The following is a 127,319-nucleotide window of genomic DNA, read 5'->3' as shown; positions in this document are numbered from 1 at the left end:
CCATTACTCAGCCAATGTTAGAAACGCCCCTTCCCTCTCCTGTCCCCCCCTCATCCAGGCTATAAGTTCCAGAAACTAGCAAGTTTGCATAAGTACATATGCGTGTTCCTATTTTCTGGGTGTGCTCAGAGCGATTGTGTGCAAGATAAGCAAACCGTTGTACTTATCATTCTGCGTCCGGCCAATAGTTTGCTAGACGGTATTCCCCTCCCTTATTGTTTACATTTGATTTGTTTTAACCATAGAAGCACACTACGACAATCCAATGAGGCATTGGAATTGCTTAGCCAAGAGCGATACCTACCGACCTGGGGGGTGGGGAAACTAAGGAGGCTCTAATGGCGTTAGAGAGGGATGGAAGAAAGTTGTGCAATTCTACGTACATATGGATCCACTGATTATAGACTGATCTTCAGGGGAATACAGCAACTTTTAACCCAAAGATCCTGTGGAATCTTCATTGCAAACTGCTTTGCAACACCTTGGGACTAAAGGCCCCAAGTTAAAGCTCAGATTGTACAAACTGAAGAGAGAGAGGGAGAGAGAGGGAGAGAGAGAGAGAGAGAGAAACAAAAACACACACACACACACACGAGTGTGAGGCATAGCGCTGGCATGAACTCAAGCCAGATACTTCGTTGAGTCCAATGATCACGATATTCCCAAACCATGCATCGAGCATTTTCCTTTCTTAGAAAAAAGATGGTGATTTGGATGTTTTCCTTTTCGGATTTCAGAACGTCTACTGGACAGTTTTGGAATATAACCTAAAGTTGCAGGGAAATGCTCTGGATGTGTTTGGTCATCTTCCGCCATTGACAAATTTCCCACTGACACCATTGATAGTTACACTCTGTTTGTGATACACATCAAGGCAACATTGATGAGGTGTAAAGAGCACCTCCAAGTCACCAACTATGAACCTCTTCAGGACATAATGATTTTAAAGTAAGCTGTGTACATCAGTTGTGAAAGTGTGGATCCAGTAGCGGAAGACAGTAGAGGTCATGGTGCTAGATGATAGAGCCACTTAAACTGCACATAGAGCACTATCAGCAAACACGGAGATGGAGCAGCATGCCTCTTCTACCTGGGGATGGATGGATGGCTCTCTCCCTCCAGCCAGCTGGGACATGTTTTACATACAAAGGGAAAAGAGGAACCAGTGCCATATTAGGCCAAATGAATACATGCTCATGTTATTTTGCTTGTAATCACACTAGACACCTTAGTACATGTCCCACACCAAGCTAGAGGTGGTCATCAAGTTGCTGCCTAAGACACCATGGGCTAAAGGATGACCAGGAATGATCAGAGACTATTATCTCTGGGCACCCTCCCATAGCTGGCGAGAGCAGAAGAACTTATTACTGGGGAAATCATGTACATTCCAAGGAATTGGAAGTGTGCCTCACGAAGTGCCAATGGCACGTCAGATTGGGATATGCTGGAGGTGGGTGTGTCTGAGGATATCTCTGTTGATGTTTTGTTGGGTCAGTTTCTGAGCTCTACCAGTATGTCCCACCAGCTGATCAATTATGGACCCATCTCTTTCTAACATACCGTGTGATACGTTGGAGAATCAGTCTGGCTGGGAGGAAGGACAGAATGTGAAGGAGTTGTTGTTTGTGTCTGAAGTGTGTAAATATATCCATACTAGGATGCAAATAGGTGGGAAAACCAAGTGGTGAAGGCCATGCCCCTGACAATCATAAGCGAGACATTTGAAAGGCTAGCTGTGGATCTGGTGTGAAAGCAGTTCATCTTAACAGTGGTGGACTATGAAACCAGTTATTCTGCAGCTACCGACCTTTAATTGATAAAGTAGCAGATGCCCTCAGCTAAATTTTTCTAAGGTGTAATTACCGAAGGAGATGCTCATTGAGCAGGGGTCTTAATTAATGTCCAATTTAATGCAGTCTGTATAAAGATATCAATGTCCTTCATCTTGTGGCCAGTCTCTATCATCCCCAAAGGAATAATCTCAGTGAACAATTTAGTGGGACCCTTGAACAAATGCTTACGATTTTTGTATCATCTCAAGGGAAAGACTAAGAGAAGTATCTACAGACGGACTTGGATAGAAGGGTGACTTCATTTCAGAGATAAGTTTGCTGACTGTTCAACAAGAGGATGACATAACAGTGTTAAAATGAGAGGGTTTTCACAATCGACATGGAGTGAAGTTGTTTGCGGCACATGACAAGAAAATAACCTTTACCAGCCGATAATATGGGTGATGGAAAGACCTTCAGTCGCCCTCATGGGCTCTCTTCTCATCTTTCCTCCCGATGCACTACTGCCGTCACAGTAATGAGCCCAGTGCCCCTCCAGAGGGGCACATAATAGCATGGGCACAAGTGTTTCGCCCTTTTCTCTATATATCCTTGTTACTTTGTTTACAACATCAACAATGTGTCTTACTCGGACACTACCGGTGTGTGTTGAAAATATCCCCGATATGCAAATCATAATCTGGGTAAAGGTAGAAAGAGTGAAGGAAAGAAACAAGCAGCATTTAGAAACTCCTGCCCTATGGTTTACATTTGGGTCAGATTGCCTGTTACTCATATTGGCATCTCAACATAAATTTACCCCACACCAACCACTTCCATATTAGTTGACAACTTCACAGAGGCTATACCTTCAATAAAAGACCCTTTACACCTGGCACAAAATGCTCTTCTCTTGAACTTCCCATTTCATTTCCTGCAGTTGATCCTTCGGGCATTAAATATTTATGAAAATTATGCTTTTAACATAAAATGAACTCAGCCCAGGTAACTGCAATAGTAAATGTTGGAAGGAGGGTCATCAGTCAACCTCTTCTACATCCTGTCTGATCAAATCTGATTGGCTTATAATTATTTAGGACTTCCCTTCACACTGTGCAACTGTCCACTGCTAATCACGTGTGACCAACATATCTGCTTTATTTATTAAGAATTCACACGTAAACTGTCCAGCATGCTATCAGTTTCACTGCTTAGGCGAGAGTCTCATCAGTCTTGAGCCACATTGCAATGGGATGGATATAGAACGAGCAGATCCAAGTGACACAATGTCCAACTGCCGGGCTTGCAGTCCCCAATGTAACAAATTGTCTACATCTACCATTAAATAGAACGGCAGGGTGTAGCATTTGCAAATATAGATGTAAATAGTTGCAGAGATGTTGAATTTGAGGGTTAGCGGTCCTTCGTCAGAGCTACAGCCAGAAGCAGGGGTAAGATTGATCACTCCAATTATATATGAAAATGTCACCTTTTTCCAGTTTACTTGACCTTTAATGTAATGCATTAATTATGCAAATGTGGCGAAAGCTTCCAACTGCAATTTTAGATGTAAGGAAGCCATTGTGCAGCCAGGATGAAGCACCAAACACAACCAGAACCTTTATTGCAATACACAATATCACCATGAAGATCGCATCTTTACACCATATCACCGTGAAGATCGTATCTTTAGTTGTTGCTGTTTTTCCTTGTTTGTACCAAAAGACATTTTAAAGCAAAACAGTTAAAAAAATAAATGTGATCATGAAACTTAAACTTTACAATGCCCTGTCACCTAGACACAGTGGAGGTTGCCATTTTGTGAGCTGAGCCAACACCAAAGAATGTAGCTTACGGATTCTCTAAGAACCAGTGACATCACTGAGTCCCAAAGCGCCCCAGTGACATGCTGGTGCCCAGGGAATGCTCATAATACATTCACCAATCAGTTGATATATATGTTGGGGATTCCATTGTGAGCATAGTACCTCACAAGTAACGCACATGCAAGATACAATGAGCGGAATAGAGCCCTATTTTAGGGCGCAACAAGTGTCACCGGTTCTGGAATTGAATAACTTCCCGGGGCACTTGGTACGTAGACACTTCTCTCAGAAATCCCCCTATGTGTAGATGAAGGAACATTTTCTGATTCAACACCATGTGTTTTGCATAAGCTTAAACTGTTGAGATTTTAATCTGTCTTCTTCCTCAGGACGGTGTTCATCTCTAAAGCCAGTATGTAAAGAGATAGGGAGGAGGAAGATTCAGCAGTCATCCACTAGTTTATAAAGATATCCGCTGCCACGTAGTTTTGAGAAGGACCGGAAAAGGCACTTACAATAATTTCTTCAGCTTCCAAAAACACCAGAGTACTTTTACGTGGGGATGACAGGTCAACTTTAACATCCATCGCAAACACACAGTGGAGGTAGGCATATTGTAGAATAAAACAATATTCATTAGACTATTATTACTACTCTTGATTTGTAAGGCTTCACAGTGCTCGGCCCCACCATGCAGTGGTGTAAATGGAACAAACAAGGTAGATGAAATAAATGCAGACATGAAGACAACAGGTAGGGAGAGCCCTGCTCTCCGGTAACGGAAGACGAAGTCTCTGCACTCATCTCCCCCTACAACCTGTCCCCTCGACCCTATTCCCTCACAACATCTAAGCTCCCTCCTCCATGCCCACCTCTTAAACCGGTCTCTCTCCACTGGCACATTTCCAAACATGCACTCATCTCACCAATTCTAAATAAACCATCTCACAATCTAGCCACTCTCTCTCTCTCTCCTCCCCTTTGCCTCCAAACTACTAAAGCGATTGGTGTACAAACGCCTGTCTCACTTTCTCTCCTCTCATTCCATTTTCGACTCCCTTCAATCAGGCTTCCGCCCCCAACATTCGACTGAAACTGCTCTCACAAAAGGGATCAATGATTTACTTCCTGCAAAGTCTATGGGTCATTTCTCCATACTCATTCTCCTGGACCTCTCTCTCTGCTGCTTTTGACACTGTTGATCACCCTCTTCTCCTACACACCCTTCACTCCATTGGCCTTCGCGACAGTTCTTTCCTGGTTCACTTTCTACCTATCAAACCGCTCCTTTATTGTTTTTGCCTCTGGTACATCCTCCCCTATCTATTGGGGTTCCACAAGGCTCTGTTCTTGGCCCTTTACTTTTTTTCATTGTACATCTCTTTTCTTGGGGCACTAATTGGCTCATTCGACCTCCAATACCACCTCTACGCTGATGACACCCAAATCTATATCTCTTCCCCTGACCTCTCTCCTTCTGTACTATCTTGTCTAACCAACTGTCTTTCTGCTATCGCCACATGGATGTCCCGACGCTACTTAAAGCTCAACATGTCCAAAACAAAACTTAATATCTTCCCTCCTACCAGTTACCAGCCCGCTGCCTTGGTGTCACACTTGACTCCGCCCTCTGCTTTATTCCTCACATCCAGACTCTCTCCCAGTCTTGTCGACTCCACCTTAAACAACATTGCCAGAATACACCCTTTTCTTATTCAACATGTTATCAAGACTCTTATCCATTCTCTCATCATCTCCCATCTTGACTATCGCAATCTCCTATTATCTGGCATTCCCGACAACCATATATCCACATTTCAATCCAACCTAAATATTGCTGCAAGACTGATCTTCCTCTCTCACTGCACCACCTCTGCTGCACCACTGTGGAAATCCCTAAACTGGCTTCCTGTGTTCTCACCCTAACCTACAAAGGCTTCAACAACACTACCCCTGCATACATCTCAAATTTCCTATCAAAATACTCTCCCTCCTGTCCTCTTAGATCTACCTCTGACCTGCGCCTTGTCTCATCTCTGGTAACCACCTCTCACTCCCGCCTACAAGACTTCTCCCGTGCTGCTCCCCACTTACAGAATTCCTTTCCATGATCAGCCTTTCCCACAGCCTTCCTTCTTTCGACGCTCTTTGAAAACCCATCTCTTTTTTAGGTGACTTTATCCCCGATGCTGCTATTCACACTAATGCACCCTCACAACTGTCCCAATCTCCTTTTTAAGGCGCACTCGCTCCTCTTGTTTCAGCTGTACCCTCTTCCACTTATAATGTAAGCTCTCTAATGAGCAGGGTCCTCCATACCCTTTGTTTTCATGTCTGCATTTATTTTGTCTACCTTGTATGTCCCTGTTTTATGTGTGTACTGTTTTCCCTACTGTACAGCGTTTCAGAGCACTGTGGTGCCTTACAAATCTATGATAATAGGTGTGAGGGTGCACGAGTGTGAGTAGTACAGGTGGGAGTAGGGTAGGTGTGAGGGTGCATTAGCGTGAGTAGTATAGGTGGGAGTAGGGTAGGAGTTACTAGTCGATTTCTGATAGGCTGTTTTCATATGAATATTGCTACCACCCACAAAATGGCTGCCTCCACTTTGTGTAAGCGACAGGGTACACTTACAGCAGAGGAGTTTGCTTATGTGTTTTGCTCACTGCCATCTCTTCCTCAGGCTGCATGAACCACAGCTGTTTTGCGGAAGGCAGCTTGATATCATTTTACTTGTCCTTAAAACGCTACGAAGAAAAATAAAAAAAGTTTGGGTCCTCCTGTATGTGGGGCTTGTGTCGCATTAAAATGACATCATTCTGCTTTCCATGTCACAATGCTTACTCTGCGAGGTCAAGGAGTAGTGAAGAAAACACAATTGAGGGATAAACTGTACACTTATTTATTAAGCTGCGTTTATATACAGATTAAAAGGGAGTATGACAAAATACATTTTGTGGTGAACGTAATCCTTAAATCTACATTAAAGAATACAAAAATATGCCACTTTCAAATGGCAAAGCAATTGCCACTCCATTCCATTCCAAGGATTACAAACCTAATAATTTCGTGATACTATTATTTTTTTCTTTTAAAGACACCAAAAGGAAAAAAAATAAAATAAAAAATACCTTCAATTTGGACACCTGCAAAACGTTCTGAACGCTGATGCAGCAGACTACTAAAATCTAGAACACCTCTTATTTTTGTTTCTTCTCTCGTAATAATCCCTCCCCCCTTACAAAATCCGATATTATTCGACTTTGCTATGGTCAGACTATATATGATGACAAAACCATAAATAGCAGTTCTAGCGAAGAGTGTTCCTATCATGCCTGAAAATAACAGTGTCCTAAACACGTCAAGTGCTCAGTGTGGTTTTTAACAATAGCAAATAATCCGTTGATACAGTAACATTGAAGTAAAGCTGGCTTTGGTATACTATATATATATATATATATATTTATATGTTAAGAACTAAGAAATATATTCTTTTTTCATTTTTTAGAGATCTCCTTTGCGATGAGCAAAATATACGCTGTATATATATTCTGTTTTATTTCATATAAATATATTTCAGATTTGTGTCTAACAAAAGGGCACATCACGTCTCTACTTTACTGTTGAAACTGATGCCAGGTCAACTTTCAGTAAAGCAAAATAAAGGCAAACATCTTATAACCTAGCCAGCGTCCTCAATATAAGATTGCAACGTTCCTATCAGACCGTAATATCACCGCCAAAACCTATCCAGGCATTCACTGAGCAACGAAACTTAAAGGCATTTGTGAGTAATCTAACTGATAGAGCATGTCTCTGAAAATGTAGGTACACAAAATAATAATATCATAATAACCCTATTGTTTGTTTTTTTACTGTGTAGTGAAAGATCAGTCCCAATCCACCTTCACCATCAGTAGAAATAACTATACATCATTCGGAAATCATGCCCCTTGACATTTTAAGATAGTTTCACTACAGATACAGACTACAAAATCTTGCAGAAAAGAACGAACTGCATAGAAAACTGCAAATTTCAAAAAGGTTTCTACTTTCATAAATTAAAAAAAAAAAAAAAGCAAAAGTAAAGAGTCTGAGCAGAAATTATTCAACTGTTTATCATACATAAGACTGCATGACTATAATACAAAGGGCGTTTCTTTTGTCATTTAACGTTACAATATACACAGCAAGTCCGGACTAGATCGTACAATCTGAACACAGGTATAGGTACCTTTAATCCATGCTGGTTCTTTTACAATGCACAGACGTCCTGTAACCAAACTGTGTCGTAAAGCAGACAAAACTGGACTGTACCATAACGTCTGAGGGAGTGTGCGGTGGGGGGGGTGGGGGGACTGAGGGTTTCTCTTAAAGTCACCTACGCACAATGGCGGCTGGCATTGTGTGGTCTGAACCAGCGGTCAGCAAATCAATTCAATAGTCCATAATGAATCCATAGGCTGCCCTCTAATAAATACTGGTTCAGGTCAAAAAATGGCTGCCTCCAATTGCGTAGGTACACGGTGAAAAAAAGTATTTTATTTTTTTCATATTTTGCAAATTTGATCCTTTATTTATATTAAAATAATATGGAAAAGCTAGAATCTTCCAATGCTAAACAAAACAATTAAGTAATTAAAAATGTACAAATTTCAAGACGCCAATTATAATTTAAGTATGTCAATTTCAAATATATGAAAATATTATTTGTTTAATGCTTTGTTTAAGGGGGTGTATACATCGGACAGCAGGCCTTAATACTGCTTGTAAAATGCAGTTGTTTCAGGGATTAATCATCGAGTATCGTTCCTGCCCGATCCCAATGTAGGACCTGAGGCTTCTAATCCAGTATTTATTTTCTTGCTTTTCTAATGCTTTAAGAATGAATGCATAATTTTATCCATTATAAAGCTTTACTCAGCCTCTATGATGGAGATAGCAAGCTTGAAAAGTTCAACATTCACAACAATGGCCATTGTTTGACTCCTCTTCTCTGCCATCCCTTTAACTGCTCCCAGAGCCCTCCTGTCAATCTTATTGAGAGTGATAACCAATCTCACAATGAGACTACTTGAGATAACGGCCTAGTGGCAAGGGATGGGTGAAATAATTGGGGACAGGGTATGATGTAATTGAGGACATTGCCAGGATTAGAAAGGACCAATAATATGACCGAGAGCAGGCCCATGAGATTTGTCTATAGCCTGTATAGAGAGAGACCATAGCACTTTGTCTGGCATATACATTTCATTGTGCTAGGCTCATTTTAGGAAAGATCATTTGTGACATTACAGTCCACCAGAAAGCATCCATACAGTATTGTGGATGTGTTGGTCCTAAGCTGTGAATTGGCAAGAGCTGTTGTCATAGGGAACAATAATCCATAACATACCACCGCCTGCCAACGTCCCGATATAAAAGGACCCTAAAAGACACTCTATTGAATGCATTCTATAAATAGATCTTAGAAATTCCATTCTCTTAAGATTCTAAATCACTGGGCATAGGGAGACTGGAGCAGTCTTCATACAATATTTATACTTGGTGTGAAAGTAAAAACAGAGCCGCTCAACTGATGAAGTATTTTCTAGGTATTGTTCCCACCAATACCCATGTATAGACGTGCCAAAGAGATACATAAACTTACCTGCATAATGGCATTTAAAGTACCCCAAGGTCCCAGGGGTGAAAAACCATCAGAGTTCCATTGCTTTCACCCCTGGGAGTACCCTAAATGCCATGTCGGTAAACTAAATGCAAGCATCTATTTGGTATGTTTTTACAGGGGTATTGGTGGGAACAACACCTAGAAAATACTTCATCATCAATTGGCGCCTGTGGGTTACTTCCATACACAGAACTGGGACCCAACAAGCAACAGGCCATTTGTAGATTTGTAGTCTGTCCTTCTATTACCCTTACACCATTTTTATTCCGCGACTGTTGAAAATACACATTTTGCTCTTATTTGTGTATTTGTGTATTGTATTCCAGTTCCCATTTTCATCTATATTTGGCGTCCCTTAAAGTGTTTATTTAAAATCGGTGACCAGACAGTTCCCTTAAAACAGTCACATATTTTAAACAGTGATTCATAAATAAAATATTAAAAAATCTTTAATCTTTGAGTTAAATCTCCAGCAGCCTGAACACATTTAGAATTTTGTGGCGACCCTAAAATGAGGTGAAGTTTTTGTGTCCGCTACAGAAATTACTGCAAGGTTCGAGCCAATAATTTGACACAACAGGTCCAGATTTGTGTAAAAGCCATAATTGTCAACTGATATTTAAAAAACGGTGTTGTAACACCTTGTGGCCAAGTGCAAGAACTGCTACATTATTGGTTACGGACATCTATGTGTTATAAAAAAAACAGCTTTGGTACAATAAATTATCAAAAAAAAAATAATAATTTTTTTTTGTTTTTTGTAAAATTCACAGCATAATTGTGAGGCAAAAAATAAGCAGTCACATAAAATTCTGCATTTCTTTTTTTAAAAAAAATGTTCAAGATGAACAGAAGACATCTTTGTGCAGAAGTAATAGTGGAGATACCACGTGCTGAGGAAAAGGGGGAAAAAAAGAAAAAAAAAAGAAAAAATGCGCAATAAACAGTAGAAAATAAAACTAAAATAAAAAAAGAATAGTAAAATGAAAACGGGGAGCGAAAAAATAAAGCAGGAAGAGACACAGGTGTAGCTATTTCCATCAAACGCAAACCTCTACTTCTGTGACCTTCAACCATCAAGGAAGTCAGCTTTATGACACACGCAAAGTGACCTTGAAAAACTCTACAATTAGTGGGTCACAAAAGTCTATTTTTTTTTTTTTTTTCGTTTTTGTTTTTTTTAAAAGAAAGGCCTCTTGAATTACCCCATTCTGTTTTTTCAGCATTAAGGACTGTCTGCAAGAACTAGTCCAAAAGTGATTGCATCTGAAATGGCAGGCTCTTCTAACGCAGAGTCCAATTCCATAAGGCCAAAGGTTATCCCAAAAAAGACCAAACACTTAGACCTCCCCGGGACTGGCCATGGCTGACCGCTTGATTTGCTTTTTTTTTTTGTTTTTTTCAGTGCACCTTAAAATGAGACGGGTTGGATTTCAGTTTAAGCTGACCGGTCTTCGACTGGCAAGAAGACCACGCAAATTCCCATTAAATGGCTGCTTTGTTTCCCAGATTGACGTTAGGAGATGTTGACAATCGCCACTTTGCAGGTCGAGTGTTCAGCGCGACAACAAACGTAACCATCCCTTTATAATGATACCTATGGTTCTGTCGAAGGTCCCTCCTGCTTACAGTACTGCATGTCTGTGCCCATCTTTTGTTGGACATGTAAAAGCCCCAAAAAGGACTCACAGGGGTGTATTTTTTTTTATTATTTTTTTTATAATGTTGCTTCTCTCACGTTGGCAACTGACTATGTTCAGTATAACTTACTATGGTTAAAATATATAAATATATATATGTATGTACAAATACATATATAATTTTTATAAAATAATTGCGATAAGAGTGTACAGAGTTAAATGGGGAAAGGGGGGTGGGGAGGGGGGGAGCAAAAGGAGAGGCGATAACCTCGGAGCTATCCAATAAGGTGGATTTGGACACCGCTCTAAAAAAATAAAAATAGTTTCAACTTCATTGTCCCTTTGCAATCATTTTCAAGTTTAAAAAAATAGTCAGCTTTTCCCTGTTGTAGCGGTTAAGTGTGTTTATCTCCTTCTGATTAAAGCAGCTTTTTTTTTGCACTTTGTTTTTTTTTTCTTTTGTTTTTTTTTTTTTTTTGGAAAAAAAAAACAAAAACAAACAAAACGCAAAAACAAACAAAAAAAAACAAAAAAAAAAAAAACACCACGTCTTAAAAATTAAAAAAAAAAAAAAAAAGGAAGAGGAAAAAAATAAAATAAAAAAAAAAAAACCACAAAAAACAAACCTAATTTGAATTTAGTCACGAGCTAGCCACAGGACTTTGCTGAACACAAACCCCGGCCATGGGAGACTCTTCTCTATCAATCCCTTGCCTCATTGTCAGATGTCCCTCATTTACATAGTGGGCAGGGCCTGTATTCGCAGAATATTGGTATGCTGGGTGCCCAGCGATGCCAGTCTCTTGGCGAGGATTTGAATAGACTGTTAAATTAACATCCATAGTTCCATTCTGTCCAAAGTCCAAGGTGTTAGCAGCCATGGGGCGATTTTGGTAGGCCTGATTGCCTTGGTTGCCAGTAGACGAGGAAGATGTTGAGGAAGAAGTAGTTGAGGAAGACAAGGATGTCATGGAGTGGTGGCTATGCCCAACTTCCATAGAATCTTGGGTGGAGGAGCTATTTGACGGAGAGTTGTAGATCCTGGGTCTCGTCCGGCTACCCAATGATTGCTGTCCATGGTGGTGGTGGTGATGAAGATGGTGGTGGTGATGAGAACTATTCCCATGGTGATGCGGTACATTTTGTTGTGAAGGGGGGACATGAAATGTAGTTTCTTGGACTGGGTGGGTTTCTATGGTGACCTGTGCGGGGGCTTCAGTGACTGTCCATCCCACCGGTGGAGGAAACGGTTGTCGAACCTGGAAGGGTATAAAAGTCGTAAGGTGGTTTTCCAATAATAATATATAAATATTCAATAAAAACAAAAATATCATAAACACCACCACCGGGTGTGGAAGAAATGTGCAAAATTCAGAAGTTGATTTTGTTTTCTACAAAACATATAAGCTTAAGTCACAGCACAGAACTTCAACTCTTTGTAACACTGCATGTATTAAAGGGACATATTAGCCGAACTCTGATAAAACAGTGCCTCTAGTGGCCAGACTGTCATATTGCACACAATGGTAGAATTTCTTGTTTTTTGCGAGCGATAACTTATGAACAAAACATCTCTCTCTCATACAAGGGTCTGGCAAAAAGAGACTGAAGGACATAGAACACCTAGGTGTCAATGCAAGAATAGTGAGCACATCTTTGTATCTTGCAGTCGAGTTCCATTATGCTCACTCATATTTGTGTCTCAGTGATGGAACGAATGAATAGAGGCGATGGCAGCTTACCTGAGGACTGTGTGTCTCACAGTCCATAGCTTGAACAGCAGCAGTAAAATGCCCTCCACTGTGTCTATGTTGATGAGTTGGATCAGATCTTGCTCTTCCACTGTTACTTGTCCCAGAGGAACCACCTTATAAAAGAGGAAAGATATATTCTGCATCACACTTCAATGGATACTGAATACATACAATTATTGATTAAATGTTTTTAATTAATGACAATAAAACAATGTTCATATGGCAAGGCTTACCCTATTGGTTCTAATAGTGGCTGCCTTTACCTGTCAATGCATTCACATTGTATGGGATAGATATATTGAGGGGCATGTAGAAAAACTGGTGCAGCTTCTAGTGTCATTTAGAAGACGTCTGATTGGTTGATACATTCAGTTTCTCAGTGTAATTATACTTCACGTGGGACATAACCTATAAATTCCTGTAGGGAAAATCTATGTATCCTATATAAGGTGTGGGACTAAGAACAGAGGGCAGGTTGTGTCCATACTTCATATCTTGCTCATCTGTATGTGTCAGGTTTAGAACCCTGTCCTCACACAATCACTTGTGTGAGGACAGGGCTGCATGTGACAGGGGCAGTGACATGATGTGAGGAGGGGAATGGAGGCAGCAGGAAGCCACAGACTGAGAGTTATATAGTGGAAGGAGCAGGGTCCCCCAGCAGCACAGAGTATATCAGGAGATGAGTGATGTGTTAGTGAGGACAGGGCTGCATGTGACAGGGGCAGTGACATGATGGGAGGAGGGGAATGGAGGCAGCAGGAAGCCACAGACAGTTATATAGTGGAAGGAGCAGGGTCCCCCAGCAGCACAGAGTATATCAGGAGATAAATGATGTGTTAGCGAGGACAACGCTGCATGTTACGGGGGCAGTGACATGATGGGAGGAGGGGAATGGAGGCAGCAGGAAGCCACAGACAGTTATATAGTGGAAGGAGCAGGGTCCCCCAGCAGCACAGAGTATATCAGGAGATGAATGATGTGTTAGCGAGGACAACGCTGCATGTTACGGGGGCAGTGACGTACTCTGTGGCCTTCTGCTACCTATATTCACCTTCACAGACAGATGGTCCGATAGTGAACAAGACAGACAGAGTATTGGTGTGATCCTGTCTGTGAGAAATACATGTTAATATTGTGAGTTTGCCTGATCAGCAGAAATGTGTTCTATATGTTTTCCTGTGCTGTGTAATTTTTGGTTTTGTTTTGCGATCTCATGATAGAGGAAATAATCCCCGAAGAGTTATACCTAACAGAATGTGCATAAACAAAGCATACATTAGATTTGCAGGAACACTTGGCGTAGCTACGTGTATAACCCACTGAGCATGCAACTACCACTGGTGAAACGCATGTATACTTGCAGCTATATTCTGCTGTTGCGATTTGCACTGTGATCTTTAACATATATTACGTGTGTCCTCATACGAGCACCACACGGCCATTTAATCATCTTCTTTTTGTTAAAAACATATTGTTGTTATATTATGTTGGTTTTAATTTAGTAATTTTTTCTTCCATTACATATTTATTTATTAGATTTTGACATTATTATTTGTTACATTTTACTTTTCTATTGTTGACATTTGCCTCCAAGGTTTGTTGTTTATTGAACTAATTTGTTTACCCCATAAATTTTTGTTACCCATATACTTGCTCCATTACTTTACACTCCTGCTGTTCTGTCATTCTCTTAATTCCGAAGCCATTCTTTTACATATCCGGTTACGTTCCATTTCTCCGGCGTACATCCTCTCCCACAACTCTCCAGGCGGATTATCGCCCACAAACCTGTCTATCCATTTCCTTCGTTCTCCCTAGTCCAGCCTCAACCTCAAATCACTTTCCCACCCATGTCACCCTTTCCGTACAGACCCCCTCCCCCGCAGGGCTCTATGCCAACAAACATACACGTGCCAAGTTACAACAGAGAATGAGGAGCGTTGGCACAAGGGCACCAAGTTACCTGAGCTAGACGACGTGCTTGAGGTGGTTCCCGATGACTGCGACTGCTCCATCGCTGGACTCGTAGATACACTATTACTTGTGTTGGTACCTTCGTCAGCTGTCTTTTTAAAGAAACTATGTTGCAGAGCATAGTATGGTTGGATCCGGGTCTTGGGATCATAATCTAGCATCCTTAAAATCAGGTCTTTAAACTTCAAGTAGTCCGCTACAGTGTGACCCGATTCCCCCCCACGCCGTCCTCCCGGTCCACCAGTTTCCACTCCAAGTATAATATGAAGTTTTCTGGTTCCTGCTGGTTTGTACTCCTATATAGAAATGACAATAGGAATAAAGGTAAAACAAACAACAACAAAAAACAATTCCAATTTGAGATATAAATCTGGAAAGTGAATGTCCTCAGCCACGGATTCTATTTGCGCCTGAAGCTGGAGAAATCGGCAGGAATCTGTATCACAATTAGGACTAGTAGACAGACCTGCCAGTGACTTACAATGAAGACCCTGGATTGAATCTCACGGTCAGTTGTGACCTTGGACAATTCACATTGTCACCTTGTGTTCCAGGCGTCAAATCTAGATTACAAGTTCTTCTGTGAAGGGAAACTACGGCTGAACAATGTGTTACTGTATTGTGTCATATGGCAATTCTGTACAACACAATAAGTAAACAAAAACCTGTGACTTTAGCAATAATGTCTGACACATGCCAACTGCTGGTCATTAGTTTGGCCAGGAGCTATAACCGTAATGTAAGGATTACACTCAGGTCCAAGTTAAAGTGACCTGATTATTACCTACATATAGACACATAGGGGCATATTCAATTAGCTTTTGGATTCGCGGTAACACGCCGGAACAGTCGCGAAACGTAATACACGGTACCGCAATAACGTGGATTTTCGTTCGCAGCCCATAGGGTTGCGAACGAAAATCCGCGTTAATGCGGTACCGTAATACCCGCAAGAACGCGCACTTTTTGCGGTAACGCGCGGTAACGCGAATCCGAAAGCTAATTGAATATGCCCCATAGAGTAGTTCTCTTCTGCCTTTGGAAAAACATACATCAAGGAGCAACATCTGAAATATGAAATGGGAGGTACAAAAATGTGTTTTAAATGTCCCCATTTTCAGAGATGGAAGACAATAAACCGCTGTCTTCACTGCTATGTCTTTTACCCATTAGTCACATGTATAAGTTATCCAGCCCACAGATGGGATTCTAGGCAGCCAGTTCCATAAGATGCTTCTATTATGCCTTATAGCAAATCCCAACCCACCAGCTGTTAACCTGCTCATAGATCTCAGGTTTCATAATATTTACAGCAGTGATTGGCATACGGACGTACAGGGGCCGCAAGCGCGACCACGCCAACCTTCAAAAAGGGACGCGACATTACCACTAATTTCAAGAATTAAAAAAAACTGACCTCTGCACCTAGTCGATCATGCCCAAAGCAACCGCCCACAGGCCCCTCGCTTGCACCAAAACACTACACGCCACAAAATGCCCTCACTTGCCATAAAACACTCCCCACAAGCCAGACCTCCTGACTCGTTGGCTAATATAGTGACCTTACGTCCGCAGAGGAAGGAGAGAGAGCATGTGGTACAGAACGCACTTACACCTCCATCACTTGGATACGCTGTGAGACCTCCCTGCAGTGTGCAGCGGAAGTCACGTGATGTGGAACCCGCTCTGAATTATTCTCTGCTTTGTAAGAAATTAGAGAATAACACAGAGTTGGGGGCCACAGATGAAGTCTCACGGGCCCATCTACTGACCACTGCTGATCTACAGTGATGTCAATATAGCCTAGAATCCTCAGTGACAGAAGCAGTGAAAGGTTGTGTTTCGTAGATGACCCAACCCATAGCTCTCCAGTCACAGAGAGCACAGTATCAGGGAAAGGGAGAAGGAGACCATGATATAGTCATTCCCAGAACTTCTTCAGTGAGTAGCTGGGACGTCATGGCTTGTGAGAGTGGGCTCATGTGGAGATCCTGGCTTTGGTGGCCCACTGGTCACATGACTGGGATGCCACTGGATTTGTGCAATGGAGAACCATGAGCAAAGTACGACAGATCAAAACAACGGTCCCCCTCCCAGATATGGAAAACTGGGCACAAACACGGCACATTGTGTGCGCTCAGAGAGAATAAAAATGATTAATGTAGATTTATAGAAAATTAACTTCTGTCGCAGGGACACAAAGCTCCCACTGATCAGCTCTGTGTCTTAGCCTGCGGGTATGGCCTAAGGAGCAGCCAACAGTGCTATCTCATCTCCAACCTCCTGCTGGCTGATACGGTGCCTAACGGTACCTACATCCCACAATGCAACGACTGAGCGATACTTCCGCTTATACACGTCCTCCCTCTACGTAAACCAGCTTACACATACACAAGAACAGAATACCTTTTTTACGTCTTTGGTCTTCTTTAAGTTCCAAGTGCCATCGGGCGTCTTCTCAAAGAACTTTCTGGCTTTTGGTGCTTGGTCGAGGATGTGAGCAGTTGGTATTCCTAAAACTTCCACAATTTTGTTCATCTGGTCGACCTATTGAGAGAAGAATAACTGAGCCACAATTCGAACTAGTCAGTCTAGTCATCCCAAGGTATTAGTAGTGATTAACACAAAAGTTATCCACAAAAAAACGTACAATTTGCTAACAGCTCGCACACCGTGAAATTCCCTGATCTGTTTGGAGGGGGGAGGGTGGGCTCCTTGAAAAGAGGTATAAAATAAAATACTCCGGCCAACCCAGAAAGCAAGTTAGAGTCTTTCACAGCAGATATAAAGGACCTGGAGAAATAAAGGCTCTCACAAACTAATCCCATCATTCATCACTCTGACATCCATGCAGTCAATAACTATCTACAGACAGATTACAACCAGTGACAAATCATACCCATTACGTACACTAACACTGTGTTCTGTAAGTAAAGAACAGTTTTCCTAGATACAATGGGTACAATCATGTATGGTTTGGCTGGGTAAACGGACCAGAAAATTGTTAGCCAATAAGATTAGTGAAATCAGACACTGATGTGTTTTAACATTAAAATATAAGTTGCCAGTGAGCATCTAGTGCACAGAACAGAGTACCCATTTGGTCTGGAAACAACAAACTAATAAAAGGAACAATACTCTCTGGTACACAGAGCTTTCCTGCATTTTCTACGGCTTAAAACCACTGAGAGCACCTTGTGTGGCCCAAGCTGGGTGGAGGTGAGCAGGAGCCAGGGTCAGCATGGAGGTACCTACAACGTTGTACCGCCCCCTAGTGGATCAACAGGCTGCCTTTGCCTTAGGAAGTGGATATTTACGTAATGAAGCTAAAAGACAAGAGGATTATGGACACGTTCTTACTTCATTGGCTCCACTGAAGAGGGGTTCTCCAGTGTGCATTTCTACTAAAATGCACCCGAGGGACCACATGTCAATCGCAAGGTCATAAGGCATTCCCAGCAAAACCTCTGGAGACCGATAAAAACGAGACTGAATATATTGGTATATCTGCGGGAAAGAAAAAAAAGGAGGCTCTTTATAATGACCTGTTGAAGAGTACGACCAGCGCCGTGCGTTAGACAGTGTAATAAGCACTTACCCTTTGCCCTAGCTGACACGAGCTTCCAAAGTCCACAATCTTAATGGCGCTGCGCTTGGGATTACACAGCAGGATATTCTCAGGCTTTAGGTCACAGTGAATGATACTAAGTTCCGGAGTCGCCAGGAATAGCAGTGCCGTGCACATCTGCTGCGCAAACTTCCGCGTCAGGTTCAGGGAGACGCCGCGGAAGTTGGTGTTGCGCAGTAAGTCGTAGAGGTTGTACGAGAGCATTTCAAAAACGAGGCAGAGGTGGTTTCTGAACATAAAATGACGCTTCAAATGCACTGGAGGAAAAGGAAGAACACAACCATCACTTTCTATAGGTTAGAAGTAAACACCTTGTTCCACAAAACAATATGCTTTATTAATTACTACAGGGGCTTCTTGGTTCCTTTCACCCTACTTCATGCTAACATTTAAGCTTTCCAGTCTCCGATAACTTTAATTTTCTGGTTTGTGCATGTCTTCATGCAAGTGTTGCCAAACATATTCTAACTTACGGACTTAGGGCCTGATTCATTAAGGAAAGTTAAGTAAAAAAAAATTGAGTAAGTAGTCTCCTGGACAAAACCATGTTACAATGCAAGGGGTGCAAATTAGTATTCTGTTTTGCACATAAGTTAAATACCGACTGTTTTTTCATGTAGCACACAAATATCAACTTTAAATTTCAGTGTACAAATAAGCTATCAAGTATTTGTGTGTTACATGAAAAAACAGTCAGTATTTAACTTATGTGCAAAACAGAATACTAATTTGCACCCCTTGCATTGTAACATGGTTTTGTCCAGGAGACTACTTACTCAATTTTTTTTTACTTAACTTTCCTTAATGAATCAGGCCTTTAATTTATTATTATTAATTTGTGCAGACAAGCTACTTATTTTCATTGCTTCAGACAGAACACAAAACTGCTGTGTTCATGCACTAGCATCAAATGCACAGAACAGAGATGATAAGTAATATAAATAATGTACTTAGCAAAAGTGAATGCATAAAACCAATACACCGAAGTGGTCTGAAGGTGGAAAATCCCTTTACTGTTACTTTAAGAAGACAGCGAATGCCCCTGCAGAAGTATCAGATAACAAAACTTATCTGGAAATAAAACAGTTTCTAGGAATGAAGATTAACCAATATTTGATCAATCAGATATCTGGGACAAAGTGAGAGAAACAATATGTATTGTAACTTATATTAATGTTAATAGTAAAGAACATATATATTTAACCCTTCTGTTACCAAGCTCTTACTATAAATTAATAAATGCTGAGAAACCGCTGCACAAGACAAGGAGATAGTAGCCTCCAACAACCAATCAGACGTTTGCTTCCATTTTGTGACCAGCAATAGAAGAATGACAGTTCTAGTCTGATTGGTTGTTTCGAGTGACAGTAGCAGACTTCACAAATGGCCTGCTGAGCACATACATCTCACACGCGTCACCCCCAAGGAGGGGTGATCAGAGAGAGGAGGAAGAATATAGAGCGGTTTAGAGGGAAGCAGGTTTACCAATATAGTATTTCATCTCTGTGTCATGTTTGTTCATCAGCTCAAGAAGTCGCACTTCAATCTGGGCTTGATTTAGGAAAGCTTTCTTGTTCTTTATAATTTTAATTGCCACCCACTCCTGCTCCACGCGATCGTATGCCTTCACAACCTAGGACAAAGAACAACGTTGTTACTTCAGGGTGCTACAATGTATTGTACTGCTGGAGCAAAGATGAAGAAATTCAGGAGCCAAACATTATCAGGGAAAAGACGGTCTTTGATATAATCATATAACGGCGTGTATGTCTGTGCCAGGTACAACATCTATCACACTCCAGGAATTATACCCACTCTCTGCTACACTGTAGAAAATATTACATCTGTACATATAATTATATAACAATGTTTTCCCAAGAATCACAGTCACAAGAAATCGGCAGAAAATAATGAGAACTGTCCTTCAGATTTGGCTCAGATCATTACTTTTTTTCCTTTGTTAATTTGTCTATTTCTGTTCACTGCCTTGGACACGATGCATAACTGCTGTGTTCATACAACACATCCAAAGCACAGAGCAGGAATGATATGTGTTGTACACAAGGGCCACAGAACCATCAAATCTATTATACAGAATAGCTCCCTTGGGATCGTCAGCTTGCCACTGATGGATATATTAAAAGGCCGTCCACCCTCAGATAACCTTAACGCATTGCCTTACACATGTCCATTGTGCAACTATCACCTTAAGCATTGCTGTTTTTTATTTATTGCTCGTGCTTCCTTCTGGAGTTATTCAGCAAAGTCTCTATATTATCAGGGCACCGTTGTTTATGGCTGCTGTCCTGCTCTCCTGATACAACTATACCAGTGGTTCCCAAACTGTGCGCCTAGGCTCCCTGGGGTGCCGCGGAGATCTCACAGGGGTGCCTCGGCCAGGGTCGGTAGTAAGTAAGACGAGGGACTACGTGGTAAATATTTTGGATTAGAAAAAATTGGGGAGACCCTAATGGTGCCCTGAACTGAGAAAGTTTGGGATCCACTGAACTATACCATAATCCTCCATCCCACTGCCATCTGCATCCAATGACATTTCAGCACAACCGATCATGTGACAAGCGGGGGCGGGGATTGCTCACGGACTGATGGTGAGAGGGCCGTGTGGTTGCTACATTACACAACACAAAGTAGACGTACGCTGCTGGACCGGTACAGCAGCCGCGATCCATTCTTTACCTGGCCGAAGGAACCTTTTCCAATCAGAGAGTCTATTTCATAGCGATCCATCCACTTCTCCCCATTCTTCACGATGTAGTCGTAGTTGTCGTCATCGTAGCCGTCGTTGTAAACCTTCCTCTCCTTCTTGTGACTGGAGTCGTCGCCCTGTCCCTGCTGATGCCGCCGCTTCTTTTTTGCATAGTAGACCTGGAGGAGAGGACGGAGCACAATGTGAGACATGGGGGGGGGGGGGGGGGGGGGAACAGCTAGAAGATGTACATACAAAACAGTGTTTCAGATAGGTAAATATTCTCTTATCTGAGATAACGTCAGACTTAAGGAAAGACTAACAAACCATAGGAGGATGGTGCATGTTATTTATTGGCATACATGGGCACCATACAGACCACACAGCAGTGTAATTAAGTCATACAGGTCACTTGACCAACTCTAAATAATGCCAACCGTGGTGCCTTTTACAGCCAAAGCCGAGTCTAGTGTCCGTGAGTATATCCCGGCTGAGACAAACCTCTGCCGCTGAAATATTATGGTGCCACATGAGAAGAGCAATGTCACATGTCAATACCGAGCCCCTATCGGAGCCATTAATGGCCCCAGAAGATTGTGTTTTCCCAGCCAGAAGTACACAATGTCAATGGCTCCAACGTGAGGGCACCAACCTTAGGTTATAGAGTTTTACATGAGAGCAAGTAAATAAAAGCATTTACTATGTTTTTATTCATTGACGTTGGAGAGTTGTTGGACGTTTTCTCACCTCATTAATATGTTTGTATGTTTTGATCAAGTCAACTGACAGTTTCCGCAAAGGTGCTGTAGTCGGCTCACGAAAGGTTTGGGGCATCCGCCGCTGAAGAAAGACAAAGTACACTGCGTCAAATCAGCTGATCATCACATAAAAATAAAACATACACAGACTGTACCAATATTAAATGGGGGGGCTGAACCAATATTCATCAGACTGCAGTGTCCCAGGTTCCTTGATAACCTGCATTCTGAAAAATAGTGGTTTAGCCCAACAAATGGCTGCCTCAACTGTGTGCAACCAATATGTGCTATTCAAACAAACAGAATTAAAAGAATAATCAAAATGACTTTTTATCAAGGTTGTCAAGTTATGTTCATTAAATGGGGTTTCTTTGAGCAAGGAAATCATAGTATGGACCTATCACAAGAACAGTGCCTCATGCCTCAGTGATGTCACTGGTTAGCTAGTGATAGGATACGTTCTCATGAACATTGATTGGTTCAGTCCAGAAAAACGTCTGACTTCACTTTAAGCTTGCGGCAGGCTCTCTAAACGGATTTCTTGATCTTAACCTTCTGTTTCATGTAATTGTATGTAATTTGTTTGTGTCATGATCCCCACAATCTACAACGCTGTGCAAAATGTGAGCGCTTTTTAAATAAAGGATAATAATAAGAATCATCCTCTGTACAGCGTGTGGAGGAGTAATTCCCACCTGGTTGGCCAGCGGCTGCTGAATCTGGTCATTGTAAGATAAGGCAGATACTTGTTGGTCATTTAGGTTCTGCTGGCGCCGGTCACTGTACTGCTGATGAGAGTGTGGCATTTGTCCAGCCATCTGTAGACCGGCAGCATGGAATGAAAATGAGGGTGCAAGCCGAACAGATGACGGTTTGCATGCTGAAGTCTCTCCTCCTGCAAAAGTAAGAGGTTCACAAACTAAGTACACATTTCTGTACATTACACATGTTATATTAATACAACACATTCCTTATTAATTATCACAGCAGGCTAAACTATTCAGTGTCAGACTGTCTTCCTGCTCTGTTAACCAGGATAAGAACATAGAGGGTAAGAGGCTATGGCTTGTGAATAACAGTGGTTAACTCATTGGAGCAATCATTAATCAGCTAAACATCAGAAAGGCAATCAGTAAATAAAGGTTATATTTTCATTTGTCGCTCTTGAAGCAGATTAAGTCCAGTATAGCACTTCCAGTGACCACTATATTTTGTCCCAAAAGAATTACCAGGTGGTGAATATTATGCCAAAATATTATATATATATATATATATATATATATATATATATATATATATATATATATATAATGTTATGGTCCATCCTCTTATTCAGCAATTCGGAAGGATTACTTTGGGTTAGACACAAAAAGATTGAATTAACCCAAATGTTGTTTGCTTCCAGCACAGAATGAACATTGTTAATTAAGAGGTCATTCACTATGTGAAATTATAAACTGCAGAAAACCTCCACCTCCATACAGCTGGACAGTTGTTGTCTGGCTTTCAATAATCACATTAAACCCTAGACTATGAAAACGTGACACAATACTCAAAACATTGATATGATGGCAGTTTAACAAACAGACACTAGATGGCGCTGTAAGACATCTGGGGGAAAAATTGTGAGAGCAGTAAGTTTAGAATTAAAAAACAAAAACAAAACATAGTTCTGCCATTAGTTCACATAGCACAACAATTATAAATGTAACATTAACGTACTTTGCTTTCACACTGCACCAACTACTAATTGTTCCAATATTTACTAAATACCTGCAATAATAAAACTGCAGGTAAAGACAGATAGATAACTGTATATGGGAGAATTAGCAACATTCACAATGACAAATACAAATGTTTCAGGATTTTGTTACAATACTTGGCAGGGAACACACCAGACTTTTCAATCTAAGTTTATTAAAGGACACAGTAGAGAGTCAGACCCGAAAATGATCCATAACAGGACAACAGCCTAAACAAAGGCTATTTAAATATATGTGGATGAATTTCCTCTGCACTCCTGACTTTCTCAGGCTTCTGGAAATGTTTCTAATAATGCAGGATGACTTTTGCTGCCTTCAGTTCTACGTATTCCCAATATGACAACTGTCATCAGAGAATGATGCATAAACCATTCATATAATAAGGCTTAATATTCAGAAGATAAACATGTAAACGTACAAATGACAGATTACATAAGGATACATTTTATTGTTACCAATGTTGCTATCACCAGGAGAATGAGAGCTGCCAGTAGCCTGCATGTGCTGTAACTCAAGCAGCCAATCAGATTCTGTCATTTTGCTATTACACTTTAGAGAACTGGAGGAAACCTCTGATTGGTTGCTAAGGGTAACAGCATCTATATGCACATAGCAACAGGCTTTATAATGAGCATAGTCCTTTACAAATGATGTAATAATTATATGTAGGTGCAGACAGCTTATATCAGCGTGTAGTTTCACCAGCTCGTTGTCCTGGACACAGCTAGAACAGCAAATATTATCTCAATATTACCGATACTTTATATTTGTTACCCAGTACACACTGACTGATCATACTTTGCTGTAAATAATGCCATAACCTTTCACACCGAGACACTTTTACATATAAATGTCCTAATTTTAAGTACAGGAATGCCTTCTTAAACTAGCATATTTAATTACTAAATTTCCAGTGATCATTTAAGGCACAATCTTAGCCCACTGCTATGATTTACCTCTCCCACCTCCCTTTTTTTTTTGCACCTGCCCATTAGTCTGAGACTATGAATATACAGTTGTGCACTTGAATACATAATCTAAGGGGTGGGCAGCCTGTGGGGGATTACAAATCCCTGCGATACTCAACTTTCTTACGTGCAAAGGACCAGAATCATTTTATATAACAAAGGATGAGGAGTACCAGGTATGATGGTCTCAATAAGCTACCACTACACTAATGTCATGACAAACCAAATAAGTACACCCATAGAAAGCACCAACACCTCCATGGCCTCCCATCACACGTCTGGATCGGTCAGATGTGAGCACTGGAACAATGGGAATAAACTCACAACTAAAGACGGAATGTTGGGTTCAGAGTTCTGTTTTAGAACTCTATCACTGTATGATTCTATGTCACTACTAGTCCTGGGCCAAGAGACCCCCATCAGTCTGCTCTTCCACACTCGCTATATCAGGTCACCCACCCGGTGGATTAGGTATGAAAACCAAACCTTCTGAACGGAACACATCTCACACCAATGGGAGTACTCTTTTTTAATTTACCAGCCTTCAGGCCTGTACTTCTCATTCATAAAAAAAAAAAGGGACATTTACCTTTTACTGTATAAAAGCAGAATATAAATAAATGTGCTTTGCTTTCCTGCAGTCGTCATAGATCCGCCTACTCTTAACGAATACAATAACTGCAATGTGTGCTTGGTATCCGTGTCAGAGATTCGGCCTTGGAATTGTCGTGTACAGTGTAGGCAGACTGCTTCAATACCACATCACTTAACCGTTTGACACACACGAAAAAAGCCTGCAGATTTCCCCTTCTGTCCTAGATACAGCGACGTTATTGGAGGTTGCTACGTCGCCGAAGCCTACTCTATTAGAGGAGAAAGGTTGTCCTCACAAGCATCAATTATTAATCCCATAGTACAGGGTAAAAGGGAGAATTGGGCTGTTTTGAATGATCACACCCAGCAAGAAGGGCGAATAAGGTGATGTAAACGGAAACTTATATTCCCATTATATTTCCTGCCCTGCGACTAGTAGAATGGTATGTCCCAAGGAACCATTCCTTCCTCTTCTCACAATAGGATTTGGATAGAAAAGATTCAGCAAGTTGTCCAGCTGTCACTGTGGCCCCCAGTCAATGGAAACCTGACAGTCCTATTGTGCAAAGCTGTCTATACAGTGACAAATGGATCATTTATTAAGTGAGGGTCTGTGACTGCAAATCAGTGGAAATGCCAGGACTGTAAATAAGGATTCATCTTACTTAAGGTAATTTGTGGTCGATTCCCAGAGGTCTCCACCACTTTGGCATATCAGCACACGCAATAGAAGACGTAACTTGTGTTTTTGAAAGTTTCAAACAGTTGTTCAAGAAGCAACCGAAAAGAAGACACAAAATAAATATATTGATGCATTGTAGAAGCAGCATAACAAGCTCCACGGAGAATAACCACTGCACACTTCCATATGTCTGGGAAATATGTGTACCAAACCACTGGATCAATGAATGCACCAGCCCATGATCAGCAATATACACTACCCCAGACATATCTTAATTGCCTGTTTATACAAAACACAGACAATAATTAAGTAACAATCTCACACATCCAGGCTGTAACTAATGTAGCCCTTGGAAGTTTTATTGCAAAAATAAAACACATCTACTGGTTTCCAATTGTTCATCTGATCAAGGAAAATGTCTTAAATTTACATGGGATGTCTAACTGAACACAATTCTATCTTCCCAGCACATTCGTTTACTTTGTACATGTAAAACAATTGCATTTACACAGCAGTTGCCTTATCATATCGGAGAACAACCACCAAAAACTACTGTGCTTGAAAAATAAAGTTGGCAGCAGGTGGACGTCCCCTTTAAACATTGGTAACGTGACAATGTAAATAGTAAGTTATATTCCAGGTGCCTGGGTATCAGCAAGGTCATATAAGGTGTCGTACCCCTGTGATAACCAACCAAACATCCAGCATGTGAGGAATACAAGTACTGGCACATCTCCCAGGCAGATCCAAACCTGCTGAATACACTTATACCAATATCTACAAGGCCCAGCTACTGTCAGGCTTTTAAAAATGCTCTTAGAAGTCTTCAGTTCGTCAATCTCAATACAATAAAAAAATTGGTCAAGTTATTGACGCTACTTAATAGAACAAAAACAAAACACACTCCAACTAATACTGAGGACACAACAAGACTGCCAACTGTCCCAGCCAGGCTCTGATTTTATACTAAACTCAATGGGAAGGATTAGGTGCACACAATGACTAGCTTCATAATTTACTCAAACTGTGTATGAAAAGAATTATTATGGTTTATTTATACAACGCCAACGATATATTACACAGTGCTGTACAGAGACTGATTTAATCAATCACATCAGTTGCTGTCCCATTGGAGGCTTCAGTATAAATGTGCACACACAAACACACACACGCGCACGCATGCACACACACACACTTTGGGGGCCTTGGTTGGAATCAAAACTATGACCCACTGCTGTGGCACAGCAATGCTAACCACTGTGTCACAGGGAAATTCTATAGGGACATAATCTGAAAAGGAACTTTACTATTAGGTAAACAAGCTTCAAAGCCGAGGTGCACAATTATACCAACACACACAACACTGCAGTAATTACAACTCTCGGACTCTTAGCATCTAAAGTCACATGTGTAGTTGATCCTTCAGCACGGTGGCTTAGTGGCTAGCACTTCTGCCTCACAGCACTGGGGTTATGAGTTCAATTCCCGACCATGGCCTTATCTGTGCGGAGTTTGTATGTTCTCCCTGTGTTTGCGTGGGTTTCCTCCGGGTGCTCCGGTTTCCTCCCAAACTCCAAAAACATACTGGTAGGTTAATTGGCTGCTACTAAATTGACCCCAGTCTGTGTGTCTCTGTGTGTGTGTATGTATGTGTGTATGTTAGGGAATTTAGACTGTAAGCTCCAATGGGGCAGGGACTGATGTGAGTGAGTTCTCTGTACAGCGCTGCGGAATTAGTGGCGCTATACAAATAAATGATGATGATAAGTACACACTGGTTACAAGCCATGACATTGTCTCCATTAATCTCACACAATATTTCAACTGAATTGCCAAGCGACATGATAAGACTCCAAACAGATTGGGAATGGGGGTCATACACTGAGATATTGGGGCAAGCGTCTGACATCACAGCATGCGGACACAATGACAGTGTCCTTCAGGGACTTCTCCAGACCGTGGACTGGCAGGAACGTCCAGATGAATGATAAAAAGATAAGTACAGTAATGCATTTATACTAGTCACAGATAACTCCTTAGATATCGCTACTATCTGGATACTAGGCAGGTGGATTATGCCAATGAAATAAAAAAAAATTAAGTTGCCAACGTGTAACATTTAATAGCTTTTTCCACAAGCCAATATTCCAAGATACGTGGACATATATAGAGGTTTATAAAACCGGACACCCAACTAAAATGTATATTGAAGTGATTGGCTTCAATGGACGTTATGGCGTGAAAACAATGTTATTATGGTTATTATTGACTGGTGTAAAAGATCAAAAGCCGGTAAAGCCAAGAGAGCAAAGCAACCAATTTTCCTGGTATTTTGGCCACACACTGCAACCAAGCACTATATTATGATGATGTCTACGTACATATAGCATACTTGCAACTCTCCCTGAATGTCAGGGAGACTCCCTGAAATAGGGGTGATCTCCCTCACTCCCTGAAGAGTCTGGCATTCTCCCTGATGCTGAGCCAGTACAAGACGTGGTTGGCTTCGCCATCTGTGGCATGATGACACAGTTCAGAAATTGTGTCCTATGTCCATGTATTGATGCCTGTGGTGGTGGCCATTTTCATGGAGACCTAGATTTAATCAAAGACTGACTTCAGTAATGTAAAAGACACTTCAGTCTCTAGAGGTTCATTATCTGCTTTTCTTTAACACATAGTTGCCTACTCTCCCGGAATGTCCGGGAGACTCCCGCATTTCTGGGAGACCTTAAAGGAGAGCAGGACAACCTCCCGATTCTCACCCCCGCAATAGATAAGTGGTGGGGCTTAATGACGCAAATATTGCGTCATTTTAGCCCCGCCCCCTGCTGTAATTGGCCAAAATTGTGAATTGTTTGGGGGTGTGGCCAAAATGATGCAATTAGTCAAGCCTCTCACCCATACGCCCATCTCCCCCGAGATCTCCCTGAAGCCAACGAGGAAAAGTGGGAAAGTATGACACAGTCGGTCGTCGTAGTTGCATCGAAAATATCCAATGTCGCCAGTGTCTATTACGATGTATTATAATAAATATAAATATATATATACACATACACACATACTACACACATCAGGTTTAGAGAACCTTTGTCTCATCGACTGCTGCTGTACAGATTACAGCTAGCTAGGAAATCCATGACTCTCAGAGCAGCGTGGGACAACAAGTACCAGCATGCCGTGACACTTCTGCAGTGGCCAGGGCAGCACAGGTTGCCCAGATTTAATAGTGATCACTGCAGACAGGGTGTGATGGGACTTGTAGTACCACACCAACTGCAGAGCTGCATAATATAGATTATTGCTTGGTAAGAGGATAATAGAAAATAGATGGATATCTCTTGCTCAAAAGCTTGTTTATATAGATCAACCATATCTGATATGAGATTGACTGGCCTCAAAAACCTATAACTCTCTTTTAGACCCTGATGGAGTTAAGAGCCCTGAAGAAAAAAAAAATAAAAAAAAATGAATAAACAAAACCTATTGGACAGACAAAAGCATGTGACTGCAGACTAAAATTATCTGCCGGAGTCAACCCCAGTGCCCACCTGTTGCGACACCAGCCCATGCCTGGGCGGAATATTTTTAGATTGCAGTAACACGTTCCAGGTCATGCACTAAGCTTTGATCACTGGGCTGCATGTGCGGCTCCCATTCTGCCAGCACATCATTAACCCCTGCTGCATCCCATGCCATGCATTCCTTGCAGCATTCTACCGAGATCTAATGCCAGCCAGGGCGATCACATCACACACAAATATATATACACTATATAGTAATATCCTACATCTCAATAGTATTGCAGATTTCTCTGTGGCTTCTGGATAAAGGTATTTAAGATGGCCAATTAAATCCTTATTTCTACTTTTGTCCCCAGAATGTTGCCTGCCTGCAGTGAGCAGGAACTGCTGCAGATCATTAAATACTCGTTTATCAAAGTCTCTCGCCAGGCAACACAATGCAGAGGAACAGCGCCAGGCTCCCCAGCAACAGCAGCTAATTAGCATAGCCTGCCACTCTGACAGACCGGCGTGATTGGACGGGCTCGGGGAACGGCGAGCCAATCAGGACGGCCCTATGCAAATCGGCTGCTCGAGTTGCCAGGGCAGAGCCGCTTCGCCGCTGCCCAATAGGAAAACAAACAATAAACAAGAAATGAAAATTGAGCATTGTCACATTCTATGGTTGTCGTTAACACTTTCAAGATGAATCGGGGGAGGGGGGGCACGGAGAAAAGAAGGGAAGGCTGGTGGTGTTATGGGGGGGGGGGATCAGTTGCAACTGATAAGAGATTATGCTTGTGCTGTTGCAAGCTATTGGAAAAGGGCAGGGCAATGCAGTGATGATACAGGGGGATTTACTGATAAATCCTGCATTAGGATTTAAACTGCAGCACTTAGCTGGACATGCTGGTGTTTGGCTGGAGGAAAGTTTCCTGCAGATCAGGCTGCACACTTGTGCCTAGATGGCTCTGCAGAGTCAGTGTGCCCCTGGAGTGGGGCTGGGGGGCATCTGGCCCTTGGGCCGGTCCTATAATGGGCTACCTAGGGCCGGTCCTATAATGGGCTACCTAGGGCTGGTTCACCTGCATTTTTGTTTCCCCCTTTAAAATGTTCCCAATAGGCGGCTGACCCGAGTCTCCCCCAGGCTGGAGTCTCCCCCAGGCTGGAATTCACTAGCCAGCCCCTGCCTGGAATGCCCCCAGTATGCACAGCTCCTAATATTATGCTTCACCATCCCAAACCCCCCCTCCCCCCCCCCCCCCCCAATATAATCATATTCAGTAAACATGTCGGAGGGACCTCCTCCTAATTTAACCGGCCAATAGATCATAAATATGCTCTCGGACTTAGAAATGGAATTAGGAACATGACCACACAATTCCACCTGCAATAGGCTGCTAAAGGCTAGGCTACAACCTATGTGCTGTAACTGTTGTTGTGTAACTACAAGTCCCAGCATGGCTGGCGGGAGTTGATGGGACTCAAAGCCACAGGTTGACCCAAGGTATACAGTGTCGGCAAATAAGGGCAATAGACGTATAATACAGAGTTGGACCACGAACCACTGGAACTAATAATTATTATTGGGGGGAGGATTTTAATTGTTGCGGTTTGAAGGGGTCAGCTGGCTCTTAGATTTAACTCACTGCTGAATACTAAATTACTTAGTACATCATAGGCGAAATACTGTACATAAATGCTGTTATCATAATGTCGGGAAATGTATCCAAGATTATGGATGCCATAAAAACAAACATTATATACTATGTTTTAGAAGGTATACTTTTATAGTATAGTATAGTATAGTATAGTATAGTGTGACCGCCAAGGCAAATTTATACAAAAAAAAACCCCACAAAATCTGTGTAAAAGCACTTTGAAGACAGCATGGTGGCACTGTGGTTAGCATCGCTGCCGGGTGCTCCTGTTTCTTTTCACAGCCCAAAAACATATTGGTTGGATAATGCTAGCGTTTGTGTGCTAGATTGTAAGTTCTACTGGGGTAAGGAGCTAACAGAAATGATTAAATATTCTCTGAAAAGTTCTGTATAATATGGTAGTGCCAAATAAAGGTTAATAAATAATAATAATATTATTAATAATATTATTATACCCCCCCTAAGTGACTCCTAGTAAGTACAAAAGGGGTGTGGGTTTCATGTTCACAAATACATACTATAGTATTTAAGATGCTTCTATAACCAGCCTATGTGAGGTGCATGAAACTTATAATAGCCTAGAGATATAGAACTGGATGCAAATCTGCAGAAACACCATGGAGTCTCTACTACAGCCGTACTGCAGTACATCAATTAGCACATTGGTTTGGAGTTTGATTCAGATTAAATCCACATTTCTCACAAAAAAGAAATTCATATTATGGACAAGTCATTAAAAAAAAAAAAGACTAGTGATCCTGCCTTCCTTCACCGAACCCCCAGCTCAAGGTCATGTCTTCACTGGCGGATGAAGGGTTAAGTAATGCAAACAGGGGCCGCTTTCATCCATCAATCAGAGGTTTTAAAGAGAGATTGGAGATGGTGCCGAGTTTGGAAATGCTGTTGAACGCTGTTTTCTCAAACAGCTGACAGCCCCAGATTCCCTGCTGCTTGCAAGAGAGGAATCCCAGCAGCTGCTGAATGAGGAGTACCCCGGCTCAGATCTGACCCATCAAAGTTAGCCCTGTGGAGCCGAGCTTCTGTGGATGGGGACGCGTCTTCGCACGCTTTGTTTACAGCGATCCGATAAATAAGACATCCCCGTTTTACAGAGTTATTTGCAGTCTTACTGAAGAAGTGACAAGAACTGATAATAACTTTACACTGAGTGGGGAGTGGAAAGTTTATTTAGTATTTATACTTTACATGCAGATAATTCTGCGCCAACCTGAATCTGTGCATTGAACCATTTGACTAGAATTGATTTATACCAGCGGACGGTGAATGAAACATTAGATAAATGCCCAGAAGCAGAAGGGTTTGCCCTTCAGAGCAATTACCCATTTTGGGTTTACTGGTTACCAACACCGAGCCACCAACTGTTGGTACATTCCCATCGGAGGGGGGATGGGCCTAGACCTGAGCGGGCGTAAGTTTAAGTCTGCCCCTACATGGTGCCCAGCTGTCAGTGCCTCGGGTCCAGAGAACAGTAGCCTATGGTTCCCAGCCATCAGATCACTATACACAGTGCTGAAAGCAAGCTTTAAAGATACCTCCGTGGGTAGGCTTAACCACTGAAATCATAAAATTCTGTCATGTAATAACAGCTACATAATCAAAGATTTCCCTATAGGCAGCACGGTGGCTCAGTGGTTGGCACTTCTGCCGCACAGCACTGGGGTCACGAGTTCAATTCCCAACCATGGCCTTATCTGTGTGGAGTTTGTATGTTCTCCCCGTGTTTGCGTGGGTTTCCTCCAGGTGCTTGGGTTTCCTCCAGGTGCTTGGGTTTCCTCCCACACTCCAAAAACATACTAGTACGTTAATTGGCTGCTAAGAAATTGACCTTAGTCTCGCTCTCTGTCTGTCTGTGTGTATGTTAGGGAACTTAGTCTGTGAGCTCCCATAGGGCAGGGACTGATGTGAGTGAGTTCTCTGTACAGCGCTGTGGAATTAGTGGCGCTATATAAATAAATGGGGATGAGGGTGATGGGTAGGGAAAGCCATGGGGCTTAAAAGAAAATCTGTCAGATCCCTCCCTGCATGTCAGCACTGATAGAATCAGTGTATTCTGGATCTAACAGTGGCCGATTTGTTTTGTTTACCCTGAATTTATCAGCGAGGGCAAAACTAGACCCAATATAGTTTCCATTGGTTAAAATATAAAAAATTAAAGCAAACAAAACAGAAGAAAAAAAATAAAATCACTATACTCTGAAAAATGAGCTAATTAAATTTTTAGGGCATCTTTCTGGGTGTCACTAATTGGGTTAAAGTAACTATAAGATATGTATTTCACTATGTTACCAAAACAAAGCTCTGTCCCGTGAGAAAAACAATGACATTTAGTAGCGTACAAAGTATACAACAATAACTGTCCAGGTGAAGGCACAGAACAGCTGTGGTCCGGTCATGAACAGGTAATATAATATATAATATACCCCAGTTAAGCAGCATTTGTCCGCGGTCAGCGTAATGCTGACATTCATCTCAAATTTGAAATGAATAATCATTGTATTAAGGAGATTATATAAACAACAAGTAACGTTCATAGCTGTATAAACAGTGAGTTTTGACTACAGTGCTCATTAGGAAAACTTGTGTATTTTAAGTGAGCTTTTAATCACATAAAAGGGAATTACCCAGTACTGCTAGTGTTACCTTACTGGATAGTTTCTGCATTACGTCCCAGTGTCGTTTTTCATAACACACTTATATATAACATCCTATATATTTTTTATTTTATTCATTATTTATATTATGGTAAAACAATCGTAGTGTAATAGAACCATATTTATCACTCTTTCCTTTCTATTTTTCCTATTGTTCTTTTTGTTTACATTTTTATTTTTACTTCAATTACTATATTTTCAGATAAGCCATTTACATTCATAATAATCAAATCTTTTACATTATTATTCATCCATACATCACTTATTTTTGCACTGTTTTACTGTCTTATGTTCACATTCCTGTAATCAGCCCTGTTCTTTATATAATTACATCACATATTTTCTTTTTAATTCACTATTAAGTAATTTCCATTTATTTTGATTATAATAATATCTTCATGCTTTGAACTCTTATTTTTATTATCCAGTTCACCTACCCACCACCTTTTGAGATAAGTAGTTTACCACAAACCTTCTCCTGGCCAGGTAACGAGAGTACATCCAGCCCGAAAGACAACAAGGAAATCACCGTCCATGTGACGCGGAGCAGAGCTCCACCTAGCGCATCTCTCCACCTAGCGCATCTCTCCACCTAGCGCATCGCGTCAGCAAACGGCTAAAGTGCCAGCTTTATTGTGGCCCAACGAGGTGGAGGATTACCGCATGTGCAGCGCAGACATTTCTATACCAGCAAAGCACATAGGTAAACCCATAAAACTACTTTTAGAAAACCCTTTAAATAAAGCTTCCCCTACATATACCAAAAAAAAGGTTCCCCTGCACTGTTACCTGTAGCTAGGAGCATGTTTAGGATGAGACTCTGAGACTGGGTACACACTACAGAAAATTTCTCCTGATTTTACCAATTCCTGTGTACACACTATACACGATTTACCTTCAGATCTGTGCTCGCCATCTGTCATAACCATAGACTGAAAACATTGTGACTCTGCACACTCCATAGAGATCTATGGACACTGCCGGTCCTGAGTGCATACACTCTGCAGAATTGGAACGACATCGTTCCATCATCCATAGAGACTTTTAGTCCGTTTATAAATTCAAATGAATGGATACGATAAGCTTTGCTACGATAAAACATGATCATGGGAGCGTACACACTAATGTGATATTGGGTCAGTCGTTTATCGTGTGACTGGCCTGATAATCGGCTGAAAAACCTGTAGTGTGTGCCCAGCCTTAGCCTAGGTCGGTCCCTAGCTCACAATACACGGCTGTACAGAAGATAGAGCTATGAATGAATGCTATGCTGAGCTATGTTGCAGAGAAGTGTTATTCGGCACAGAGACAGAGAAGCTCCCAAAGGGGAAATATATTTGCAGTATATAGGCAGGAGATTAAATTAGGAAATGTTATTATATACCCTACCTGTAATTCCAAGTATTTATAGTCATCTAATTAAGCCTATTCTGCTCTGATTCACACAGGGCCCGATTAAGGGTTCCGGCCGCCCTAGGCTATTTCAGCTGTAGTGCCCCCCTCTCCAGCCACCTCACCTGCCCATCTGCCACCCCCCCCCCCCCCCCCCGAGACATTAGAAAGGACTTACCTACTGTGGAGTCCGCTGTTCAGCGCAGTGTATGACAGGCAGTCTGACAGCGATCACTGCTAGCTGCCTATCAGTATGGCCACGGGCGCTTCTTACTCAGGTCACGTGAGCGATCGCTGCCAGACTGCCTGCCATGTGATAGTGACAGTCGGGCCTACTCCTTTAGACCAGGGGCGGTCCCGATGACTCCGGCTGCCACAACAACAAAAAACATCTCGGAGACGCTGCACCCCCCTGGCTCCAGCGCCCCAGGCTGCAGCCTGGTCAGCCTATTGGCTGATCAGGCCCTGGATTCACCCCTTTACACGTTCTGTAAAGAAGAGGAGAGTAAAGTACCCCACGACATTCGGGATTTACACCCAGATTGCTGCTTTTGACTGTATGGTCAACCCTCAGGAAAACCACCAATAAGTACACATTAAGCTTATATAGTATAACCTATGTTCCTTATAGTATAGGAGAAGCCAATAAGAAGTCCCATTGGCTTTTAATATTATTTTTTTCCCTAGAGAACTATTTTATTTTATACACTGCAGTTCAATTTGAAGGTAAAAAAAGTTGCTTTTATTTGATTGTTTTTTCCCTGTTGTGTTAGTAGGTGCTGGGGCAGTGAGTGTTATGTAATAACAGTGAATTAAGGTGCAAATTGTATCTTGCATTTTCTAATTGGTTGCTATGCTTCAGTGGAAATTTGCATCTAAATTAAACCTATGTATTTCTCAGTACTGTTTTTACCTTTGCCAGTGGCTACTAACAGCAACTATATACAATGTATACCCCTCGTGTCTAGTGTAGAGAGGAAACCAAAAGACCAATAATCAACATTTCTTTAAATAAACAAACAAAGGAGGAACGATAGAAATGTGATACTAGATAACTTTTTGCTTGCCTACAGCATTTAGGGCGATTCTAAGATCTTTTAAAACTTCATCAATGGGGCGTAAAATAATGGAAGAAAAGTTCAACATTCCAAACCCAGATCCACTTGTGGACGGTGGAGAAGCATTTCCTCCTGTGTTTGTGGCCAACGAGGTTGTAACACCAAATATAAGGAAGGCATATCCTAACAAAGGGATTTGATTTAGGAAGGTCTTCAATCACCAGCTAAGCAGCGCACATCGTTTAATAGCGCCTTGAAGATCTTCTGTAATTCCCTACAACCTACTACTTCCCATGCGGATATAAAGCCCTGCATCCTACAGGAGTTCGTACCCCACTGAGAAGCTACAATTGTGAGGACTCTCCTTCCCAAAAATTGGAAAGCGAAGCAGTGTGAGCTCAAGGACATTACAAGGGCACTCAAAATAAGAGACAAATTTACCTCTCGTGGAGGAAATATCCTGGCAATACAATACTAATTTAATCTTGATACAAAAAAAGATAACTTTTTATTTGTGTTGAATGTTACATACTAAGGGGCATATTCAATTGTCCGCGTTACTCGCAAATGTAACGCGGGTTGCACACTATTACCATTATTACGGTAATAGTGAGCGTAATTACAGTTATTACGGTAATAGTGCGCGTAATTACCGTTATTACGGTACCTTTAACGCCGGCTTTCAGCTCGCAGCTCAGCTTAGAAATACTGTAATACCGGTAATACTCTTAATGCCGCGTTACTTTTGCGAGTAACACGGACATCTGAATATGTTCCTAACAGTTTAAAGGAAAATAAATGTAAAAACATTTTTGTAAAAAGCTAATTACGCTCATTTAGAAACTTCATTTTCACATTTTACATTTATTTTCTATAATAAAAAAATGAATCAAACATTGTAAATAATTGTTATGTAGGAAGAAAAACTTTAACATGTGTATTACACGCATGTGCTATTTGTTGTCTCGTACGCTTCTCTTTATAAAACCATTGTTTAAGCCCATATAATACAAATAGCCAAAACAACTAGAGATGTTGATCACACTTTGCTAAAGTTTGAGAGCTCATCCTCCTCGGCTTCTGCAGGATTTCCGCTGCCCCTGCATGTTCCCTCAATCTCTGGATCCACGATTTCCGCTGCCCCTGCATGTTCCCTCAATCTCTGGATCCACGCTCTCCCCGCCTCTGAGTAGATGGATCCGTAGGTGCCGACGAGGTACCAGACAAAGCTGCATGCGGCCTCTCTGTGTCCACACTGAGGGACGGCTGTCTCCCCTCCCATGGGCTTGGAGCCGATCTCTGCTTCCCAAAGATGATAAAGAAATTATTATTTAGCAATAGGAAAACAATAACATGTTTTGATTTTAGATAATAGAATAATGAATCCATACTTACTGCCTCTGCTCCATGCAGCAATACCTGGAAATATGGATGTGCTGGGACCCTCTTCTCCCGGCATGCCCCCTTCAAGTGATCCCTCACTAACATTACTCACTGAGTGATCCCTCACTAACATTACTCACTGAGTGATCCCTCACTAACATTACTCACTGAGTGATCCCTCACTAACATTACTCACTGAGTGATCCCTCACTGTATTTATTATGTGCTCTATAAAATTAAGGTTTAGATTTCAAAACAACTCTAAATCTAAGCAAAATTTGCACCTGGAAAAACCATTTTGTGCCGACTGGGGGGTGTCTGTTTGGACATTGTAAAATGCACAACCCAGGACATGCCCCCCTCAGAGCTGTGAGTGACGTACTGCCCAGCAGAACTATAAATGCAGTGTTAAATTAGAGTTTGCTGTGTGAGTATTTACCCTGCATGCAGAAAGATGTTCACACGTGCAGTGAAACATGGCTGCATTCTGCCTAACTCTCCATCAGTCCCATTGTATTTGAACATTTACTATCAGCGATTTGCCATTTTAATCTGCCGATACATAAATGGTAGAATACTGCCCTGCATACATGGCTTTCCATTTGCATATATGTGTTATATTGTGAATTAGGTCCTTTACACCACTATGACCAGACCTAATTTAATGCATTTGCTGCATGTGTGTGACCAGGATTTTATTTTTAATAAAATTTCCCATTCAACACAACCAACATTTCTATATTTGTTTTGTTAACATATTGAAATAGATAAGTTTTCTATTTGGTGTCTGTTACCTAGGGTAAGCCACACAAAAAAAAAATATATATACACCCGTCCATATTTCTCATCGTTTGAGCCATCCCAGTACAATGACCATGGAATGTATTCAAAGTCCTCCTAATTGGATGAACTAGTAATGTCTTGCTAGGGGTGGCTGACTCGGGCATCCTAAGCATGGACTGCCAACCTGACAATTTCCTAGCCATAATAATAAAGATGTTGAACATTACCTTCATGTTCCTGCTCCTTTCTGGACATGCCATCCTGGTCTGCTGTGGTACTTCTCCCAGCATCCAGCCGTGCTTCCATCTTCTTGTAGCCGTCACTGTAACCAGGTGTGGACAAGTCATGCAACTCTGTCTGCTCCTCCACCGCCCGGACTAGGGATGGCGCATTACTATTGCCCATAGCTGCAATACAGATCGCTCTCCTCTCTGCTCACACTCTATGGTAAGGACACAGGAAGTTGCTCTGATGAATGCTTGCCCAAAAGCTTTGGTGATCATTACTGTAGGAATCCGCTGAACGCCCATGAATGCTAAAGGCAACATTGAAATTGAAGCGAAAGTACATAGAATAGACTTCGAGATGGCAATTAAAGGAATTGTGTACAACGAATCAGACCTGAGTAAGACACTGCGAGGCCCCAATCTGCGGACGGTGTTACCCTGTCACTGTACTACAAACACTGAACATTGCATTTTATCTTCACATTTCGTGTCGGAGAATTTCAGTTCTGGGGTTTAGTGGTCCTTTTGTTTCCAAGTAAGTATTCCATACATGTTCCTAATTTGACAGCAATGCTAAAGTATACCATTTTATTTTCCCTCTGCAAGTGAGCAAACCATCCCCAGTCATATGCAGAGAAATAAGAGACTACAGAATGACCCACATGTTTTACTGAACATTGCTAAATAGAATGAAATGAGAATAAACCTCTGGTAATTAGGGCACATTTTATCTTCAGACAACCCCCCTCCCCCCCTCCCATCAACTTCTCAATACTATCCATCTTTAGCCAAATGAAAACTAACAGTAAGATGTTAGTAAACTAGTGATCATGTTAAGATACTAAGAAAAGCACATTTAGATTTTTAACATGTTCAACTAACACCAATTAACAGACTCCTGATATTTGCAGTCACATGTGAGACACGGCTCTACCCAACAATTGGGCTATATTTAGCACTTCTATTCCTGTTTCAGCTATTTCTGTGAGACTCACAACAGCGTGAAGACACAGAAGCGTGAACAGTCACTTATTTTTATAAACTACAGGTTGCAATATATAAACAAATCGTTTTAAAGCGAAGTACTCGATGGTCTGATTATCCCAGAACGGATTTCTATGAACTCTCTGGCTTTAAGATGTATCTTAGTTTATCTGTCGGTGCAAAGATCTTGTCTATTACTATATAATGATGTTGTGTTTGTGTAGTACGGCGATGTGTCTATATAAATCAGTATTTATGTAGGGAACTGCCACAGGGGTGCGTGCTAGAACATGTGTAACTGAATAGGACGCAGACGTTTCACATGTGTGAATACGGCATGTGGCTAGTGGCCCCTTAGACCAAGGACTAAACTATGAAACAATAGGACAGTCGGTCAGAGAGATGGACATGGTTATAGGAGATACAAAAGCCAAGGAAATCACGGTGACTTAGTGGTTAGCACTTCTGCCTCACGGCACTGGGGTCACGAGTTCGATTTCCAACCATGGCCTTATCTGTGTGGAGTTTGTAAGTTCTCCCTGTGTTTGCTTAGGTTTCCTCCAGGTGCTCTGGTTTCCTCTCATACTCCAAAAACATACTAGTAGGTTAATTGGCTTCAATCAAACTGACCCTACTATCGCTCACCGCCTGTGTGTTAGTAAATTTTGACTGTAAGCTCCAATGGGGCAGGGACTGATGTGAGGGAGTCCTCTGTACAGCGCTACAGAATTAGTATTGCTATATAAATAGCTGATGATGAAAGAAGAGTATATCCAAATTAATCAATGGAAAGATTAGATAAACCTAGTTCTAAAAACAACAGCATCGCCCATTACCCCCTCCTTTTGGAGAGTACTTTAACATGAGACCCCAGGAATCGGGATCCAGTATGGACCTCTAGAGCTACAGGCTCTCCTCCCAATGTTCCTCCAGATTCCCGTGACATACCTCAGGGATTATAACAGTAGCTGTACTATAATAGGCTATTATAGAATAGCACATTATAGCCAGTCGCGTATAACAAGAGATCCAGAACCTATTAGATCTGTCATATGCTCCAAGCGTTATATCTTAAAGCCAAGAATGAGTGCTATAGGTCATTGCTCAATAATGCCTTCAAGGCATTCTTAAAATAACCAAGGGATGGGCAAAATGTAGGTGGAGAATCCTCTGGTTCATGGCCATGGCTATATTTAAAATAAAAAAATAAATCATAAATATATAACAAGCAAAAAGTATGTACAAGTAGATTATAAGAGGTATAACATGGCAGGTACATAACAAGTCTAATGCATTATGTTCCAACAGCCAACACAATGCCCCTTTTATATATTAGTTTATTGGTGCTTAATTCCTAGAAGTCAATGAACACATCCAGAAGGTGCATTAGGTAAACACAAGTGGAAGACCAAGTTAGGCAAATAATGTAGACTTTTGATTGAACGCGACAACACTAATCCTGCCCCCGGGTAGAAATTTACAAGAAACACAATGTATTTTTTCTACAGCAAGACTACATAGCAGTCACTCACACTCTGCCTGCTACGGTGGACCAGCACCTCCCCCTATCATGTCAACTAGACGCAGAGGAATGAAGGAGAGCATAATGGACTTATTTGGTTAAGTAAAAACATTTCATTTATTTCACGTATATCATTCAGCTCTGTCATACATAGCCTTTAATATATATTGATTTTAAATGTTGGCTTTAATAGCCCTTTAATAATCAACTCTGGCAGTGGCGAAAACAAGTTGATTCCAACTAGGCCCAAGATGGGCATTCGGACAATTAGAAGTGGGAGTTGCAAATATAGACTCATAACAGAGAGAGTACTTTGTGCAACCTTACACATCATTCATATTAGTGGTCAGCTCCATTGCATCAACAGTTCAGTTTGACAGGTAATCATTGTTCATCACATCTGGACTTCTCATTGTCCAATACTGGTCGGTCTTCACACATGTACCGTTCACTTCTATCAAATGCAAAGTATACCCCCAGGAACCACAAGTTTCAAAAATTGACATACACTTGTTGGGTCAGCAGTTTGTAATTTTTATATTATATGAGCAATTCCCATGCTAAATATAAAGCATCTGATTATACTCAACTTTCATCTCCTGCGGTTCTGAAATGGGCAGGGACAGAAGAAACTGTAGCGAATCAGCTCATCGCAGCAGCACAGATTATTTCAGGATACGACTGTGCCAATCTGGAAGGAGTAGCAGCCTAGTAAACAGTGATGTGATGGTCCCATCATACGGATGTACCTCTGAAGGACATGACGTTGATACATCCTACTAGTTTTATTACCAAGTCGTCTTTTGCATTCTATATACAGCTTACGGGCCTCTGATAACCTAGCTAAAGGCAGATCTGTGGGAACACAGACTAATGCTACTTCTTGGCAGTCACTGTAGCTCTTACACAGTGCTAATATTGACACAGCAATAACCAAACAACATAATAGCAAAACAAGACCCACTGTCACAACCTCATCTGCTGGTCACACAGACCCATGGTGACGTACGTCTATGCAGTCATTCTGCCTGATCTGCTTCAGTCTGATGCTCGGCTATCAAACAGGACATGTTCATAGATGAAGCCTGGCCAGGCGCGCACGTAGCTGCGGCCGGCTAATTTGGTGGCTTTCTTTGGTCGGGTTTTGTCCAGTGCTTGCTGCCTGCTCATATCGAGAATATACCATGTGCCTCATGGCCGAGATGTTATCAGTTCCTAGTGAACAGATTGCTGGAATATTGGGTTCAACCAACAAAACAGCCGTCTACTAGGTGAGGACTATGGGCACATGTTAAAGACTTTCAGTGGTCCAAAAAAAAAAAAAAAAGTAGCGGAATATTAAAGTGGAATTTTAAAAAGGTGCCAGATTTTTTTCTAAATGCCTTCAGAATTTATTTTCCCACGACACAGATATCAGATGAGCATTTTGTTAATATAAACACTTAATAAATGGAAATCTCCAGCAGCTACATGGCATACAGTGCTCCCAAATCCAAATTTGCCAGTGATAATGGAAATTAAATTATATGGGTGACAGATGTAGGGGGTTTGTGGGAGACTGTCAGACACACATTCAGATGTACACACAGCCAAGGAACATTAACCTGTTATATATAGTATTGTAGAAACTGAGGTTAAGACATTGCAAAAACACAGAGCAAATACCTGGACCATGACAAACATCAAATCAATCAATCACTATAAGACATCTTTCACGCTATAGAACTCCATCATAAAAACACTGCGCAGATTACTACACTTTACAATGCTGATTATATCGCCATGTTTGATACATTATATTTGGAATAATTGAGCAGAACAATGTAACAAAAACCTTTGACCCCCCAGGCCTGAAAGCCTCTGAATCCCTTACAGACGCGTTTCACAAAGTTCGGCTACCAATAAAGTTTTAGTGGCAACAAACATTATCATAATAGTATTTCCCAAAAAGCAAAAACATCTTACTCCAAGCTTGTCGCAGTTATTAAAGAAAATTCAGCATAAAAGCTTAAGAGCTAGAGAATCACATTGTATCAATAATGTCATAGATTAACCGGGCATACTTAATGCTAAAGAATACAGAATAATCTGAAGATACACCTGCAAATAGCTTCACTGACGAAATATACAGAACAAGGGTCAGGAATTTAGAATATTAACCACTTCGATCAGCAATCGGCAATATGGCTGCACATTACCTTTGGGTTGTGTAAATACATCAGTAATGTAATATGATCCACAAACAGCTGACTGGTCAGACTGGTGAGAGGACAGCACTAACCAACAACCATGGACTAACCCGGTACACAGGACTCTGGGACATTACACTGGTCAGGAGGGCTGCACGATATCAACCTGAGCTACTAGACATTGCACAAACTTAGGTTCTTATTAGTGTTTTGGAGTTTTGTTGCCAATTTTGTTTTAGAAAAACCCTTGAAATAGGCTAGTAATACACAGGTTTTATTGCCAACATTTGTAATCTGCCATCAAAACTCACACAGATCTTGTATAAAAAGCACTGCTCGTGCACACAAACTAGAGCCTGGATAATGAATGGAAGAGAAGAGTGCATGCTGGGCCCAAAGCTGTCACTGTTTGTGCTCTGATCACCAGGGTGAATGAAGCGGAGACAGTAACATCCTTGTGCAACAGCACTAACACTAATCTCTGCTGCAGGTCACTGAGGGTCGCGGAGGACTTGACCAAAATTCTTTCATCGTCTCTAATTATGCAACTATAGTTGAATAAGTGTCAACATTATCATTTTTCTGACTTTTTCCAATAAATGCAATATGTAAAATACCAGCAGGTTTTTATAAAAGGAAAATATAACACTAATTTGTCACAATAGCTCTTTTCCAGCCTAAGATTTATAGCATTTGTATCCCAGCTGTAAAAGCGTTGCACCTTTTCAGGCCATAGATTATAATGACCACCTAAAATGCTGCGGACCAGAGTATACTCACATATAACAGTGGAGAGCGTTTATATCGAGCGCTGGGACGCTTGTCAGAGGTGTAACATGGGCGCCGTCAACGCCACATTTAAAGCAGTGTGTGCAATAACTCCGTACTGAAATCATTAATTTCTAGGTGTAACACTGAAAGGACATCAAACGACTGCTTAAAATCGCTGAAGTGGTTTGTTAAAACGCTGACTGTTTTGAAGAAGTGTCCAAAGTACTCAATAAAACGCTCAGCGTTTGAAATCTCCTGTATGTGAGCAGACCCAGGCATTTAAGCGCACATTGCAAGCCGTGAGCTGTAAGAGAGCTTATCTAGCCGTGAGTTAAAATGTTTTCAAATTTAGGCATGAGCGCCTCTGTAGTTGAAAAAGCAGTAGCGTGATAAGCATCCGTGTCCTATTGATAGTGACACTTTGAACTAAACAAATGTATGAAACGATACACATTTCTGATTTGCCTTCAACCATTAAGCACAGACATGTTTTCTGACTGTTTGACATCATGAAGAGGCGGAGCCTGTTCTTTGAGTACGTATGGAGCAGACAAGCGCAATCCTTGCTTATTACCTACAGCTAAGCACTCTCGGAGGTATACATTGAATGTATAAATTGGGTTTACCTGTATGCATCGTCTTCTTTCCAGTCTCATATCCTGTGAATGGAGGGGAGAGTCCAGCAGCAAACCGCAACACTGAAAAAGGGAACAGTATATTAGGGACATTATATTCATCTGCACACTGCAATTACAGAGATCATTCCTTTCTAGGGACAAATAAAACACGGTTTGATTCGTTTACCTACAACGACATTATGTCTTCGTGCAAGTATGGGTGCCAAACAATAGAATGTACTTTCCATGAACTGGATAAACATACAAATCATTTTGCTTTGTCAATTTCAATTTGTTTGAATCATACAGTTCACAGAACTGGATGGGGCTGCCCAACGGCTGAAACTGTCCTCTTGGCTCCCACGTAGGATACAGTTAATTCTACGGTTATGATCCAGAGACCATCCGTTACCAACACTTTATAGCTTCCTAGCCTATACATAATGTCAGTACCACTTTAAGCCACAGTAAGCAAGAACAACTGTGAAAATCCAAAGTCACTCTTTCACATAGGAAGCATTAAAATAAAATGCACCCGCTCAGCTTTAAACAGACTTTCTACTACATCGCAACATGAGATCCTGCAGAAACCTCATCCCATACCTCTTAACCAGTGGTGCAAAAGGGTCACACATGCCTAAAAATGTGGTAAAATCACTGATCATGCTAGAGTGTTTGCCAATCTGTATAGAACGTGTTACCTAGAAGACCGCTCACTGATCACTTGGACCGGTGAAGCTTTAGGCTTCTGTGCATTGTCCCCCTTCTGCATTTCATCGCAGAGTGTTGCCCACTCTAAACAGCTTCTGAACTATGTCTCTAAAAGGAAGGTGGGATAAGTAGAATTCTCAGAAGTGATGTCTACAGGGAATCGGGTGTACTGGACAATTCGTTTATAAATTAGAATGCACTACTGAGCATACTGGGATTTTTTTAGTTAGAACAATCCTAGACAAGTGGCGCCACTGCTGAAGGAAGAAAATCCCTTAACCATTCTGAACGATGTAACCCATCACTTCACTAGGAAACAATACCTCATCAATACATGTCAGGCATGAAAGTCGTCACAGGTACCTAGTAAACGGATAGTGTCAGGGATATTACCCAATAATAGGCTGCCTCCACTATGTGTAGGTGGTAGGTCCACTATATCGAATACTGTATATATAAATACACTGGGTGGACTGGTGGATTCACACACAGGGATATGGACAGTGATGTCACAGCAGCTCAAATGAAGGCTTTCTCAGATCTGTGACCTGTGTAAGATCCTAAAGATGTAGGAGTGGTTTCAGAAGTCTGATGGATTGTGGCAGTAATCTTGTAGTGGATGTCAGATTAACACAGAACAATGTATTTTACCTTCATGGGTTAAATATAAAATTCTCAATTTAGGGGTTTCTTTAATCAGTATACCCTCTCTCAGTGCTGGAAAATCTGACCTAGATTTAGGAAACACTCAAAGTGTGGGTGCCAGGATGTGGATCACCAAGAATAGGTGGAATTGACTCATGGTATATCAATAGCACATTCCCAACTAAAACAATTGCACAAAGCAACAAGCAAGCAGCCAAAAGGAAACCCTATCACTATACACACAACATATAAAAGACAGCGCGGCATTATTGTACAAGCTTCATATACCGAGAGAGCATCAGTTTTATACAAGCACTGAATACCAAGACAGCGTCATCACAATACAAGCAACATATACAAAGACACCACCAATACACACAGCATATACCAAAAGACTGCAATCACTATAAAAGTCACATGTTAGGAAAGTACCATTACTATACAAGCAACATATAGGCTATACCAAGAAAGAGTAAGTAGCATACAAGTAGCATATAGCAGGAGTACACCATATAAGTTATAGCAAGAGAGAGTAATCATTATACAACTAGCATATAGCAGGTGTACACCATATAAGTTATAGCAAGAGAGAGTTATCATTATATAACTAGCATATAGCAGGAGTACACCATATAAGTTATAGCAAGAGAGAGTAATCATTATGCAACTAGCATATAGCAGGAGTACACCATATAAGTTATAGCAAGAGAGAGTAATCATTATACAACTAGCATATAGCAGGAGTACACCATATAAGTTATAGCAAGAGAGAGTAATCATTATATAACTAGCATATAACAGGAGTACACCATATAAGTTATAGCAAGAGAGAGTAATCATTATACAACTAGCATATAGCAGGAGTACACCATATAAGTTATAGCAAGAGAGAGTAATCATTATACAACTAGCATATAACAGGAGTACACCATATAAGTTATAGCAAGAGAGAGTAATCATTATACAACTAGCATATAACACTGCTATATACAAGCAACATATCCAACTGCAATATGATGGAATCACGTACAACACCTGAACTGCCCACATTCTTTGCACATATTGTATAAAATATAGAATTACTACATAATTACAGTATTATTCACATACAGATTATTTTAAGCTAGATAACAATTGAATATGCATTAAAGCACATGTAAATAAACAAGGTAACCTCCATATATATCTGAATACACACCTCCATTAACTAAAATGACCCAGAGAATGTGTATTGTGTGGCAATGACAATTAAAGGGTTCCTTAATACGGCTCAGCTAAAAATAGAAAATTAAAATGGTACAATAACACCTGGATGGTCGAAATGGACACAGACGGTCACTCGGGATCATGTACAACAACAGGACTGTAGGGAGCCCAGGAACACTCATTGAAAGATAAATGTACATATATGCGTTTTCCAACCTGAACGATACTGTAAGCTCTCAAGAGCAGGACCCTCTCTGTCTCACGCACCTTCTCCGTCACTCCCACACATACTTGTCCTGTCTTTAGGGACGATGACTTTTTAGTAGGACTGTCCAGAGCCGCAGTTTTGTGGCACTTTACAAACACTGAGGATATAAACCTGATTCTTTGTGATCCAGAACAACCCACACATGGTAATATTGGGCAATATGTTGTTTCAACCAACCAAACTGGCAGACGGCAATGCTACAGGGGAATGGGGGTCTATAAACCCTAACAATAAACAGGGTTTGTACCTTCTTGCCATTTCCAAATTTGTGACCTACATTACATCTTCTATAAAAACAGTAAGCCATGGGCACAGAGTAAGATCTATCATTCAAGGGTCACTTATTATCTGGATGATCACAGATAGAAAATGCCAAAGATGAAGAGTTTTACATACAAAGCAATACCTGGGGCTAGATTTACTAAACTGCGGGTTTGAAAAAGTGGAGATGTTGCCTATAGCAACCAATCAGATTCTAGCTGTCATTTGTTTAGTACATTCTACAACATGACAGCTAGAATCTGATTGGTTGCTATAGGCAACATCTCTACTTTTTCAAACCCGCAGTTTAGTAAATATGCCCCCTGGAGTATGGATTCTGAGGGGAGTGACATTCACCCACTTTAACTTAAACAATCACATGTCCGATCTGGAAAATCTGTTTTTCTAGTCATGCCTGATTAATTTTGGAAATCACTATGGTGGGGTGCTCAGCCTCACTTACGACTTTTAACTTTGTTAAAAATTAAAAAGTACTATTATTCTTCCATCTCCATCACAAACAGCTTATCGTAAAGCCAATAGCAATAATGCTTGTTATAGATCAAAACGTTGACATAATGAAACACAACATGTCAGTTGTTTGCTTGAAAATTGCAAATAATGGTTAAGTTTAGGTGTCTGAATCTACCAATCCATACACAGCGTTTCAGTTAGACTGCAAGTTAAGTATTCTGCAAACCTTACACTTGCCTGGCGTCACTCTTTGATTCATAAATATCAGAATGATTCCACCATCCTCTGCAATTTTAGCCATCAATGCCCTCACCAATGCAGAACTTTGAACCAAGAACTAAAATCCCCAAATGCTTTTGCACCATTAAACTGCAACTTCCACGGTGTTTGTCTATTCCAAATACTTTACCCTTTTATCTACTTCACAGGGGATCATACGTAAACGATACGTGATACGAGTATACTGTGGCCAAGGTATCTACTGAAAGCCAGGTTGTGCCGTGTACACTGTCCACATAACTGACAGTGATGAAATACACAGCATGGATATAATAGTGAGAAAATGATGCAGCCACCATTTTCTTGCAGTCCATTCCATGCCACCATACACAGCACATCAATAATTCCCCCCTAGCGGTATCTGTCAGCAGAATCATCACTATGCATTCCATTGTAAACAAAACATGAGAATGTCACTCCTGTGGACAAACCCTAATAGATGTATTACTTCCTTTCACACTTTCTGATATAAATAATTTACAAACAAATTTAAACAGAATGGGACCAAGGACAGAACCACTTGTTGGTGGCTATCGCCAAGAATGACACCATTGACCACAACAGTACGTAGCCTACCCTTCACATTGTCACTTATTAGATTATTTATTTTAATTTTATTAATTATAAAAGGGTGACATTGTATAAAACGTATTTATAAGCTTTCTGTAGAACACAATCTTTGCTACATTTCCTACTTACATGTTCTGAATCTAGGCAGAAAAAAATAGCTAAGTTAGAGTGGATAAAAGGAGGGGAAAAAAACAAAGCACAGGGCTAAAACAAAAGTGCTAAAAAGAGACATCCGATGGTCACTAACAGCCCCCGTTATTCTGACATCCACCATGCTTCTCCTGGGGTGTGAAAACAAGACATGTAAGCGATTATCTGAAGGGTGATGTAATGAAGCATTTGTGTGTACATAAGAAAATACCGGGGAATTTAGAAGACTGTGATGCAAATCAATGAGCCGTCGTCATTGCAAGCAGACATACATAGTATTGTCCACAGTAGCAGATACGTGTGTGTTGTGTTTACCAAGCTCATGGGATTTGCCCCAGCACTGATCTAAAGCAGGAATACAACACGACATGCTGATCACATTATCCTCAGATCTACATATATATCTATGCAGTAGACCTCAGCATAAAGTCACATAATAAATATATACCATACAGAGACCAGTATAAATTGTACCATTTGTAACTCAAACCTATAAAAGAGAGATTCACTCCCAGTTTTGCTGTTTGATGTCTACATGCCAGGACAAGAGTCATATTCTGTGACAAGCACTTTGTCACCAGAACGATGCACTCGGTTACATTTATATCAAAACTATATATCCCAACTACCAGCTAAAAGGTGAAGTAGACCACTTCTGGTTCCCTCATACTGGATGAATGCTCGCTGTAACGTTGGACAGGTACCACAGGAATTGTAACAAAAGAAACATAGAAGTATCACATCACAACTATTTTTTGCAGTGTTCTGAAATTCAAAGTATAGCGTATTTCACAGCAAATGTCCATGTTCTATGGAACAGGAAGACCCACCATGGAGCTGATAAAGTTATTAATGTTTGTAGCATGTAGGCATTTAGAACTCTGCAGTTGTCCAACCAGAAAACAGCTGTGTCCTAGTGACACATTGCTGTGAATGGGAAACACTGTTTCCCTGATACACCAGTACATTGCAGCTGTGACACCACAGTTCCCCATGCAGTGATATTTGTCACTAGGGGAACACAACACGCACCCCCCAGTTAGTATCAGTGACTCTGTCCAAACTTAAACAGCTCTGTCAGTTCCTAAAAAGACTCAGACAAGACAGCGTTTGTCCAGACAGGACCTGTATTAGGATCATCTGATGCTCCTCATCTAGGACAAACAGCGCTGGTGGGGCCACTATCGTACATGGGACATCGTAGTTCCTTACTCTGGCCTGGAACGTCCAGGAAACTCATGGATTACTGACAGAACCCCTGTGGTTAAATGTATCAAGCTGCGAGTTTCCAGCGGGTTTGAAAAGTGGAGATGTTGCTTACGGCACAGTAGTTGTCATTTTGTAGAATGTACTAAATAAATGAGAAGTAGAATCTGATTGGTTGCTATAGGTAACATTTCCACTTTTCAAACCTGCTTGAAACTTGCAGCTTGATACATTTACCCCCTGAACTCCCAAGGTAGTAGGCAATTCTCCCTACGACGTATCATACGCAAAACCTCCCGAGCGGTCAGAGGCGGGATGATGCGATTTGTGGCATCATACACTTTGCCCCGACAACTTGATGAACCAAGTTGTAGAATCAAGCTCCACTCACTACCACTATGCACACCTTCTCCTGGAAGGACGTATGCCATATATCTGTTAGAGGTAAAACTTACACTTGAGCTACAGTTACCACTTCATATTTCCAGCAATGTTCTGCATGTACAACCAGGTCACAATAAACTCATGAGACGTATAAATATTTAGTAGTAAAACAGATTTTAAACTGGAGTCTACACTGAACCAAACTTTACTTCCTGGGGGGGGGGGGGAAATCACAAAAAACTTTACATGGAACTTTGCAAAATTATTATTTTTAACAATAGTGGATGTGGTGTATACAGTACATATATAAAACATATACAGCGAGTACAAGTAGTACAAGAAGCACTGTTCACCTGAACACAAGACGCTATAAATATGAGCCTAAAACAAATACAGCCTCTCAATCTAGCATTTGCCCTCATTATTCACTTCAACAGCAGCAAATACAGAACAGAAGAACAGAAACACCCTGAAAAAAAGGTTACAATAAAGCAGAATTAGGCATCCTCTGGCTCTCCAGCCGTTATGGAGCTACAAGTCCCAGCATGACTTGCCAGCCTCAGACTCCTAATCCCTGATGAGACTTGTAGTTCCGCAGAAGTCGGGAGCCACAGGTCTGCTATAATGCATAGATCTATAAACATACACAGCAGGGGGATGGAGAAAATAGAGAGTCCCACAGATTTGCTGGTGCAGCGAATGACTGCATCCCGAGGATGAACAGTGTATGAATCATCACTTGTCTCCCTCCAATAGGTGACCTATATAAGAGATGTAACACTTCAAATGCTCAGGCAGATCCCAGTCCAACAGTGACACAGCATTAAAGGGACTGGAGAGCTGAAAACAAATGATGTTCTTTTATTTAACAGTACATTATTACGGTCACTAAATATTTAGACCATTCCCACGCCATAGCTTAGACCTCCTACATAAAGGTGTTCATTTTAACTGTTTAACATCTTTTCTTAAATTGCTTATTAAGCGGACAGTCCGAAATATAACGTAAGAGAATAGACCCGCGCACACGTTTTCTACAAGCGCCAGTTGCCGTATTGCCTGCAGCGTTTGCGATGGTTACGGTTCGGTGCTATATACTGCGGTTCTATGGGAGCGCTCCTGAAGTACTTACTACACTATGCTGTAGGCAGGTCTTACATGCACTTTCACACAGGTGTTTCTCAATGTCCATGTGTACGACTTCTGTACTGAACCAATACTAGCTGAAGGCGTTGGAAGAGCTAGTAAGAATGGGGGTACTGCTCTGCACAAACATACCATAGAACCCAAAATACAAGAAAAAGAAAACTGCGTCTTGTACCATTCACATAACCATCACCAAGCTAGCCAGAAATTAACAAACAACAATCTCCACCTCCTCCTGAAGTAGCCGCCCAAGAGGTGTCTACAGCACCGGGAACCCTGCAGTAGATTCTTTAAAGGTATATAATAATTCTACGTGGCTAGTTGTGTGTGTGTGTGTGACCACCTGCCTTCATTAACCCCTGAGGAGTCGATGATATAGCTTCCCTCCACAGTGTTCTCCCCAGCAACTAATTCCCAGGAGCCCCACCCGGCTGTATTTACTTGCCACACGGGTCTTGGAGCCCAATAGAATCCTATTACAATAGAATACACCTTTGTTTCTTCTATTAGAACAGACACTATGTGAGCACTCAGCCAGCAGTGTATGTTAGACCACTGACCACCAGTCTGACCAGTCCTGGCAGGTGTGGGCAATAACCGCCAACATTTTACAATATTATTACAAAGTATTACAACTACCCCACGCGGCTGCTTCTTAATGCCAGAAAATGTGACCTGCATTAGCCTAGAAACATGCTCATTCCACTAATATACAACAACATGGTAAGACTGCGCAAACACCAAGATCCTGGTAGCCACAGAGACAAACTTTGTGGGACCTCCAGCTTACTGAACACGGGACGCACAGAAAACACAACGGTCTACAGCTAAATTATACAAAGGCATAAAAGCTCGACCAACTGAAGTCAGTGTATCTGGGGGGATTTATTCTAACCTGGCAAATAAGAGATAGTTAATAATGTTTTCAGCACAAATATTTAATTACCTCGCTATGGTAAAGAGGCATTAAAAATGATTTTAAGATCAGTGAGGAAAAAAAAAGAACAAAAAAAGGGTGTTCCCCACTAAAATTCCTCTCTCTATCTTTCCGAGCTACAAAATGTTCCCCTGTTGCTACAAATTGTTCACATGTACTGAGTGATATGAAAGCGGTGTATGTTTCCATGGCAACATAAGATCAGGATGCCACTGGAACATACGCGCTATATACACGTATCAAACAATAGCTAAACTTCCCAACACCATCGTCCTGCAGCTATATTCCATGAAATGTACGATTTCAAATACAAAACACCCCGCTTCTCAGAATACAGTTATTACAGAGGACTGTCTAGTCCCTTTTTTGGAGACCAAAACCTCAGTATTCCAGCATTAGCGCAGCGTTCTGCTCCAATAACCCAAAGCAATGTATTTTCTGCTTATATGTGTGCGCCTGCCTGTATATAAATGGACGACCCTTCTTAGATGAAGCATTGCACAAAACAAACCTAAAAGTAATATAATATACAGTAAAGGTGCCCATACATAGGCACATCCGGTCTCTCACCCCGAGTGTCTGGATCTATGTCAAATTTGTCCACACGACGTGGTGAAATAAGACAGAATCCCAAGAAGTACAACTAGTGCCAGCAGACAGCCAGTCAACGGTTCAGGAGCTTGTCAGTATGAAAGATACGTAACCGTAGGGCGTTATCACGAGATATATTTACTATGTCAGTCTTCTGGTATCTGTAGTCGATGGCAGGACGTGCAATGCCAAACATATCAACTTGTGAGGATATGGAAACGCTTACATATAGATTTGGAATTGTTACCAGAGATCGTTTCACATTAACTTCTTATTTATGCCCTTGAAAAGGACATTGTAGTGAACGGTTAGTCTGAAAACAATATTAGGTTAGCAGGGACACGCTGTTTTACTCAAATTTTGTATAATTTTTTTTTCAAATAAATAAATGTGAGCACTGATCTATTGACGACTACGGGTGATACTTCACTCAGCTCGGCGGAGGTCGCATAAGTTATAGTGGCGTGGTAAATAAGGGATAATTTCCCTTTAAAACACAACAATAAAAAATAAACTATACCTAAAATGTCAAAAGGTGCCAAATTCAAATGGCCAAGTAATATTAAGGTGTGAAAAAGTTTTCGCTTTTTATTTTCCTTCTTCTCTTTTGAAAGTGAGGTGCGGTACTCTCTTCCCCCAATCCTCTTACATCCCTGGGACCAAAGGCACCGACAGGGGAAAGGGTCTTCAGATTTCTGGGGGTGAGGAGGGTTCCTAGACCATGAGACCCATAAGAGCTTCACCTCAAGAGTGGGATCCTAAGCTTCCCTAAAAATCCTCAGAACGGGCGGGAGCTCGGAGCAACTAGAACCCCACAGATGTCCGGGAAGAGACCCCTATACCCCAACAATCTGTGAAACAAAACAAAATAAACAAGACAAAAAAAGTTGCAAGTCTGTAACACAAAAATAAAACAGTTGCCCATAGTGTAACCAGACTTTCAACCAGCGTAATAAAAATTCTTCTGCTCACCCAGCCAAGATGCCAAGGCAGAGAAAAAAGCAATTTGTGGCGCAAATTTTCAGTATCAGCGGCCCAGTGACTGGGCTATTGTCGGCCCAGTTGCTTTCTATAGCTCTCAATGGGTAGAGCTGGTTCTTACATTTGTTTCACTAGCTGCAGTCGCACTGGAACTATAGGAGAAGCGTTGTGGTGTTAATATAGTCTGGAAATCAACCTAAGTGACAGACGAGGTAACTGAGGATAACTGAGGAGTTCGTGGTTACGCAGACTAAAGTAAAGAAAACTCTTCACCGAGATGTACAAACATTTTATTCTATTAACAGCAAGAATTAGATGCAATTATAGGAAATATAATAATATAAGAACTGTAAATAAAAGTTCAACTTCAAACTGTTTAAGGAAAAACTTAATAAATAAGATGCGGTCATTTCACCCCATTGTCACATCTGTGGCCAATTTGGTGACACACAAAGACAAAGCGTCCTGTCACTATGTACAGGCCAAATGGACCCCAAAGACACAATGGAGGGACGTTTATCAAAACTGCCTCTAAAAGTAACTGTGCCTCTTCACGCTTCTCCATAACCTCTGATGGACAATCTGTGTTTTGCACAATTTGGTACACAGACTACGTTGATGATGACGATGTGTAAAAACAGACATGTTCCCCATAACAACCAGAATACAAGTCATATTTGTACTGCAGTTTAGAGAATGAAAGGAAAGGTGTATACAGAACATTCTGCAATAATTAGACCCATTTGATAAACTAAGAAAGACTTTAAAAGCTGTAAGTCCAATGTAAATTTAAAGCAGGGTATATACCAACCTAAGTTAGCTACAGCAATATAACATAAGATATAATTTTTTTCTATAGATAACCATTTGTTCAAAAAGCTATATGTAAATTCTCTTATCTTACGTGCAATAATTTTCTATAGCGGTTTCAGTAACTTATCATATTTCATTGGGTCATAAAAAAAAAATGGCAGTGTGATCTTAGTGTATACACATTTTACCATATGCCTTCTTGATGAAGTAGAACAAAGCTTCCCAACCGGTTACTTCAACAGACCCAAAAGGCCACAGTTTGAAGTTACTAGTAGGACAAATTGAAAATCAGACCTTAATCCTTCAGTCTGAACCTGACCACAACACTCTTCTGCTACATTATCTACAGGACTCTATAGATCATTAAAGTTATACTTTTTATGTAGTACATTTGAGACTAAGGTATGCTAATGTCTGGTCCCCTATGAAGTGCACTGATGGATAAGGGTACTAGACACCCTAAGGTAAGGTTACTAGATTCGTAAAAATAAATCTGAGGACTTCATCCACAACCGCTATAGGGGGCACAGCAACGTCCGCACATTTTCAATTTTTAGATCCATGTGTCAATTAAATGTGGTGCACAAGTTTGCCCCTGAAATGTGGTCAGCATGTCATTCCAGCAAAGACCATGGGGGGTATTCAATTGTTGCCGTTAACGCTCTCAAACGAGCGCTCTAAAAATATTAGCGTTAATAAGGTAATTACTCGCGAAATTCAGCGAGTAAACTACCATATTAACGGTATTTACGCGCATATTACCGTATAAACTGTAATATTTTTCGAGCGCTCGGTTTTTTTTGTTTTACCGCGTTAAAAGCAACAATTGAATACCCCCCATGTGTCCTATGGTGCAGCAAAGAAATAGATCCCAACATGCGTGGTTTATGAACTTATTACAGCATTACCAGCCCAACACTACACAGATGCTTCCATTGCCAACCATACAAGGCAGAGATAACTCCCACTGCCAACCATATATTACACAACCATTCATTAACGGCAGAGGTACCAGCATTGCCAGTTATATTACACAGAACCTACAGACAGTGGAAGTACCAGCGCTGGGAGAATTGTGCGCAGCCATGAGTAATTGTAACTCACATTAAGTTATCTGGCTCCAGGGGATAACCCCTCAAACAGAAACTGTCCCAGAAACAGGGTCGCTTGGACAGCTTACTATAAAGTAACAGTGAGTGATAGGACATTTCAGGGGCCTTGTGTGTGGCCCAGATTCCTTTCACATCAAAGCTCTATAAAAAGTGTCTGCACTTAGCTAAAACCACAGGATGACCCACGACTGAGGACTTTATATAATACTAGAAAATGCGTCTTCTAGCATTTCCTTGTGTATATGTCTTATCCAATGCATGCGATCTGCACAGGGATAAAAGGTCTTCACTCTTTGCTGCGTCCAAGCAGCCACAATCATCACTTCACACTTAACTCAACTATGCAGAGGAACAAGCCCATCTCAGGATCACTTTTTAAATGTAGTTATTATAGTTTATTTTATTTAGACAGCACAGTAGCCTGACCAATCTGCATTTTTCGATAAAAGTACACTAATCGCTATAATCACAGTTCTCCAGGGTGTCAATCCCCGGAGGACGCACAGGAACAGAGTCTACACAGTTACACTGGATGAGAACAGTCAGAAATCTGCTTTGTGCTGTAATGAAGGGAAACTAAGTAACTCTTGTTGATGATATAAATATATGGCTACAAGATACAAAAGGGAGAGCTATGCATTTAGCAAAAGTTGCAGGAGGGCGCTTACAAGCCAATACACTAAAGTCATACAATTGTATGTTTAAATCATTTCGAAGACATAAGAGAAATTTTAAACACATGAAATTAAACTGATGCAGGTAAATGCTGCATAAAAACCTGATCTCCAACTAACAAATAACAAACCTAGCGACAAAAAATAAAAAAAATAAAATAAAATCCAATATTCTTGATGCAGCCGAAATGTGGAAATTCCCATTGATTAAAAGAAACGATCAGCCTGTCAAAATGTAAATATACGTGTAAATCTTATCACTCATGAACTTGGGAAAGTTTTAGAGTAATCTGATCAATCTAAATTTATTAAATCAAATCATGTACAAGACAGGTTAGATCTAGCACAGAGAAGTCCACAAACGAACCGTGTGAAGAAAACTTCATGGACATGAAACATTTCATCAATTAGTAAGCCCCTCTCCTAGTAATACCAGGGTCCTAGAATCTACACATCCCCACCAGCTCTTGTTATTGTTGCTTTTCCTGGCGCAACAGCCTGGAGAAGTTTGAAAGTCCATCGTTCGCAGGTCTCCAGGTTCTTAATCCTAGAGAAACAACTATGACAGCAGGTCCTGAACTGCCTGAGGTTTATTGAGAAAGTGTTTTCCTTAAATGAACTTATATTTCCATAATTAAGCAAGTTAGTCCGCTGTACTGCAAAATAACTGGTAATGCAGTCAGGCCCCAGACTCTGCGTAGGGACATACCCGCTTTTCACTTTCAAGTTAAACTCTCTATATGTTCATATTTTAATAGCGACTGGACATCAAATGATTACTTTTTAAATGAAACAACTCTTCTCCCCCAGACTAGCATAAACCTCATATCCAGGACCCATATAGTGCTAGTGGTTCTCAGCCCTACCTCAGTTAGTGGTCAGTTCTCCAGAGATCTACACCCATGAGCACTTAATAATAATATAGTATAATTATACTGTATCATCAGAATAAACACAGCAACAGTACAAAGGTATAGGGAACGCAGATTTGAATGGCTGCCGGGTGCCTATAGCAGTCCTTCACAGTCCTTTAAAGTGCAGTCCTTCTTTAAAGTTTTAACAAAACTAAAGCGATGTAAGATCATGGATACAGCCAATATGGAACTTTTGTAACATTAATGTATAAAAGAAATATTGGGTTTCCTAGAATAATCAAAGTGGCAGTAACCAGATATAGCTATTTACATCAAGTTAACGTACTTAGCAGGCACTAACACCGAACATTAAAAATTATTATGAACAGCTTACACAAGTCCAACAAAACATTTTTAGGAGTTAACCAAAATATCGACACAACAGGTCGTTGATTATTTTTGTATAGTCGCGGCCATCGTTAAGATATTCACGGTGTGGAATTATTTTAACCATTAACAGAAAGAGAAATATTTTCAGCTGTCTCCTACAGACTAGGTACTGCCCAGAGATCTATGCGTGGAGGCTACAGGTGCACTTCAAAGAGGACTTATCGACCCCCAGGAAAATTACACTTCTTTAAAAAAACAAAACAAATATAATTAATCCGCATCCTTCCCCAAAAAAAGCCCTCTGCCTCTGGGAGTATAGACACCACACCAGGTCTTATTTGAAAATAAGTTTTGCAACCATATAATATAACAATGAACTAGATGAGGTTTTGAATGTAACCTGATTGACATGAAGGGGTACGGCTCTACCGGGTATATTACAGTCTATCTCCTCTCCTGGGTCAGACAAGATTTCCCACCGACATAGCGCAGTAAGGCGCCCCATTCGGAGCGGACAGATGCTTACATGGATATTGCATAAACTTCTATAGGTTATACAAATATATCCAACATGGCGCCCTCCAGGATTCGCACCCTGAAAAAGGCACTGGAAAAGGTTTTTAATCGTCTTATAATATATGTTAGTAAATGTGAAGGGCAAGGAGCACTTTAGTTACACACCAAAACCTACACACTAGTGTGAGGTGCCCTCAATCGCACTGAGTTGTGAGCATGTTTAAATGTCTTGCACAAAGAGATAGTAATCCTCAATTTAGTAATGCAATTTCCCAAAGTTTGTGTGAGTTCATCTGCTATAAAAGCATCCACAAAACCAAGGCAACAATAGGCATTGCTATAGCTACAGCAAGGAAAAAAAACTTACAGTAGTAATCTATTTATGTGTGTGGAAGCTGTACTGTCACTATGCATGCTTCCTTTTGTCCTTTTAAGTGTTTAGTTTAACAAATTATTTTGTTGTTAAAGTCTTCAGCTACTCTAGCGGCTTTCATCTCTCTGGGCACTGAGAGGCTGGTATATATATATATATATATATACTACTCACACACCCCAATGTGAGAAGGGTGCGTTCTTAAAGGAGCTGTCAGTTCAGCTTTAGACAACCCCAAATACTTAGTACTTAGATACACCCTCCACCCAAATACATTACTTTTGTATCACAAAAAAAAAAGAAAGTTTCTCATTCAGAAATGTCAATTTCGAAATGCTGGTCAGAGGGAAAATCAGCCCCTGTGTGTTCACATGGAAGACAACATGTAACAGGCATGTGAACTGATGGACTCTCATGTACACTGACCACAACGGAAAACAAAGTAGCTATCAGACATCAAGTTTTGCTTATAAGGGAAGGTGTAAGCATCCTCAAACCCTTATGTTTATATGGGGACAGGAAATGTAATAAGTAACTTTAATTCTTACAGATATCTGGATGATTTCACTCATTAGCTCCCGAATTATACATTATTTTGTTTACCCTGGAAAGTGATAGAAAGGTATTAGCGCCAATGTCATACACACAAACATGATCAGCAACATTGTGCTTCAAATAATGGTGGAAAAAACTTTTATTGAGGAAAATAGAAAATATACACGTCATACGTGCACAAATTAATGTAGAGCCAATCAGTTAGTCTAGAGGGAAATTCAATTCCCACTGACACGATGCCGCGCTAAGTATTTTTACATTAATACAGTAGTCTTAGCACAGATTTCTGCTTGCTGCAAAAGCCAGCGTTGAAATTGCGGTACCAACGGTAATTATGCGCACTATTACCGTAATATCGGTAATAGTACGCAGGCCGCATTACTTTTGACAGTAACGCGCCCAATTGACTTCCACCTAGGAGTCAGCAGGATTCTTTAAAGGGTAACTCCTAGAAAATACAGATTTTCTCCCTCCGCCATGGTCTTAACAGCCTTATTATTGTGCAATCACCTGTGCCCCCATCCGTCCTTATATACCCTCTGCAGCGATGTTTGTGAAGTGAAATAACAGTACAATACAGTACTATTACATATAGCACATAATACTGGAGTAAAGAGATTACAAATATGTCAGAAGAATATCAGCGAAATGATAGCCTGGTACCGGCTGCTCTCTCACGTCGTGACGGCCATTGAATAAGGTACTAGAATAGTGGGGGAACCGTTATTTCTATATCGAGCAACTGTACAGACTACGGAGAGGGAAAAAGTTTTTAATGGGAGTTACCCTTTAAAGAGCCACAGAATATGTCCGTCCATTGGAAATGATGGAAAATGTTAGACACATACACAGCCTGTGGGTTGGCAAAATAATTTAAAATTCAGAAGCCAATAAACCAAAGGAGTCAGGAAAGATGTGAATCCACTAACAATAAAAAAAAGTTAGGTGCCGGCAGTAATTGTATGGTATGTATGAATGTACGACACCAGAAGTACATACATACATTCATTTTCCCAGTTTGTTCCTCTTCTTAATTACTCTGATGTGAAAACATGAGCACGAGGTGCATGTATCAGGTTCATCCATGACTGGATAGTTATATTTCATCATCAGCATGACGAGCCGTGGGTTCATTTACCGTTTGGGCTGTGTGAAGATTTCATGCTCTGATCTTATAATGTGAGTCACTATGAGAGGGCTTTTGAAGAGAGTCCGAAAGCCATTTGTGACTACCCTGAAAGATAAAATGTTGGCCACCACCACTTTATTAAAGCGTAACCTCATCTATTTAACCATCCTTTATTCTGCATGCCTTATCTTGTTGTGAAAGTTGCCAAAGTGCCATCATCATGCATAACCGATGGTGTCCTTTGTGCACTGATTGGACTTACTGCGCACTAAGTAACTGCATTGGTTAGTTCTGTCCAACTATAAAACGTCCACACCTGGGGGTAATTATATCAAGCTGCGGGTTTGAAAAAGTGGAGATGTTGCCTATAGCAACCAATCAGATTCTAGTTATCATTTATTTAGTACCTTCTACAAAATGATAACTAGAATCTGATTGGTTGCTATAGGCAACATCTCCACTTTTTCAAACCCACAGCTTGATACATTTACCCCCTGGATTTGCATACTGGACCTACATTAACCTATTTTGGCAGGAGCTCTTTATCTTTGACTCATTCCTGAAAAGTTTATCCCTGCATCATTGTTGTAGGCCTTATTTGGGGCTTATTAAAATCACTCTAGACGTGGATGGCTCAGAAAATGTTGCACTTGTTAGTGTCCTATAACTAAAGTAAAACCGAAAAACAAAACTAAACAAGTGTTTTGGGGAATGGGCTCCACACTTCCCCTCATCGAAAGCCGTTTGCACAAAAAGGCAGTATAGATGGATATCGTGTACTATTTCAGAAGTATGTGTATGTATTTTCAGGTCACTTTTTTTTTTTTTTTTAACTTGCATATGTAACATTCTAATTAAAGACTCCATAGAGAAGTATAAAAAGCTTCCTAACTGTTCTTGATAGGTAGTGTAAAGCAAACATGCATCTGCTTTTCACACTTATTTTGCCACTTGATAGCACGGTTCTGCTGCAGTTTAAGAAGCTTTTCTTCAGAACAAACGATATATCAGCTCAAACTCCTTACAGCCACATATAGGCTGGAATTTGTTATTATATATGACAATATATATAAACCGAGTAGGTATGAGTTTAATATGCGTTTATGAAGGCGTTCGACCTGCATTTTGTTTTGAAATTAACCCGTAATAGAGGTGAAAATTTTCTTATTCAAACCAAACCCACGTGGAATCGCATTTTAACACTTAACTGCATATCAATGAATTTCCAAAGGCCCTCATTGATGTGAATATAACTTTTCAACTGTGTTGACGCTTTGGGGAAAAAAAAAAGCACTTGTGCGCAAGGCAAATTATACACACATATGTAGAAATATGAATGCAAAGCCTACTACAGTCCTTCTCCTCTTAAATGTAAATTATTTCAAATACTGCACTGACACAGTCTATACACTGTATTGGACAGATCTATAGAATACAATATTACTTCCCAAACTTGGGTTTTCATTTATAAAGTAACAACATAAATAATGCGGCTTATGAGAAAGAAATCTCAAGTCTGCCATTACTACTCAAACACTAACCAGAAAAGTTTTCTTAAAATTGGTCACCAACACAAGTGTTACATTAAAGAATACCATATGAATAGGCCAATATGATACCTGAGAGTTACTACTCTCAGGTATCAGTTATATTCATTTAACTAAGATTAGGCACAAATCTGTACTGCACAAACCCATTGGAGAAAAGATAAAAACAACTTGTAAACAAATCTAGGATAAGCTAAACACAAATAATGACCTACAATACATATAGTAATAAGGAGGAGACACAAAAAAAAAAAAAAAAAAGCTTCAAATGGGTTACACTTGCAACAATGTAAACACAAACATAAATAAGTATATATACATGTTTGCAATACGTTGTCACAAGAGATCTGTGAATATCCCATCTCTCAGCACAGATGCCCACTCACAATAACATCAGCTGTTATGTGATAGATTGATGGCCAGCAAACAACTTACAGCATGTTCTCAAGACACCAGCAAGGCTACTTAGTTCTTGGAACTCAACTCCATTATGGACTTGTATAAAACCCAAAGCCTTCAGTCTTCATAATACCTGGGACTATGCATTAAGTTGGTTCCATTGTGAATGAATATTTCACAGCTTCAGACATGGAGGGCCAGCTACTGAGGACAGGTCTACTGGATCAGTTTGGTTCATTCAACACTTCATGAACAGCAATATCATCTAACAAATGGCCATTTAAACATGGTAACCAGCACTATCAAACAGCACCAAATCCCAGGACTTCAGCAACAGTTCACTGGCATTTATAATACATTCCCTTACATGTTGTTTTAAAAAAGGTGTAAACAAACCCTGACAGATCTGTGACCATGCAAACCGAGCTCAGAGCAAGTGACAGGTGCCTGTGACCACGCAAGCTCTGAATCATACATGTCCCAGCTCAGGGCAAGAGACAGGACCCTGTGACCACGCAAGCCCTGAATCATACATGTCCCAGCTGTGACAGGTCCCTGTGACCACACAAGTCCTGAATCATACATGTTCCAGCTCTGAGCAAGACAGGTCCCTTTGACCATGCAAGCCCTGAATGATACATGGCCCAGCTGTGACAGGTCCCTGTGACCACACATGTCCTGAATCATACATGTCCCAGCTCTGAGCAAGAGACAGGACCCTTTGACCATGCAAGCCCTGAATCATACATGGCCCAGCTGGGAGAAAGTGACAGGTCCCTGTGACCAAACAAGCCCTGAATCATACATGTCCCAGATGGGAGAAAGTGACAGGTCCCTGTGACCACGCAAGCCCTGAATCATACATGTCCCAGCGCAGAGTAAGAGACAGGACCCTGTTACCAAGCAAGCCCTGGATCATACATGTCCCAGCGCAGAGTAAGAGACAGGACCCTGTTACCAAGCAAGCCCTGGATCATACATATAACAGCACATCCTGATTTATACATGTCCCAACCCAGATCAAGTAACTGGTACATGTACCATGCAGGCATTGAATCATGCATGTCCCAGCTCAAAGCAAATGGCATGTTCCTGTAACCATGCAAACATGGAATCATATAGCTCAGAGCAGATGACAGGTCCCTGTGACCATGCAAGCCCTGAATCATACATATCCCAGTGACCATGCAAGCCCTGGATCATACATGTCCCAGCCTAGAGCAGATGACAGGTCCCTGTGACCATGCAAGCCCTGAATCATACATGTCCCAGCTCAAAGCAGATGACAGGTCCCTGTGACCATGCAAGCCCTGAATCATACATATCCCAGTGACCATGCAAGCCCTGGATCATACATGTCCCAGCTCTGAGCAGATGACAGGTCCCTGTGACCATGCAACCACTGAATCATACATGTCCCAGCTCAGAGCAGATGACAGGTCCCTGTGACCATGCAAGCCCTGGATCATACATGTCCCAGCTCAGAGCAGATGACAGGTCCCTGTGACCATGCAACTACTGAATCATACATGTCCCAGCTCAGAGCAGATGACAGGTCCCTGTGACCATGCAAGCCCTGGATCATACATGTCCCAGCTCTAAGCAGATGACAGGTCCCTGTGACCATGCAAGCCCTGGATCATACATGTCCCAGCTCAGAGCAGATGACAGGTCCCTGTGACCATGCAAGCCCTGAATCATACATGTCCCAGCTCAGAGCAGATGACAGGTGGGCCCCAATGACAGCAAAAAAATCCGACAATGATTGCTGCCAGCAGCAGCTTGTACCCTACATGAACACGGTGCTCCTCCCCAGCCCTGCTGCCGATACACCAGATGTACAGCTATACAGATATATACCATCCAGGATACATTACCAGCTCTCTCCCAGCTGTGCAGCGCAGGGCACACGGGGGGCTTAGCCACACCCACAGACTCCTCTATTAACAATAATCATTTCCATGGATCCCCCCCCCCCCCCCCAAAAAAATAATATATATATATATCCTCCTCCCTTCTGTGGAGGAGGCCGGTTGCCTTGGCGGCCACCTTAAACAAATGCAGAGACAAGGAGGCGAAATGTCACCAGAGAATGAGACTCCTCCGTACTGTGGGGGGGAGAGAGAGATTGGGGAGGGGGGCAGCGGAGACCCCCGAGGTATGAGATGTCAGCCCCTTACCCGTGTCCTCCTCTTCTCCCCGCTAGACGCCTCTCCGGTCACATCGGGGGCCTGAGAGCTCCGCCAGTCCCCGCTTCACAGCCTCACCATCCCCGGTGCAGAGAGCGAGGAGATCCCCGAGTCTGCTGCTGCTGCTGGGGGAGGCGGTGGTTCCTCGGGTCCCGGCCGTACAGGATGGATGGATGGATGGAGAGAGAAGGGGGGGGGGATGGAGAGAGGGGGAGTCACAAAATGGCGCGCGTTTCCAAAGCTGCGCAGCCAGCGGCGGAGCAGGGGAGGGGGGTGAGGAAGGGAGGACGACAGGGAAACCACCAACGCCTCTTCACACCGACCGGAGCCCGGCACTGTGACAATAACAATACCACCACCAGCCCCCTTCCTTCTCCTCATCACCACAGTGAGGGGAACACTCGCGCCCCCATCCGCCACATCCCGCCATCCAAACAATCACCACATCACTCCAATGATTTTAGTCATAATTATTTTATTTCAGTCATGGTGTAGGGGAATATGAGTGACATTCTCCTCAGAAAGGATTCGGGCGGGAAGCAAATCGATGATTTATTAAAAATTAAAAAAAAAAAAAACGAACAACAAAATGGCGACGAGATGAGCGTGTTGCTATGGCGACTGTCAATCAGCGCAAAGCCCCCGGATGCGCGCTGACGTCTACAAATCGAGGTGGCGCTGCAGCAGGTCGGCCGTGACGGTGGTGGTGGGTCACATGACAGGAGGAGGGGACTGGCTATTGAGAGAGATTGGGAGAAAAAAAAGCTTAGGAAAAACGTCTGGGGCGTGAGCTCGCAAGCTAATAAACATACTTATGTAAATATTATGTTTATTGAACGGAGAGGGTGCGTGGTCGGCGATAAATTAAAGTTGGTGTTTGTATATATATATATATATATATTATATTTTTTATATTTTGTGTCGTAAGAAAGATAGTCCAACTACATGTGTCAAGACCAGTAAGGAAACTTTCTAGACAAATTATTATTAGTAGCATTTTTAAGGTGCCACGAAGTTCTGTAGCACCATACTTGACGATGGTGCAAGAGACGTAGTCCATAAACAAATGTTTACATAGAACAAGTAGAATTGAAAAGTGCAGGTAACAAATACAAGAAGCATAGGCAAACCGAGGGGGGTTTACTGGTGCCTGGAAACCCCCACCCCCTCCAAGCCTGGGGCACTGTATAATTGAGGTGGCTGGACCCTGCCCCAGCTTCACACGGCTCCTAACAAAAGTACACGCAGCATTGTCCATGTATATTATGGGGATAGGAAGAGTTGGAGAGCAGCCCAGCACTATCTAAAATTATAGCCACGCCCCTATGCATGCTGGTCACGCCCACTGGCGGCGTGGAAATCCCCCCCTACAAATCCTGTGTTTGCCCCTGAGAAGGGAAACATAATTAAATCATACTAAAAATGGACCATAATGTGGCGAATCGCGTCATGGAGGCTCCCATCGTGCCCACTTCAATAGGTAGGGGGTAGGATCCAGGAAAATGACTTACCCGGAGTTCAGGTGTCTCACGGACATTCTGGTAGAGTGGGCTAGTATGAATTAAGTCATATTACAAACGCTAATTACAAGTATGGCAGGGGAAGCCAAAAGAGCTTACAATTTAACTGACCCTACTTTCTTACCTGCTTTAGGCCACTGGCGTTAAACGTTAGCAAAAATGCATGTCAAATGCATACTTGCCAACTCTCCCGGAATGTCCGGGAGACTCCTGGGTTCCGAGTGGGTTTCCTGGACTCCCGGGAGTGTATGGCAGTCTCCCACATGTGCCCACTTCCTAGTGAAGTGGGCAGAATTGGGTCCAAAATGCCACAATTCTCTGGGAATCGCGGCATTTGGCCCTGCCCCCCGCTGTAAAAAGAAGTTGGCAAGAATGGTCAAATGTATTAGACATGTTTGTAACTAGTGCTGGGAGTTCACTGTGGGCTTTCTCAATGTAAATACATAATTATCGGTGCAATACAATTACCTGGGATGAGCCCTTTACATTATGGCAATATCCGGCTGTGTTTATTTCTGGCACTACTGTACCCAAGCATCACTGATTTTCCAGCACACCTCTATGGGGCACAAGGAAAAATCTGTCATTTTACATGGAATTGAATTGACTTTCTCATTATGCATCATGAAAACTGTAGCAAAACCAATGCTAGTAAAATTGGAATTAGGTATGGCGACGGTAGGAAAAATTACTTTCAAGTGTTGCACCAGTTTACACGCGTTGATTAAAATGAAAACGTTATGTCAGTTTCACCTGAACGTACTCTGTAATACATGGATGTGTTCCGTGATCATGCTATCATCAAGGAGCTTCCTCCTACATCTGTGTATTGAACAAATCAGTGAGCAGTAGATACTAGGGATAGTATAAAGTTATTCTAGGAGATAGTGGGAAACCCATACACACAGCAATTTGTCATAAAAAAAACATATCTAAACATTTGTTACTAATCAGAAAACTTTGAGTGGATATACAACTCATAGAAGCGACATTATTGAAACCTTTTTTTTTTTTTAAAGAGCCTGTTGCAGGTTTATTTGACTCTTATGTTGGGGTTTTCTGCCAAGTGTGCATGTCCCAGAAAATTGTAAAGGGTGATTCACTAATTAACTTAGCCTAACAGTGATGGGAATTAATGGCAGACTAATAACACTTGTCAAAATGGTGTTTTAACGGGAATCTGCTAAGGATAAGGATGGTAGTTGGTCCAATTAAAGCTCCCAAATTTAATTTGTCTTTAAATAGACAATTATAAACATTCTTTTATCTCCCTGCCTTCACGTGACAGTGGACCTTAATGGGGTTAATTTAAGAGCAGGACAAGAAATTGCACACGTTAAAAGGAGCTGGTCTCTTTATTTAAATCTAGTATCTCCTGGGGATTTCTACTTTTTCCCACTTCATTGCATTGGAGGCCATGACCTACACTGAAGGCCAAAAGAGCATTAAAAGAATCACTTGGGAGGAAACGCTATTGGATTCTCTTCATTGTGATGTAAGATGACAATGTTTCATGCAGGTGCAGTAAGCTAGTTCCTTTTTGTATGAGTGCCAATTAGTGATGTCACACGGCGCCCAGATTTAAAAACACTATGTAAACAGTATTTTCAGGTCAAGTCTGTGTTGCTTGTGCTTGCTGAGACCTGTAGTGCCTTGCCTATCTTCCCTATAGTGGTATTTCTGTAGGGATTGGTTATCATTCTTTGGATTTTTTGTGTTTCTCTGCAGTTTATAAGTATAAGCTCACCTAGACATCAGTCAAGATTGAGAGTTAGTTATTATTATCGTTTAAGAAAGCTCTTGGAGTTCTGATGAGTTGTGAGTTGTTATTGTTCTTCAATGACTCGTACATATATGATAAGCATCATCAATGCAGAAAGTTATTCAGGAGAGAGTGCTTCTCATCTGTGATAAGAAATTCTGTCAAAAATGATTCAACTATGTCATGAGGATCAAATCTCAGCCCTTTACAAAATTATTGAAGACCTCTATAGCAGAATCCATAGAGTCTTTGGTATGAAGTTACCAACACTGTCTTATCCACAGCGTGCTGGCATAGGAAAGCATTTAGCTTGAAGAAGCTAATCTACCTGTTACTGAATTTAAGTTTTTCAGAAGTGGAAATTGAACAGTATAAAACTCAGTTCAGACCATCTCTGTTTGACACAGGGAACATTGAGTCACTCATCAAGGCTATGACTCAAACAGTGATATTAGATAAAACCGGCAGAGTCACTTAAAGTGGACATGTTTGAAGAGACTAGGGATGAGCGCGCTCGGATTTCTGAAATCCGAGCCCACCCGAACGTTGCGGATCCGAGTCGGATCCGAGACAGATCCGGGTATTGGCGCCAAATTCAAAAGTGAAACTGAGGCTCTGACTCATAATCCCGTTGTCGGATCTCGCGATACTCGGATCCTATAAATTCCCCGCTAGTCGCCGCCATCTTCACTCGGGCATTGATCAGGGTAGAGGGAGGGTGTGTTAGGTGGTCCTCTGTGCTGTTTAGTTCTGTGCTGTTTAGTTCTGTGCTGTTTAGTGCTGTGCTGTGCTGTGCTGTGCTGTGCTGTGCTGTGTTCTGCAGTATCAGTCCAGTGGTGCTGTGTGCTGTGCTCTGTCCTTCTGAGGTCAGTGGTGCTGCTGGGTCCTGTGCTGTGTCCTGTTCAGTCCAGTGGTGCTGTGTCCTGTGCTCTGTGCTTCTAAGGGCATAGTTATTTCCCCAATATTCCCCTGTGTTTAAAAAAATAAAAAAAAGTTTTTTTAAAAAATACCAAAAACTACTTTAATATTTTTTAATTACCACAAAATTTTCACAACCAATCCTGCAGTATAAGCCCATTGGTACTGCAATATTACCAAGTTCACACATTCAGCAGTAAAAGTCCAGTGGTACTGCAATATTACAAAGTTTACACATTCTGCAGTATCAGTCCAGTGGTGCTGTGTCCTGTGCTCTGTCCTGCTGAGTTCCGTAGTGCTGCTGGGTCCTGTGCCGTGTCCTGTTCAGTCCAGTGGTGCTGTGTCCTGTGCTCTGTGCTTCTAAGGGCATAGTTATTTCCCCATTATTCCCAAGTTTTTAAAAAATAAAAAAAAAGTAAAAAATAATAAAAAATTTAAAAAAAAAAATATATATAATAATTATAACCAAATTTGCAAAACCAATCCAGCATTATAAGTCCATTGGTACTGCAATATTACCAAGTTCACACATTCTGCAGTATCTTGTGCTACATATAATGGAGAGCAAAAATTTGGAGGATAAAGTAGGGAAAGATCAAGACCCACTTCCTCCTAATGCTGAAGCTGCTGCCACTAGTCATGACATAGACGATGAAATGCCATCAACGTCGTCTGGCAAGCACGATGCCCAATCTCCTAGTACAGGGCATGTAAAATCCAAAAAGCCCAAGTTCTCAAAAAACAGCAAAAAAAGAAACTTAAAATCATCTGAGGAGAAACGTAAAGTTGGCAATATGCCAATTACGACAAGTAGTGGCAAGGAACGGCTTAGGCCCTGTCCCGTGTTCATGACTAGTGGTCCAACTTCACCCAAGGATCAAAGCCCTCCTCCCCCCCCCTACAAAAAATTTAAGAGAGTTATGCTGTCAGCAACAACAACAAAACAGCAAAGAACTCTGCCTTCTAAACAGATGACATCACAAATCCCCAAGGCGAGTCCAAGGGTGTTGTTGGTTGTGAACCCTGACCTTCCCATCACTGTACGGGAAGAGGTGACTCCATCCAGCATTTGCAGCACGCCCTCTGCATATGCTGGAAGGATCACCCACAGTCCAGTTACAGATTTGGCTAATGAAGGTGTGAATGTTGTGCACTGGGAGGAGGATATTGATGTAGCTGGCGCTGAGGAGGATGTTGATGATTATGATGCAGACAGATACCAAATTGCATTTCTCAATTTCTATTTATATTCTAGATTATATAACGGCTGAAAAGTTTTCTGTTTTACTCCTAGTGGAGAGGGGATCTGATGCAGACAGATACCAAACTGCCTTTGTCCATTTCTTTGTATATTTGAATTGCTAGTTCTACAGTCTATGCAGGCTGCTTTATTTATATTCAACTACAAGTGTAGGGCGGGGGGGGGGGGCATAGATAGCCACCAAAGTAACGTGGTCCATTTAATTTCACTTTCTAGCTCCACAGTCTGTGCAGCCTGCTTTTTTTTATCTTCAAAGTATTTATATTTACAAGCCTTGCAATCTAAATTAACTAGAGGTAGTGACGTGGTAGAACTCCAAAAGGCAGTTTGGAAGCCCCTGTACAAACTGGCTCTATTTTTTAACTGAGTTGTCCCCCCTCCAGTGTGTACTCGGAAAGAGTTTTTAGTGCAGCGGGGAACCTGGTCAGTGAGCGGCGAAGGAGGTTGCTTCCTCACAACGTTGAAAAAATGATGTTTATAAAAATGAATAATCAATTCCTCAATGAAGTACAGCACTGCCCTCCAGACAGTACAGAGGGACTGTGGTTGTGGAGTCCAGCGGGGACGAATTGATAATGTGTGAGGAGGAGGAAGTACACACTGTAGGGGGAGAGGAATCAGAGGTTGAGGATAAGGACGACATCTTTCCTCAGTAGAGCCTGTTTAGTTTGTACAGGGAGAGATGAATTGTTTTATTGGTGTGGGGGCCCAAACAAACCAATCATTTCAGCCACAGTTGTTTGGTAGGCCCTGTCGCTGAAATGATTGGTTTGTTAAAGTGTGCATGTCCTATTTCAACAACATAAGGGTGGGTGGGAGGGCCCAAGGACAATTCCATCTTGCAACTTTTTTTTTGGCATTATGTGACCATTCAACAGTCGTTTGCCATGTTCAAAAAGTAAAAGAAAATGCCAACAAATTCAATAAATTAAATCAAAAGTTAAATGCCCTGTCATTATTTAAAACAAGAGGTTTTGACGTGCTAGAATTAGTGTAGTGTTAAGATGTTATAAACACTACACTTGGAAATTGGAGGAGGTAATGTGGCCCCGGTATCAAATTGGGTACCGGGGCCACCCCACTATGCAGTCCAGATACTTGTTTGGTGGAATTCCGACACGTGGAGGGTTTTTAAATTATATTGTGGCCTCGGTACCAAATTGTGTACCGGGGCCACCACACTACGCAGTCAAGATACTTGTTTGGTGGAATTCAGACCAGTTGAGGGTTTTATTATTATATTGTGTGGACCACTCTATCTATACCACACTACAACTCTATACCACTCTATTTCCTACTTTAATTCTATTTAATTCTATTTCCTACTTTAATTCTATTACTAATTAATTAACATAAAGAGGAACAAAAAAAACCAATTTTACCAAAAGTATAATATGACTTAGACTTACAAACACTACACTTGAAAGATCGTGCCTTTAAATGAAAAAGTAAGTCTTCATTGCACGACTATGTGCAACAGGGACAGTTTTTTTCTTTACAAAGTCAACTAATAACACTTGGACCCTGTCTGTCTTTAACATACTTAATGGGATCTCAATGACGAATTGTCTGTAGCATGTTTGGAGGAGGTATTGTGGCCCCGGTATCAAGTTGGGTACCGGGGCCACCCCACTACGCAGTCCAGATACTTGTTTGGTGGAATTCTGACACGTGGAGGGTGTATTTATTTTATTGTGGCCCCGGTATCAAGTTGGGTACCGGGGCCACCCCACTACGCAGTCCAGATACTTGTTTGGTGGAATTCTGACACGTGGAGGGTTTTTTAATTATATTGTGGCCTCGGTACCAAATTGTGTACCGGGGCCACCACACTACGCAGTCAAGATAGATAGATGCGTATCATAGATAAAGTACATTCAGTGGTGTGGGGCAAATTGAAAAATATTCAAAATGCACTGACATTATCAAAAACAAGAGGTTGTCACACGCTAAAACTCCAACATGTATATGATGGAGAGGATGGAGGAGCAGCCGTATGTGTAGTGTAATGCAGACCTGTTGAAGGTTTTTTATATATTTTATTGTGGTGCCCAGTGCCCACTCCTCTACGCAGTCCAGGTACATTTATTGGTGCGATTCATAAAAGTTCAGGGTTTTTAATATATTGTGGTGACCCACTCCTCTACGCAGTCCAGGTACAATTATTGGTGCGAATCATAAAAGTTCAGGGTTTTTAATATATTGTGGTGACCCACTCCTCTACGCAGTCCAGGTACATTTATTGGTGCGATTCATAAAAGTTCAGGGTTTTTAATATATTGTGGTGACCCACTCCTCTACGCAGTCCAGGTACATTTATTGGTGCGAATCAAACAAGTTGATGGTTTTCTTATTATATATATTGTGGTGACCCACTCCTCTACGCAGTCCAGGTACATTTATTGGTGCGATTCATAAAAGTTCAGGGTTTTTAATATATTGTGGTGACCCACTCCTCTACGCAGTCCAGGTACATTTATTGGTGCGATTCATAAAAGTTCAGGGTTTTTAAGATATTGTGGTGACCCACTCCTCTACGCAGTCCAGGTACAATTATTGGTGCGATTCATAAAAGTTCAGGGTTTTTAATATATTGTGGTGACCCACTCCTCTACGCAGTCCAGGTACATTTATTGGTGCGATTCATAAAAGTTCAGGGTTTTTAATATATTGTGGTGACCCACTCCTCTACGCAGTCCAGGTACATTTATTGGTGCGATTCATAAAAGTTCTGGGTTTTTAATATATTGTGGTGACCCACTCCTCTACGCAGTCCAGGTACATTTATTGGTGCGATTCATAAAAGTTCAGGGTTTTTAATATATTGTGGTGACCCACTCCTCTACGCAGTCCAGGTACAATTATTGGTGCGAATCATAAAAGTTCAGGGTTTTTAAGATATTGTGGTGACCCACTCCTCTACGCAGTCCAGAAAGATACCTTTTTGCAACGTTTTGGACTAATAACTATATTGTGAGGTGTTCAGAATACACTGTAAATTAGTGGAAATGCTTGTTATTGAATGTTATTGAGGTTAATAATAGCCTAGGAGTGAAAATAAGCCCAAAAACTTGATTTTTAAACTTTTTATGTTTTTTTCAAAAAAAATCCGAATCCAATACCTTAAATCCGAACCGAGACCTTTCGTCAAGTGTTTTGCGAGACAAATCCGAACCTCAAAAATAACGAAAATCCGGATCCAAAACACAAAACACGAGACCTCAAAAGTCGCCGGTGCACATCCCTAGAAGAGACAGAGAAAATCATTACTTTTCATATAGATAATGGACCTCATTTAGGGGCATGTTTAATTGTGCGTGGAGTGCCTTCGCGCCCGTTCCGGTGGCACTTCCGCATTGCTGCAATATCGCGGATTTCCCTTCGTCCCCTATAGGGTTTTGAAGGGAAATCTGCAATGTTGCGGTACTGTATTAATATAAAAATGCTCAGCCGCGATGTGCATCCGAACATTTCTTCAAATTCAAATTTGATGCACAAATCTTGTTGAGATGCAAGGGGTGCAAATACAATATTTTTATGCATGCATGACTAATTATGCCTATTTTTGCATGTAGTACACAATACTGGGTAGCCTTATTTTTGCACTGCAATCTATAGTTGAGCTAGAAAGCACCCTGCTCCCAACTTTAAATCTATTGGCGCATTGTACATTTGTCTACAGTTATTTTTTTTTTAAAAAATGGTCCCTGATAGTTAGAAAAATTGGTAAGAATATTTTTTTAATAAGTTAGAAAGCTTTGAAGAAAGGGTATACCCAGGTCATTTCATTTAAACCCACTTGGGTTCCCCTAGCAATTGATTCCCCATGTAGTTTTTAGTTTAATACATCCAAAGTGTGTTACTTCCACAGTTTTTCAAATTGCGCCAACTTGTTCAGCTTTACAGATTTTATGGGGCATATTGAATTAGCTTTCCGGTTCGCGGGATCGTGCCGGAACGGCCCGCAAAGTCAATCCACGGTAATGCAATAACGTGGATTTTCGTTCGCACCCCATAGGGATGCGTACGACAATCTGCGTTATTGCAGTACCGTATTACCGGCAATACTGCGCAGGATTCGCGGTAAGGCGCGTTACCGCGAACCGGAAAGCTAATTGAATATGCCCCTATATGTTGTCCACCATAGGCTTTCAACAGGAGATTGGGACGAAAGCACAAAATCCACCACAGAGCTAAATACACCTTTGCAATTATGACATACCTCCCATTAGTTTATCGAAGCCCCTTGTTAGCTGTCTTATTGTTCCCAGATCTCCATCCCAATGACATTGAAGCCATCCCAGTTCATGGTCTGGGTTCCCTTCATCATGTTCCTACCTGGACCAGCCAATCTCCGAGTTCCTTAGCCAATGGCCGGTCAACATTTACAGACTTAAACTGAGTTGACCAGCTCTGGGAGTGTAGGAATTTCCAGAGGCATAAAAGACCAAGCACAAGGAGGACTGGGGGATTTTGTTGTCCAGCTAGGTATTTAAGGTCCTCCATGGCTGATTTAGGTGTGAGGAATTGTGAGCAAGTGCATAACAAGCAGTAGTTGGTCTCCACCGATCCAGGTAATCGGGGTGGGCCTGATTAAAGAGGGGAGACTACTAACTGGTACTGCCTGCTATTGGCAGTGGGGGAGGGGTGACATGAAGACACATAGATCTGGGCCGTGGGCAAACCTGTGAAAGGATTAGACCGCTGGAGATGAGCACTCAAACTTGGGGTTGTTCCTTCTCTGTTTTCCTAATATGTTAGCATGCACATTTACTACTTAGTGGAATTGCTGTGTGAGTTGTATGAGACCTTCTAGAAGGAAAAATAAATGTGCTCTGTTTTTCCTTAATGTTGGTATGGTTTAAGATCCCTACTGTAGCCAATGTACCTGCATATTTATGTCCTGCATTGTGGCACCATAATATTTAATTTAGGAGGAAATGCCTGGTGCATTGCACCTTATGTATTAATGTAAAATGTATATATTATAAATGTAATTAATGAAAAAGTGTTTTGAAACTCACTCATTGTGGCCCGGTGGGGATTGGGGCGCCTCCTGCTTCATTCTGCTGCTTGGTGGGTCCTCACCCCCACCCTGGTGGAGGACCCGGATCACTTGCCCCTGAGCTAAGTGGCGGCAGGTTAGTTGCCACAATTCAGCCAACTGCCGAAGATCAGCAACACTGGAAGGGTTTATGGTGGGCCTCCTGGATTGAAATTAATTTAGGAGAAACATTGGCTCTTGGAAGTCCCAGGAGCCAATGTATCACATTGACACTACCCCCCTGGAGTCCATTTCAACTTGGAGGTGGCACTAGACCCTGGAGCAGTATCTTCTCCTGGAAGATAATTTGGGTGCGAGATTTAAGAATAAATCTCCTAGTCCGGAATGAGTGGCTCAGCACACCTCCCTCATCCTAGCAGTGCAAGAAAATGTACCCTTCTGCCACTGAGTGTAATGTTTAAGGTGTAAAAAGGTCTACATAGAAGACTAGTAAATGAACCTGGACTGACTAAAGGTAGGTGGCTGGATTACCCCTGCCAGCATGTGACTAAATATGTCTAAATAGGACAGCAGAGCACCATGTAGTAAAGTATATATTCCATGCATATTTCTGTAGGATCCACCACAATGCCACCTACTGACAACTGCATATTCTTTTTCAGTTACTGCTATCAGCATATTACTAAGGTCAGATCAATTAGGATTAATCTATGCACAAGCAAAGTTGGAATTTAATTTCTCTGCTGGTGTGTCAAGAGTATTATTTTGTTTACCTGTTTATTGATGTTGGCTTTATTTCTAACAATTCTACATTCTCCAAACCATAGACTTCATCCCTCACAATTCCACCGTCTTCAACCCATTGACTTCAGCTTTGTACCTCATGATCAAAGTGACTTGAGCAGTCGTGGTTTGTCTCTTAAAGCTACCCCAGTCAAGTGGCTCTCCTAGGAGCAACCAGCAATGTGACATTTTGCTTGTGCCTCGACATTGACTTCAATGGGGTATAACTGCAGTGTGACCTTTACAACACTGCTTAGAGATACACAAAGTGGAGATTGGTGTCTTGAAGCAAAGAATCCTTGTGGTTGACGCCCACTATGTTGGTCAGAAAACTTAATCACCTGAAGACAGGATCTAAATTTTTTGCCTGTGAGAAACAAATGGAGGCATGCATAAAGTTGCTGCACCCTTGTGCTTTGATAGCAACCACAAAGGGTGCAGGGGATAATTGAATCAGATTCGTCTGCAGTACAATCTACAAGCATCATTGTTCCCCACAGAGTAGATCAGAGTGGGACATATCACCTTCTAAGTTTTTGACCGCATTGAAGATGATCTTTGAATCTCAGGGTCGCACCATAAATGCTTCCGCAAGATGGCCTGGATCGAGCAAAGTAGTCACTCTTTCTCCCAGAATGTTATTTAAATCCAGACTCTTGCAGCAGAGATCAGATGGAGCAATGAGTTGTTGCTCACCTCCTTTCAGAGAGGATTGGCGGACTCCAACAAAGACCATTTGTATTTAGCTTGACACTCACATTCAGGAGCTGCAGTGGAGAGAGAGACAACTACTGTTCATCCCTTATTTGCTCACCAGCAACCGATGATCTGTGCCAGCTGAGAGCTTTGATGAGCCTATGCAGCTATGGAGGTTTTCTTTGCCCGAGACATAGAGATGTCTTTATTGTGGCCATCGGAGCTTACAGAAGAAAAGAGTGCCCAGAATTGGAAAGATCTGAGCCAACAGGAAACATGTTTTCTCACTGAATCAGAAGGCAAGTCCAGTGAGCATTGAGGCAATTCTTCTTTCATGTTTCTTTCTGCAATTTAAGGAGCACCAAGATTCAGCAGGGTTTTTGACGACAAAAAGCAGACACCAAAAGAGACTGGAACTGCCCAATTGACCTACTTCATGGCACCAGGCCACCAAAGGGCAGGAAACACCCACTGTCTGAGACACGGGCCATGGCCACCAGGTTGATGACAAGGATGGCCTTCACCTGTGCCTTATTTTCACTTCCACTGAGGACAATTACAACATGGGAAATTGATAATTATTGTCTATCATCATGTCCCTCACTGAGTGGCGGCACCTTCTGGGGCGGGCCATATTCTCTGCCTCTGTCCTCACTGACCACAAAGTATATTTAGGGGCGAAGAGGCTCAACTCAGCAGGCACGATGGGCATTATTCCTAATCATGTTTGACTTCATCATAGCATATTGGTCTGGATCCAGCAACATCAAGGCCTATGCTCTCATATGGCAGTTGTAGCCCCATTCTACAGAGGCCATGGGCCCATGTCTCAATGGATTTCATTACAAACCTCCCCAGTTCCCAAGGGAGTTAAAGTGAAATTAAACTTAAACACTCAGTGGCCACTTTACTAGATATACCTTTCTAGTACTGAGTAGGACCCTCCCTTTACCCCCCCCCCCCCCCCCCCCCCGAACAGCCTGAATTCTATGTGGCATGAATTCAACAAGGTACTGGAAACATCCCTTAGACATGATAGCAGCAAGCAATTGCTGCAGACTTGTAGGCTGCATATTATTTTGGTGATTCTCCCAGTGTACCCATACTAAACGGCGCTCTATTGGATTGAGATCTGATGACTGTGGAGGCCATTGTATTGCACTGAACTGAACAGTTTCAGATGACGTGCTTGGTGACATAGCCCTTTATTCTGCTGGAAGTAGACATTAGAAGATGGGTATACTGTGGCCATAAAGGGAAGCACATGGTCATCATCAATCATCTGATTGTGGCTTTTAAATTATTCTCAGTTGGTGTTACGGGACCTAAAGTGGCCACATAGTTTATATGTAACAGAAGAGTGTATTTATCATGCTTTAGTAAAGAACTGCAGCAAGACTATTAAAACACACATAGCACATCTTGTATACATTGATACTGTATATTATCACTGCACTTATGAGATAATGTATTGTAACTTTATTTGTTAATTCTTGTTGATGGTTAATACTCAGACCAGGAGGCATGCTCTCACGTTCCCAGTCCGTGGTTCTAGAAATAGATGAGATGGCAGCACGGTGGCTAAGTGGTTAGCACTTCTGCCTCACAGCGCTGGGGTCATGAGTTCAATTCCCAACCATGGCCTTATCTGTCTGGAGTTTGTATGTTTTCCCCGTGTTTGTGTGGGTTTCCTCTGGGTGCTCTGTTTTCCTCCCACACTCCAAAAACATACCAGTAGGTTAATTGGCTGCTATCAAAATTGACCCTAGTCCCTCTCTGTCTGTGTGTGTGTGTGTATGTGTGTGTGTGTATATGTTAGGGAATTTAGATTGTAAGCTCCAATGGGGCAGGGACTGATGTGAATGAGTTCTCTGTACAGCGCTGTGAAATCAATGGCGCTATATAAATAAATGGTGATGTTGATTAAGCATGGTTTAAGACCACTTAGAAATAGACTGAAATAGGCCACGGATTGTGTTTTGCGCCACTGTAGTTAAGCAACATATAAATATATTAACTATATAATTAAATAGCACATGCGGTTCACATTTTATACTTTGAGTACTACTGCCATCTACTGTCTAACGTTAGTACTAGTTTCTAAGATCTAAGGAGGAGTCATCGTGGTCGTATAAGGATCCTTCATGAGACGTAAGCTACCTCCTCATTTCATTTAGGTGTTTTGCAGCTATTCTAGGCCTTGCAATTATATACTTAAAATAATTAAATCGATTTTAAACTTTGCCTCATAATGTACCTGTAACCCCCCTCTGCTACCCCCACACACACAGTTTTAGAAAAAAGAGAAACATTATTTGTTGTTATAATATGTTTACTGTTATTATGTATGTATAATATATGTACATGCATAATAACTATGGGCCTGATTCATTAGTGATCTTATCTGCCGTTTTTTGCTTATCTTAAACAAATCCACTCTGCAGGCTCAGAAAAGAGAGATAAGAAGCAAAATCCACTGCGTAAGTGAGGAATTTCTTAAGTTAAGATGAAAATACATCTTAACTTCACTCTTATCTCCCCTTTTCTTCTTCAAAATAAGCATCTTAACTTTTGCACAACATAAGATCACTAATGAATCAGGCCCTATGTTTCTTCAGTACATACAAAGTTTAAACAAAAGATGGAGGAATCAATTATTTATTTTGGGACTGAAGAAGCTATTTAAGGAGTGAGTGCAAAGTGAGCAATTCATTTGGATCTCTCTGGTGAGTGATCAAAAGCCATTCTAGTATCCTTGATGAAGATTCTAGGATGCATGAACCTGTAGGGTAGCAGAATTGAAGTGGGATCCACATGCTATATATCCAGGGAACCTGTCACAAAAAAAGTCTGACAGAGCAGAAGGTGCAGAATTCTTTTAAATAACTTGAAGTCTTAAGAATCACTAAGGGCAGTGGTTTTCAACTCCTCAAGCCAGAGAGGTATTTTAGATTTGAACACTAGTAGCAAAGTGTCCGGAACTCAGAATTACACACTGGTAGCAGGAACTCACGCTGGTACCAAAGACACAGGAAAAAGGGATTGCACACTGGAAGCAAGCAACAGAACACAGGTTTGCACACCCAGTATCAAAGTGGCATGAACATAGTATTGCAGAAACAGAACTGAATCATCAGATCTGTTTCCAACAGCATAAGCTCAATAATGATCTTTCCCTGATTGTAGGGCTAGCTAGAGTCTTAATGGCCAAGCAATATGTGTACCCTGTTGATTGCTGGGGAAAATGAGGTAGGATAAATTAACTTACATTGGAAACTTAGAAATTCAAGAAACATTAGCACCTCTAGTTAGAGTAGGGCATTGGAGCAACAAAGTCCACAGTCTGCAGAGACCAGAATTCCAACTCCAGAAGAATTATATATTTATTCCAACCTTGTTTTCCAAAGATAAGTATATAATTTTTCTTTATAACTTTTGCGTCAGACTACCATTTGTCCTATGTGCTGGTATTTCAGGATTGTAATATTAGTGACATATCACAATTACATCTATGTGTGTATCATCACTACTCAGTAATTTGTAACAACTCTTAAGAGCTTCTAATGAGCTAAATTACTCTTCTTAAAGATCCTGCTGGATGCTTATTGTATGCTGACTTCCTGTTACCTACAGATAAGAGCTAACCCTGTAATCCACCCCCCAGCTGTCCTATGTTGAACCTAGTGTCCTGAGTTAACTACCCTGCATTACCGATCCTGAGTTAGTCATTAGCACAGAGGTGCAACTCCACACACCATCCAGATGTAAGCAGTTATAGGTGCCTGTGACTAGGCCTGGTAGAGACAGCAACTAATCTCTTACAACTGGTGAGTAGTTGACACAGTCGTTGTTTGGGGGTTGAGTAACACCAGCAAGAGTGGTCAGGTTACAGGTAGTAAGAGAAACCCGAAGACAAATCTATAAAACCATTTTCCTTGTAGACAGGGTGGCAGAGTAGGACTATCCTGTCACACCTATATTGTGTGGTACACAGTACCTCAGTTCCCTAGTCTTTAATAAGGGGTCCAGTTAGGACAGGTTACCATTCAAACACAACTGAGCTGAATTCAACTGAACTATGTCTTCAGGTTAGTCCTTTCCCCAGGGTATCCTCACGGAAGCTGAACCATGGAATATGTCCTGACTAACAGCTATAGCATATGTGGCCAAGTATACGTTTCCCATTGCTCTTCAGATTGCTATGGAAAGACATCAGGAAACACCCACAAGTGGCAATAACAAAATTGGCCCAGCCAACAAGACTTTGAGTGAAACACATTCAAGAAATGTTTTTCAAGGGTATATGACAACATATTATTTACACCATACCCAGCAGGTAAGAGTACTTTTCTTCCCCTACGGTGTAAAACAAGAAGAGATGTACAATCAACATTTGAATGTACTTTATATAAAGAGGCCAGGTACTATAGACCAGGAAGACCCTTCTCTGTAAGGTCCAGCAGGAAAGGAGAACCGAGTGCATTTTTACAGAATACCATTAAGACGGCAAAAGGCACGAAGGACAACGCCTTATGTATAGAGATGTCTGGAGTAGAAGGAAGACTAAGGTGGTTTTGGTCTATGTGTGCACAGATAAAACAGACATCCGGGTGCAAGAAACCATTCAGCATGGCTAACAGCTAGAGTTTTCATCTTACCACATTCAATATGTGTTTATTGAGTCCAGAGAACCAAGAACTACAGATGTAGGGCAAGTATCATGATCTAGAATGTTCAACCAGGCCAGCTGTGGAAAGTGGTGTGTTCTTCATTATTCCTTGTAACAAGATGACAGGATTCATTTAAGTAGCCAAAGATTCTAGATGTAATTGCTGCAGTCTATTTTACAAAAAAGTAGCTGAATTTGTGACAAAGTTGAACCTGATTATGCCTCAAGAGGAAGAGGTTCTAACCATAAAGTTTAGCTAGAGACATGAATGGATAAGAAATGAAACGTTCAGCCTACATCTAGTGCAATAAAAACATTTTCTAGGGCCTGCATAGATACCAGATCAGGCCTAGTTTTTCAACTAAGGAATCCTCAACAATATTTGGACACTGGTTTCTCATTTCTGGAGCGCCATTAGACTACAATCTTAATTTTTCAGAAGGTTATTGGCATGCTAGTATCAACTAAAAAAAAGATGGTAAAGTGTTCAATGTTTTACATCATATCTCTTCAGAATAACTGTTAAGTCAATGAAGCAGGAATCCAAAATATACTACATCTCCAAGTCACCACTTTGATCAACCTCCTATGATGAATACACCAAAGGAATTTGCAGAGGGCTATGCTACTGAAGATGCTTCAGTGGATGTTGAAGATGACAGATGCCTACATGTAATTATGGGGCACTCACCTGTACAGCTGGAAGTCATAAAGTGTCTGGCCCAAGTCAAACAGGATCTCGCTCCCTCAATTTCAGTAATGGAAGATGGTGCAGTTTGTGTTAATAGCATTCTAGAGCAGAATCTATGGAATGTAATCAAAATTAAATCCAAAAATTCTACATTTGTTAGTTACCTGAATAATCATGGGGGGCAGGGACACACAGTCCATCATTGAAGAAGCTAGTCAACGTCAGTGAAAAGCCTGACTTCCTCTGCAGATCTCTGGTTCACAAAGAGGATTGGGCAACTCAGATGAACACCAGACTGCTACCGTTTTTGGTCAAGATACACTGTAAGAGGAGAGACATGTGACACTTTCCACCAGCGTCCATGATTCTTTCTCTGGTCTCCAGATAACTGAGAAAAATAAGGTAAGAATCATGTGGAATTGATAACTATCCTTCCATGTGGCCACAAAGGCTATGGTTTCTGCACATTCTCATCCTCATGATAGCGTTTCCTTATTGGATCTCCCGGAATTCTCTCCTCATCACTAAGAAGCCAGTGAACCAACCACACATGGCGATGGAGAGCAAAATAATGAAGTGAGACTGCAGTAAAATGAAATTGACTTCCTGATGGCAGAAAGTGTTAAACAGGTCCTACTGAATGATCTGGCAGTGATTTTTCTGTACGATGTTCCCAATGAGGCCGCAATAGTGTAGTGGGTTAACAACAATCCAGTGGACCAGGGTCTGGATGCTTGTAGCTGTTCTTTGACAATCAGGACATGCTGTGCAAAGTCTAGCAACCTCTGCTCTCTAAATACAGGGCCTTTCCTTTTCCTTACGGTATAATGTATAGCTTTGCAATGAAAGAATGGTACCTGAGCTCTTTTACATTATGCAACTTTTGTCATCAAGAGCCACAGCATTTTCAAATGCCCTTTTAAGTACAGGATCTTTCCTTTGGGCCGCTCTGAGGTTAGAGGGGGACACAAGGGGAAGAGTTAACACCACCTCATTAATATTATGCAAATCATCAGCATCATTGATGATTATTAGTATCAACAGATACATTTCCACCAGAAATTCATGTGAGACCGAGTCTTGTGGTCTTCTCTGTCTCTGGGTTTTAGGGGTTTTTACTCGGCTTAGAAATAAATCAGGGGCAAATGTAAATGTATCACCTAGGCACTCAGTGACTAAAGAAACAACCAAGGGCAATAAAGTCCACCAAGGGCAATAAAGTCCAGGACAATCCTGGAATAGCAGAACAGGAGCCGGTAAATAAGGAAAAACCTCCACCGACAACTTAACAACCTAAGCGGCGGTTAGCGTCTCTGAAAAGGAACAGTCCATCTGAGGGCAAATGGTCTCGCTATGCTGGCTGGACGTATTACGTTCTGGGCAGTTGGATCATAGCACTCTGTCTGGAATCACTGTCGTAGGCCTCTGTATTATGGCCAAACCATCACAGATAGCTTCTTTCACTTGTTCATAATCACTGACATCATAAGTGGTCTGAGCCTTGCCCGTTAGCAGAAGGACAAATCGAATAGCCCAATAAACTCTGGGCCATGCCTGAGTGGTGACCACTTGTTCAACGGTGGTCAGGAAAGCATCAACATCTTCGCCAGCCCTCAGTTTAGGAATTATGGGAACCATTAAAGGATGAGCGGAGGCAGCTTCTACTTCATATCTCAGCCTCCTGCCCACCTCCTGGTGACCAGTCCTCTCCTCCCAGAAGAGCATGAGTAGAGTTTCTGTTTGTTTTGCCATCTGCTCCATTTGAGCCTGCTGAAGCTGCTGCTGCTACTGCTGTACTCCTTGTTCTTGTAGCTTCTTTATATGTGCCAAGAACTGCTACATCACATACTCTCCGCTGGCTCCCGTGTCTTCAAGACTTGATCCACTTCTGACACCAGTTTGTAGTGGGTTAACAACAAGTTGTCAGCAAAAGTCTTAAAAACGGGGTCAAACAGGAGCTTTATTATGAGAATCCATAGCATAACACAGCAATACAGGTAAACAGCAAACCAATGTAGAAACTTCCAGATATATTGGCTCCTTCAGTGGAGAGGTGTGAGACTTCCACCTTCCCTAGACACCAGCCATTACTAAACTGAATTGAGCCCTTAGATAGGCCCAAACTCCTCCCGTATGAGGAATGGGTGGGACTTTCTCCTGATTCCCAGGAGGTTAACCCTTTCCTCAAATATGGCAGTTTCTCACCCTGCGACAAAAAAAACCAAACTGAAGTGATAATAAAGTTCCTTCATGTAGGTTTGGACACAGACCTCAGCTTAGATACCTAAAAAGTATAAATGTCAGCATTATCTGCATTAAAATCATCATCTTCTATTTTTTTATATAGCGCCACAAATTCCGCAGCGCTGTACAGAGAACTCATTCACATCAGTCCCTGCCCCATTGGAGCTTACAGTCTAAATTTCCTAACACACACAGACCGAGAAAGACTAAGGGCAATTAAATAGCAGCCAATTAACCTACCAGTATGTTTTTGGAGTGTGGGAGGAAACCGGAGCACCCAGAGGAAACGCAAATATGGGGAGAACATACAAACTCCACACAGATAAGGCCATGGTCGGGAATCGAACTCTTGCTGTGAGGCAAAAGTGGTAACCACTTAGCCACCGGGCTGGCCCTAAATCCAAGGTTTGTCCAAGCAGTCATGGAACTAAAATGACAGTTCTGACAAACTACTTTGATAGAAGCACAATTCAACCTCCAATGGGAATGTTACCTAGAAAATGGATTTTCTCCTAGCCATTATATTATGTTCTCAGAACCATACCTTGTACTCCACCAGTAGAGAATTTGTCTGCAGAGGGTAGCAGAGATAAGGAAATTTAATTTCCTCTTTGGACTGTTAGAGAAGCAAAAAAAGATCATCCAAATCAACGATACAAAGGTGGAACACGGGCTGCCTCACATGAGTCTAGCTCTATGACACCAATTCTTGGACCTACTATGTGTGTGTCTCTATAGAAAAATAGTGCAGAGTCTCAATGTATTCCTCTATGTCCATGTTTATTAAGACCTATAGACTAGCTGTTGATGCAGCTAGCCAAGTGAACCTTGCTTTGAGAGTGATCTAGATTTTGTGCAGTAGTTAATTAAGTTAGGAGCAAGATTGTCTCCCTCCCATGTTTTGCATTCTTAGCTAGTTCCCGTTTGTGCTCTCTGAAATGTGAAGGTCCTTAAGAGAGGAAATTGATATCGAACTTTACTGGAATGGAACATGAAAATGGGAACAGAAATTTAATTTACAAAGTTTAGTACTAGATTTGAGGTTAGTAGGAAGGCTAGTCCCTTTTGAAGCTTACCTTGCAATTTCCTGCCTTTCACTTGGAATTAACCCCATTTGTACCCACTGCCATAGGGAAAAACAAGTAAAATATTGGTTCATTCGAAAATGTTTCTCTATTTTTATAAGTGGATTGCAGCACTGACTCAACTGGGCGCAGAATCTAATGTAAGTGTCAAGAGTCGCGGCGCCCGCGGGCACCGCCGCAGCTCACTTTTCTCTAGTCCCGGCCGTCTCTATGACGACCGGGACATCACTTCCTGTGCTCGGCCCTGACCGTTGCCAGGGCAACGGCCGGACGCCGAGTATTCAGATAAACATGCCCCGGCAATACAGGGCAGCCGGGCGCATGCGTTTAGAGGACTCTCAGTCTGTGGGCTTATTAATTAATTAAGCACCAATTAATCTGAGAGTTGTTACAGGGCAAAGCCCTGATTGGCCAGCATTGGTATTTAAGGCAGGGAGGGCTTAGCCTCCCTGCCGGTTATAGCGTCTAGTTTCCTGTTAGCTATCCTGCTCCTGTGCTGTGTAGAGGTGGGTGTGCGGGGGCGGGGCTTGACTAATCACATCCCCTAAATGATTGTCACAATTTTGGCCAATTGCAGCAGGGGGCGGGGCTAAGATGACATAATATTTGCATCATTAAGCCCCGCTCCTTACCAGTTATCTATTGCGGGGGCGAGAACCGGGAGGTTGCCCTGCTCTCCTGGGAGGTCTCCCAGAAATTCCGGGAGAGTAGGCAACTATGCATTAAAGAAAAGCAGCTAATGAATCTCTAGAGACTGAAGTGTCTTTTACAATTCTGTGTCCATTACTGAAGTCATGTTGTCTTACCTGTCAGTCTTTGATTAAATCTTGGTCTCCATGAAAATGGCCACCTCCATAGGCATCAGTACATGGACATAAAACACAATTTCTGAACTGTGTCATCATGCCACAGATGGCTAAGCCAACCATGTCTTGTACTGGCTCAGCATCAGGGAGATTGCCAGACTCTTCAGGGAGTGAGGGAGATCACCCCTATTCCAGGGAGAGTTGGCAAGTTTGTGTTTACACAACACCCATTTTGAAAAAGTAATGTTTCTGGATTTCACTGTTTAATCACATGAATTGGGGTTTTTCATGGAGAGATTTTTGTTCCCACTTGTGTGAAAAAGGCCTAGTTCCCACATTTTATGCTTAAAAGTTTATTTTTCTAAGTGCTAGGATTTCATTTGACTTTACCACACTGTTAGTGAATCACCTTCAGCGTGTTGGTTAGCATTGAGTAGATGAAGGATCGCTGAGGTCAATCTCTTTATTTTAATACTTTAATCTGCCAGAGAAAGAAGAAGTTATAATTAACAGTTCACAGATGATGAGTTAAGTAATAAATTTGTAGCATACATAATGTTTGCATAAATTTTGATGGCCAAATATCATAGCCTCTGAAGGTTGTAACATTTTTTATTATGAACCATTAAAAACATATTCTTCACTTACAATAGCCTGCCAATGGTCCTTTATTCTGGCCGACACCTTTTTATTTTTTAACTTTTTAAGTTGTCTTCAGTAAAATATAATAACTCTAGGCTATGTCACCTCTGTTTTGTCTGTGGGATTCTTAAGAGGTCAAAAGACCACTCTGCAACACAAATACAGCTTTTGGTCACTATATGGACAACAGTATTTGGCCACACCTGTTAATTATTGAATTTAGGTGTTTCAATCAGACCCGTTGCCAGAAGTGTATAACATCAGTCACCTAGCCTTGCAGTCTCCATTTGCAGACATTTGTGATACAAAATGATCGTTCTGAAGAGCTCAGTGACTTCAAGCGTGGTACTGTGATAGGATTCCACCTTTGTAATAAGATGGTTCGTGAAATTTCATCCCTGCTCAGGGGCACACGGAGGATTGTCGGGGGGGGGGACCCAAAAAAAAAAAAAACAACCCAAGAGAGAGAGCTGCTGCGCGTTTCGTCAAATTTGTCCTATACAGCAGCCGCAGCGCTGTCTAAGAAGCGTCCGCGCAGTGCTGTATAGGACAGTGGCCACTTAGTTAGCGCAGGGGGGGTTTCTAGAGACTCAGAAACCCCCCCTGCGTGCGCCACTGCTGCTGGATATTTCACGGTCAACTGTAAGTGATATTATTAGAAAGTGGAAGCGTTTAGGGAAAACAGCAATTTAGCCATGAAGCGGCGACTATGTTAAATCATAGATCGTGGTCAACGACTGCTAAGGTGCATAGTGCATATAAGTCACCAACGTTCAGCTGATTCTATAGCTGAAGAGTTCCGAACTTCCGCTGGAATTAATGTAAGCACAAAAACTGTGCGGCGGGAGTTTAATGGAATGGGTTTCCATGGCCGAGCAGCTGCAAGTAAACCTCACATCACAAACACCATTGGCAAGCATCGGATGGGATGGTGTAGAGCGCACAGAAACTGGACTGTGGAGCAGTGGAAACGTGTTCTCTGGAGTGATGAATCACGTTTCTCTATTTGGCAGTCAGATGGGGGAATCTGGGTTTTGTGAATGCAAGGAGAATGTTACCTGTCTGATTGTATTATGCCAACTGTGAAGTTTGGTGGAGGAGGGATTTGGTATGGGGTTGTTTTTCAGGGTTTGGGCTAGGCCCCGTATTTCCAGTGAAGGGCAATCTGAATACTTCAGCATACCAAAGTTATTTTGAACAATGCTATGCTTCCAACTTTGTGACAACAGTTTGGGGAAGGCCTTTTTCTATTCCAACATGACTGTGCCCCAGTGCACAAAGCAAGGACTACAAAGACATGGTGTGATGAGTTTGGTGTGGAAGAACTTGACTGTCCCGCACAGAGCCCTGACCTCAACCCCATTGAACACCTTTGGGATGAACTGGAACAGAGATTGTGAGCCAGAGCTTCTCGTCCAACATCAGTGCCTGACCTCATAAATGCTCTACAGAATGAGTGGGCACAAATTCCCACAGAAACACTCCAACATCTTCTGGAAATCCCTCCAAGAACAGTGGAAGCTGCTATCGCTGCAAAAGGTGGACCAACTCCATATTAAAGTATATGTATTTAAATACAATGTCATTACAGTCCCTGTTGGTGTAATGGTCAAGCGTCTGAATACTTTTGTCCATATAGTGTAGGTTTGCGGAAAAGATGGCTACACTTGCGGAGGAGCAGCGGTTTGTACATGAAGAGTGGAGTTGGTCACAGTGTAGACATTCCCAATGAAGTCTCCCTTTTCAATGCAGCGCCGCTTGAAATTTAATCGCCGAACAGGCTGAACACGCGGGTGTTGAAGAACCCGCATGTTCATACATTTACCCCCAGGTCTTGTCCTGTAGTTTTAGTGAAAAAATAAAGTTTCCATGCGCACTGCGTAAAAATAAATAAAAAAATTACAAAATGGTCTGCATACCACCACCCAGAACCTCAACAGTCTGTTCTGGTTTCCACTATAAAAGGGAAACCCAAACAGTGGGATTCACCAGTTATAGAGACAATCAACACTAGGCTTATCAGTGCAGGGCGAGTGACTCTATAGCGAGAACAGAAACAAAAAACAGCGCCCCCTCTCAGAAGTACCAGCCTTGCAATGTTTTTTTTGTTGTAATTTAATAAGGTGGTGAGTGTTCGTGTAGTTTTTTGTTCAATTAATCTATTTTAAGGTGTATGCCTCTTTGTTTTTTTTTTACTCTTTTGGTATTATGGGTATTAATCTTAGGGTCCTCTCCATTATTCTGGAATTTCTAGGGCGGCAAATTTGCAACTGTAGGGGGTCACAATCTTGCCAATTACCATAACAGGGTGGCGGGTGTACCTGCAAATGTGCCTATCCTCCAATTGGGTCCCATTAGAAATATAGACCTTCTAGGTTCACTCTGAAAAATGTTATACAAAATCTTCCTAGAGACCAAAGTCACACATGAAAGAAAAACAGTCCAAAGCCATGAGTGACGTTAAATTGAGATGTATTTTAGGGGGGAAAAATAAACATGTTATTCAACTGAAAGGGGCGGTACTTAATGAAGTAAATGGCTGGATTATGATGTGACATTTATGCTTTTCCATTTTGAACCATCTAAAGGATTTTCTGTCTCATTGCACACAGAGGTGCCACTTTAGTATCCGAAGAGGAGGCATGCACCTGTGCACTGGGCCCACCAAATTGCCTCCTTTCTCCTTCGCTTAGCAAAACACAGCTGTAAACCCGTTCGGACAAACAGTATTAAAGTAATTCTATAGTTTTCCAATAAGCATTGTCTAAGCGATTTCTTGTGTTTCCAAAGCACAAACAATTTATTTAGCTAATGCAAAAGTTTTAGCAGTTCAATACATAATTACAATACAGTACAGCCGATACCAAATACATACATACCGCCGCGCCCTGTGCGCTCACTGCGCTCCGCTGGTACCAGCTACAGTACTTCACTCCAGAAGACTGTGGTCAGAGAATGACTGGGCTAGCTGGTCCCAGGGAGCTTGTATATATACACCCAGTGCTACAGAGAAAACAATACAGATGACGTGGCTTGCTTCTATAGGTCCAGGCTTCAGGAGGGTCCAATGTAAACAGGTCATAGGCTAGTTCAAACAACCCCCTCCAAGGGTGAGGGTCAACCTTCCAGATGATTCTCCCGCCCAGAAACCAGTTTAAGCTAATCTATTTACAATACACAGTCAGTAACATTTTAAACACTTATTCCCTAACATCGCTAACTAGAGTATGCAATGTGCGATCCCTTTGGAGAATTAACCAGACAACTGCGGATGAATGGGGGATTAAAATGATACTAAACATGACATGTTTCCAGTAACCTGAACCTTAAATATCACTAAAGTGTACATATAACCTTAATATATATAACTATAAACTAAATACGATCTGCTCATAAATCACTGCGGAATGGAACCATTATAAATATGAAATATATAAATAACTGAATGTGAGAGTGCGAGTGTATGCATGTGTATTTTATTGTGTGATCGCGCCGTGCCACGTGTTACGCGGCGTACTGATCGCATCGCACGGTAAAACAATATTAACCAATATACTTTCGTTCATCCAATTATACTACTTCGACAACAGTAAAAAATGTTCTTTACAAAAATACAAAACCACGAGTCTGCACGGCGAATGCGGCTATTTTTGTACAAATGTATTTGCACATAATTGAGTATGATGTGCATCAGCACAGTCTGTAGTTAGTAAATGATCCTCTCTGCCCTTAACAACTGTGTGACTCTCACATGGATCAGTAGCATTGTTGGGTTTTGTTTTTTTTAATCAAATCCGTTACAGAAGCACCACTGCTGAAGAATGCAAATTTAAAAAGAAATGCTTTAAACAAACCAGCTTTTGATGCAAGCAGTTCGATCTTTATGGGGTTAATTAACAGCTTCAAAATCCATTCCTAGATATGTAAATAAAGCATTAAATAAAGCATTGTGACGACTGAAGTGTAAGACACAGGAACGTGATATCCTATCAGGTGACTGCTGGCAGCAATATTTGTAACACTGGAACAATGTCAGTACATAGAACACACTTTAATCTTGTTTTTAATATCAGTAATGACGATTCCATTGTACTCAACTGGCAATTACTCTGTGACGCAAGTGTAAATATCATTATTTATTTACAGTAATCAAGCACTGTCAACCCAAACTCTAGGATCCATTTGCATCTAAAAATACTTTTATAACTGGACGGTAATTATACTGTGAAATGATAAAGAACTTTTTAAACATTAATTATCATCATCCTATCAAATAAGTAGAAGATATGAAAAAAATTAATAATTTAAATACGTTTTCTCCACTTTTCTTTGCCCCTCGGGATGTTACTTTGTCATACATACAAAATGTCCTTTCAGTCGTCGTTTTACTGGTTAATCAAATGCTGGGGTAAATCTGGGGATATAACAGAGTTAGCGAGAGAAAAATTTGAGCTGCCGAAGTGACATTCCCCTCGGAACTCTGCGTTTAATGCTTGCTCACTGTACAGTACACTGTGGTCCACAATGTTCTTGCCTTAAGCTTTCTTTCTGTTTTACATACATTAAAGTGACTGTAACCACAATGTCTTTTTATTTTCCTTAGCATCTGTCTAGTGTAAATATTCGGGGTTAAATGTATAAAAACACCCTTGTTATATACCTAATTTCTATGTGGTGCTGGTTGACCAGCTTGCACAATTTACTTTTTAGTACAGTTCCATTGTTTGTTTTACTCTTCTGAGCATGTACCACTAAAGTCAAATTGTAGAAAGCCTACATTCAATTAAAACAACTACCAAATAAATTATTACAAATATATAAACATCTGTATCATTCCTAATGGGTTTTTTTCAGTTATTATTATATATACTTCAAATAGCAGCATGGATTTAAAAAAAAGCTAGGACTTGTTTCGTTAGTATCAATCCGAAAGGTCTGTGGAACTACAAGTCCCAGGCATAATAATCGTTTTTGGCAGTGATAGCATGTTGTAGATATAAACGGAGCATATCTGTTTTGCTTATAATGTTGAATCCAAAGGTTGGATTCAGAACCACAAGTCTCAAATGATGTGTTTAGGCCAAGTGAGGAAAAGTTAGTACTTGCCCCTCAACGTATACTGGAGTCTAATTTTAGCAATCACTTAGCGGCATGAGAAGATAGTCACCTTCTATACTCTGACGGCATTACAATCCTTACTCCTCACACACAGAACCGGAGCAGGAACCATCCGGTCAAACCCACAGGTAAGTGTATCCTTCTTTCAGCTCCAAAGCAAACATCCGTTTCGCAGTTGAAATATGGTCAAATATATTTTGTGTGATTTGGAGGAGGGGTAATGGTATTAGGCTGTTTTTCAGGGTTTGGGCTAGGCCCCTTATCTCCAGTGAAGGGCAAACTTAATGCTTCAGCATACCAAGCCATTTTGGACAATGCTATGCTTCCAAGTTTGTGGCAACAATTTCGGGAAAGTCCTTTTCTATTCCAACATGACTGTGCCCCAGTGCACAAAGCAAGGACTACAAAGACATGGTTTGATGAGTTCTGTGTGGAAGAACCTGACTAGTCCTCACACAGCCCTGACCTCAACCCCATCAAACACCTTTGGAATGAACTGGAATGGAGATTGTGAGCCAGGTCTTCTCGTCCAACATCAGTGCCTGACCTCATATATGCTGTACAGAATGAATTTGTCACAAATTCCCACAGAAACATCTTGTGGAAAGCCTTCCAAGAACAGTGGAAGCTGTTATCTCTGTAAAAGGGGGACCAACTCCATATTAAAGTAAGGGTATCCTTCTTTCAGCTCCAAAGCAAACATCCGATTTGCAATTGAAGATGGTCAAATATATTTTGCGTGATTTTCAATTTGATCCAAACGACCAAATTCCATTCGTCAAGAGCTTACCTATGTAAGCTTATAATTGTCCTCCAGATTCCATTAACATGATGATGGTTAATCTCCACACATACTGCTAGATAGATATCCGACGAGCACACTCTCAGGTGTCTGCTGTTCCTTGATTCTGACAGATATTGTTCTAGTCCACAGGCGGAAGAAACAAACTTATGCTGTAATTTCTTTGTCACACATTGCACCAGCGAACCTGCATTTGGTCTCTGTTCTTACCTGTTTCTCTTGGGTCTCACTCCCTGCATTCACTTGCTGATCTGAACTGAGCATCCGCACACCAGGTCTTTTCAAAACTTCCTGTATTCTCTTGATTGGCTAATTGCCTGTCAGCTCTGTCTATTTAAAGCACCTGCTTCTCTACCAAGTTGCCAGATCTTCAGGTCTCCTTACCTGTTAGGACGCTGTTCTCTCTGGCTCCCGTCTGCACATCGGTATCCTGTGTTACCTGTTCCACGATCAAGACCTGTGGTATTATTGCAGAACCTCGTGCCGCATCATCGGTCCCATCCTCAAGCTATTCGCTTTCCAGGGATCTCAGTGCATCAGTTCTCTGCAGTTCACCACCTCTCAGTGGGTATCCTGTGCTACCTGTTTCACGATCAAGACCTGTGGTATTGTTGTAGGAACCTCGTGCCTCATAATCAGTCCTGTTCTCAAACTATTCGCTTTCTAAAGACCTCAGCGCTTTGGTTCACTGCCGTACTCCTGAACCTCTGCAGTTACCGTCCAGCAGTCCTGCTCCACCCCACAGTTCTACCTCACCGTGCTCTACTCCCCTTAGAGGGCCGTGACCTGCGGCTAGAGATCAGCTAAGTCCATATCCCCTTGCAGGGATCCCTGGTGAATACCTCTCTACCGTTAGACTCTGCACCTTTCTGGGGGTAAGTCTATCTAGAGCAGGGCTCCCAGGTCTATTCCAAACTCAGGTTCCGTTACATTTTTTTAGTCCACAAATACAATCAGATGCCAAATCAAACTCAATAAACTGACGCGTTTCGTTTCTACATCGATAACTTTATCAAAAGGATCAAATGCAAGAGTAGACTGGTAGCTTTAGCTTCAGGGGTGAAGGGGGCTTGTGGGGGTGCTGGGGTTCTCCGACGGGGACCTCAAAGAGGATGGGGTGGGTGCCGGCAATACCAAAAATTATTTATTTTCCAAAAACTCCATATAAATGACATTTACTAAGACATGTGACAAGCAATAAATTAATATGTTACACTGACATATCGGTTCTATGAGCTTTTGCTGACTAACTGCTGTATTTCAAACTAGGTGTTACTATTCTATATGGAAATTGTGATTGATAAGAGAACGGTACTGTTTTTACTGTCTGTTTTTAAAATGTAAGTTGTGTAATGAAGGTAGAACAGAGACTGCTAACAGGGCTGTAGCAGGCTTTCACAGAAGTACAGTACCGCAGTATATAATAAGACCTTTGGGGGCCTATTTTTAAGTCCTTTTTTACATTAAAATTCAGATACAAATGTAAGTATCATTCAAATGTCTAAACAGTGCATGCTTTGCATTTCTTTTTGAACTCCAAAGCAGTCCCCATCATCATCACCATTTATTTATATAGCGCCACTCACATCAGTCCCTGCCCCAATAGAGCTTACAGTCTAAATTCCCTAACATGCACACATAGACAGACTAGGGTCAATTTTGATAGTAGCCAATTAACCTACTAGTATGCTTTTGAATTGTGGGAGGAAACCGGAGTGCCCAGAGGAAACCCATGCAAACACGGGGAGAACATACAAACTCCACACAGATAAGGCCATGGTCAGGAATCGAACTTATGACCCCAGTGCTGTGAGGCACAAGTGCTAACCACTAAGTCACCGTGCTGCCCAGATGTCTATGAGGACTGCTATTTTGCTCAATTTAAAAGTTGTGCACGATGACCAAACTACACTGCCTTCTTGAAAGGTGGCTGCCTTCCTTCAATATTCCAAGTGGTTAATCCAAGCAAAGCGCAGCTCTAGAGAAAATCAGAAACAGTTTGAATGGCATCCCAATTTTAATTGGTTTACAGCTGATGTAGCAATCCCTATTTACTGCTATTGAACATGAAAAGGGGATTGCCGTATGATCTAAAAACAGTTTTTAGATCCAGACTGCGCATTGGACCCTGCCCATTAAGATTTGTGACCTGATTTTAGTCATCTTAGCACATCATTTATTTTAAATTTTTTGGATACGTTTTATTTACAGTTTTGTGGTACTGCTATGGGGACAATTTTTACGCCAAGTTTCACTAATCTTTTTATGGGAAGCTGGGAATACAAATACATATGAAGTGCCGATTATATTAAACTTTATAAACGGTACATTGATTATATTTAATTGGTCTGGGATGGTGATGTAGACTCTAATCATCTATTATTGAATTATATTGGCAATGATGAATATAATTTGAAGTTTACAGCTAAATATGTTCCTACCCAAATCGAATATCTGGACCTGGTTTTATCAGGAATAAACAGTAAAGTGGAGTCCAAAAATAATATTAAAAGAGTGGACAGGTGAAATGGTGGAAAAATAATATAGCCTACTCCCAATTTCACTGTGTAAAAAGAAATTGTAGTAATATGTTGAATGATTTAGAAATAGAGGGTATCCTGAGAAACGGACTGAGAAAGCCATCTCTAAAAGTGAAAAGATCAACAGACCAGATTTACTGAAATATACTATGAAGGATAAAAAGGAAGATAGAATTCCATTTATTACTCAATATAATTGTTGTGAGAAAAGGATAAGATCCACAATAACAAAACATTGGGAAATTTTAAGGATGGGTTCTGTATTTGCTACCATCCTCCTGGAAAAACCAGAGGTCATATTCCGAAAAAATAAGAATTTAAAAGATTCCCAAGCCCCAAGCATATTAGCTGATACTAATAGTAGAACTAAGAACACTTTTTTAAACCTAAACGGCTTCAATAAATGTAACCACTGTGATGTCTGCAAACTTGTCAGCCTAGACAAAAAGGTCTTTTATAACCTTGATAATAGAAAGACATTTGAGATCAAGAAAGGTATGTCAAACAACCATAGTAATATATTTACTGGAATGCACTTGCGGATACAAATACGTAGGAAAAAGTAAACGCCCGTGAAACTAAGAATTTAAGAACATATTTGTAACATAAAAAACAAAGTGAAAAGTCATTCGGTATCTAAAAAATTATTTGAAAACACAACTCAGATCCAGGTCACTGTTCCAGAGATAATTTTCTGGATTTACCAACTCATCACACCTACCTTTAATGGGTTTAATGAGGGGTATGAAATTGCTCAATTCCTCTAGATAACTAGTACTCCCGTGCGTGAGTCTAAATAAAAAATTGTCTATTAACTTTTGCATATAATTTCTTGTTGGTCAGAAAAAAAGATTGTACGAGTTATATATGGTGTGAATTACACTATACCAGAAGGATAATTCATAGACCATATCTGCTATTATACCGATTTTATTATATTATATTACACTTCACTGTGTATTATAGTATAGATTTATGTCTTATATTATGGTCTTTTATCAAATATATACATTTTTATGGCTCTTATGGAAATTTTGTGTGTACCCTTGATAGATTCCTCTATATAATTGATACCTGATGGATCTAAACTCTCCATTTATCACATTTTTATGACAATCTTAATGTAATTCTTTAGTAATTCTCTTATTGTGAGTTTTAATTTGCATACTCCTACTTCTCCTCTTTATAATGATGTCATACTTGACAATTTATGTCCATAGTTTATATATGTAAATTTTATACAAGCCATTTTGTCTTGTATTACAGTGCTTACATATAATTTGAATCTAATACTATGTTTCTGTTATGTTTTTATATGTATATATGATTATTTATAATTAGGAATAATTACCAACATAATGAGAATGAGCCAATAGTAGATATGGCTGCCGTATCATTGAGTGCTTTAAAATGCCCATAAACAAAATGGCCGCCTCACTAATAGGACTCAGATATCTACCACAGTATACTTAGTCCTTAATATCGCAATTCTAGTCTTTTAAACTAATCTCATATGAATGGTTGAGCCAATAGAAAGCCCTGATGGGCAACATGTGACAACCTGATATTATCTTAGAAGACACCGTTCACCCGTACGCAGTTGGTACGCGTGAGTGCGCATGCACAAAATGACGCCCACCATTTACTATAAATAAGGGAAAACAATGAATTAAGTAAAATCCTCCTGATGAAGTCAGTTTTTCTGACGAAACGCGTTGAGGATAGGGGGCAAGTGTGAGAAATCTTGTGGGCAGGGGGCAGGTGATAGAAAAACTGGTGGGCAAGAAGCACATGAGTGCAAATCTGTGGGGCAAGGGTAATGTGATAGAAAATCTTGTGGGCATAGGTAGCATGTGTGTAAAAAGCTGGTGAGCAGGGGGTCATGTGAGTGGAAAGCTGGTGAGCAGGGGGTGGCATGTGATAGAAAAGCTGGTGGGCAGTGGGTGCTGTGATAGAACAACTGTGGACAGGGGGGCATGTGTGAAAAATCTGGTGGGCAGGGGTCAAGTGAGAGAAAAATCATGTGGGCAGGGGTGCCATGTGATATAAAAGCTGATTAGCAGTGGGCATGTGCTGGAAAAGCTGATGGACCGAGGGTGGCAAGTGTGAGAAAAGCTGGTGGACGTGGGGGCATGTGTGGTAAAAGCTGGTGGGCAGGGCTGACATGCAATACAAAAGCTGTCGGACAGGGGCATGTGATAGAAAAGCTGGTGTGTAAGAGGGAATGTGAGAGGAGAGTTGAAATACATGCGGAGTATGCGCTGATGAGAAGGCGGTGTCATGTGATAGAAAAACTGATGGACAGGGAATGGCCTATGATAGAAAATCTGGTGACAAGAGAGGATTGTGAGGGAAAAGCTGGTGGGCAGGGGTGACATGTAAGAGAAAAGTTGGTGGTCATAATTAATTGCCCATTAAGCTTTCTGCCTTAGTGGTCGGAATTTTGAGCTTGAGAAGTATAGTTTCAAGAGTTTTCTTCTTCTTATTATTATTTTTTGCAGATAGATATTTTCTAGGCAGCTAAGAATATTCACTTAATAGCATGTAAGAATTTTGTTGGTATGCTAATCTGTTTTGTAACTGTTTTCATGCCCTGTGTCCAAAACCACTTCTAGTAACAAGTTCTTTATAGTATAACTCTCTTCAAAAACATAGAAGACACATGATATTAAAACCACTAATCCAGGTGTGATTTTCACACATATACATAGGAAACATGATTATGTTATGTGGATTCCTTGGGGGAAAAAACTATATCTCTATAGCTTCCTTATGGGTCTAGTATCAACTGATGACACATTTCATGCTCTTGGGTCCACTGGTTACAAATTTATGTAAAGGTCTCCCCAAGCATGGATTATGAAGTGTATTGTTTTAATGTAGTTTTACCTATTTTTAGAATCTAACACTTGTGTTTCCTTGTACTTCGAGAGTCAGACCAGATCAAATGCACATGAAACATTGTAGAATCATTAGTTAAGTGTGCCCCTTTGAAATATATTTTATTTTAGATTATATGTATCTTTGAAATACAATCCTTACCAAGTGTAATATCTGTATCTACACGAAATCGGTGCAATTTTTCATTTGATAATGATAATTGATGCATAATGAGTAATTTTCTACATTTTACTAAATGCTAGGACCAGAAGCATAAAAACATTACTTTTTCTAAGTGTGATGGACAATTAAGAGAATTACTACCACTGTAGTGCCATAGGAAACTTATGCAGTTTAGGCCAATTGTTAAGATTTGTTCTTTAAACGAATTATATAAAGATAAAAGTATATAGTATACTCAGAAAATGATTAACACCATTCCCCTTTAAATTTCAATATAAATACCTACTCAATCCTGATGACTCAAAATTGTGGAAAAGGATTTATGATCAGAGATTCACTAGAACTGAGCTCTCCAGAATTACTAAATAAATATTTTTATAAGGTAATGCACTGGTTACATTCTTCCAAAATGAAAGAGATTCACTTAAAATTTGAAACAGAGCTTATGTCTCTCGCTCCCAAAAAAAACACATATTATACAGAAGAATCTAAGAAGACACCTGGAACCTTATTCCACAACTTTTGGTCATGCAAGAAAATAACTAAATTCTGGAATAAGATTATATCTTTTGTCAACTGTTCCTTTGGGGTCATTTTGACCAAGGATCCCGTCATCTTTCGTTTTTTTAAATAATGACAACTGGGCCCAACTTCTTACAAGTACCTTTGCTGATATTAAACCAATCTTAACGGTTATCTTCACCAAAAAAACAATTCTTCACAATTAGACTCTTCTTTCTGCACCATTTTTAACGGATATCAAAACTGAACTTCTGGAGAATGTATACTTTGACAGAAGAGTAACTCTTCCAGACACTGAAAGAAGAGTCTTTAAATGTTGTACTAAATTGGAACCTTATATAGAAAGTTTATAAGAGATTCTAATAAACTGTCATGGTCATCTGTTTTTCTTGATCCGATTCGGGACCCTTGGGTCTTGCTGAAGAAGGAGTGTAACAGAAACTGAAAGCCTTGATAAACCCTCTCCTCTGCTCCTCTGGAGTGCACTAGGTAGCACTACCAGGCTAGTCTAGGACCGGAGTCTGTGGCAGATTACGGAACTGGAATTCGCCATAGCAACACTCTGGAACTGTTTGTGGAACTCAACACCGGCACCTGTAACCAGGCACTTGTAACTGGAAACTACTATTAGGAAATCAGAATGTGTAACACACGGAAACTCAGGATAGAATGAGATGGAACTGGAGACAGGAACACAGAACTCAGAACTATGACTAGGAATGGAGACCTCAGGACTGTGAGAAAGCCACAGACCTGGAACCCACACAGAGATGCACAGAACTGGAAATGAGCCCCAGAGACTCAGAACGAGCCCCAGCTACATTGGTGATACCGGCAAAATTCAAGATACTGCAGAATAAGCACTAGATAATGCAAAGTTCTTGCTGAGGTAAGCACTCTTGATAAATGCAGAATTCTTGCGGAAAGATGAGCAGTTTGGAAATGCAGGGTATTTGCAAAAATATACATACTTTGGAAATGCAGGATATTTGCAGAAAGATGATCACTTGGTGATGCAGGATATTTGCAGAGAGATGATCACTTGGTAATGCAGGTTATTCAGAAATAGTCCTGGAAACAACGGGAGCCATGAACCAAGAACTATCCTCAGAAGAGAAAGTGTTTTGTTCTGGCAATGAGCAGATCTCAGGAGCGGGTTTAAATAGGGTGTTCCTAATACCTATTGGTTGAACAGATCATCTGATTACAGCTGTTTAATTCTGGTTGGGCTGGAAAGGTCACCTGACTAAATCCAAGATGGCCACGCCCATGCATCAGAACAAACAGTAGGTGTTTGTTAACAAATGAAGTGCTGCTCAAGACTGCCGCAGGCGACCAAGAGAGACCCGGATAGCCGCGATATGACAGCGGTGGACGTGGTAAGTGTGACTAAGACCCCAATGTGCGACAGAAACAATATAATGAAAATGTTTGTATCAACTATCTGGTTCTTATACAGGCAATTAAGTGCTGATTAATGTAAGGGAGGAAAATAGTGAGTGGTTTCGCTGGTTGTTGTGCCTCTTGGCAAATATTGGTTGGCATTATATATAAATTAATTTATTTTATGAGCAATATAAGTCTTATGTACTTCTGCCTAAATATTCACCTTTCCCCCTCCTTCTCCCCTCTCTAGACTACTCCAGTAATACACAGAGTTAAAATAGATTGGATGTCAATAGGTCAATAGCTTACCTAGGATTATATTGCGTTTCCTTTTGTTTACCCCAGTTCTGTGTTCTTTCTTCTTCTTTTTTTTCATTCAGATTTGGTGTAGAAGAAGTTGACAAAGCTTTAAATATATTCAACTAAGATTTAAAAACACAATATGTGTTGTTGGATTATATATAATCCTTGGAGATCTACCCTAATTTCTAGTCTCATGATCTTTTACCATTCTGCGATTATGTTACATTGTGATTTCCTAATTTGTCTGTGTTGTATATATTCTTTCTACCTCAGCTTATTGAAAATTTGAATAAAACAGTTTAAACAAATATATTTTATCCTGCATTAACCCAACTATGTTTGTCTGGGACTATGAATGAACTGTATCTTTGCCTTTAAGAATCTAAATATGATGGTTCCCTTTTTTTGTTAAAAAATGTTAATATTAAGCCATCATTATTGATCCCTATGCTAAGTTGACCTACAGTGGACACTGCAATTTTCGAAAAGTGATAATGAACACAGAATATACAATTTTTTACCATTCATTATATGTCATCTGTTTTCTACAAAATCCATGTCTAGCAAGGGTCCATTTAACAAACGGATTAACGATCATTATCCTTAGATCAGGTAGTGTTCTGTTGACCTCAGGATTAAATAAGCAGTTTAAAAACCGCGAAAAGTTTTTAAGTGCGGAATGTGTAAAAGTTTAGAACAATAAAGTGAAAAAACATCCAATTTATAAGCAGAAAATAACTTTTTTTTTTTAAACTAATGAGACATTTGTTTGGCAAGAATAACTCCAGGCTCCCATTTTTTTAGGTAACCCCCTCCCCAAATAATAGGATAGAAGATGACTCTATCCCATGGTACCTCTTGATCACTGTCCAGGCTCTAAACTTGGAGTGGGTGGGGCTGAGCCCTGATGTCAGGTTGCATCGGATTGGACAAGCTATGGCTCACTGTAGCTTGACCAATCAGCTGCTCACAAGTGGCGGACACTAAGCATACAGTATGTCAGAAACAATGGGGATCTGCTCTAGCTGATGAGAGAGGGGTTTTAACTTGCAAAAAATAAACAACCTGGAGATTGGAGGTTTCTTGAACTGATAACAGTGCAACCTGATATAAAAAGTGAGTTGCTAAGAGTATCAAACAAGGCAATGCCTCTATTAAAATCAAATAAACGGATGAACAAGTAATTTAGAATATTTGTGAAATGTTGCTGTTTCTATAGAAACCAAATACTTTGCAGCTCTTATTACATCTTGAGTATTTGTATTTCAGGTTAAGTATAAACTACTTGTTTTATCTATTTTATAACATAATACATTGTAATATTGGTTTTTCATACAATGAACTGTTTATTTTATAATCGTATTTATCTTGTTCATTTTATTTATTTTCTTTATATTCTGATACACATTTCACTTAGAGATACTTGGGCTCCGTTTTCTGAAAACCGAGCCCATCTGAATTTAGGGGATCCAGTGCCATTGCTCACACAGGAACAGGGGTAGCAGTGTTCTTGTCACTCTCCAGTCTCCAGTGACATTGCTCATGCCATTGCTCATACAGAAACAGGAGGGGTAGCAGCGTTCTTGTCACTCTCCAGTCTCCAGTGACATTGCTCAGTGCCATTGCTCACACAGAAACAGGGGTAGCAGTGTTCTTGTCACTCTCCAGTCTCCAGTGACATTGCTCATGCCATTGCTCACACAGAAACAGGGGTAGCAGTGTTCTTGTCATTCTCCAGTCTCCAGTGCCATTGCTCAGTGCCATTGCTCACACAGAAACAGGGAAAGCAGCGTTCTTGTCACTCTCCAGTCTCCAGTGACATTGCTCAGTGCCATTGCTCACACAAAAACAGGGGTAGCAGTGTTCTTGTCACTCTCCAGTCTCCAGTGACATTGCTCAGTGCCATTGCTCACACAGAAACAGGGGTAGCAGTGTTCTTGTCACTCTCCAGTCTCCAGTGACATTGCTCAGTGCCATTGCTCACACAGAAACAGGGAAAGCAGCGTTCTTGTCACTCTCCAGTCTCCAGTGACATTGCTCAGTGCCATTGCTCACACAGAAACAGGGGTAGCAGTGTTCTTGTCACTCTCCAGTCTCCAGTGACATTGCTCAGTGCCATTGTTCATACAGAAACAGGAGGGGTAGCAGTGTTCTTGTCACTCTCCAGTCTCCAGTGACACTGCTCAGTGCCATTGCTCACACAGAAACAGGGGAAGCAGCGTTCTTGTCACTCTCCAGTCTCAGGTGCCATTGCTCAGTGCCATTGTTCATACAGAAACAGGAGGGGTAGCAGTGTTCTTGACACTCTCCAGTCTCCAGTGACATTGCTCAGTGCCATTGCTCACACAGAAACAGGGGTAGCAGCGTTCTTGTCACTCCAGTCTCCAGTGCCATTGCTCACACAGAAACAAGGGAAGCAGCGTTCTTGTCACTCTCCAGTCTCAGGTGCCATTGCTCACACAGAAACAGGAGGGGTTGCAGTATTCTTGTCACTTGAAAAAAACTAGCTGGAAATGACTGGAAATTAATGTTATTAAGGTTAATAATAATGTAGGAACAAAATAAGAACCAAATTATGTGATCTCAGAAAAAATAGGGATTTTAGAAAAAAAAATAGGGATCCAAAACCAAAACACATCAGGGCAGTTTTTCCAAAACACGAAGTTAATCCAGATCCAAAACCAAAACAAGGGGGTCAGTGAACATTTCTAATTCCACTACATAATCCCATACGTTGTGATAGAGGACTGATCTCTGAACTAAACTTGGATGCACCATGGACAAAATTATTATTTTAATCTATTTTTTACTTATTACCCCACACCCACTACACGGGGCTGGTTAATTCATGGGGGAAGGGGGGGGACTGGACTGCATTTTATTTTGTAGGCTGATCCCCCCCCCAACCTAGAGCTGGTTGTCACTGTGGCAGGTGAACTCACTTTGCTGGTTTCCCTGGTATAATGCCACCAGCCCTGGCTGGCATAGCCTTGTGTTGGTTTTGGCAATTTCTGGGGACCCTACACCTTTTGTCCCGCAAGGAAGGTTCGGCTTTGGGAGGGGGGGCATACCACTATCTGTTTATTATAGCGATTGCAGGATGATGATCATCAGCCCGGATCGTGCACCACCAAGAAGCAGCTGCAATAGATGCCTCCTAGAGTTGCTCCCTACTCTCCATAGTCCATAAGGAGCTTTAACCCGCTCTTACTATACTGGGGTTCTGCCAGCCTGCCCCTTCCCTCACCCCTCCCCCCTCTCTACATGTAGAGAAACTCAATGGGGAAATACACATCAGTCAGCTCCACAATCGCTAGTTCTCAGTTTCAATTAATTACTATTTAGTGGTTTAGACATTAAACATGAACAAGCTGTGGTTTTAATCACTTGTGAGCCATTATCTGTACACTCTTTCCAGCCGCCGTTCCTGGTTAGACAATCACTACAATGATCCGGATAAAAGCATTTTCTTTTTTTTTTGCCTTGTTCTTTTGTATCGCTTCTTTTCTACTTTTTATCTTGTTTTCCTCTTGCATTTTTTATACCTTTCCTCTTTTCTTGGCAAAATCAAACTGAAAGTTACAGCAAAGAAAAACAGGACAAAAAATTAGCCTAGAGTGTTAATCAAAAACTCAGTTTACACCGCGCCGTAAATTAACATGTATTGTCGGGATATTACCCTGTTTCCTGAGATTCATAAAAGCCCAACCACCTTATGTAAATGCATGTGTCTGTCCCAAAATGTTATTGTTTTGAGGAATCTTCTTTAGAGTTTTTATTGAAAGATAAGGATGATGGGCCTGATTCATTAAGGATCTTAACTTGAGAAACTTCTTATTTCAGTCTCCTGGACAAAACCATGTTACAATGCAAGGGGTGCAAATTAGTATTCTGTTTTGCACATAAGTTAAATACTGACTGTTTTTTCATGTAGCACACAAATACTTAATAGTTTATTTGTTCACTGAAACTTAAAGTTGATATTTGTGTGCTACATGAAAAAACAGTCAGTATTTAACTTATGTGCAAAACAGAATACTAATTTGCACCCCTTGCATTGTAACATGGTTTTGTCCAGGAGACTGAAATAAGAAGTTTCTCAAGTTAAGATCCTTATTGAATCAGGCCCTAGATTCAGTTTGGAAAGACACTGAAGACAGATAGTTAATATCTCCTATTAGAAGTGGGGTCTTTTCAGCTGATCGCTGTCTCATTTTTCAAAGAGAGCAGACTGCACTTTACAGAAGGCGACAGTCTGAATATCTCTACTAACTGGCGCGGCCAGACATTACCATAATGTAGTACTGAAAGTTACATTCCTTTCATTCTTGTATATTTCTATAAGAACCCGACACTGATACGCAGGATAGTATATCACAAAATAGCTGTGTTAAATTAAACTCCTCTTCGCTATAGTGTGAGGATAATCTATTGCACAGTACGGCAAGACATTTTTTGTTACTCCTCAAATACTGAAGAAAATATTGATTTACAGGCTGTAAATTCCAAATTTGCCTGGAATATGAAATGAAAACAAATTACAGAAAATAGAAAATTACATTTGACATTTTAATGAGGACTAAATTTTTAATACATACCAGACATCTTTAGTATACAGACAATGCATCATTTGTGAATTTGAATATTTGTACTATGGAAATGTGGACTTAAGGAATCACCTATTATTAGTATAACTTGGAGTTTATTCTTAAAACTGTTGGATGGTGAGAAATAGTATAAAACTGCAGTAAAAAGCATAATTTTCTTTTCTTTTCATTAAAAAAAAAAAAAGACAGGAAACAGCTTTAAAACCCCCACAAACAGCAGAATTTTTCATTTATACTGAAAAGTAACATTTATACTTAAAAGTAAATATTGTTTAAACCCAAAAAACATTTTAATGTCAATACAAATGAAAATTGGTGTACAAAAAAATAATAATACTTAAAAAAATATATAAAAATGTTAAAGGCATTTTTTAGAGGAATTTTTATGTTTTTTAACACCAAAGATAAATAATTTTACAATGCTACAATTAGTGATGTTACTTTAATAGAGTAACTTTCTAAATATTCTAATGAGAAAAATTTCACATCCATTGGCAAAATTGCCATTACACAATTTGAAAAGATGTGTGATTAATATGTGATTGACAAGTCTTCCTAGGATGGATGTGAATGGGAAAAAAAATTCCATAAATTTTCTACTTTCTGATATTTTAAAAATAATTCAGACTTTAAGAGAAAAAAAATCTCCTCAGACTTTCTCGCCACATATTAATGACTGAATGACAGGCACTTCCACGGGTAATATCATTCCCCAAATGTCATTGTACGTACTTGAATAGAGAATATCGTTTTACACCATCGTTTTTAGACAACTCATTTTCCAACATTGTTTTTAATTATGTTATAAGCTTGTCTCATCTTTAAGCTTATATTTTTTTTAAATTGAGTTGGATTTCTTTGTCGGTGACAATGATAACATATCCGACATTATAATAGGACTGTTCTGGGTCTAAAGGACAGAAATTTAAGGAAAAATACATTTCTGATTCCTCTACAACAGTGTTGGCTAACCTGTGACACTCTAGGTGTTGTGAAACTACAAATCCCAGCATGCTTTACCAATATTTAGCATCTTATTGCTGAAAGGGTATGCTGGGACTTGTAGCTTCACAACACCTGGAGTGTCACAGGTTAGCCAACAATGCTCTACAATCTATAGCAAAAACAAACATTCCTTTCAATTAGAGGTTTAGCTTATTTGACCTAAATGGTCATCAAAATGGGTTTCAGTTGAAATGAAGAGCTGGGTAGGCTAGTGACTGAATGACAGGTCTACATGGTAATCCACCTGAGAAAAGGCAAATATTTTACTCCCTGTGGCCCATCTAGACAGCCATGCCTTTGTTAATCTAGGAGTATAATTAGAATTTAGCACTTTTTTTCAGGTGGTGTTTATTGGAACTATAGTGATTCAAATAAGCAGTTTTATTTTTTGCACAGTGATTTAGAACAGCTAAATGGGCTGCTACCATGTGTTCAATAATCTTTGAATCCCTTTTTTTTTTGTAGATATGAAGCTTGTCGGAATTCTCGTAATCGTTAATACGAGTACCACTGATATTTTTGTTTTAAATATATATATATATACATATTAATATTATAGATGTGCAATGACCCACTGTCAGTTCTAACCCAATTTCGTGTTTCGGTTTTGTTACCGGTTTTGTTGAACAAACGCGAAAAGTTTTCGGATCTGGATTTCATTTAACAAAATAGGTAAAATAATGTTATTTTCAGCTGTTTTTGCTCCTACATTACTATTTATAGCATTGACATTCATTTCCAGTCATTTCCAGTCTATTTTCTAATGATCCCTTCACAACGATCCCAATTGTCACCAATGTTGGCCAAAATCTGCAGTGAGCTGTCTTAATGAAGGTTTTTGTAACTTTGCCATCATTTCATTTGTTTTAACTGATTCAATTAAAAAAAATGATAAACTGAATAGTGTTGATACCTCTTTCATTGCACAAACCTCCTTCACATGTTCAGACTATTACTGTAAGTGAATAAATAAATAAATAACCACATGGACAACAATGTAAATTTGGCAAAAGATCACAGTTTTTATTGAAAACAAAAATGATAATGGAGCGAGCAATGCGAGTCAGCTAACAACTAAGAGCAAAACTAAACAGTGGAAGGTCAGATTGCTATTACAGATTGCTATAGATATATGGGGGTGGGGGGCTAGAGGGCGATCAAAACCATTGGAGGTCAGTGGACAGCATAGCATTGGCTGCCTGTTGATGTATGGGATCCAGAGTACTATGCGGCAGACAGAAAGTCTCACATCACTTCCTGTCTGCCTGATCTAAGGAGCGACGCTGGTTAGCTCAAATAAGGAATAAACTAAAGGAGATCGGTTGATAGAACCAACCGAACAGAGTAGTATGTGAGGCACCCCTGCGAAATGACCCATAGTGGTATTAGGTCCCTAACAAATGATGCAGTCATGTATCCTCTATGTAGTAATCCCAAGTTACCCACCGTGGTATATAGCCACTAAGGTACTATACAAAACTACTGATGGAATTGACTAAATTAGCCGGTATTAACCTATAATCCTATACAAGGTCTAACGTGGTGATGTGAAACTGCTAAATAATGCTTTTAGTGGTAACAACAATGAACTCGATCTCGAGGCACAGTGATAAGGAGTCCCCCTGACCGGCTCCCTAGTTCCGGGTTCTGTTAGGGACCTAATACCACTATGGGTCATTTCGCTATCTTGGACCTCTATATAGCGATATTCTGACCCTTATGAGACATCAGGGCAATAGAGCTCTTTATTGTATGTAACCATTTAACAACAGGAGTATCTCCCTTGTATTATAGATAACATTCTGGGTGATCTTTCATCCCGCTGCTGAGATCGGCGGATGCAATCATTTGAAACTACACACTGTTTAAACACCACTCCTGTGACAAGATCTACATTAACAATTAGGAGGAAATTTGAAAAACGTCAACTACCTATATAAATTCCTCTTTATTCCGAAGCCCATAAAATATGCACACTTATATCTAGGGCGATGTGATTGAATAATATCGGAATAAATAGCAGGGGGATGAGTCTGTGTTCTATTAAACCTCTATGTGAAATAACAGGAAGGATAATTTTATTCTCCTGTTTCGCTTCCCTATATGTGGTTCCTGATGCATACCTTGTTAATGGTAACAGCAACACATAGTAATGTGGGAATTAATACCCACTTTTGATCAAATTGAACGGTGATTGCACCTATTATAGGAACCATCTCGGTGAATATATTAGTCAATTTGGTCTTATGATATTAAATCTCCATCATGATTTAATTGGAGATTAGACCTATCGAACCAATTATATATTCCTCTAAAAGGAGAGTAACCAGTCATTGTGACCGGCTCCCCCTATGGGTCACTTTCTATTTTTATTTCTTTAACACTTTATTTCCACCTTTTGCACCTCTCTATATATTTTAAATTCGCCTATTCTGATGAAATTCTGGATATTTGTCGTCATTTTAATTGAATTATCAATAAAAGTTGATTTTATGTTTATTTAATAAATTGTTATATAAGTTGATTTTGTCATAATTTCTCTATGGACAGGAGGGCCTCACATACTACTCTGTTCGGTTGGTACTATCAACCGATCTCCTTTCGTTACTTCTAGAGTCGTCTAGTTTGGAGAGCACCCCCTCACTGTATATATTATATGTATTTGAGGTTTGTCCTAACCTTAGAGCAGATTGGTAATTTTTTCTTTTCAGCTCAAATAAGGGTAAGTGAGCAGGGGGGACTGTCTATACTGAACTATGGGGGAGCTGCCTGTCCTAAACTATAGGTGGACTACCTATACTAAACTATAGAGGGGGCTGCCTGTTCTAAACTATAGGGGGCTGCCTGTTCTATACTATGGGGGCTGCCTGTTCTAAACTATGGGGGGATGTCTATTGTAAACTATCGGTGGACTACCTATACTAAACTATAGAGGGGGCTGCCTGTTCTAATCTATAGGGGGCTGCCTGTTCTATACTATGGGGGCTGCCTGTTCTAAACTATGGGGGATGTCTATTGTAAACTATCGGTGGACTACCTATACTAAACTATAGAGGGGGCTGCCTGTTCTATACTATAGAGTGGGCTGCCTGTTCTAAACTATACAGTGGGCTGCCTGTTCTAAACTATAGAGGTGGCTGTCTGTTCTAAACTATAGAGTGGGCTGCCTGTTCTAAACTATAGGGGGATGTCTATTGTAAACTATCGGTGGACTACCTATACTAAACTATAGAGGGGGCTGCCTGTTCTAAACTATAGAGTGGGCTGCCTGTTTTATACTATGGGGGCTGCCTGTTCTAAACTATAGGTGGACTACCTATACTAAACTATAGAGGGGGCTGCCTGTTCTAAACTATAGGGGGATGTCTATTGTAAACTATCGGTGGACTACCTATACTAAACTATAGAGTGGGCTGCCTGTTCTAAACTATAAAGGGGGCTGCCTGTTCTAAACTATAGAGTGGGCTGCCTGTTCTATACTATGGGGGCTGCCTGTTCTAAACTATGGGGGGGTGTCTATTGTAAACTATCGGTGGACTACCTATACTAAACTATAAAGGGGGCTGCCTGTTCTAAACTATAGAGTGGGCTGCCTGTTCTATACTATGGGGGGGATGTCTATTGTAAACTATCGGTGGACTACCTATACTAAACTATAGAGGGGGCTGCCTGTTCTAAACTATAGAGGGGGCTGTCTGTTCTAAACTATAGAGTGGGCTGTCTGTTCTAAACTATGGGAGGATGCCTATACTAAACTATGGGGGCTGCCTATTCTAAACTTTGGGGGGATGTCTATTGTAAACTATAGGGGGTCTGCCTATACTAAACTATGGGGGGCTGCCTGTTCTAAACTATGGGGGGGATGTCTATTGTAAACTATAGGTGGACTACCTATACTAAACTATAGAGGGGGCTGCCTGTTCTAAACTATAGGGGGCTGCCTGTTCTATACTATGGGGGCTGCCTGTTCTAAACTATGGGGGGATGTCTATTGTAAACTATCGGTGGACTACCTATACTAAACTATAGAGGGGGCTGCCTGTTCTATACTATAGAGTGGGCTGCCTGTTCTAAACTATAGAGGGGGCTGTCTGTTCTAAACTATAGAGTGGGCTGCCTGTTCTATACTATGGGGGCTGCCTGTTCTAAACTATAGGTGGACTACCTATACTAAACTATAGAGGGGGCTGCCTGTTCTAAACTATAGGGGGATGTCTATTGTAAACTATCGGTGGACTACCTATACTAAACTATAGAGGGGGCTGCCTGTTCTAAACTATAGGGGGATGTCTATTGTAAACTATCGGTGGACTACCTATACTAAACTATAGAGGGGGCTGCCTGTTCTAAACTATAGAGTGGGCTGCCTGTTCTATACTATGGGGGCTGCCTGTTCTAAACTATGGGGGGGGGTGTCTATTGTAAACTATCGGTGGACTACCTATACTAAACTATAGAGGGGGCTGCCTGTTCTATACTATAGAGTGGGCTGCCTGTTCTAAACTATAGAGGGGGCTGTCTGTTCTAAACTATAGAGTGGGCTGCCTGTTCTATACTATGGGGGCTGCCTGTTCTAAACTATAGGTGGACTACCTATACTAAACTATAGAGGGGGCTGCCTGTTCTAAACTATAGGGGGATGTCTATTGTAAACTATCGGTGGACTACCTATACTAAACTATAGAGGGGGCTGCCTGTTCTAAACTATAGGGGGATGTCTATTGTAAACTATCGGTGGACTACCTATACTAAACTATAGAGGGGGCTGCCTGTTCTAAACTATAGAGTGGGCTGCCTGTTCTATACTATGGGGGCTGCCTGTTCTAAACTATGGGGGGGGTGTCTATTGTAAACTATCGGTGGACTACCTATACTAAACTATAAAGGGGCTGCCTGTTCTAAACTATAGAGTGGGCTGCCTGTTCTATACTATGGGGGGGATGTCTATTGTAAACTATCGGTGGACTACCTATACTAAACTATAGAGGGGGCTGCCTGTTCTAAACTATAGAGGGGGCTGCCTGTTCTAAACTATAGAGTGGGCTGTCTGTTCTAAACTATGGGAGGATGCCTATACTAAACTATGGGGGCTGCCTATTCTAAACTATGGGGGGATGTCTATTGTAAACTATAGGGGGTCTGCCTATACTAAACTATGGGGGGCTGCCTGTTCTAAACTATGGGGGGATGTCTATTGTAAACTATAGGTGGACTACCTATACTAAACTATAGAGGGGGCTGCCTGTTCTAAACTATAGGGGGCTGCCTGTTCTATACTATGGGGGCTGCCTGTTCTAAACTATGGGGGGATGTCTATTGTAAACTATCGGTGGACTACCTATACTAAACTATAGAGGGGGCTGCCTGTTCTATACTATAGAGTGGGCTGCCTGTTCTAAACTATAGAGGGGACTGTCTGTTCTAAACTATAGAGTGGGCTGCCTGTTCTATACTATGGGGGCTGCCTGTTCTAAACTATAGGTGGACTACCTATACTAAACTATAGAGGGGGCTGCCTGTTCTAAACTATAGGGGGATGTCTATTGTAAACTATCGGTGGACTACCTATACTAAACTATAGAGTGGGCTGCCTGTTCTAAACTATAGAGTGGGGTGCCTGTTCTAAACTATATAGGGGGCTGTCTGTTCTAAACTATAGAGTGGGCTGCCTGTTCTATACTATGGGGGCTGCCTGTTCTAAACTATCGGTGGACTACCTATACTAAACTATAGAGTGGGCTGCCTGTTCTAAACTATAAAGGGGGCTGCCTGTTCTAAACTAAAGAGGGGGATGCCTGTTCTATACTATAGTGTGGGCTGCCTGTTCTATACTATGGGGGCTGTAAAATGCTTGAATCCCTGAATCAGGCCCATTCTGTCTATTGTACAAATAGCTGCACAATAGACAGAATGGGCCTGAAGCATTAAAGAATGTAAATGCAGATACGCGCTTTATTTGGTGCCATATTTCGTGTAAAATCGCTCTGGACCGGACGATACGACAGTGAATGCAGCGACGTCCAATTAATTCTCGAGTGGAAAGGACCCTTACTACAGCCTATGATTTCATGGGCAGAACAGGGAGGGGACTGGGCGTATGCACGTAGTCAGTGTACAGTAAGGACGTGCCAAGCTCGAGTGCACGCGGCAGCATCAGATCCAAGCTTTGGGCATCTCAAAAGTATGTGTTTTTCAGTTGTATCACTTGCACCATCTACAGGTCTCGTCTAAGTGCCAATTAACATAGGAAGGTGACATTAATCCAGGGGCGGATCTAGACTTTATGTTTAGGGGGGGCGATTTTGCATAATCACGCCCCTCCTTTGCTGATTGGCTGGCTCGCGTTAAACCCCGCCTTCCGCCCGCGATTGCCCCCCCCCCTGTTGTGATCGCCGGCTGGGACCACTCTGATTGGCTGGCCCACATTTAGCCCCGCCCCCCGCTCGCGCTTAGCCCCGCCCCTCCCGTTTTGGTCGGCGGCTGGGACCTAGCTTTTTGCTGCTGGGGGGGGCGAATGCCCCAATCGCCCCCCCTGGATCCGCCACTGCATTAATCCCCGATTGTGAGTTTATATTCCACATATGTATTGGACATATCCTGCAGGGTCTTGACTGTTAGAGTAGAGCGCACCTAGACCCGTATTCAGCAAGAAACGAATCTTCAGATCCGCTCCTAGTTGAATGCGAAAACGCATATATCCGATTTACGTGTGTGTAAAAAAAAAACGCAATTTACATTAGTTTTACGTGCCAATTATGTGCAACAAGTATACAGAACCTGTCACCAGCTATGTCATTTCCCTGCATCACTCAGGGATTCAAGCATTTTACGCCAGTAGCTTTCCACACTGGGGGGAAGCCGTGATTTAGAAATAAGTGAAAGAGCATGTACACTGCTTAAATAAGCATCTTGCGTTAAATTTGCCACACAGCCCATGTGGACAATTTGCGCCAGTTTTCTGAGCTACTGGTGGGGATAATTTGCACATATCTGACATTTCCTGCTTCGAGAGGTGGATGAGAAGTGTTGTACAGAAATGGTGTACATCAGATGGAAGTAAATATCAATCTTCACATGTACAAAAAAAGCTATTTTGTATGCTAATTACCCTCATGCCAATAAATCTGCTGAGAAAGAATGGTTGTTCGATGCACGCATATCACAATTTGTAAAGAATGCAAACCTCGTGCTAGCATTTTAGTACATTTGTGTCTCGAAAAACAACCGGTGTGGGTAATAAGCAGAAGAAAGGCTTTGAGTTTTGGCTCATGAAAGTTTTTCCTCTGGAAGAAATAAAACATTTCTTTTTTCCTCCGTCTGGACGATACAAGCACTCAAGCTGTTGAATATTTGGCAAAGATAAGAGACGTTTCCCGTTTCCAAGATGTACAGATGCCCTGTAAGATTTAATAACACAAAAAGCAAGGTAACCATGGTGGCTACTTTCTGAGTAACATAACAGGGAAAAGACTCCCCCCACCCCCCAAAACTGTCCGTTCAGAATGGTGAATTAGTGAACCATTCATCAGGGCACAAAGAAAACTAGTATAAAAATATGTATATAACAAGCAGCAACATATATAGAATATGCTTACTAGGCAATTCAATTTTACAGTCTACATAAGGCTCCGTACACACTGGAATTTGCAATGCATTTTTCAACATATGTTAATATAAAAGTAAAGAAAAAAACAAAAAACGAATAATCCACACTGCGTTTATATATGCGCTTGGATGCGTTTACAAATGTCTTCAAGTTGCTTTACATCTGTGATAAGAGGAAGTTATCTTGCTCAGCCAAATGCAGATGTAACGGCTTCTCATTGCGTTTACAATGTGCTCCCATTGAGATCGATAGAAGTTTTTAACTGTGTCAATGCAGGTCAGACAAACTGAATGGAACAAGAAGCATTCAAAATATACATGCAAAGCAAGTTAAATGCACATAAAAAAGCCAATATGTACTGTCTCGTTTAGTATAATAATGTTTATTTTATTGTCTCGCAGCTTCATAACAAATAGTTGTATTAGGAAACCAATGCTTTGTAACACTTTAACCAGCAGATAAAAGGAATTATAATTCTGTCCAGGAATAAAATAAAGATGCTTACATGCTCTTAATTTGCTTTATAAATGTATCTTAAGCACATAATTTTAACACCAGTGCATGTACCCAAATGTCCTTTAATAAATGTGAATACTATCTAGAGACTGTAATCTTTTTTTAAAAAAAACAGGGATAAACTGCTCAGTGGCGCACACAGGGGGGGTTTCTGGGTCTTCAGAAACCCCCCCCCCCATCCGCTGCAAAAGTGCCCTACATATCGGCACTGTACTATACAGCAGCCGCGGCAATGTCTAAGAAGCGTCCGCGGCGGTGCTGTATTGTATACAGCACTGGGTTGAATAAATATATATCAGGTTCTGGGCGCTAATCAGTTTGGAATGTGTAACGAATGGATGAGTGAAGTGAGGAAAAAGATTATAGGTATTTATTGTAACATGATATACATGATATACATGAAACACATTCCGGCCGGAAATGTTATGCGTGCAATTGCACCAAACAATTAGTATGCAAATGGCACATGCATAGTGCAAAAACAAAACAAAATGAATGAATAGATGAATGCTTCAGGAGGACAAAACCAAAAACAAAGAACAAAAACAAAACAAAACAAAAACCACAGAACTAAATATGTCTCAGTCCTGGCTTCAATATGAGCCCACGAGGTATACTGTGAGCCCGTATAGATGTAGCGTAGATAAATCAGAAGTGTTGTCCAACGGACCAGTGTGTAAAAGTCCAGAAATGTCCAAGAAATATATAAAACAAAGGGTCCGGGATGACTTACATATTGACGTTCGGCAGTAGAGATTTATTCGTTGAGCGGAGATTCCTCCTGGGATGCGGCAGCGTCTCTTGTCTCTCGGTTGCAGATTTGTGAGGATCGCAGGCACGCAGCCTGTATTTACAGCGGAGGTGGCGTGTGCACGCACTCTGGCTAACTTCGCGCTCAACCAAAGCCTGGTCAATGGTGTTGAAGAAAATAAAGATAAAAACAAAAATCTAGCATGCTAGGGAAAAAGTCCTTAAGTTTGAATGAAGATATGTAGCCAACGCGTTTCGCTTGTGGCTAGAACGCCGATGAGCTTCCTCAGGGATTGGTATGGTGGTAGCGCAACCCACCCTTTCTGTCCATATCCATTGTATACAGCACCGCCGCGGACGCCTCTTTGACAGCGCCGCGGCTGCTGTATCGTACAGTGCAGCCAAAACGGAGCTGTCGCGCATGCGCACGAGCATGCGCGGCAGCTCTCTAGGGTTTTGTTTTGTTTTCGGGGGTGGAAGAAACACCCCCAGAAAAATCCTCCGTGCGCCCCTGCTGCTCTCTACCTATATGTAGACACTGCTATACTGTCTATGTCTATACTGCTGTCTACCTGTATGTAGACACTGCTATACTGTCTATGTCTATACTGCTGTCTACCTGTATGTAGACACTGCTATACTGTCTATGTCTATACTGCTGTCTACCTGTATGTAGACACTGCTATACTGTCTATGTCTATACTGCTGTCTACCTGTATGTAGACACTGCTATACTGTCTATGTCTATACTGCTGTCTACCTGTATGTAGACACTGCTATACTGTCTATGTCTATACTGCTGTCTACCTGTATGTAGACACTGCTATACTGTCTATGTCTATACTGCTGTCTACCTGTATGTAGACACTGCTATACTGTCTATGTCTATACTGCTGTCTACCTGTATGTAGACACTGCTATACTGTCTATGTCTATACTGCTGTCTACCTGTATGTCTACAAATCCTCAAAACATGCACTGTGAGAGCATTATATAATAGTTTAATAATGACCTGTCTTTGTTAGCTTTTCTTAATTGTTGGCTTTCTATTAATCTTTTCCATGGATGAAGAATTTTATAAAATTAAAGTTACGATTACAAGCAAAAAATTGCTCTCTCTCTATAAATATATATACATATATATATATATATATATATATATATATATATATATATATATATATATATATGATCCATAGTTGTTCACCAAACGAACAAACCAGCACCAGCAATAAGAAAAGAGAGAAGTTCATAAGTACCAATGTTTCTAATATTTTTCAATTGATTGGACTGAGCCATATTTGTTAGCTAGATAGAAATAAATAGTTAGGGTGACTGGACGGGTTGGGTGAGTATTATCGATGATGAAAAATCTGACAGCCTTTGCTCCTACAAAATAAATCTGACTTGTCAGAAAAATGAATAGAATATATAGAGACTTACCTGAAGACCGAAGCTCCAGATCTCCAATGGAAGCAGCATGCTGACAGGCAGTCATTCAGAAGACACAGGACTACGGCACTTCAGGTTGACGTCAGCGCGACTTTGATCAATGTTAATTTAAAGCGGCAATGTCTGGACCACGCAGGTTAAGTGTTAAACACATGTTTAACTTGAGGGAACTGGGTGAAACTAGTCTGAACTAACCCTTTTAACAGTATTTCCAGATATGACTCTTATATTAATCACAACTAGAGATCTCTATGTGCGATCGTTTGTCCGAGGGAACCGGATTATTGCTAGTAAAATATAGATTAATATAAGACCAAACAACATACAATTCTTAGGACCTGAAACATAAATACCTTTAATGTAAATTTATCTTGATCTATTTTAAATAACCTTTACGTTTTACTAATAAACAGATATGTGTTGGAACTTTATTAAATTTGACCTATTTACAGATGTGGGTGCGAATGTAAGTGTGTTTGAAGGGGTGTTTGCTTTGTGTACTCGTGCGATTGCGTGATTAACCCTGTTATGATGTAGCGTGCTAATCGCAATTGCACGGAAAACTATTACAATTAATATTGATTAATTTAGAACGATTTTATCCAATTATTCGACTTCCACGCCTCTTTGTAGACCGTTTAAGCTTGTGGATGAAGAAGCCCCGTTCAAGAGGATGTCTGCAAATAAAAGCCTGGGTTACAAGGTGGTTTCTAGCCTTACAGGATTTCAGTGGAACCTAGGCCCCGGTACACAGTTATCCAACGCTGATGCACTGTCTTGTGTCTTCTGCTTAGCGGCTACAAGTATTCCGACCCTAGGTCAGAACAGGGGAGGGAGATGTGTGATAAATTCTGTAGTATCTGTGAGCTGCTGAATGGCTATAGACTTCTTGAAAAGCCAGAAAAGGGTCCTGGGGTTATGGATGAAGAGAGAGGGTGGGCTCCATCCATTAGAACTGTTAACCATGTCTTCCAGTTTACCTGTGATCCTGCTGGTAGGTTTGATATTGGAATAGGACACGTGTAATAAGCTGCTGATATCTCTAGAAGAAAATGTTCCCACCTAAGAGGTGGAATCCTAATGTTCAACTAGTCATGAGAGCTGGTAAAGTAAAATAAAAAGAAGCAAAAATATTTTAACAGATAGGTCAAACTGTAAAGCAGACTTATTTAAAATTTTGTGAGTTCTCCATTAAATCAGCCTTAGGCAACTTGCTGTTGTTGTGGAACTACAATTATCAGCATGTCCAGCCATCCTTCTAGCTCCACAAAGACCAGAGAGCCATAGATTGTGATGCGGTGCATCCATATACACATTACCTTTGCCGTAAACTTCTTTTGACTCGACAAGATTTAATAAGAACTTGTTGAATTCTACATAAAGATGTAAACCTGACAATAGCATCTAGTGGGTTAAATCAGAGCAGACCGTCCATGATGACCTAACGCCTGGTACAAAATGCTCTGCTCCCGATTTTAGCACATAATATACTGTTGCAGACCCTCCAACCTGACCTCAGCCGCCCTGTACAATTTGCTTTACGAAAGGTCTCACTTAAGCTACTACTGTAGTCACCTGGGCTGGACTCATTCATTGATGAGAAAGGTGTTTATTTTTAACTATCAATGATTTACCCCAGCCCAGGTGACTGTAAAAGTAGCTTAAGTGGGAAGTTCGGGAGCAGAACAATTTATATCGAATAGAAGGGTCGGGATGGGGGGTCGGCTACTGCAGTTACCTGGGCTAGATTATTGATGAGAAATATGTTTTTTAAACATCAGTTAATGAATCCAGCCCAGGTGACTGCAAAATTATGTGGTAAATTCAGGAGCAAAGCATTTTATACCTGGTGGAAGGGGTCATGTTGGAGGGTCTGTCACATACTTACCAAATTTGTAGGGGGGGTGTGAAGTGAATCGCGTTATTTCGGCCTCACGACGCAATGACACAAAATCGTCATATTAACGGTAGAGCCAAAGTGAAGCAATTCGAGCAAATCACATAATTGAGGCTCCCATGTGGGCAGGATGTGGTAGAATGGCCTGATCTTCTGGGAAATTTACCCGAAATTCAGAGTCTCCCGGACATTCTGGGAAGTGTGGTCTATTATAGCTGTAACATTTTGCTGCTGAACTGGTGCATCTTATCCTTTCAAATGCAAAATATTCTGCCGACCTTGCAGCACTACAATCCCCAGCAAGTAATGTTCCCTGGATGTAACTTTGGACACAGTTTTGCCATTTAAAATACTCTTGGATGAAAATCAACTTATAAAGCCCAGTGATAAGACTAAGGGCTAGATTTACTAAGCTGCGGGTTTGAAAAATTGGAGATGCCTATAGCAACCAATCAGATTCTAGCTTTCATTTATTTAGTGCTTTCTACAAAATGACAGCTAGAATCTGATTGGTTGCTATAGGCAACATCCCCACTATTTCAAACCCGCAGCTTAGTAAATCTAGCCCTAAGACTATATACTAAAAAATGCATCTAAGAGGCAGTAAAAATAGAATTGTATTGTGCAGTTGGTCAATATTAAATAAAATACTAATACCAAGATAATGTGGCTTCTTAACAGCGCTCCTAAAACTGCCGCCTCAATAAATTACCAGGTACCACTTATACCCAAAATACTAAACATATTATTATCATTATTATCATTTATTTGTTAGGCGCCACAAGATTTCCGCAGCGCCATAAACAAAGCAAACAGTAGACTATAAAGGGTGAGACAGTACAGAACAATAAACAAAAATACCAATGCTTCAGAAACTCCAGGCAGGTTAATGCAGTAGAGGCGGAGTAGAAGAACAGGTGTGGAGACAAGAGGGAAGAAGGCCCTGCTCATTCGAGCTTACATCCTAAAGGTGGGTGAAACGAAACAGACACAATTGAAGGAAGTTGAAGTGTGGGGAGAAGGACCGGGAGGAGAGAGGATAGAACGTTAGGAGGAGATGCGGGGTTAGGTAGAAGGTTGGTACGCTTTGAGGAACAGGTGAGTTTTGAGTGCTCGTTTGAAGGAGCACAGATTAGGAGAGAGACGGATGGAGCGAGGGAGGTCGTTCCAGTGAAGGTGGGGAGCATGGGAGAAGTTTTGGATCCTGGATTGGGAAGTGGTGATAAGAGTGGAGGAGAGGCAGCGGTCATTAGCTGAGCGTAGGGAGCGGGCAGGAGTGTGAATGGAGAGGAGGTCAGAGATATAAGGGGCCGTAGACTGAGAGAGAGCCTTGTATGTGGTGGTAAGGAGTTTGAAAAGGATTCTGTAGGGGAAAGGGAGCCAGTGTAATGCAAGGCAGAGAGGGGAGGCAGAGGAGGAGCGGCGTGAAAGGAAGATGAGTCTAGCAGCCACATTGAGTATAGAGCGGAGGGGTGCGAGGTGGGAGTGGGGGAGGCCAGTAAGGAGGAGGTTGCAGTAATCAAGGTGGGAGATGATGAGTGTGTGTATGATAGTTTTGGTGGCATCCTGAGAGGAAGAGACGGATGCGGGCAATGTTGCGGAGTTGGAAGCGAGGGATTGAATGTGGGGGGCAAAAGAGAGAGAGGAGTCAAGAGTGACCCCAAGGCAGCGGAGTTGGGTGACAGAGGAGATGGTGGAGTTGTTAACAACGATAGAGAGGTCATGGTGGGTAGGGAGTCTAGGCGGGGGAAAGACAATGAGTTCGGTTTTAGAGATGTTAATTTTAAGAAAGCGCGAGGACATCCAGGAGGTGATGGCTGAGAGGCAGTCAGATACACGAGAGAGGAGGGAGGAGGAAAGATCAGGAGAAGATATGTAGAGTTGAATGTCGTCAGCATAGAGGTGATACTGAAGACCGAAAGAGGAGATGAGAGCGCCAAGGGAGGAAGTGTAGAGCGAAAAGAGTAAAGGGCCAAGAACAGAGCCCTGAGGGACTCCAACAGGGAGAGGGGAGGGGGTGGAGGAAGAACCAGACGTGGATACAGAGAAAGAGCAGTTAGCAAGGTATGAGGTGAACCAGGCATGGACAGAACCAGAAAGGCCGAGAGAGAGAAGAGTTTGCAGGAGGGGGTGGTCTACAGTGTCGAAGGCCGCGGAGAGGTCGAGGAGGATGAGTAGGGAGAAGTGACCCTTGGCTTTGGCTGATAGTAGATCATTAGTAACTTTCGCCAAGGCAGTTTCAGTGGAGTGGAGGGGGCGATAGCCAGATTGGAGGGGGTCAAGGAGGGAGTTGACCGAGAGGTGTCTGGTGAGGTGGCTGCAGACAATCCGCTCGAGTAATTTGGAGGCATAGGGGAGAAGAGAGATAGGGCGATAATTCGCAAGGGAGATGGGGTCAAGATTGGCTTTCTTGAGGATAGGAGAGATGAGAGCGTGTTTGAATGAAGAGGGGACTATGCCAGAGGAGAGTGATAAGTTGAAAAGGTGAGCCAGGTGAGAGCAGGCAGTAGGAGAGCGAGAGCGAAGGAGGTGAGATGGGATGGGATGGGAACATATGACGGGAAATCTAAGTATCTCAGGCGCAAACTGTACACATTGAAAACTTGTGGATCTCTCGGCTGCATTTGACACCGTTGACCACTCTCTTCTCATACAAACGCTGCAATCCCTAGGGCTTCAAGACACTGTTCTATCCTGGTTCTCATCCTACCTTTCTAATCGCTCTTTCACTGTTAATTTCTCTGGGGCCACCTCAGCTCCTCTTCCTTTATCAGTTGGAGTACCGCAAGGCTCAGTGCTAGGTCCTCTGCTGTTCTCTATCTATACCGCTTCTCTTGGAAATCTAATAAGTTCCTTTGGATTTCAGTAATAATATTCCCACCCACCAACAAGTGCATACCTGACATTTCTATCTCTGTTCATAACATGACCATAAATCCCACCCCACAAGCTCGCTGCCTAGGTGTAATCCTTGACTCACACCCATCCTTTGTTCCCCACATTGACTCTATATCTAAATCATGTTACATACATCTCAAAAACATTTCCAGAATTTGCACATATCTCACACAAGACACTGCAAAAACCTTAATTCATGCACTTATCATCTCCCGCATTGACTATTGCAATTCCCTCCTTACTGGCCTTCCCAAAAACAGACTCAAACCCCTACAATCTATTTTGCATGCATAATTTTCCTTGCAAATCGTTATTCCTCTGTTTAATCACTCTGTATGTCTCTACACTGGCTGCCTGTTTTCTACCGAATCCAATATAAAATACTCTTACTAACCTACAAGGCCTTCAACAAAGCTGCACCAACATACATCTCCTCTCTTGTCACAAAATATCTCCCAACTCGGCAACTCCGTTCTGCACAAGATCTGCTTCTCTCATCCACACTCATTACATCCTCCCATTCCCGGTTACAGGACTTTTTTCGGGCTGCACCCACTCTATGGAATTCTCTCCCTCGCACAATAAGACTTTCCTCTAGTCTACAAGCTTTCAAGCGTTCTCTGAAAACCCACCTCTTCAGATAAGCTTATAATATTCCTCAATCACCCTCTTAACCTCACTACACTACCCTATTACCACATGTTATACAACTACCCCTTGACCAACATTGTTGTGTGACATGATCATTTAGCTTATGAGTCACTTTTACCTTTGCAGTCTGGCTGGGCCAAAATGCAAAATGTAGACTTAACCTCATGTGTCAGACTCCCATTGTCCGATAGATTGTAAGCTTGTGAGCAGGGTCTTCTCACCTCATTGTCTGTTTTTCCCAGTTTGTTTATTAGTTTACTATGTTTGTCCCCAACTGTAAAGCGCTACGGAATATGTTGGCGCTATATAAATAAATGATGATGATGATGGTGTACAATCTTCTATACATTACATATTCAGATACAAAAACATATATATTGTATAATGGTCAATAGTCTTTAAGTCCTAATAATGTCCCATCATAAAGTTCTTATACAATTCCGAGAATATTCCAAGATATTTGTTATATGATGTCTCTCAATAATAATATAAAATAAAAAAGAAAAAATGTAGTATCAGACAAAACAACAAGGAGGTAGATATAAATGAGACTTTCAGGTATATTTACTAAACTGCGGGTTTGAAAATGTGGAGATGTTGCCTATAGCAACCAATCTGATTCTAGCTGTCATTTTGTAGAATGTACTAAGTAAATGTCATCTAGAATCTAATTGGTTGCTATAGGCAACATCTCCATTTTTTTCAAACCTGCAGTTTAGTAAATATACCCCTTTGAGTCTACAAGTAAAGATGAATAGCACTTTAAACAGGTGTATGAATCAAAACAATGGGGGGGCACCTGCCCCTTCTCATGCACTTACTCTAATCAGTGGCGACCTTCCGCTGTTATAGCTTTAAATCTTTAACTTCTCCCTGTATCTATGCTCTCATGCTCAATATTCATCGACATATATACAAAACAAAAGTAACAAGATCTAGTGTATTACCATTTAAAATAAAAGTTTAATACACAGCCATAAAAACAGAAGCAGACAAAAAATAAAACAGCTAGATAAAATGATACACAAATATCCTTCTATGAAGGTGGCACCGGAGAGATGTGGAACATTCAGCGTTATTTAGGTGTCACTAGGTCCCGGGTTTTAGGCTGGTTCCCACAGGTGCCCGGATGGATACAGAGTCTGTCAGATCCGCTCAAATCACCGACACGTTTCGACCCAACGTCATGGGTCTTTGTCAAGGTGTGTTCATTATGGTCATCACGATCGGGATTATATATCCCAGACGACCAATCACTGAGCGGGTCTTTATTCTCCAATTCAAATCAACAATAAAAATACAATGTGTCCAAAAACTTTACTCCTTATTCCTACAAAAAATTGTTATACAAAGTAATATATGTAAAATGAATAATTCAGATCCTTCTGTTTGCAACCGGAAGTGGTAAATATACATCTAGAGTAATGTTCTGATAGAACACACTATTAATCTAAAAAGTTCCATAACAAAGAACAAAATTCTACATATACACTTTGCTTCTTATTTCTTACAGAAAATATTATACAGAAATATAAATTAGGTGTAAATAGTTTGGAACCTTCTATTTGAAACCGGAAATGCTATATATACATAGGGAATAATGTCTTAATATAATCCACCATTAATATACAATATTCCATAATAGACAACTATATTTCTGCATACAGGTGATAGATGGTAACTAATGGGATGGATCTAATGACTGCTAGTTTCTTTTATTGAATGGTGTAAACATCTCCCGGATGTCAAAGTAATAAGCTCTGTTCACAAACTTTTTAATCGATCGGAGCCTAAATAGATGAAACTTTTCAATTCTATCGTTCCATATGTATAGGTGTGGTTCTATTATGTGTACCCTAATTGGCTGTTTATATGCATACAGGTTGTCATGGTGACTCTATCGCTATCTATCGCTTGTCATTACACTAATCGGCCAGAGAGGGCACTCTCTATGAAATATAGCAAAAAAATGGAAAGAAACCAATCAAAAAGTTTCTACTTCAACTATCTTATCAGGACTATAGTTATAAGACTATAATAAATATCTCACAAATGCAAAGTAAAATGAGAGCAACAGAATTATTAAACAATAATTTCTACCATATATAAATGATATTTCCACAAATTCCAAATGTCCTAATGACTCCTTTACATATTGAATTCTTAGGATATAACTAATACAGGAAGCGCAGATAAGATTCTCCATCTTTCACCTATTTATAGGAGCCTCTCATCCTTATCAGCCGCATAACTTTTACCTTATTGCTACTAGGCATGTTAGAAGCCAATAGACAAACCACATTAACAAAAAAAAATTCAGAAAATACAGGTAGATTAGGCACCGCTGTAGACGAAGGGAGTTTCTGTTAAAATTTCCTAAGGTAGGAGAAACTTCTGATACTAGAAGCAAAACAATGGTGGGGAACCATAACACTCAAAAAGTATATTGAGCACAATCTCATATCTAGGGGGCTTAGAATATTTTTAAAAAAAACTCATTAATCTGATTGTGAAAGACAGAGAGACTTCTATATTGAAAATAGAAAAAGAGATGAAATGCACACAGGATAGACTAAAACTAAGGGTGTGCACCGGCCACTTTTGGTGTTTTGGGTTTTGGGTTCTGATTAGCTTCAGGTTTTGGGTTCTGATTTGTTTTGCCAAAACACCCCACGAAAGGTTTTGGTTCTGATTTCAGGTTTTGGGTTCTGATTTTTTTATAAAAAAGCATAAAAGGGGCTAAAATCAATTATTTTGGTTTTTTTTCACTCCTACACTATTATTAACCTCAATAACATTTCCAGTCTATTCTGAACACCTCACACCTCACAATATTGTTTTTAGTCCAAAAGGTTGCACCGAGGTAGCTGGATGTCTAAGCTAAGCGACACAAGTGGGCTGCACAAACACGTGGCCCATCTAGGAGTGGCACTGCAGTGGCAGACAGGATGGCAGTTTGAAAAACTAGGCCCCAAAGAGCACATAATGGCCAAAAAACAGGTGCAAGCTGGAATTGTCCTTGAGGTCTCCCACCCACCCTTATGTTGTTGAAATAGGACATGCACACTTTAACAAACCAATCATTTCAGCAACAGGGCCTACCAAACTACTGTGGCTGAAATGATTGGTTTGTTTGGGCCCCCACACCAAAAAAGCTGTTCATCTCTCCCTGTACAAACTAAACTGGCTCTACTGAGGCAAGATGTCGTCCTCATCCTCAGATTCCTTGCCCCCTTCAGTGTGTACTTCCTCATCCTCACACATTATCAATTCGTCCCTGCTGGACTCCACAACTACAGGTCCCTCTGTAGTCTCTGTAGGGCAGTGCTGTACTTGCTTGAAGAATTGATAATTCATTTTTATGAACATCATTATTTCAACATTTGGGGAAGCAACCTCCTTCGCCGCTCACTGACCAGGTTCCCCGCTGCACTAAAAACTCTTTCCGAGTACACACTGGAGGGGGGACAACTCAGGTAAAATAGAGCCAGTTTGTACAGGGGCTTCCAAACTGGCTTTTTTTCCTGCCAGTAAGAATATGGACTGTCTGACATGTCTACTTGGATGGTGTCAGCAAAGTAATCCTCCACCATTTTTTCAATTGTGACAGCATCCAATGCAGTGACAGTAGACATGTCTGCAATGGTTGGCAGGTCCTTCAGTCCGGACCAGATGTTCTCAGCATCCCCGCCAGCGGGTCTTTTAGGAAAATTGAGCTTTTTCCTCGCAGCCACAGGTGTTGAAGTAAATGGAGGAGCCGTTGGCATGTCACGGTCCTCTTCAGAGGACAATCTCCTGACCAGCAGGTCTTTGCACCTCTGTAGACTTGTGTCCGCCGGAAACAGAGACACAACATACGCTTTAAACCGAGGATCCAACACGGTGGCCAGAATGTATTCCTCTGACTTTAAAAGAGTGACCACCCTCGGATCCTGGCAAAGCGTACGAAGGGCTTCATCCACAAGAGCTACATGCTTGGTGGAATCGCAATGGTGTACCAGCTCCTCCCTCACTTTCTCCAGCTGCTTCTGCAACAGCCTGATCAGGGGAATCACCTGACTCAAGCTGGCAGTGTCGGAACTGACTTCTCGTGTGGCAAGTTCAAATGGCTGGCAGGGGCGCACGCAGGGGGGGTTTCTGAGTCTCCAGAAACCCCCCCCCTCCGCGTATCGGTGGGCCCGAAGCATGTTTTTAAACATGACAAATATTTTTCCGCTGACAGCACCGCCCCGACGCTTCTGTCACAGCGCCGCGGCTGCTGTATATCTCCTGTTCGGCTAGAAGAAGCTGCTGCGCATGCGCGAGCGCAGCAGCTCCTCCCTAGAATACCCGGCATCACTGGCTGGATTCAAGAGGCACGGTAGGGCTATTTCAATAGATATTTTAAAGATTAAATAATCAAAGAGCTGCAGGTACTCCCCACAATCAATCTGATGTAGTTTTTTTTATTAAAAGACCAAAGACTCTGATGTCGTTTTTTTTATTAAAAGACCAAAGACTCCATTTCTGGGCAGCCTGCAGGGTATGCAGAGCTGTGTGATTATATGTAAATATTGTATTATAGGATTAAAAAAGTAGAGAATTCCTCTACTTTTTTAATCCTTTAATACAATATTTATATATAATCACACAGCTCTGCATACCCTGCAGGCTGCCCAGAAATGGAGTCTTTGGTCTTTTAATAAAAAAAACTACATCTTATTGATTGTGTCCAGTCCATCTCATTTCACCCTGTAACCAAATAACAAATCTATATAAATATATATATAAACATATGTATATATATATGTGTGTATATATATATTTGTGTGTGTATATATGTAAATATGTATATATATATATATATATATATGTAAAAATGTATGCGTGTGTGTGTATGTATATATATATATATATATAGTCCAAACTTGTGTCATGTTATAAATGTTTCTTGCTTGTTTTTGTTGTTCGTTTTTTTCATGTACATTAGCAATGTTAGTTTTAATGTGCGGTATCATTGCTAGTTTTAATGTGTGTTATCAATGCTATTTTGATGTGCGGTATCAGTGTTCGTTTTAATGTGGAGTATCATTTCTAGTTTTAATATGTATTATCAATGCTATTTTGATGTGCGGTATCAGTGTTCGTTTTAATGTGGAGTATCATTGCTAGTTTTAATGTGTGTTATCAATGCTATTTTGATGTGCGGTATCAGTGTTCGTTTTAATGTGGAGTATCATTGCTAGTTTTATTGTGTGTTATCAATGCTATTTTGAT

General features: G+C 41.1%; 1 protein-coding gene across 1 annotated transcript; it reads right to left on the bottom strand.

Annotated features, from left to right (window-relative positions):
- Nucleotides 1–7,695: 7,695 nt before the first annotated feature.
- DYRK1A (dual specificity tyrosine phosphorylation regulated kinase 1A) lies at nt 7,696–65,288 on the bottom strand. Its single transcript, XM_075197245.1, has 12 exons — nt 64,857–65,288; nt 44,515–44,586; nt 22,432–22,631; nt 21,726–21,818; nt 20,969–21,157; nt 19,757–19,904; nt 18,242–18,528; nt 18,004–18,150; nt 17,050–17,190; nt 14,633–14,939; nt 12,655–12,779; nt 7,696–12,171 (listed from the first exon to the last, which is right to left on the bottom strand). The coding sequence occupies exons 2-12, from the start codon at nt 44,522–44,524 to the stop codon at nt 11,554–11,556; spliced, it is 2,265 nt and encodes a 754-aa protein (XP_075053346.1). The 5' UTR covers nt 44,525–44,586; nt 64,857–65,288; the 3' UTR covers nt 7,696–11,553.
- Between the last annotated feature and the right edge of the window lie 62,031 nt (nt 65,289–127,319).

This window comes from Mixophyes fleayi, chromosome 2 (genome assembly GCF_038048845.1).
Source record: "Mixophyes fleayi isolate aMixFle1 chromosome 2, aMixFle1.hap1, whole genome shotgun sequence".
Classification (NCBI taxonomy): Eukaryota; Metazoa; Chordata; class Amphibia; order Anura; family Limnodynastidae; genus Mixophyes; species Mixophyes fleayi.
The sequence above is the reverse complement of the archived record's forward strand: the minus strand, read 5'-3'. Positions and strand labels throughout refer to the sequence as shown.

Excerpts from the sequence above, each read along its gene's own strand:
- DYRK1A (XM_075197245.1), bottom strand. Across the intron at positions 14,940-17,049 it reads AGACCAAAGACGTAAAAAAG|GAGTACAAACCAGCAGGAAC; the intron begins GTATTCTGTTCT and ends ATTTCTATATAG. Across the intron at positions 12,780-14,632 it reads AAGCACGTCGTCTAGCTCAG|GTGGTTCCTCTGGGACAAGT; the intron begins GTAACTTGGTGC and ends CTCTTTTATAAG.